This window comes from Mesocricetus auratus, unplaced genomic scaffold (assembly GCF_017639785.1).
Source record: "Mesocricetus auratus isolate SY011 unplaced genomic scaffold, BCM_Maur_2.0 Super-Scaffold_100007, whole genome shotgun sequence".
In the NCBI taxonomy this organism is placed as follows: Eukaryota; Metazoa; Chordata; class Mammalia; order Rodentia; family Cricetidae; genus Mesocricetus; species Mesocricetus auratus.
The window spans coordinates 79,992,873-80,096,958 of record NW_024429191.1 but is presented as its reverse complement, the minus strand read 5'-3'; the positions used below and the strand labels follow the sequence as shown (position 1 = coordinate 80,096,958).

The following is a 104,086-nucleotide window of genomic DNA, read 5'->3' as shown; positions in this document are numbered from 1 at the left end:
GCACTCTCCACCAGCTCAGGCCTCCAGGTTCTTGCTCTGACTTTCCTGGATGAACTGTGATGTGGAAGTCAAACCTGAACAAATTCTTTCCTCTCCGAGTTGCTTTGATCATAGTGTTTCATAGAAGCGGTAGAAACCCTAAGACAGAGATTCAATGATGAACTGTGCTCCAATTTAGAATATGACACTGTCTGTCGGTGGCTACAGGGGACTGGAGGAGGAAGGACTCTGTGGAAAGACCAGCAGGGTAGGGCAGCATCTGGGTTGAAGGTGATCATGCCGGAACCAGGTAATGGTGGTAAGAATAAGACAGCAGAAATGGGCATAGTGACACAAAACTATATATAATCCAGCTGGAGGAGGAAGCAGAAGATACATTAAGTTTGAGGTTAGCCTGGGCCATATAGGAAGCCACCAAGACCATCCAAGGCTACACAGCAAGGCTTCTCCAAAAGAGAGAAACAGCAGCTAAGTACAGAGTCAGTAGCTGGAAGTGGCCAAAGGTTTGGTCCCTGACTAGCTGGTGGACTGCTATTCACTAAAACCAGAAACCCGAGGGAAGATGAGATTTGAGCCAGAGAGGACTGCATTCCTTTGGTGTCAGAACTGGGTTCTCTCCCTGCAGAAAGTGGGTCGATGACTGCTAATATCCCCACTTTCCTATTCCATCAGCCTGAGGTCCTAGACTCCTTCAGTGAACTCAGTTCTGTTTCGGCTTCATTTAATCAGCAACCATCAAGTATCTATCATGGTTTGGCATTGAAGTTGGTTTTTTGCTTGTTTTTAAGGAATTTTACTGGAAGCAGTGAGCAGAAAACAAATGGCGCTTGGGTCTGAAAGCTGATAAACATACACATGGCTGGAATCAGATCCTAGTCACAGGGAAGTCAGCCAGGAAAATGCTGCAGTAATCAGATAGGAATTGGTATGGGTGAGGTGGAGTTTTCTGTGGCAACAAGAATAGAAATGGTTGACAAGGGCTGGATGAGTCATCGAGGGTGTAAAAGAGGGAGTCCTTTCATGTTTCAAGCTGGGCCCTTATCAGAACAAAGCAACTGACTTCATGCACAGCACAGGCTATACAGCCCTGTCTTTCCTGCTTGCTGCCTTCCTTGCTTTCAGAAATGGACTTTTCATTTTTTTTTTTTTTTTTTGGGTTTTCGAGACAGGGTTTCTCTGTGGCTTTGGAGGCTGTCCTGGAACTCGCTTGGTAGTCCAGGCTGGTCTCGAACTCACAGAGATCCGCCTGCCTCTGCCTCCTGAGTGCTGGGATTAAAGGTGTGCGCCACCACTGCCCGGCTTTTGCAACCTTTTATGTGTATGACTATTTTGTGTACAGGTATGTCTGTGAAGCCGGAGAGGGTGGTCAACCTCCATGTGGGTGCTAGGAATTGAACCTGGTCCTTTGTAACAGGTGCTCTTAACCACTGAGCCAGCTCTCCAGCCCCTTTTCATTTCCTACCATCCTTCCTTACAACACAGATCTTCACTATGTCAGGCAAACAGTTCTGAGCACTCAGCTTCTTTTGTGGTAGAGAGCACATGGTGGCATTAAAAGATCCGAGGAGAGCCAGGCGTTGGTGGCGCACACCTTTAATCCCAGTACTCGGGAGGCAGAGGCAGGTGGATCTCTTTGAGTTCGAGGCCATCCTGGTCTACAAAGCGAGTTCCAGGACAGCCTCCAAAACAATACAGAGAAACCCTGTCTCGAAAAACCAAAAGAAAAAAGAAAAAAAGAAAAAAAAAAAGATCCGAGGAGACATCACACAACTCCGTGAAAGGCTGAGGGACAGTGAAACTGTCACTGTGCATGCCTTCCAAGTCAGCTTTCCCTGCCCTCCTTATGTGGCTGAGTAGAGCTTTGCACTCCAACATTATAGTGGTGGTCAGGGGTCGAGGACAGTAATTCAAGCTTGGTAACAGTCACACCTGGAGGTCAAAGGTCAGACAAATCTTGTAGTTCCACTGCCCAGAGACCAGGAGGAACACACACAAGTCTTCCCCTGTATGTAAATCATCCAGATCCTTGGACAAACTGAGCTCCCGGAAGAACAATTCCAAGTATCTCCACCTGGTTTAGAAGGATCTATCATTTAATTACTTCCAACATTGTTTATAACCCAACCTCCAAACTAGCCCAGGCTGAGTGGAAGTGGCAACAATCACAACGGACTCTGCTAAGTTTCCACAAAGCATTGGTTTATTAGAAAGTTCCTTTCCCTCATTTTACAGCATATATATCTCTATCATGTGTGATAAAGTTAAATACAATCTGTTATGCTTGTAAGTAAGGATAGGTTATTTTGTTTTTCCTTTTCTTTTTTCTCTGCAGTTTTAAAACTACTATTCTGGAAGTTAAAGAAAACTGCCTCCAGAAAGGCAGAGAGGTGGCCAGAGTAGGGCTCAATCTACAACTAATGGGAAGCAGCACAAAATGTTAATACTGTTTTATTTAAATATTTACATGGGCTGAAAGCAAGGAAAATGAGTCCCTTCACTTCAAATTGATGATTTCATTTTTCCAGGGCTAGTTATCCAAAAAGCGATCCTTACGAATCAGACGAGGACTGAGCAGGTGGGAGGGGCTCAGCCAAGTGCCTCATTTGCCCAGTACTTGCTTCTTATATAAAGTCAAAAATCTCTTCCTTCTGGGGATCTGAGAAGGCATGGATAGAGACCCTTGGCCTAGGCAAGTAGGGTTTATCTTGTCAGCTGACTGAGATGAGCACTAACAACAGAGATGAGACCTGCATTACAAGCACCTTTGGGTCAGAGTGTTACTAGGGCTGAGAGCCTGGGTGAAGGCAAGAGGGGAAGAGGGACTGTTGCACTTCTGGTCAGTGTCACAGGAGAAAAGAACAAAGGAACCTCTACTGCTGGAATCAAGCTGGGCAGACGCACAGAACTGTGAAGCCAAAGCCCTCCAAGAACCTATAGATGTGCTCACCTCCCAACAAAATGAGGAGAAAACTGTCCAACTCTATTATCCTCTGGTCTACTTCTATGTTAGTTTCTAGCCAACCCAAAAGGCACATTAAAAAAATTGTCAGAGGGGGCTAAATACTAGGAAGGCAAATAGACTGTCCAGAACAAGGTACCCAGGGAAACCAAAGGGTCCCTCTTCCCAGACAACCAGTGTGTGTCACTGCTTCCAGAGAACAAAGCTGTTGAACTAATCTTCCCCTCCTCCATGGAGTCCACTGTTTCTCTGTACATATCAGGAAACGACTGCGACTGAGTGTCCTCCTGATGCCTGCAGCTGCCACTGCTCATTAACTCAAAATCCCATGCAGGATGAACCAATTACTGCACATTACTTAACACTTGGCCCAGGGGAAAGAAGTCTTAACATTTTTATAGTTCATAACTTCAAAAAATACAGGAGCTTGATAAAATATACATGCTTAGTCATTTTTGCATCTAGCAGAAAACAAATACTTTATTTTTTTTAACTTTATAACCTTTAAAGTTTCTTAATTCAACTAGGGCAAACATATTTACAGAAAGCCACCAGAACAAGGATCACTTAAAGAGCTGGATGTAAAAAATATTATTGCAGTATACTACAAATACGGAACCTTTTTAATATGGGCTACAAAAAGCAGCATTTATGTTTAGAGTTCAGTGCAATTTTACATTAAAAAATCCTATAAATTAAGAAGAAAACATCATAACAGAAGAAAATATACCCTCCAGACATGAGCTCCTCTCTGGGAAGCGCGTGTGACTCTGTGTTCCGCGTAGCTTCTACTCATGATAGGATCTTCTTTTCTGGGATATGGAGATGCATCTTCTGGGATGAAGGGCGTGAGGACAGCAGTGCCACATGCGTGGCTCTGTTTGTAAGGAAAATGATCAAATTGCAGCCTGAGTTGCTTTTGGTTCTAGGTTAGACTCCCTCTTCCACCTCACCTGGGACAACAGGTCACCAATGTTCAAAGACACTGCCCAAAAGTGGTGGAGTTTCCACCACTGAAGAGTCAGCCAGGCCTTCCTCGTGGCACTGAGAAGGCAAGACCAGATGGGCCCATGGCAAGTGCTTTGGTGACAATCCATTAGAGGAGGAAAACATTTTAAACTTACAGAGGGGGAAGAGCAGAGGATTAGAAAGTAGGGGAGGAGTATCAATACTTGACAGTCTGCTGCAGAGGAGTGTGGGTAGCACTTACTGGTGTTCCCTAGCTTAGAAACACAGGAGGAACTAATAGAAAGGGGGAAGATATCCCTGATAGTAAACCCAAAGCAAACCTCAAATTTAAATCCATCCCTGCAAGCCAAAACTCATTTCTTTGGCTGTCAAGACACTGCCCATTCCAGCTTTTTACTCGCTGGTATAAATGGCTCAACACCCCCAAGGGAAGAATAAAGAATAGGTCACCTTCCCTGGCCCAACTTAAGCTTACAACTCCCAACTCAAGTACCATGGCTGGGAGGGTGCTGCAGGTCCTGACCTGAGAAGATGGGGTGAAGAAGAGGGTGAAGATGGAGGGCCGTGGCAGCCGCTGCAGCAGGCCGTGGTGCAAGCAGGGTAGGGTAGAGGGCAGCGTGAGGGACAGGATGGAAAGTGAAGGGTCCGGGATGGATGGCTGAAGCAGGAATTATATGGATAGGGTGGCTAGCAAGAAAGGTGGCCGGGTGGCCAGGGATGATTGAGTGCGTGAGATGGGACAAGGAAATAGGGGTCAGATGGGGCTGGGGAATATGATGTACTTGGGCAAGTGGCTGGGGGTGAGGATGAGGGTGAATGCCGATGGCAGCGGCAGCAGCGGCAGCATGATGCTGTAGGATGGCATGCTGAACCGTTGTGATGGAGGTGGCAGAGGCGGTGGCTGGCTGCTGAATGTGGATGGGCTGTAGGGCTGGTGTGGCTGGGGCCAGGGCTGCTGAGGTTGGAAAGGCCTTTACTTGTTTGGCCAGAAGCTGCTGCTGGATATGCTGCTGTGCAGCCTGCTGGAGCTTGCTGTACTTCTCCATCTCCTCGGGGGTGAAGGTGATGGGCTGGCTCTCGAGGGGAGCCAAGGAAGCATCCTCTGTCCCATCTGCTGACTCAACACTAGGCTCTCCACTGGGAGGAGCATAACTGGGGAAGTGCTCAAGGTCTGGGGCTATAGGCAGCAAGCTGGATTCCACAGGGCCTGGTTGACTGCCACTATCCAGAGACTCCAGGGTATCCCCATCACTGGGGTCAGGGAGGTAGTTATGGGAGACGGCTGGATCCCCAGGATAGCAGTCAGTGTGTGCTGGGGTGCCTAGTGGAGCCACAGAATGATCAGCAGTCGCTTCTTCAGACTTTGGCTCTTCTGGGGGAGGGTCTGATAAGGGACCAGCTGTTTCCTCTGGGAACTGATGCCCAAATGGAGCATCATTACTCCCTGGGGACCCTTCTTCTGGCTCTGACTGTTCCTGCTCTTCACCCCTTTCCAAGCCAGACTCTTCACATTTCTTATTGGGCTTCCGGGTAGTTGGAAGCTTCCCTATCAGTGGAAAGACAGGCTTACTACCAAGAGAAGGGGGGAGCTTGGGCCCGAAGTAACCTTGTGGGGGATTCTTGTACTTGAGGCCAGTCTTATTAGGGGTGGCCAGCACCTCCTCGCACACATTGGGTTTCCTCTCCACTTTCCTGGACTGAATCTTCTCTAGTAGCAGTCTGGCAGTGACAGAATTCTTATCTTCAGGACTGCAGTCACTTTCCGACCCCCTTCCTGTGCCAGTACTGCTATTCTGGGAGGGTAGGCTTGTTCCTTTACTGTCATCTCCTCTGCCATCTTCTTTCTTTCCAGGACCTTCTCCCCGACCTGATCGGAAATAATGAGGTGACTGAGAGCGGTAGATCTTTGAGCGAATGAAATCCCGACGGCCAGAGCGTCTCTCCTCCGGGCTCTCGTGACCCCACGACCCCTTTCTGGAGCCTGATCTTTGGGATGGGCTCCTGGTGCTGCGGCTGCGATCCCGACTATAGCTCCGGCTTCGCTGCCAGCTGTGGGCTGTGGTACTGCGACTTCTCCTCTTGCTTCGACTGCGACTACAGCTGCTGCTGCGGCTTCGGCCCCGGGATCTTGAGCGCTCCCTACTATGACTCCGAGATCGGCTTCGGGACTGGCTGCAACTGAGGCTATAGTCATCATCAGATGATGAGTACTTGTGTCGTTTGGACCTGTGTTTGGAGCTGGCATAGTCTGAATCATCTGAATCATGAGAGCGCTTTGAGTGCCTTCGTGATCGGTCACTATAGTCACTGTAGCTATCATCAGAGTAACTATGCTGTCTACTATAGCAGCTCTGGTCTGAAGAAGCATCAGAGCTGCTTGAGTAAGAACGCCGGGAGGAACGGTGGGAGGAATGGCGACGGCCTGATCGAGAGCGGCTACGAGAATGCTCACTGCCCGAGTCTTCCTCCTCCTCCTCCTCTTCTTCTTCCTCTTCCTCCTCACTGTACTGGGATGGAGACTGCTGGTGCAGCCTGTGAGAAGAGGCATCATCACTATCCTCATCCCCACTACTGGGTTGGCTCCGGTGGCTGGAGTGGCTGCTATGTTTGGTGCCAGCTCTCCGCTGGCAGGATGACGCCGGAGGTTCTCCTTTCTGTTTCCTCCCACTGTGATCTTGGGAGCTGCTACCACCTCCACCATCATCCTTCTTGCTACTATTTCCTTCTTCAGCAGGAAGGGATCTCCGTTGGGAATCATCTTGGGCCCGGCGTCGTCTTCTTGGTGGTGCAGGGCTACCGCTCCCAGGGGGTTCTGGTTTGGGTCCTCGTTCAGAATCAGCTGGAGCTGATGACTTGTTCTTCTTTCGTTTTCTTTTTTTGCGCTTCTTAGATTTCTCGCCAGACTCTACCTTAGAACTTTTCTCTTCTATGTCAGCCTTGTGTTTCCGTTTGTGCTTATTGGATTTTTTGTGTTTCTTTTTCTTTTTGTGTCTGTGGGACTTGCCTGATGGTTCTTTCTTGCTAGGATGGCTTCTTCCTGTGTCTTCGGTCTCTGACCCATGGCTCCCACCAGGCTCCTGCTTATCCAGGCTGCTACAGGCAGTCTCTGAAGCAGGCTCATCGCCCTCCTTGCTTCTGTCCGGCTCTCCAGGATCAAGGCTCTGGAGCTGATCCTTTGAGGACCCTCCGTCATCTTTTGGTTTTTCTGTTCCTTTAGCTCTGGTATCTTTGTTTCTTGAAAGTTTAAAGTCAAAGTATAAAGGATTACAACTGTAGGAAATAGAGGGTTCTGCTTTGGTGAAAATCAATAGTTCTGATGGCCACTGGAGGGCAGTACTTTCATCCTTGCTCAAAACTGGAAAGAAAGGACCAGTGGGATGTTTGGGTCCTTGGCCTGCCTTTGCTGCTGAGGTGGCCTGAGAAACTTTAGGATTGGATTCACGCATCTGGCTCTCGGAAGGCTCCCGACTCTCCACACTCTGCTCACCAACACCTCCTCCTGAGCCCTTCTTTGTCTCAGTTTTGTTTCCAGGCTCTGAAGGCTCAGCCACAGTGGTTTCCTTTTGTGGCCCAGAGACTTCATTAACCGTCTTTTCTGCTCCTTGGCTTGCTGCCGCCTTAGTGCAACCTTTAGGCTTGGGAGAGCTGCTTTTTTTGTTGTCTGGGGCATTCTTTGAGTGTGTACCATGGTCACCTTCCATTTGTTCACTGGCTCTCATAAAGAGTAAGAAGGGAAAATTAGGTTTGACTTTGCAGTGAGCTGGGGGGATGTAGTGGTAATATTCTGGCTCTGTAGCTCCGGTTCCTTCTTCGCGCTTCATCCTTTTTAACTTGGACAGCGTTGAGGCAAGGGACCCTCCATCTGGAGGGTCCTCATCTTCCTTCTTTCCATCAAGATTGCCACTCCCATCAGTGTCTCCCACCTTTTGTACCCCCGGGTCAGAACTCTTCTCATCTGCTTTTGTTTCATCTTCAGGGGTCCCTTCCTCTGCATGGTCTTTGAAAACAGATGCTATTGATTCAAGTTTGACGGGAGCCTTCTTGGCAAAGGAAAATGACACTCCCAATTTTTGCAGTGGGGGTCCCAGATTATTCTTAATGCCAAAGCTGATACCTTGGGAGGCTAACCCAGGAGCCTGTGCCAATCCAGTGGTATTGGTAATCTGTACTGCAGTGAAGGAGCCCCCTTTATCTGTGGAGAATTCAGATCCAAGGCCACAAGAAGAAGCAGCACTTGCACCGCTGTTTGTTGATGACTCATCTTTATCCTCATCTCCACCATCTTCATCTACAGCCACTGTGGTTGGTCTGAACATGGGACCACTTCCAGGAGCACTATACAGTGGTTCAAAAAGAAAGAAAAATAAAAGATAGAGTTAGAGTTATATATCTTTCTTCTTTGTCCTTCCATTTATCATAAATAGGTCACAAAGATGCAGAGCTGCAGGTTACTACCAATATGCTGATGAATGGAAAATCTTGAGTAGAGCTAGGCAAAGCGTCATTCGATGAAAGTAGCATGCTAAATTTCTAAGGCCAGTTAGCTATTGTTATCTCTTAATCTATCTGCCCTACAAAAAGGCTTATCTCACAACTCAAAAATTTTAAAATATTTTATTTTATGTACATTGGTGTTTTTTGCCTACATGTATATCTGTGTGAGGGTGCTCGATTCCATGGAACTGGAGTTATAGACAGTTGTGAACTGCCATGTGGGTGCTGGGAATTGAACCTGGGTCCTCTAGAAGAGCAGCCAGTGCTCTTAACTGCTGAGCCATCTCTGCAGCCCCCACAACTCCAATTCTTTACCAATATCTTCTCACAGTTTCAGCTTTAATATGCTACTAATCTTTTTTAATTATAATTTTTTCTATTTTATTTTTATTTTATGTGTGTATTTTGCCTGTGAACTATATGTGTGCATTGCTTTGGAGGTCAGAGTTACAGAAGATTGTGAGACATCATGTGGAAACTGAATCCAGGTCCCATGGAAGAGAGCCTAGTGCTCTTCCCCCATGAGCAACCTTTCTAGCCCACCTCCCCCTTTTTTGGTGTTTTATTTGTTTTGTTTTGTTTTTGTTTTTTTACGAGACAGGGTTTCTCTGTATTGTTTTGGAGGCTGTCGGTCCAGCCCGGCCTCGAACTCACAGAGATCCGCCTGCCTCTGCCTCCCGAGTGCTGGGATTAAAGGTGTGCGCCACCACCTGGCTTACATTTATTTCTTAATGTATCATCCTATCAAGCGGCAATGCACACATGTAGTAGGATGATTACTACTGAATTCAAGGCTGTTTTCCCAAAGGACCCAGGCTCAATTCCCAGCACCCATGTGGCAGCTTGTAACTCTCTGTAACTCCAAGATCTGACTTCTCACACAAACATACACGCAGGCAAAACACCAATGCACATAAAAAAAAATTAAAAAGGGAAAAAGCTTTAATTTCCTCTGTACCTTCTGCATGTGTGTGCACACATGTGTTTATTTGTGCCATATCATGCATGTAGGGGTTAGATCCTGAGAGAGTGGGTTATCTCCTGTCATGAAGAGTTGGTGGCAAGTGTCTCAAGTTTATTTTTATTTTTATTTTTTGAGACAGGGTCTCTCTATGTAGCACTGGCTATCCTAGAGCTCATGTATACCAGGCTGGCCCCTAATCCAGAGATCTGCCTGAACATTAGGATTAAAGGTGTATACCACTATACTCAGCTCAAATTTTATTAAAAATGTACATATTGAGCCGGGCGTTGGTGGCGCACGCCTTTAATCCCAGCACTCGGGAGGCAGAGGCAGGCGGATCTCTATGAGTTCGAGGCCAGCCTGGTCTACAAAGTGAGTTCCAGGACAGTCTCCAAAGCTACAGAGAAACCCTATCTCGAAAAAAAAAAAAAAAAAAGTACATATTGGTTTGCTGTTTGCTTTGAGTTATGTAGCCCAGGCTGACCTTGAACCCATATGGAAATCCTACTTCCTTGGCCTCCAGAAGGCTAGTATTACAAACATATACTATCATATGCAGCTTAGAAATGTATATATTCTGAACTGAACATGGTCTTGGAAACCTTTACTGGATTACTTTGTGGTTATATTTGTTTTAGAAATTAACTAGTCTTCCCTACGTCCTGGACACCACATCTAAACTCATGCTTTGTGATGTATCCGTGCTCTTCAGTCACAGGAGTAGATATCGGTAGACCACAAGCAGACACATGACACTGTAGATTGTACTGAGCGCCCCCCACTACATTATGATAGAATTTAATTTATAAATTCACACACCGAGAGATTAACTACAAGAAACAGAGAAGTTATAGCAATGCACTACAGTACAAGCTATGGGAATGCGTATGCCTTTTCCCCTTTACTGGGGAGGGAGCAGGGACATACTAAATACAGGGAGGATTCATGTTTCAGGCACTATAAAGCACATCTAGTACACAACTCAAAATTTACTATTTATTTATTTTTGGTTTTCAACACAGGGTTTCTCTGTGTAGCCTTGGCTGCCTAGAACTCGTTCTGTAGACCAGTTTAGTCAACAGAAACTTACAAAGATCCACCTGGCTCTGCCTCTCAAGTGCTGGGATTAAATGAACTTTCATATTGCAACTAACAGTAACTGAAGGCACAGAAAACAAATCCATAGGAACTATTATATATATGAACAATAGTCATAACAAGCAACCTTCTAACTCCCACGACAGGACTATAAAAGAACTTTTAAAAAGCCAGTGTTGACTACATAACTTACCAAAAATTTTCAGTGTATGGGCTATATGGACATTTCCTGAATTATGAACTCAATAAATAAAGACAATTATATATTCACTAGCTATTAGATCTCACCTTGTGCTGTCAAAAACCCCACATACCAGGGTATCTAGATTTTGCTGTACATGCTGCTACTGTTCAAAGATAGAAGTCAATCAGACACGGAGACTAAGACATTGTATTGTGTTGAAGTCTCACACCAACAAACAGAAGATGCTGCTGCTTCTTGGGGCAAGTGCCAAAGTATAGCCTACATGATGATCATCCCTACTTGGTCATCTTTTAACTGCTAATTTATAAAGAGAGCTAAAAGTTGCCTCTGAAGAAAAAGAAGACTGTTGAGATGGTTCAGTGGGTAAAGTTTTGCCATGAAAGCCTAGTGACCTGAATTTAAACTCTGAAATCCATGTAAAGGGGTATGGACAGATTCCAAAGAACTGTCCTCTGTATTCCCTTTCCCACTCTCTCCCTCTCCCTCTCCCTCTCCCTCTCTCTCTCTCTCTCTCTCTCTCTCTCTCTCTCTCTCTCTCTCTCCCTCCCTCCCTCCCTCCCTCCCTCCCTCCCTCCCTCCCTCTCTCTCTCTCTCTCTCTCTCTCACACACACACACTCACAGTTTGCTTTTTCTCTTCTCCAATTCCTACTTATTTTTGGCTCCTTTTTAGAACAGAAAAGCAAACAAACTGAACACAGGGTAGAAATCAGAAGCACAGGATAACAACAAATCAAGGGTGTGTGTAGGAGCTGTGGGATGGCAAAAAGTAAATGTTCTCTCCTCTGGGGAGTGACCCCAACACTTGGATACATACATACTTCACATGCCAGGGGTGTCATACTTTTGAAGATAAGAGAGGACACATAAGCCAATGCTGTGTCCCCTCTTCCCATTTTTTTCTTTTCTTTCTTTTTTTGGAGACAGGGTTTTTCTGTAGTCCTGGCTGTCCTTGAACTCAGAGATCCACCTGCCTCTGTCTCCTGTGTGCTGGGATTAAAGGTGACACTACTGCTGCCTGGCCCCCTCTCATGAGCTACCACATCCAGTGGTTGAATTGTAATTTTAAATCTATAAATTTAAATCTTAAGGAGTCTACTTATCCACAAAACACTCGGTGTAAAATTTCCTTACCATTCAGCTTGTTTTCTTTGTTCTGCCAACTCATGGAGCCTCCGAAGGGCTTTTTCTTGCTTCTTTTCATCTTTGCGGGATCTTGAAGAGACATTTCTGGCAAACTCTCTCTGCTTGAGATCTTTTAATCTCTGAATTAACAGAAAGAAAGAAACTGATGGTGAGTGATTTTAAGTGACACACAGATGTGAAGGCAACACCTGTAAAATATTTACCCTCAACCAATGTTATAATACTAGCGTGGAATACACTATTATATTCATATGGTACCCAGAGACACAATGACTAATTATTTTGAGTATGACACTTGGATACGGGCATTTGTAATTAGGACAGCATGTCATTTGTCTTATTGTACAAAACAAAATGATTTCAGAAGCAACAGGCACAATTTTAAAGTATCGGGAAGAAAGAAGAGAGACCAATCACCTGCTCTTCCGGGATGCAGAATCAGACAAACAAATGTGAGATACATTGTAGCAACACAGGCCGAAGTGAACAGAAAGGGGTTAGGCTGGTAGAGAAAATTGCCCAAGGTATAAGATCTAAAAAAGCAATGTACAGCTTACATGGGGGTGGGGAGTTTATCAAAATCAGAACAAACAGAAATACTTTTTCCTCCCACCATAAAATAAAAGGTGTGGGTTTTGTTTGGTTTTAGCACTAACACAGGTTTCCTGTAACTATTAAAGCCAAGGGAGGTTTCCAACCCTAGCATTCTCAGACTCAGCCTGACCACTTTCACCCAGTCAGTCTGCTGAAATAAACAGTTATGTAGCTTTTCATTCCTTCATAGCCCTGAGAGGAACACCAGGGATGAAGAAGGAGAATACGGGAAAGAAGAAGATTTTGTTACTTAAACTTCAAGTAACAGAATGGGTTTTTTATTTCCAGATGCCACTGTGTAATTTTTCTCAAAACAAAAGAAACAAAAACTAAGAGAGAAGTGTCATGAGACAGGCTGGTGACAGAGTCCAGACATACCCATCTGCAATGAAGACAGTGCAACAAAATAATATAAAAAGTGAAGCAAGGCCTACCCATTAGCCTATGCTTTTCCAACAGCTTAGGAAAAGGGAACTGACCCAATATAAAGTGGACATTGCTTTAGAAAGGCATGGTGTTCAACAGACAGGAATTTTCTTACCTAACATTTATGAAATGTATTTCAAATCTTTCAGAATTGGGAGGGGGAAGGGAAGAAAGACATACACACAAAAAAGATATACAGCTAAAGACACTATAGAAAAACTCACTCTTGTGATCTGGGCTCCCAAATTAGAAGGATTTGCTTTCAAAACATCAGCTGAAAATGTCACATCACAAAAAGAAAAAAAAAGTAAAAAATAAACAAGAGTGGAAGAGAAAAAAAAATAAGGCAAGCATTACTACATAAGCTCTCAGTGAATCTACAAACGATTATACTGAACAATCAGGGACACAACCATACACTCTACAAGGGCTGGGGAGAAGCAAAGAGCCTAAAAACACACGTGTGTAAACACACAGACAGACATAGTAATCACATCTAGATAAATGAAACCATCCTTCTGTTTTTCTGTAATCATTTCCACTGTGATCACAAAACTTCAGGGAAGACTGTATTGTCTAAAAGTAGTGAATCTGTACTCATTTATCTTTAGAGAACTTCAAATAATCAACAGCTAACAAAGTTATTACTGGTGTATGTTCCACATATATTAAGATTTTTATAAACTCATCAATTTTTTCTCTTTGGTACTAAACTTCTTCTTAGCTTGGATTTAGGGCCTCACAAAAAACCCCAAACAAACAGGTGCTATATCACTGAGCCATATACATATTCCAACTGTCTTCTAGAGGTTCCAGTAACCTGCCTGGACTCACCTTAGTCTGTTGCCCAAGCAAGCCTTGAACTCCTGCTGCAGTCTTCCAAATAGTTAAGATTACATGCCAGGCACAGTGAGAATTAACTATTTACTTATTTGTTTTGTTTTTTTTGAGACAGGGTTTCTCTGTAGGTTTTAGAGACTGTCCTGGAACTCACTCTGTAGATCAGGCTGGCCTCAAACTCACATAGATCCGCCTGCCTCTGCCTCCCGAGTGCTGGGACTAAAGGCATGTGCCACCAACGCCCAGCTTGATAATCAACTATTTAAACAAACATAAATTCCAATTTTCTCCTTTTGAGAGGAAGAGGGCAGAAAGGATCCACTATGACTATTACGCCATTTTTCTTGTGGATAAATCTTTTTTTTCTTTCTAAACACTTAATAGGCTCTCTTGCCAAATCTAAAAAGAATGCAATTTAGAATGCAATGTTTTTTCCACTTCTGCTACCCTTTCCCATATACACCTCATTAAGTTCTTCTATACACAGTCATTTCTTAAAAACATTTCATCGCTTTTAGCAGACATTTGTTGAACTATATACAGGATATTGTTCAAAACAATGATCATTTTCTCAAAGCCTGGAGCCTCCAGACTAAATCAGACAAAGATTAGGTTTTCTTCATCCTCCTCTTTCTTTTGTTAGGTTTTGAAACAAAGTACCATTGTGCAGCCCTGGCTAGCCTAGCACTAGAGATCCATTTGCCTCTGCCTCTTCTGTGCTGAGATTAAAGGAGTGGGCCACCAGTGTTGGCTCTATTTATTCTTGAAGATGAAGAAACTGAACTAAGCCCACCAGTTTACCTCAAAAGTCCTACCATGGTATAAAGACAGAGAGACACAAATCAAAATGTTGTCAAGGAGACAAATCTAAATTGCAAGTTTACTTCTAGGTAAAACCTTCAGTCAAGCCTATAGTCTCAGGGTAGAAATCAGAACTTCACAGGTCTAGCCACACCCGAGAGACAGTGTACAAACCACCCAAACCTAGTACATACAGAACTACCTTACAGATGGCAACACTCTGATAGAAATGGAAAAGCATGGCATTAAAAAAAACCAATCATTTATTTAAGTATTTATTTATTATGCCTTTGTTGTATATAGGCCTTGGCAGGACTTGGCTCTCCCCTTCCCCTACAGGGTCCCACGGACTGACTTTGTGTCATGAGGCTGTGCAGCAAGCAGCCCCTTATCTGCTGAGTCATCTCCCTGGCTCCAGATGGGGGGTTAAGACTCCTATTTTCCTTACCTTACCTGACTCCAAGACTCTCTTTCCCACTTGAGGTTCAAGAAATCCCTTCAAAGTCTCTGCCGGACCCTCCCCTTCCTAAGAACCCAGAATAGCCCTCTCCACTGTCAGCACCTTGCCCTAGTTCATCTGTGACTGTCAGACTCTGTTCTCAACACAGCTGTTCCTGTCTTTCAGAAAGATGCAAGTGTAAAACTTCAGTCAGGAACCTAGGTCAATCCAGCAATCACCAGGCAACTGAGCTTCTATCTCACAGCCTCAGCTGTCCTTATTATAAAATTAGAGTAATGTATATATCAACAGGTTTATGAGACTAAATGCCAAAATAACCCCTTTCTGTTTTAGTATTTAAGTCTTAGGTCTCACTCATGATGTTAACCATCATTAAACAAGTATGCTACCAGTGCTCAGATACTATTTTCTTTTTATATGTATTTTTAAAATAAAGCATTATTAAATGAAAAATCCTGCCCCCCCAAAAAAATCACACACCAACATTAACTACCATTAAAAGGAAATAAAAAATTCTTGGCCAGGTAATGGTGGTGCATGTACACCTTTAATTCTAGCACTCAGGAGGCAGAGACAGGTAGATCTCTGAGTTTGAAGCCAGGCTGGTCTAAGCAGCCAGGAATGCTACACAGAGAAATGTTGTCTTGAAAAACCAAAACCCAAACCAAACCAAAGCAGCCATGAGCTGTCCAAGGGTACACTCTTAATCCCTAAGCCATTTATCCAGTCCCAAAGGAAATCTTTTTATAGAAATAAGAAGCCTAAACATCAAGTACACCTTACTTACTTCTATTCAGAATTAAGCCAATGATGGAAAATAAAGATACTAAAAAGAAAATTCCTTATATAACAGTAATATGTTTTTTTTGGGGGGGTGCTGATGCTTGGGAGCAAACTCAAGGCCAAGTCCATGGCTGAACATAATGTCATTAAGAGCTATACTCCTGGCCTAAAAGGGTCACTTTAACATTCTACTTTATTTTATATGCATGCTTGAGTGCACTTCACCAAATGCATGAAGGAGCTGGAAGAAGTCATAAGAGGCATCAGATCCCCTGGAATTGCAGTTACAGATGGTTGTGAGCTGCCATGTGGGAGCTGGGAATTGTACCCAGATCCTCTGGAAGAGCAGTCAGTGCTCTAGACTGCTGAATCATGTCTCCAGCACGGCACCCACCCCCCTTCTCAACGTGGTCTCACTATGTAGTCTTGGCTGGCCTGGAACGTACTATGAAGAACAGTTTGACCCTGTATTCACAGAGATCTACTGCTTCTACCATGCTACAAAGTCTGGCAAAATAGTAATTTTGATAAAGAAAGAGGCCTTCATCAGTCAGGCATTTTAAAACTCAGATATCACCCAATGGGTTATCAGGCTTGGCTCATTTGCCAATGCATGCTCATAAAATTTTCTTTGTGAACTGTATTTGTCCCTTTTTCTTAAATTCTAAAGAGGAGCACAATTTCACACAAAAATAAAGGAGCAACAACATACCTGAATGTCAGGAAAAAATTAGTTTTTGTGAGAAAACCAAGAAACTGCAGATAGGCCTTCTCTGAAAAACTGTGCAAAATCTATGATGCACAGAAATCCAACATAGACTCCCAGCTGGGAGATAACACAGTATAACCACATGAATATATTGGATCATTTAAATTGACTCAAAATTATCTGAAGAACTGAAAATAAGGCAGCCTATTTTTACTGAACTACTAAATCGTATCCATAGAAATTCAAGTCACATTCCTTATTTAGTAAAAACATTTTAATTGGAAGGAAGGAAGGAAGGAAGGAAGGAAGGAAGGAAGGAAGGAAGGAAGGAAGGAAGGAAGGAAGGAAAGATGTATGTTACATTAGCACTCAAACTGAAAGGCTCACGTTCAGTAGTGTGTGTCTACAGACCCAGGTGCTTGGGCGGTAAGACAGACAGCTCTCCAGAGTTCAGCAAAAGAAAAAAAAATGAGGAAAGAAAATAGGGAGGGAGGGAGGGAAGGATGAAGTCCTCAGCAGTAATTTTTCAAGTGTGCATTTGCAGCACAGTGCAGAACACAAGAGCATTTTCTGTTGACTCTATTACATGGCTGGCCTTTCCCTTAAACTTCCCAAAACATCTGTGTAGGGAAGACCTTAATGATGACCCAGTACTTGAAAACCAACTAAATTAACTCTAGTTCTTTGGATTAAAGGCTTTTTCTAATGAAAATGATATTACACTCCTTACAAAGCAGCTTCAGAAAACTCCTGATTCTGTTTCCTGAGGGCTCTAAGACTTCCCACATAGACAGCAACTGTACTGTCCCAGAACCAGGGCAGAGGCTGAGTTTCCACTAACCATGCCTGCCCATATGATGCCTGTGACACAAAAGAGATGCTCAATAAACATTTAATGCATTTTGTGGTGCTATGGACAGAGCTGAAAAAAGAACAAAAGGGTGGTTGACTACACCTCAATCTCCTTTTTTGGATATATATGCGCTGATCTTCTTCAACCTGCAAACATTCCCTTTCCTCTCATATCAATAATCCAAACCTCCAGGGTTATTTTCTCCATTTATGTAACACAATGTAATATAACAGTAATCACCTTCAGCCAAACTAAAGCAGTCCCTCAAGTATTTGGTGAGTGCACCTAATTCAAGCTTTGATGTTTCTAGAAAAGGACCATCCAGGATATTACTCAATGATGCCAGGGAAACAATGTAGAGAGCCTCACATTTAATAAGATGAAATGAAACAGTAGCATCCCAGTTCAGAGAACTTTGCATGCCTTCCACCCACCTGGGGACTCAACCTAGGGACCTTATACATGCTAGGTAAGCACTTTACTGAAGTCCATGCATAGCTTAGTCTGTCCTTGAACTCTGGCCTTCTTTTAGAAGGCTGAGGTTGTTTTAGGTATATACCACCATCCCTGGTTCAAAGATCTCTTCACAGCACTGCTACTTACAAATTTTTTGTTTTGTTTTGTTTTTTGTTTTGCGAGACAGGGTTTCTCTGTATTGTCTTGGAAGCTGTCCTGGAACTCCCCTTTGTAGACCAGGCTGGCCTCGAACTCAAAAAAGATCCACCTGCCTCTGCCTCCCGAGTGCTGGGATTAAAGGCGTGCGCCACCAACGCCAGGCCACTTACAAATTTTTATTTAGGTTGCTTTAACCTTACAGACTAGAACACACGTTTAATCTTAGAATTACTATCCTAGTGTATCACTGTGATGAATTTAAATTTACAAAGAAAACCAAGTTGAAACAGTAGAACATGAACATGGTTTTTATTTGGGACTATGTGCCAAGATGAAAAACAATTAGAAATATATAATAAGAGAATATGTGGTTTACCTGCAATACTAGCTCCTGACAGGTATACCATTAACTAGCTGTAAGAACAGAAAGCTTTTCTAAGTAGATACTTTCCAAAGTTAATTAGGTTTTGATTACTGGGTAAGTAACCTAGTCTTAGTAGGTGAAGGGACCAAAACATGCTCAAGTTTTAGAGACTGACCAAATGACTCCATTCTCTATTAAGCAAAAGGAAATGGCACCCACAGTGATAAACTACAAATACCACTGGATTGAAACCTCTGTGCCATAGGTATAGAGGTTCCAAGGTGTACTCCTTCCTATCTTTATACTTCTGTTTCTCACAGAGGGGATTGTGTTGTTTAAGTGAAAATTTATGAAGCTTCAGGATTCAAAAATACCTTATGGTTTTCCATTTCTACCAGCAATCACTTAATGGGTTTCTAAGGGCAAAAACTCTATAAATACAAAACAGACATGGAATACATTAACAGTATAGGATCTAGACAGTGTGCTATTTTCATTTACATTCAGTCCTAGGGTTATTTTTCCTTGCCCAAATGGTTTTGATGTGCTTGTTCTGATCAACACCCCCCCATACACACATACACTGTAGAGAATTAAATGACAGAAACAAATTTGAGTCAAACAAACAAACCCCCCCAAAAAAACCACCACCACCACCACCAACAACAACAACAAAAAAAAACTAATCATAAATAGTGAAGCCTTAAGAGAAAAGTGGCCACTCCAAACTTAAGTGAAATTTTTGTAAAGTTCAAGAAGAATCATTTTTCTACCAACAAGGAATTTCTCAGAACACACTTTAATTCAGAGCACTGGGAGAAATATTTCAGCGCTCTGGCAATACTAAGCAAGTATGAAAACAACTAAGGGTAGGTAGGTAACACTGTCAAAAATCCAGGCAGATAGTAGAGAGTATTAGGGAAACCATTCATTAGTAGCCTCTAATATATGTAATTCAGATTAGTGAAATCACCACTGGCTGTGATGGGCGTGCTCTGTTTCAAAGTTCAGCTGAACCGATATTGGCATTAAATAAGACTTCAGTTTTTTTCAGAGCATGTAAAAGGTGCAGTTTTCATGCTGAGGTTATTTTAGAAAAAGACGCATGCTGAATATTGGAATCTGCTTTAGAATGACAAATTATGGTGACCAAATCAGACTATCACACACTGAAATTGTAAGGAAGAAGGACCCATCTGGAGGTATGGAGGCATGGAGGCTACTTCAGGATGCTCAGTGTCAGTCAGAACTCAGGAACACAGGAAGGAAGGGAGTAGGTCTGAGTCACAACCTTGAGTGTTTAAAGGAACCTGGCAAGCAACTAATGACAGACTGTAAAAGATGATGTGGAGCCTACAGCTATTGGAGAGTGAGCAAGAGACACCAACTACTTAACTATAATCAAGATTCGCTGAAATATAAGCCCAGTGTCATCAGATAGTTTAAGATAAGCCAAAGGTTGACTTATTGAGAAGTTCTAGGTACTCTATTTTGTTTAAGAGGTAGGCCTCAAAGCATGGTGGGTTTCTATCTGTAATCCCAGCAGAGGGATCAGAAGTTCAACTACATAGCCAGAACCCTATCTAATTAAATAACAACAGCAACAATATAACAGACCACTATAAGTCAAACAGAAACCCAGATGAGGTCTTTCTGTCACGCTGCTGACTCTTAGTTTCTGTCTCAGTAACCACAAATGTATGTCACCATACATGGGCTCAGATTTTTTTTTCAGTTGGGAAAACTAACATCATGAAGACTAAATCAAACAGATCTGTTGAGATAAGCTGTGATCATCTGCTCACTGTATTTATTATAAGGAGGTGTGGTGACACAAACTGAAGGTAAGACCGGAGGTTAAAGAAAAAAGTATTAAAGTAAAAGACTTTATATCTGTTTCTTGTTTGCAGTACTAGAGAGCAAACACAGGGCCTTGGACACAGCACTAACACTGATCTGCAGCTTGGCGCTGCTATAGACTCCCTCTGGGAGAAGATCCCTTGCATCTGAATTTGACATTTTACATCTATCACAGACAAACATTTAAAAAGATATGTAGGATAATTAAAAGGGCAGTGAGTGGGTCTGGAAAAACCTTTAGTTTTGAATTTAACTGTAGCTTACAACTAAGCCAACAAGCCTCTGACTTGATCAGTGTTGATGTTTATTGAGCACTTAGGCATGTCAGAACTTAATAAGTAATCACACATGGGGTTATTTCTTCAAGGATGGCTGTCTTCATCACTGGAGATTTCAAAGGTAATAAAACAGAGCACAAGAATCAGAATCAAAATGCCTAACTTTTAACATTTAGAAATTTTAAACAAAGTCTCAATATTTTTGTATTAATTATTTCTCAAAATCTTAGAAAATTGAGAAAAGCTAGTAAATAGAGACATTTAACACTTTCCGAATATCCTATTCCTTTAAAAAAAAAAAACACACAACTGAGAGTAACCATGATGCTTCATTTTTTGGAAATTGTACCTTAAACAAGGTAAAAGTATTTCCCAGGAGCTGCCTATTTTAGTTTACTACTAACAAAGTTTTTCTCTAATAAAGGTTTTCTCCAAAGTTTGATGTAAGCTAGGAATAACTAACATGGAATAAGTACTAACCTTTGACCTCAGAGCCATAATAGTAATAATAGTCCTATGTGTCTTGCTGGAGGACAGCATGGGATACCTTTGTAACTTTAGAGCACCAATTTGGAGAAAATGGCAGACCCAGTTGTACATTCATGCCCACTAAAGAGGAATAAAATACACTATCCTATTTCCTATTATTTAGCTGAACTTTACCAAAGTCAACTAATAGTTCTCTACAAATTTTAAACTCAGGTCAGGGAGGGAATAGATAAGCCTTTAACTACAGCGTTCTAGAGGCTGGCTAAGTCAGGAGGATCACAAATTGAGGCCAGTATTATTTTACACAGTTAACACCCTCTCTCGAAAAGAAAAAAAGACAGGAAGAAAGGAATGAAGGAATTTGAGTAGAGAGAACAGTTTTAATTATAAAATAAAAATTTAAGACATTTTTGTTGATATATAATGTACTGTTTTAGGATTCTACAATTTGTAGAAAGACAAGAATATGAAGAAATGATATGGTCTGCTTTTCAACAAAAAGAGTAACATTCTAACAAAACAAAAATATATATACTACAAGTGTTCTCTTTTGTATTCAGAGACAGAATTTTTTTTTTTTCCGAGACAGGGTTTCTCTGTATCATTTTGGAGGCTGTCCTGGAACTCACTCTGTAGACCAGGCTGGCCTCGAACTCACAGAGATCCGCCTGCCCCTGCCTCCCGAGTGCTGGGATTAAACGCGTGCGCCACCACCGCCTGGCTTAGAAACTTCTTTCTATGTAGCTCAGGTTGGCTTTAAATTCAAAATCTTCCTGCCTCTACCTACTAAAAACTGAGGTATTGATTTATTTATAAATATTTATTTTTATGTTTTTTTGGTGTTTTGTCTGCATGTATGTATGTCTGTGTGAGGGTGCCAGATCCCCTGGAAGTGAAACCACAGACAGTTATGAACTGACATGTGGGTGCTGGGAATTGAACTCAGGTCCTCTGGAAGAGCAGTCAGTGCTCTTAACCACTCAGCCATCTTCCCAGCCCCGCCTAGGTTCTTTTAATAAAGTGTACTACTATTTTTTTTTTATTTTTGGTTTTTCGAGACAGGGTTTCTCTGTGGCTTTGGAGGTTGTCCTGGAACTCCGCTTGGTAGTCCAGGCTGGTCTCGAACTCACAGAGATCCGCCTGCCTCTGCCTCCCGAGTGCTGGGATTAAAGGCGTGCGCCACCAACGCCCGGCCTACTATTTTTTTTAAGGAGTTATTTATTTATTACATATATAGTGTTCTGCCTACATGCCAGAAGAGGGCATCAGATTGAATTGTACGTGATTGTGAGCCACCATGTGGTTGCTGGGAATTGAACTCAGGACCCCTGGAAGAGCAGCCAAAACTCTTAACCTCTGAGCCATCTCTCCAGCCTCCGTAAAGTGTACTTCAGGTGAAGGAATGAACTAATATGTATTTGTGGATCACACAGCTAAAGATCTTTCCAAATCAGGGCTCTCAAACATACTCTATATTGGTCGACAGTATTCATGAGTTCTCTGTAAGAAAATCACAATTTTATGAACTATACATGTATGTATAGAGGTTGGTGTAAGTTGTCTTTATCACCTCCTACCTTATTTTTTGGGACATGATCCCTTGTTGAACCTCTAACCAACTAGGTTGGAAACTCTAGTATAATTCTGTCTGCCATGCCAGCGCAGAAATTATGTGCAGGCTGCCATGTCTGCTTTGTGCATGGGTACCTAGCAACCTACCAAGCCTCATGAAAAAAAAAAAAAACTGAGGAGGGGTATTCTATGTTTATAGTGCATGTGCTCGTGGAGGCTCAAGGTTGATGGAGGGGTCTTCCTTAGTCACTTCTCACCTGATATTCTGAGGCAGAGGTCTCCAACTGACACCATTTTGGCTAGTCAACTTGCTCCTGGGAGCCCGTCTCCTGGGATCACACATGTGCTACCATACCCACCTCACTTTTACATGGGTGTAAGAGATCCAATTCAGTCCTCATATTGCACAGAAAGTGCTTTAACGTCTAACCATCTCCCCAGATACCCAAAATTCTTTATTTTTATTTAACTTTTATTTTATGTGCATTGATGTGAAGATATCAGATTTCCTGGAACTGGAGTTACAGACAGTTCTGAGCTGCCATGTGGGTGCTGGGAATTGAACCCAGGTCCTCTGAAGAGCAGTCAGTGTTCTTAACTGCTGAGCCATCTCTCCAGCCTCATCCCCAAATTCTTAATTTTATATTTTTATTTTGATCATATAAAAACAATTGCAAGTAAACATTTTGGAACTAGATCGGCTCTTTATAAATGTTTATGATAACCACAGATGTAAAATGATTATGATTTGTGCTAAGCAAGTATGAAATAATAACATCACATATTTGAAGGTTTTTCAATAGTTAACCTCAACACCAGTGACTCCAATATTTATTTTGAGGCATTGTGCACTCAAATATTTAACAGTATCTTTGAATCCCACTCAATTTGATCCCCCAAAGTACCACCTCCTAGTTAAGGCAGCCTGAATTATATCCAGACAACAACTGCTTAGTGCGCCCTGAGAGAGTTATTTCCAAGTTGATAACTCCTGTAATTGATAAGAGTAGTAAAGGAAATCGGTCAACATAAGGTATATAGGAGAATGAATGAGAATGTCAAAATCCAACAATTAAAGTTCTAACAATTTCTATTACACTTAAGTTGAGAGCTATATCACTGAGGTATTAATATCAATAGGAATTTTATTAGTTTGGCACTTTTCCTAAGTATTTTCCTATGTCTTTCCTCTTAAAAAAGCAACTCTTGAGAGTTGGGGAGATAGCCCAGCAATCCTAACACTGGGTGGGTATGTGTGGGGTAGACAGGAGGCCACCACAAACTCAGGACCAGCTTGGTCTACATAGGGAGTTCCTGAACCATTTAGAAAGATTTTGCTTGTTTGAAAACAATTTAACTGAAATAACTAACTACCAAGAGCCTAAGAATGTGGTTCTGGGTGTTATAAGAAAGCAAACTGGGTAAAGCCATGAGGAACAAGTCAGTAAGCAGTACTCTCCCATGGCCTCTGTATCAGCTCCTGCCTCCAGGTTCCTGCCCTCCCTTCCCTCAGTAATGAACTGTTACCAAGAAAATAAGCCCTTTCCTCCCCAAGTTACTTTTAGTTATGGTGTTTCCTTACAACAGAAACTCTAATTAAGACGGGGGTGGGGTGTGGGGTGTGGGGGGTGTGGGGGTGTTGTTGCTAAGATACAGCATATCTAATTTATCTAATTTTATTTTTCTTCAGGATTTATTCCCTTTCCAAGACATATTGAATAACAAATGACTTACTGATAGGAAACAGCAGCCATTATCACAAACATCATCTAAGGTTTAAGAAACTCACAATTTATTACTCTACTTAAAATGGTGATGGAGTGGCAGGGAGAAGAGGGTATATATGTTAGGATAACTCCCATGAGGGAAAAAAAATCTAGTCTATGAAGGGCCAAAAATAAGGACTGGCTGACACAAGGTATCAGTCACACTCATCAACATCAATGGTTCTAACAATTAAAAATAGTTTTCCTTGGTACCAAGTAGTTATCCCTTACCTGCTTGTGTGCATGATCATAAGAGTTAATGTGGTTGTCAAATTCCTGATGTTTCTGGTACTGTTTATCACAGAGTTCACAGTAAAAGTTGGCTCTAAGATCTTCTAAGGCTTTTGCGATTGCCTTTTCTTTGTCAACATAATCCTGTTAAGAAAGAATCACAAAACACAAACAAGAAATAAAAAAAATGTAGGATTTTGACAGCTATCACTCAAGTAGTGAGTAAAATAACTTTCCATAAAGTTCAATGGCCCTGATAAATGCTGGATAAAACTCAAGGGGCAATTTGGAAGGACAACACTTTGTATAAACACTAACAAGTGTTCAAGAGAGTACAATTTTATTTCCCTTTTAGCTATACAGTAGACAAGACCATTCCTTATTTTGTCTTTAACCAAAAACCAACTAGATTCAATATAAGGCACAATTTAACCAGGCACAGTGTTGGTATATGCTCATAATACACTTCAGGCTGATAAGACTGCCTTGAGTTCAAAGATACTGCTGGTACATAGTGATTACTAAGCTGACCAGGACTTAGATCAAATCCCAGGAAATGGAGTTACAGGCAGTTGTGAGTTGCCACACAGGTACTGGGAACTGAATTCAGGTCTTCTTTGAGAATAGCAGGTGCCCGATTTTGTCCTTCCTTTTTTTTTCCTCCAAGTTGTTCAAGACAGGGTTTATCTGTGTAGTTCTGTAGACAAGGCTGGCCTCAAACTCACAGAGATCCACTTGCCTCTGCCTCCTGAGTGCTTGGGACTAAAGGTGTGGCCACCACCACCCAGCTTTATGTCCCTATTTTTTACTTTTAAACCAGCAATTGGCTTAGAGCATATACTAAGCAGGATTACACAGCAAGAAGAGTAAGATCTATCCAAAAGACTCAAGGTTCACTATAAAAAAGAATTCAATCAGTGCAATATATCTAAAGGGAGGAAATCCTACATGATTATTTTAACTGATTAAAATACAAACAAATACCTAGCAATGTCTAATCTCTCTTCCATGGTATGAACATCAACAAGCAGGGCACAGAGTATCCATCAAAAGCCCCCCCCAGTTAGCCATCTGTTACTGACTCCTGCCCTTGGGAAGCTTGGGAGGGAGAACATAAACTAATTACTACATGGTTTCAGGCAAGCTTGAGCTATATTAGTGGGACTTTGTCTTCTCCCATCTCCCTCCTTCCCTGGAAAGCAGAAAATAAGAAAGAAAAAGAAAAACTTAGTTAACATCACTATGGTGAAAGAATTAAAGTTCCCTCTTGGAACTAGAAACAAAGCAGAAATATTTATTCTTGTCCATTTTTTGTTGTTGATGTTTTGTTTTTGTTTTTAAGACAGGGTATATACATTCCACACTGGTTTCAAACTTGCTACATAGCCAGGGATGACCCTGAACTGCTCATCTTGTTTCCAGTTCCCAGTGCTAGGATTATAGGCACACACCATGTTGCCCAGTTTAGATCGTGCTGGAGATCAAACTCGGGTTCCCATGTAGGGTGGGCAAACACTCTACGACTGAACTACATTTTTAGTTCCACTCTTAGCACTTCTAATAACTTCAGAGAAGATACCATTGCTTTGTTTTGGAAACAGGGTCTTCCTGTAAAGCCCTCATTGGATAGAAACTTACTCTCAGGCAGCCAGAAATCCACCTGCTACTGCCTTCCAAATGTTGGGATTATAACAGTGAGCACATGCCTTTAATCCCAGCACTTGGGAGGCAGAGGTCAACCTAGTCTACAGATCAAGTTCCAGAACATTCAGGAGTGTTACACAGAGAAACTTTGTCTCAAAAAAGATGAAAAGATAAATAAAATTAATTGTGCCTGAAGTTGTCATGAAGGGACTCACAAGGACTTAGCTTAGAGGACACTCAGTGGTAAGGTGACTGTCTGACATCCTATACACTCTGCCAGAGAAGCAGTGGGGCTTGGTGTCTTTTATCTCTATGAATAGATGAGACACCTGCACCCCTCGCCTTAGGGGTTGGGAATATTGTACTAAGTACAAATGTGGAACACCTAAAGTCTTCCAAGCTAAGTACATAAAAAGAAATCTGGCCGGGCGTTGGTGGCGTACGCCTTTAATCCCAGCACTTGGGAGGCAGTGGCAGGTGGATGGATCTCTGTGAGTTTGAGGCCAGTCTGGTCTACAACAGCCTCCAAAGCCACAAAGAAACCCTGTCTCAAAAAACCAAAAAAAAAAAAAAAAAAGAAAAAAGAAAAAAAATCTGTATCTAGACACCACCATGTCTTGAAACAACAACCATAAAAAAATAAGTAAATACATAAATAAAAGTGAACCTAGGTAGCACTCAAATCCCAAAATAGCAGCAAGCATTTTCAAGTTTTCCGTTTAGTTTTGAAAAATATTTCACTTTTTTTTTATTTCACATGTATGAGTGCTTGCTTGAATGTGTCAAGGTACCACATGAAGCGCCTGTGGAAGATAAAGGAGTGCACTGGATCTCCTAGGGCTGGAGTTACAGATGGTTGTGAGCTGCCATGTGGGTGCTGGGGATTGAACCCAGGTCCTCTGGAAGAAGAGTCAGCGTTCTTTTTTTTTTAGCAGCATTCAGTGTTCGTAAGCACTGAGCCATCTCTCTACATATTAAAAAAATAATTAAAAGTATTTGTTTGTGTATATGTGGACCATGTTGAGTGCAAGGAGGTCAGAGAACAACCTCGAGTATCTATTCTTACTTCTACCTTGTTTAGGGAAGGTCTCTCTTTTATCACTGTCTGTACCAGGTGCATGGTCTACAAGTTTCCAGGGATCATCTTGTCATTGCCTTCTATTTCCCCACAAGATCACTGAGATCACAGGCATGTACTGACACATCTGGTATTTTGTAACATGAACCCAGGCCTTGGATTTTTGTAGTAAGTGCTTTACACACTGAACTATCTCCTAAGCATCTTTTTTTTTTTTTTCTTTTCTGAGACAATCTCATTGTGTGACGCTAGGTGTTGTGCTCAAAATTTTGGCCTTCTCCTCCCAAGTGCATGGGATTACAAGTGTGTGCTGTCATGTCTAGTAGTCTTGAATGCTAGGAAGACAGGCATGTTCCACTATGACTGAATATTCTGGACTTCAGGATATTCAGGAGTCCTCACAGGTATGCTATCTCCTCAATCTTTGTTGTTGTTGGTTTTTTTTTTCCTATCTTTAAGCCTGTAAAATGATAGTTATTTTATTTAATTTCACTCAACTGTCATCTATCTTAACAATGGAAGAAAATAACAACCTATGGGTTTCCAAGACTGACAAAGGTTGTTAAGGACTCTGATTAGGATGTCACCCTTTCTCTTTTCCACACATATGAAAAGTCTAGATACATGGGCTAAATTTATAAGCACTTCAAAGTAGTGCTTACTTCCCCTTTAAATGGTAGAATGTATTTAACCTCCTCCCCTGTTTTTCACCTTAAGTATCACAACGAAAAAAGTTTCTAAATGATACTCTTAATGAAGTCTATTTCTATTTCTTGTCTTCTAATTTGTTCATTTTATGGTAAATACTGGACATACTATAATACCTTGAAAGGAATGTTTCCTAGTTAGCCTTTCTGAATGCTAACTTGCTTGTTCCAAACTACAGTTTGTTATGAAAAGGAAACTACTCTGGACTGGAGAGATGGCTTAGTATTTAAAAGCACTGGCCTCTCTTAAAGAGAATCAAGGTTTGCTTCCTAGAGCCTAACATGGTGGCTCCCAATCACCTGCAATTTCAGTTTCAGGGTAACTTCTGAACCGAGGACACCAGGTACACGTGGCACAGACATACACATACATGGTGGCACACACCTTTAATCTCAACACTCAGAAGGCAGAGGCAAGTGATCTCTGAGTTCAAGGCTAGCTTGATCTACAAAGCAAGTTCCAGCACAGTCAAAACCCTGTCTCAAAAAACAAACAAAAAAGAAAAAGAATTCCACTTGATGTCCACATGGAGAGATAAAGATAAATCTGTGCTGTAGGACTGAGTATAATTAACAATGAAAAAGAATTCCTAATTTGCTAAAAACAAACAAACAAAAAACCCAACATTGTTCAAGGATTGGTGAGACAGCTCAGCAGGCAAGATCACCTGCTGCCAAGTCAGAGATCTGAGTTTGCTCTTTGGGTGGAAAGAACCAATTCTTGAAAGTTGTTCTCTGATTTCTATGCACACTATGGCATTACATAAAAATGAATGCCCTCCCCACAAAAATACCCTCATCCATGTTGTTTTTTTTTTTTTTAATGAAAACCTCCAAAGACTAGTGACCATTTTTTTTTCCTGCTACTACCTGACTTTCTGTGTACAACCTGGGACTAGTTTTTTCAAACACAATGCAATTTTTCCAACACACACAGTTTTTACTGCAGCAGTAAATAAAAAGTAACTACAAACTGAGATTAACACAAATCACCACCAAATGTAAATGAATGCTGTCAGTTAAGGAGACCCTTCTCCCCTAAAATGAACACTTCTTCTCTGTATGGACGTTCTCAAACAACAGTGACTTGGTTTAAGATACCTTGTACTTTTGCCTCAGCTCTTCTGTGTCTTCTTTTTCTACTTCTAGGACACGACGCCTTTCGGTAGCATCTTCGGCATAATCCAGCTTGACAAAAACAGGTACAGTTATTCTTACTTCCTAAAGCACCCAGAGTTAGCTAGAGAACTGCCATTACACAAGTGCAATGCTGGTGGAAAGCAAGAAGCTGGCGCTTTTCTCAACTAGCTTTTGCTTCACTGTTGTATCACAGAAAACAGCAGGCCAAGTGAATTCCTTACTCCCTCTCCTGGCAGTCCTAATAGACACAACTGTTGATAACAAGACTGCAGTTCGATGTTCACCACCAATGTTTCAGACAGTAAAAAGAAGGTATAGTGGATACTAACTGCACAACTCTACACGGGCAGAACGTCTACCACACCAGTCTTTTAAGTACAGAACAACTCTGTCTATTAAAGCAAGTGCCAGAGCCTCACCTGGTCTTTCTGTACAATCCTGGGAAAATGCAATGTTTATACACCAGTTAAAACAGGGGTATTTACATCTTCTGTGCTTCAAAAATAGCCCAGAATGAAAACATAAAATACATATTTTAATTGACCAAAGAAAAATTAAAATGATGTTCATCTGGTAAATATATGCTTATGCTGATATCTGAGTTTGAAGTTAATGGCAATTTTATATATTCCATAAAACTAACGCTGCTTAATGAGACCAATTTACCTCCATTTCCATGCGACCCATGCCCATGACATCATACTTGACAACGATTGGAATAGGATCTGTTCTCCCTGTAACAGGAACACAGAATCAAGTTGAGACATAAATTAGGCTAACAGTTCACTTTAAACATTAGGTTTGGGTGGTTAGATCTTGCCTTGGAGTGCAGAGACCAGAAAGCTACAGTGAACCAAACAAAAGCCATTCTCACAGCTTACATCCAATCCTTCCTTTCCTGAATTAAACCCAACAAACCACTTTGGTTGACCTCCTAGCTGGAGAGAACTCCAGGTAACTGTGGCAAAGCTAAGTAAATGAATGGGAAACATCAATAGCACCAGAAGGTTTACAACTAAAAACTTTAGAAGTTCCTTTTTTTTTGTTTGTTTTTATAAGACAGGGTCTCATGTAGTCCAGGTTGGCCTCAAACTCACTATGAAGGTGAGGATGACTTTGAAGCTCCCAAATGCTGGGATTACAGGCACGAGTCACCATGCCCACAGTTCTTAAAGGAGCCTAAGAAGCAATCCTTAGCACAACTTTGTCCAGACATCTCGTCACCCTTAAAACTGGTGATAAATATCTTAACTGCTTAAATAAGACAAAAAAAAGCGTGCATTTCAAACAGAGGAAACTGATACAATTATTAACCAACATCTGTAAAATTTTTGTTTTTCAAGAGATACTTTCCAATCAAATGAAACACTTAAATAAAAAAACAACAGCTACTTGCCCTTAGAGACAAGATTGGTTTTATTTTAAAACTGGTGCCTGAGATCTCATTTCCGAGAATGATTTACCACTGTCTGTGGATGGTAACTGGTAAGCTGTGAAAAGGACTAGTTGCGAAGAAAATTGACTTTCAACTAATTGATCTATGCTGGAGATTTTTAAAAAATAAATATATACTTAATCCACTCATAACCAGCCAAACAAAGCAAATGGGGCAGACAAGCACTTTACTACCACAGCTGTTTTACATCACAACTTGTGCTGTACATTGTGATGTAACTGCAAAGGACTTACCTTACCCAGTGTACACCTTCAGTGAAAAAACACAATGTTTACTTCCCTCATCATTTCACTCAGGCTGGTGTAAACAATTGTTTTTTGTGGTTTTTGTTGTTGTTATACACACACACACATATATATATATATTATACCTTTGGGCAAGAAATTTGAGTTTTGTCAGGCTAAATCTTAGGTATTATCAAAGAAAAATTTTTGAATAATTGGTCTGCTTGGATCCTGAAGAAAAAAAGAAAATAACCAGCAACGCTTGTGTCTGGTCACTATATATTTATGGAATTAGTATGTTTGCATCTTTAAATCATACTGAAAAACAAACCCAGAGGTTTAACTACTTGTCAACAATATTCCATTATTGACAATTAGAAGTTTAGCTGCTTATCAACAAGATCCCATTATTGTTTTTAAACAATAAATAGGTTAAAAACAAGCAAATATTATCATAGTTTAAAACAAAACAAAAACCCTACCCAAGTAAAAATGGAAATCTTTTGTCAGGAAAATAAAAGCTTACAGAACACCGTGTTCTGCTGGAGATTTCCGAGACTGCCAGTCAAACAAGACGAAAACGCAGTGTTCCTTCTGCCCAATGGTATAATAAATAAGCAGTGACTGCAATCTTTAGCAAAAGGACCAAGATAAAGACAGGTTATAAAAATGACTTCCTAGGTGCAATATCACTTTCATAACGTCTCAATCAGGGATTTACTGGTAAAAACAAATAGTCCAATGAAACAATTGAAAAGAAACATCAAAGAAATTTATTTTAGAATATTTTTTTACTGGTCAGAATTTATTTTGGAAGAATCAGCAAAGTTTTGGTACAGATTGATTACCTCTGTAAACCCCTGTTTATAAATTCTGCATTAGTACTTTTGCCTTCTAAGGCAGTCAAAGATTGTTTTAACTTATTTATAAATTGCAGTAGCAAGTGCTAGTGCCCATTACACTGGGGGTGGGGAAATCAGGTTTTTTGACAGTATTAGAATTTAATATTCTAACTGATTCTTTTTGGCAGTTCTAACATAGATACATCCCTTCTTAACATTACCCTTTAATGAACAAGGATCAGACAAGTTGCATAAGGAAAGGAAAGGAAAATGAAAAGACCAAGCAGAAGGATGAGGCTACAACAGAGAGAGTAAGCCTAACATATTGGTGCACTGATGACAAAAGGAGTAATTCAGTCTGAAAATAAAAAATTACCACTGCTAAGTTTACCATCACCACAACAAGTCCAGGATCAAAATGCTGTAAAAAAGAAACACCGTTTGTTAGGCAGAAACCATTAGGGTAGGAAACAGGCCTTAAGCAGGCAGACAGGATGGGGGTAAAGTACTAACTGGGCTTTGTCCCTCCCCCGATTTCAGTGAGGACAGAGGAAGGACATTTTGTGCTATAGCAGCTGCTTTTGCGCTGGTCAGGACGGGGTGTGACATTTTTATACTGCTACTTGAGAACATGAACAATCTCTTCTTCATTAACGCAGGGGTGGGGGATGGGCTAGTATGTCAGTTTGTTTAAAGGGAGAAAACTAACTCTAGCTTCCAATCTTTCTGGCAAATCAATATTCAGAGTTCAAGATGGGATTATTAAATAAATCACAGCAAAGATTGGATGGGGTTAACCAGACACTGACCATGTAATTTTTTTTTCTCACAAAAGAACTATAAGGAGCCTGGCTGACAGGGTTTCAAGACCACTTTAAAATAGTCTAGAGAACACCTGTAGATCTTCGGCACTTAAAGAACTGAGTTCTGTTAAGAGTGAGTAAAACTCTAAGTAGCTCTGCTCAGATATTTGCTTCCTTTTAAAAGACTTTGTCACCAACATCTATCCTTCTGCACATAACTAAACCAATCTTTGAAAAAGAATTCCAGAAAAAACAAAAAGCCTCAAAAGAACCATCATTTATAATTTCTCCAGAGTTAACTCACAGAAGAGAGCCAAATTACAAAACAACCTGAAGATGAAATCACTTCTTGCCTGAAGCAGTAATTTCTTAACATTATTAAAGTAACTACAGAACCAAGGAAAAATCAGTGGGAAAAGGACACCAAAGAATATATATAGGAAGATGTTGCACCATGTTTTTTAAAATCCTTTTACTTATTCATTTCAAATCAATGACTGATCCTATTGTAAAAAATATCACTTAGAGGGGCTGGAGAGATGGTTCAGTGGTTCAATTCCCAGCACCCAAATGACAGCTGTGTCTACAACCTGTCTGTAACTCCAGTTCCAGGGGATCTGAGTCCCTCACACAGACACATATGAAAAACACCAATGCACATAAAATAAGTCATAAAAAGAATAACTTAGTAACATAAAAAGAATAACCAAGTAACATTTTGTAATGATCAAATGTTTTTAAGGGCAAGCAGCAGTAGCAAAAATATGTGCATTACCTCGAAGAGCCAACTTTTTTTAAAACACTGAACTGAATTCAGTTCCTTATTTTCAAAGTGTAGAAATTTTTATTTAATTTCTATTAAACTATTAAGAACATTTTTGTTGTGTCTTTCACTAGGCCCAACTTTAAAAAGATGACCTGTGAACAGTTAGTTAGCTGGATCAGTGGGTAAGGCATTTGCCCTGCAAGCTGGTGACTTGAGTCCTGGGATCCACCTTAAATTAAAGAAAGGAGGAGAGTATCTAGTCCACATCCAGAGCCCTGCTTGCTAAGGGATCTTACCGGCCAGATAACCATATTTCCAAAAATAGCAAATGATATTTTGCTAATAAACTGGAATTTGTTTATATTTTTCTACTTATTGCTTTGTTTTTGTATTGGTGAGAACAGAATCCATGAGCTCTCAAATGCTCTGTCACTAAGCTACAACCCTAACTCTAAAATCTATGCTTTTCTTTATTTTTATTGTGTGAATATGTGTTCATATATATGTTTGTACATGACTGTATCTTGTGTGTGTTCAAACTGGCATGTAGATACTAGAGTTCAACCTGAGGTGTCTTCTCTGCTTTCCACCTTATTTTTTGAGACCAGGTCTCTCAGTGAACCCAGAATTCTCAGCCTCAGGAATCCTCCTGTCTCTACTCTCTCCATGTTTATAGACATGAACTAGAATCCAAAACCTAGGTCTACATGCTTGACATAAAAGCACTTTACTGATCATTCATCTCTGCAGCCACTCCAAAAGAGCCAGGCATGGTTAACTCACACTAGGAATTAGCAGCACTTGAGAGGCTGTGGGATGAGAACTACAGCAAACCTGAGCCTAGCCTGGATTACACAGTGAGTTCTAGATTAGCCAAGCTGGAGAGTAAATTCTAGTCTCAAAAACAAAAGCAATGAGAATCACCACCACCACCACCAACAACAACAACAACAACAAGACCACCACCACCACCTCCTCCTCCAAGAATGTGCTTACACAGTGACAACCTTGAACTCCAAGGATGAGAACATAGTTCTATAATTAATTTAGCATTGATTGAGCAAGAGACATTATTAGCTCATGATCCAAAATAAAGGCATTAGAAATATTGAAGTCTGTATGCATTACTTCAATTATTTTTTGATTTATCAAGACAGCTTTTCTCTGTGTAGCCCTGGCTATTCTGGAACTCACTCTGTAGACCTGCCTCTACAGCTCCTGGGTGTGGGCTTAAAGGCATGCACCACCACTGCCCAGCTTCATTTCAATGCTTCACTTCAATTCTAAAGTCTGAATTGCAGAAAATATTTGGGGTTCTATATAGCTGGTACAGCAGTAGTAGTAGTATAAAAATCTTGACAACCAAATGGCTTCTTACAGTTTTATCGCCTGCTGTTGGTTGTGTTAGTATTCCAAAACCACAATGAAAAGTTTTTAGTGTTGCAGGATCACTCTAAAACCCCAAAAGACTTTCTAGTTTCATGTAAACCATTTTGTACTTTTTGCTGTTATCTTCCCCAATACACACACTTTCTTGAATTCTTTAGTACAGTTTTTTAGGATTGACCCCCTAGGGCTAAGTTCGCCGAGAGAAGACAACAAATTAAACAGCCTTTTTACAACCACTGGAGAGTATGAGCAGATGGTTATTATCTATTTTCAGGACTGTCATACAGATCAAAAGAGGTAACAAATAAAGCAAGCTGTATAAATTTAAGTCACTATACAGAAGACTGCTCAACTTTTATCACAGTCATTGCAAGGTCTCAGAACTGTCTGTGCGTACACATGCATGTGCTGTATGCAGTGCACATGTCTATGAAGGCCACAGGACAACCTCTGGTAGTGTTCCTCAGGCACTTTTTTTTTTCTTTTGAGGAAAGGTCTCTCATGGAGCTTACCATGTAGCCTACCTAACTAGTCAATTCAAAGGGTCTGCATGTCTCTGCTTCTCAGCACTGTGACTACAAAGACACCAGTTTTTTTCAACCTGGGTTCTATGGATCCAACTCAGATCCTTCAAGTACTTTACTAAATCAGCTGTATCCCATGCTCAGAAATATTTTTGAAAAGTAATCCTACTCCAGATATGGCAGGAAGACAGCCAAGAGTTCCAAGTCAGCCAGGTCTACATATAGTAAATTTAAAGTTGTCCAGGGCTATACAGTGAAACCTTATCTCAAAACTAAACAAAAAGACAGAAACTATAATAGGTATTTGAAAATAATCATTTAGGAAGAGTTTCCCCAGGGTAAGCACATAGTGAATAACATAACTGTGGCCCAAGGGGTCAGGCTACTACTTCCCAAGCTAGCAGCAGATCTTGTTAGTATCAATCACCTGGTACATGTTTTGTAGGCATAGAAGATAACACATTGAATAAGCAAGTAATGGAGTCTTGTGTCAAGGGTCCATGGAGAGAGCTGTTGAGACCAGGCAATGTGTGGTAGGGTAGAGGCCCTTCAAAGAGGCCCCAAGAAGTCACCACATGAAGGGGAAGCCTAAGTTGCAATGAAAACCATGGGAAACCCCTAGAGGAAGGCTGCATGGAATGGAGCTGGTCCAGAATGGTTGTGTGTGCTCTCTAAGAGGCAGATGTGCAGCAGCAGGTCACTCAGGTGCTCTGGAGCCCAGATGATTCTGTCATAAGCCCCAGACACTGGACCCAGAGCTGCACGATTTGTTGCAGCCTTTCTTTGCTATATCCTCATTTCTCCCTTTTGGAATGGAATAGTTTACTTTGTGCCATTGTAAGCACTGAAGTGCACACATTTGACTTTGATTCTACAGGGTTTCTGTGCAGACTGCCTTTAGTCTCAGAAAACCCATTGGACTTCTGAACTGTGGCAAGACTGCTAGACTATGGGGACTTAAGAGATGAGCTAAACATCTTTGATTATAAGTTTTTAGGAATCAGAGTGGAATGTTATGATCTAAAATGATGTGTTTATGGTTGACAAAATAGTTCAGCAGTAAAGTGCTTGCTGTGAAGCCTGATTATGTGAGTTCAATCCTTGGAACAAACTAACTCCACAAAGTTAACCTCAGAACATATACAGGCCATGGCACGCAAACACACACATCATGCTCATGGCCAGGCATAGTGGCAGTGCAGGCCTTTAATCTCATTACTCAGGTTATTAAAAAAATAAACCTGCATTTCTAGACTATTTCTAAAAGTTCAGATTTTTGTCAGGTATAGCTGTGCATGCCTTAATCCCAGCACTAAGGAGGCAGAGGCAGGCAGAGCCCTCTGAGTCTAAGTTAGTCAGGTCTATATAGTAACAGTATGAGTTAAGGGGGTGGGGGGAATCATACATCACTTGGGGGCAGAGGCAGGCAGACCTGTGCAAGTTCAAGGCCAGTTTGGTCTACTTAGTGAGTTCCAGGACAACCAGGGCTACATAGAAAGACTATCTCTAAAAAGGAGGAAGAGGAGGAAGAAGAGGAGGAGGAGGAGGAGGAGGAGGAGGAGGAGGAGGAGGAGGAGGAGGAGGAGGAGGAGGAGGAGGAGGAGGAGGAGGAGGAGGAGGAACATATGGGCATATGACCATAATCTCAACACTCTGGAGGCTGGAATAGGATTTTGATTCTGGTGCTATTCCAGGGTGCATAGTGACACTCACTGTTCACCCCTTTGAAAAAGAAGAAAAAAATTCATTAAGTGCATGGAAGACATTACATGTCTTCTTTTCTAAGTAATATCCCCTGCTATTTGTGTTGGTGGTAACCTTTTTGTTCTCTGCTGTTGGAGACAGCTTTGCTGAGACTCAATGGGTTCTGAGCTTTTGATTCTTCCTGTCTCAGTTCCCCAAGCATGTGATTATGTTTGCTTTGAGCTTCTGTTCTTCATAAAACAGTGTCTAAATAAATTATACTTTTTTTTTTTTTTTTTGGAGACAGGAACTTTCTGAGTAGCCCTGGCTATCCTGGAACTCACTTTGTAGACCAGATTGACCTGGCACTCAAGAGATCCACCTGCCTCTGCCTCTCTAGTGCTGGGATTAAAGGCGTGTGTCACTACTGCCTGGCTAAAATATACTTTTTACTTGGTGTTCTTATAATCCTCCCAAAGTTGGGGGTATGGTTCAGCTGGTAGAGTGTTTGCCTAGCTCACACAGAGACCTGGAATGAATCCCCAGCACTACATAATCTGTAATAAACTGTAACTTCAACACTAGATCGACAGAGGCAAAAGAATTAGAAGTTCAGAGGCATCTTCAGCTACATACCAAGTATGTATGACTCAAGGAAGCCTTGACCACATGAGACAATCTAAAAAAAATAACAAAATGGGAGGTGGGAGTGTGTAAGCAAGCAAAATGGCTCAGCAGGAAAAGGTGCTTAGCATCAAGCCTGATGACCTGAGTTCAGTACCCGAGAATCACATTGTAGGATAGAAATAACAACCTCAAGTTGTTCTAACCTCCACAAACACAACATATACAGATAAATGTAAGAGAAAAATTTAAATAAGATTAATAATAACAACTGTTTCTCATGCAAAAGATAATCAACAATCCATAGATAACTGTGTTTCATGTACCCACTAGTAAATATATTTGATGAGATGTGTAGTAGTTGCTTGCTTCAATTCTCATAACCTGAGATTTCTGAGTGCTAAATTGTTAAATAAACTGTGATTCCAAGTTAAATTGTTCATTTCTCTAGTATCACAATTATAATACTTGTATTTGTTATATCTGTTTCTCCATTACTCCTAAGTAGGCATGAATTATAATGTACAGTTTTTTGTTTTGTTTTCTTTGGTTTTTTGAGACAGGGTTTCTCTGTATTGTTTTGGAGGCTGTGCTGGAACTCGCTCTGTAGACCAGGCTGTCCTTGAACTCACAGAGGTCCGCTTGCCTCTGCCTCCTGAGTGCTGGGATTAAAGGCATGCGTCACCAACACCAGGCATAATTTACAGTTTTATTCTCCTTACCCCCAGGTTTTGTTATATAGCCCAGGCCAGCTTCTTTATGAGCCTCCTGTCCTGGCCTCTGAAGTGTTGGTATCAGAGGACCCCACCTGCCCAACTCGTAACTCATCCCCCACTTTCCCCCTCCAGTTTACATGTGTTTATTTATTGATAGTGGGGTGAATGTCATAGTGGGCTGTGGAGATCAGAGGTCGGAGGGTGCCTGCAGGAGTCAGTTTCCTCCTTCCACTGTGAGGGTCATGGGTATCAAACTCAGTGTGTTAGGCTTGACAGCAAGCACATTTACCTACTGAGATATCTCACTAGCCCTGATCTTCCTTGAAGATGTAGTTCTGGGCTATTCTGTCAGTAAATATACATACATTAAAAACACACATACAAAAAGGAACAACAAAGAACATGTAAGAACACATTAGTTTCTGGTCTTTAGAAACATAGTTTAAGAAAGGTAAAAGAAATACACAAATAACAAAAATTCCACAGAAAATAAAACATAAGAAAAAATCAGGGAGGAAACTAGGCATAGAAGCTCATACCTATAACCTCAACCCTCAGAAGAAAAGGTGGGAAAACACCTCAAGTTGAGGCCCACCTGTGTACACAGCAAGACTGGTCAAAAGTGCTTGCCATCAATCTGGTGACCTGAATTTGATCCCAGGAGGACCTACATGGTAAAAAGAACAAACTCTCAAAAAGGGCTCTGTTACACAGATATATCCTATCTGAGAAAAAAACAAAGGAAAAAAGAAAGTCGGTGAAAGGCTTTTACTACCTAATTTAGCTTCTAGTTTTTAGTGAATTTATGTTACTTATGAAGACTATATGATTACTTCAAGTTTCCAAAGAAAACATCATATTCCAGAGCTATTTCCAAATTATTGGAGAGTAAGGTGAACAACTGTCCTGTATTGTAATTCTATCAAACCTAAAGGATCCAGTAAACTGTCTAGGCATACCATATGGCACACTGGTGAAAGGCACAGGAGACAAGCACGCGCGCACGTGCCCACGCACACACACAGATATAGTCCACTTGCCTTTCGTGAACAAGGTTTAACAGACAGAACCACTAAATATATCCATAAATATATAACCTACTCATGAAGACGGCTAAAACAGAAATAAAACACATAGGTCTTGACACAATTCTACTACTTATTGGCTAAAGGATCTTGGACAAACTGTTGTTTAGAATGGGAGTTTCCTGCCAAGTATGGTAGTGCATGCCTGTGAAGCAGTCACCAGGAAGTGGAGGCGAGGCTGAAGACTCCCAGTTCAGGGCCACCATGGTTAACACAGTCACAAGAAAACCTTACTTCACAAAATAAGAGAATCAGTTTGAAATCTGGAAAATGGAAATTTTATTTCAGAGACATGAAACTACTGTGTCACCTACAGGCTAGCTAGCCGGGCATATTCAGAGGCAAACTACCTCTAACCTCCATACACATTCCTGCCACACACAAAAAACACACGTCGTCATCATTCACCAAGATTTTTCTAAACATTAAACTAATAAAAATGATCTCTAAAAAATATATTTCACACTGGGCAGTGGTGTCGCACACCTTTAATCCCAGAGGCAGGAGGATCTCTGGGAGTTCGAGACCAGCCTGGTCTACAAGAGCCACAGAGAAACCATGTCTCCAAAATATATATATCACTAATGCTGTACATTGTGCACATACCTTTATTCCCCGCACTTGAGGGGCAGCCAGGAGGGAGGGAGGGAGGGAGGGAGGGAGGGAGGGGGAGAGGGAGAGGGAGAGGAGGGAGAGAGAGAGAGAGAGAGAGAGAGAGAGAGAGAGAGAGAGAGAGAGAGAGAGAGAGAGAGAGAGAGAGAGAGAACAAATAGGATGTTTTCCCATCTAGTTGCCATTGTAGTGGTGCATGCCTGTAACTGGCATTTGGAAGTAGAGGCTTGAAGGTCGTCTTAAACTATACAACAAGCTTTGAGGTCAAGCTGAACTACAGGAGACCCTGCTTCATATTTCACAGACAAAACTTTTATTCAATTATTCTTCCAAATTAACTTACCTTGATAATATCCAAGCATCTTCTGCATCTAAGTCACTTCCTGCCCCTCCCCGTGTGTACGTGTGTGCACAATGGACACCAGAGGTAAGTAAGCCCTGGTTGTTCCTCAGGAGCTGTCCACTTTGTTTGCAGACACAGAGTCTGGGTCTCTCTTTGGCCTGGAGGATGATGGCTTGTCTAGGCTGCCTGGTGAGCTGCCATTTTCTGTCTCCTCAGATTGGGTTACAAGTGTGCACCACCATGACTGGCTTTTTCATGGGTTTTAGGGATCAAACTTAGATCCTCACACTTTCATGACAAACACTTTACTGACTGAGCTATCTCCCCAACTTCACATTCTTTTCTTCATAACAAAAAAAAAAAAGGAAGTAAAATGATAAAAAGAATACTTGCCTTCTACTTTCACTTGTTCTCATTTTTTTTTTTTTTTTTTGGTTTTACGAGGCAGGGTTTCTCTGTATTATTTTGGAGGCTGTCGGTCCAGCCCGGCCTCGAACTCACAGAGATCTGCCTGCCTCTGCCTCCCGAGTGCTGGGATTAAAGGCTTGCGCCACCACTGCCCAGCACTTGTTCTCAATTTTAACCTGAAATTATTGTGCCATGAATTCATTACTTTATCTAATGTCTTAATATACCTCCACCCCCTCTCTCTCGGTTGACACAGGGTTTCTCTGTGTAGTTAGCCTTGGCTGTCCTAGAACTCTTGCAGAGATCCACCTGTCTCTGCCTCCCAAGCCCTAGGGTTAAAGATGTGCAGCACCACTGCTTGGCATATCCTTTCAATTTTGTAATTTAACTTTTTGTTTTTGTTTTTATGAGACAGGGTTTCTCTGTATTGTTTTGGAGGCTATTGGTCCAGCCCAGCCTCTAACTCAGAGATCCGCCTGCCTCTGCCTCCCGAGTCCTGGGGTTAAGGTGTGCACCACCACCGCCCGGCATAAATTTTGTAATTTTTGTTATGCATATCCGTGTGGGGTACATGCACAAGGCCAGCAGTGTCGGAATCCTCTGGAGCTGCAGTTGTGAGCCACCTGCAGGAGTTCTGGGAACCCAAACCAGTCTTCTGTAAGAGCAGGGTATGTATGCTAACTGCTGAGTCATCTCAAGCCCCTTGATGCACTCTTTAAATATGATCTCTGTAATGAAAAACAATCTTTTCTATTAGATTCTTTTTCTCTACAGTTCACCACTTCCCCCTCCTATTCTTCTCCAATCCCTTCTTTCTTAATTTTATTATTATTTTATGCTGTTGTTTTTTGAGACAAGGTCTAACTGTAGTTCTGGCTGTTCTAGAACTCACGGAGATCCACATGCCTCTGTCTCCCATGTGCTGTTCTTCCAGAGGACTGGAGCCTAATTCTGGCTCCAAGGGATCCAACATTCTCTTCTGGCCTCTACTGGGAGCCCCACAATGTAGCATATAGTCTCAAAGAAACACATATAAGAACAAAGTTAAAGTACGTCTTTTAAATTTGTCTTGAGATTTGCTTATTTCATGTGTTAATGTTTTTGCCTGCATTTGCATGTACACCACATGTGTGCTTAGTGTCTGAAGTTCAAAGGCATCAGATTCCTTGAAGTGGAGTTACCAATGATAGATGCTGGAAAGTGAGTCTAGGTTCTCTGTAAGAGCAACAAGTGCTCTTAATCACTGAGTCATATTTCTTACCTCTAAAAATAAATCTTTAAAAAAAGTTAGTCCAGGAGGTGGTGGCCCGTGCCTTTAATCCTAGCACTTGGGAGGCAGAGGCAGGAGGATCTATGTGAGTTGGAGGCCAGCCTGGTCTACAGAGCTAGTTCCAGGATACTGTTACACAAAGGCTGTTACACAAAGAAACCCTGTCTCGGGGGGAAAAAATAAAATAAAATTAGTCCAGGCAGTGATGGCACCTGGCTTTAATCCCAGCTCTTGGGAGGCAAAGGCACGAGGATTGCTGTGAGTTTGAGGTCAGCCTGGTCTACAGGGCTAGTTCTACGACAGCCAAGGCTACACAGAGAAACCCTGTCTCAACAAAACAAAACAACCAAAAAAAAAAAAACCAAAGAAAACAAAACAAAATCACACACATAAAACAACAACAAAAATAGACTTCTTACTCAAGAGACTGTATTCTAATTTTTATTTACCATCTGGGATTTATCTTTTTAATCTAATTTTTACAAATTAAATTACTTGTATTAACTAAATTCTACTAAGATGATGTGTTAGTTTACAACTATAATCTTAGCACTCAGAAGGCTATGGCAAAAAGGTTACAAATTCAAGGCCAACTGATATACAGCAGGACTTGACTTTGCTTAAAAAAAGTTAAGGGCACCAAGTGGTGGTAGTGCATGCCTTTAATCCCAGCACTAGGGAGGCAGAGACTGGCAAATCTCGGTGAGTTTGAGGCCAACATGGTCTACAGAGTGAGTTCCAGGACAGGCTCCGAAGCTACAGAGAAACCCTGTCTGGAAAAACCAGAGAGTTAAAGGCTGTCAGAACCTGAGCCTTATTAAATGCAACTCAGAAATAACTAAGATTAGGTTTGTCTTTGACTAATGTTCTAAGACCTACTTAATCATCAGGAAGCAGAATCACTGCTTCCTAAACTACATGATGAGCTCTGTGTAAACTAAGCTATGGAGACAATATTGGTCTCAAACTACAGGCCTCACACTGGGAATCTTGACTCCAAGAGGCTAGGGTCACAAACACACTCAACACTAGGCATAAGCCTTCCTGACAATCCATACCTTGCTTTGTGATTCAGGAGCTATGTTTTCTGACCTCCCCTATTCCATTCCTATTTTCAGTATCAGCTTTTTTTTTTCTGAAAGGAAAAAGGGTATAAAGTAGATTTAAAGTCACACTTATACTTAAATGGCAGATACTCAGCTGTGGAACTTTTCTGAAACTGTTTCAATTTATAAAATGAGCATACTTAACTTGGCCTGGTTGCTTATATCTATAATGCCAGCACTAGGAAGACAGGCAGGAGGATCACTAAGGAGACCAGCATAGGCTACATGGTGAAACCTTATCTCAAAAGGACAAATGAGCCAAGTATGAGGATGCTCACCTGTGATCCCAGCATTCCAGGATTAGGAGTTCAAGGACAGCCCCAGCTATGTGAGACACTGTCTCAAGTAACCCCCCCCCAAAATCCTAGATCAATATCTGGCCTATAGTACTTACTTAATATTACTTCCATTTTTCTAAAATTCACAGGGAAAAATAGAGACTACTTTTACAAATATGCCACTCAAAAAAACTGTTATCTGTCACAAGAATTTGTAAAGAAAACTGATCAACAGAGCTGGGAATCTGGACAATTGGTGGAGTACTAGTCTAGCATACAAGAAGTCCCTATAAAACTGGGTGTGGTGGTACATACCCATAATCTCAGCACTCAGGATCAGTAATTCAAGTTTGAGGCCTGACTCTGAGACCTTGTCTCAAAAAATAGAAGGAGAGGGGCGAGATGATTCTGGTTAAGAACACTGGCTGTTCTTCCAGAGGACTCGGTTCAATTCCCAGAATATACATGGCAGCTCACAACTGCCTATAATTCCAGTTCCAGGGGATCTGACACCTTCACAAGACACACATGCAAGTAAAACACAAATTCACATGAAATAGAGCCAGGCATATTGGCATACATCTTTAACCACAGCATTTGTCAGGAGGCAGAGGCAAGCAAATCTCTTTTGAGTTTGAAGCTAGTGAGTTCCAGGACAGCCATGGTTCTGTAGAGACACCCTGTATCAAGCATGCCACCCCCAGTATGCACAACCAAAAGAAAAAATAAAATCGGAAGGAAGGAAAACAAATCAGGGCTGGGAAGAGGCTCAGTAGGTAAAAACACTAGCCATGTAAGCCTAACAACCTGAACTCAATCTCCAGGGCTCACATAAATAGTCAGATACAGTGGTGGCTACTGTAACACTATCCATTCCTATTTCAAGATCTGAGGTGGAGATAGGAGAATAACCCAGAAACTCTTGGGCTGGCTAGCTTACAATGCACAGCACATCAAGAGAAAAAGAGAAGAAACCTGCCTTAAAAGGGAGGAAGCAAAGCACTAATTCCAGCAAGTTGTTCTCTAACCTCCACGAATGCTACGCACAATGTGCCTCAATGTGCACACATGCACATCCACACATATTAATTAAGAAAGAAAAAACTGACAAAGTGTAAGTTTTTTCTTATGAAGTTAGTTAAACTGGGGGTGCAGCTCAGTGGTAGAGGTAGAGTACTGTGTAACATACATAAACAGATAAAATGTGAGCACAGGAAAAAAGTCCCCTAGTGCCTGTGCCAGTAGTGCTAACCATCCACGAGGACAAGGAAGTAGGACCATTTGAACCCAGGAGTTCAAGACCAGCCTGGGCAACACAGTAAGATTTAATTTCACTATTAATTAATTTAAGTTTTTTAACCAGCTAGCATGAGGATTTGGATTCAATCACCAGCGATGCCAAAATAAATTAAAAATTATGTGTATGTGCATGCACACCACCACAAGTGTTTCAAGTTTTAAAAGATGCATTAAAAAGCAATTCAAAAATCTCTTCAGAGTCTGCCTTCACAATATAGAGAATAGTCATGTGCTCCCACAGAATGCAGAATGCCTCCGTTTAATATCTAAGCAATGAACAATGTTCCCTTTGACAGTTTTCAGGAACCATGATATTCCAACACTTATCTTCCAGTGCTACAACTAAAGGCATGCACCACCATTCCTGACTTAAAAACAGCAATTCTTGCGCTGATAAAGTCAAAACAAGTCAAACATGGTGGTACTCACCTGTAATCCCAGTACTTTGGGAGGCTAAGGTAGGAAGACTGCTACCCCAGGTTTCAGGTCAGTCTGTACTTACTACACAGTGAATTGCAGGCCAGCCTTGACTATAAAGTGAGACTTTAAGATAAGATTAAGACTGTAAGATAAAAACAAAACTAAAACTCAGACAACTAAAGCACAGACACAAGAATCTAGTAGCATCTAAAATATATATATATATATATAATGCACATTAGATGCCAGTGTACAATCCTGGAAAAAAAAGAGTAGTAAGAGGAACGTAACCCAGTTTTTGATATTTATTTATAACAGATCTGAAATGGATCACCTCTAATTCCGTTAAAACATCTAAATATGTAGCTAGAAATGGTTCAGCGGAAAAGGTGCTTGCCACTAAGCCTGATGATGACTTAAGTTTGATCTTTGGGATCCATATGATGGAAGGAGAGCTATGCCCTAACATACACGCATGCAGACACACAGTACAATAAATAAATATAATTAACGAGTCTAGCAAGATGGGCCCGTGGGTAAAGGTTCCAAAGCCAAGCCTGACAACTTGAGTCTGACCCCGTGACTTACATGGTAGAGAGAACCAACTCCCAGAAGTTGCACTGACTTCCATATGCATATACACATGCCCCACGAATTATGAATAGATAAATGTACATTTTAAAATATTTAAGATATCTAAAGATGGACCCAGGAAGGAGCAGCAATGAATGAAGCCAACCTGAGCCACAAGATCCAATCACAAAACCAAACATAATACAACACAATACTGCTCTCTACCCAAATGAAGTACTTCTACACAAAAGTAACAACTGAAAATCCTTATGCTCAAGAAGACTGAAGCACCATTCAAAACAATCATTTTTAATTTTGTTCAAGAAAGGAGTGCGCAATGCCAGGTATAGTAACTAACTCCTACAACCCCAACACAGAACTTGGCTGGCAGAAACCAGAATTGGTGTGAGTTAGTAAAAGAAACCCTTCCTTCTGCAACTCTTCAAAAAAGGCCAAGTCAGACGGCTCAGAGGGTAAGTGCACTGGCCACAAACCCTGAAGACCTGAATTCGGCTTTCAAAACCCACAGAGTAGAAAAGAACTGCAGTGGCAGCACATGCCGATCTCTGTGAGTTCAGGGCCAGCCTGGTCTACAGAGCTAGTTCCAGGACAGTCAGAGTTATTACAGAGAAACCCTGTCTTGGGGAAGAAAAAAAAAAGAACTGCCTCCCGAAAAGTGTTCTCTGACTGTCACATGTACACTGTGGCAAACATGTGCTACCAAACAATCCCACAGATACATATATACATAAATAAAAGTAAATCTTAAAAAATAATAACAGCCGGGAGTTGGTGGCACACGCCTTTAATCCCAGCACTCGGGAGGCAGATACAGGTGGATGTCTGTGAATTCCAGGCCAGGACAGCCTCCAAAGCCACAGAGAAACAAAAACAACAACAACAATAATAATAAGAGTCTGGAAAGATCACTCAGCAGTTAAGAGCACTAGCTGCTCTTCCAAAAGACACAGGTTTAATTCCCTGCCCCATAGTGGGGCTCACAACCACCTGTAACTCCAGTCTCAGAGGATTCAATGCCCTCTTCTGGTTGCTGTGGGCACCACGCATGCACATGGTGCACTGACATGCATGCGGGCAAAACACCCAAGACATAAAATAAATAATAATAAATTAACAATAACAGGAAGTCACCAAAATATTAGGCATAGTTTGGTCACTGGCCTAAAGAAACCTCCAAAGGCCAGGCTGTGGTGGCATACACCTTTAATGCCAGCACTTGGGAGCCAGAGGCAGGTGGATCGCTATGAGTTCAAAGACAGCCTGATCTACAGAGTGAGTTCCAGAACAACCAGGACTGTTATATAGAGATACCTTGTCTCAGGAAATTAAAAAAAAAAAGGGGGGGGACAAAAAAAAGAAGAAACCTTCAAAGTTCTCAAGTAGCTAAAGGAGCAAGATTGGGGATCCTGGGAAATACGCTTAAAAGGGAAAAAATGTCTTATTGAGACAGGGCCTCACTAAGAACTCAATGTAATCCATCAGCTTCCAATTCCTGAGTTCTGAGATTAAAGACATGGGCCATCATGCAAAACCAAATATAATACACTAGTAGCTCAGTAAATATGTTAGCTGTCTAACTCTTCTGTTTTTCCTTATAAACAGGATGAGTTCTGAAATACTATCAGACTCCATTCATTTTTTTCCCAAGACTGGAACATTTAGTTTACAATTAAAACAAAACAACCAATAGCCAATAACTTAGACAATGTAACAAAGGAGGTTTAGGTACCACTTCTGAGCTAAGCCTACTAAGGAAACACATCTCATACCAAAATAAGGATACCATTTCAAAGCTGTAAAAACGTTACTTTTTTTCTTTTTCAGAAATGCATCCAGTCTAATGGTCACAAAATACAACCACAAGTCATTGTTTTGTTCTGAATTAATTATATTCTTCTGCTTCTACAATATATAATAGTGCAAAATGGTTCTCACAGCCTGGGCTCTTTCCTTTAGATGACATGTACTTTATCAACAACTTTTTTTTGCAGTTCTTTTTTTTTAACAGTAACAATTATTGGGGCTGGAGAGATGGCTCAGAGGTTAAGAGCACTGACTGCTCTTCCAAAGGTTCTGAGTTCAATTCCCAGCAACCACATGGTGGCTCAAAACCATCTATAATGAGACCTGGTGCCCTCTTCTGGCCTGCAGGCATACATGCAGACAGAATACTGTATGCATAATAAATAAATGAATAAATTGAAAAAAACAGTGACAATTATTATCTGTCAAAACAATAAAGATTTTTAAAAATCATTTAAAATATTATAATGAACACAAAGGAAATATAAATAAAATTCAAATACAAAAACAAATACAATTTACAAAGTACAATTTTATATCCTGACACAGAGAACTTTAGAGTCAACATGCCCCATCCTCAAGTTATTCAGTGTCCGATATCTACACTGGAGCCAAGGAGTATGGCTCTACCTATAAAAGCCTCGCATGGGATGAAATAGCATCTGAACTTTTGATATCCCCCCTCAAAAAAAAAAAAAAAGAATAAAAGCTTGAAGAGATCACATTTAAATTTTAGTGGATGGCTATATGTTCAATATATTAAGAGTCCTAAATTCAAATAAGAATTAAAGTTGACAACAAGTAAAGTTATGGAACTTACAATAACGTGTGAGGCTAGAATTACCTGCAGTGAAAGTATGATACCAAGAAGGCATTATCATTTTTATTAACAGGGTTTTCTTCTATAATTACTCATAGAAAAGACAGTAAAAAAAAATCTGTTACAAATTCCCTAAATGTACCATTACTATGATCTATTCTAGATCAAATCATGTGTTAACCGGAGAAAGATAAATGATGAAATCTAGTATAATACCCATACCGTGTTGAATCTAATAATAATAAGAAATAGGCTATTTTTTTTAAAAAAAGATGTATTTTATGTATATGAATGTTCTATCTGTATGTACACCTTTATGCCAGAGCAGGGCATCAGACCCTATCACAGGTGGCTATAAACCACCATGTCGTTGCTGGGAAATGAACTGAGGTCCTCTGGAAGAGCAGTCTGTGCTCTTAACAGTCATCTCTCCAGTTCCCCAAAAAGCTATTTTTAAAACTAACTTGACCCCTAATCTTTATTTTGTTTTTGTTTTTTTCAAGACAAAGTCTCTCTGTGTAACAGCTCTGGCTATCTTAAAACTTGTTCTGCAGACCAGGCTGGCCTGGAGCTCAGAGATCCTGCCTCTGTCTTCTGAGTACTGCCTGGCTTTGACCCTTAATCTTTAAAAGATTTTTTTACTAGCTATTTTTAAAAGGTCAACAATGTAAATATACTTAACACTACTAAACTACACCCTTAAAACAGCCAAGTGAAGCCACCAGAGCAGTCAGAAGACAGGGGCCAGAGCTATATAGTGAGACCTTAAGTTCAAATAGAGAAGCCTGCAGCAGAGCACGGGCACAGGATATACAAAGTCCTGGGGTGGATACTTAGAACACAAAGCAAAGAAGGGAAGGAGGGAGAAAGATATTATTATAAAAAATTAGTCATATGATTTGTCACAACTGAACTCAAAAAGGGGATGGGTACAGTGGCAAAACTAATGCAATTCCTACATTTAACAGGCTGAGGCTGCAGGACCAGTCTGGGCTAAAAGGAGGCCCTGGTCCATCCTTAACCCCAACCCAAGAATAAGAAAGCAAACAATTAAAAAACAAAAAGTTTAATCACAGAATTCAAGAGGCAGAGGCTGGAGGATCAGTACCAAAAAGATAGATATAAAAAAAAAAAAATCAAGGCCAGACTGGTCTACATATCAAGTTTCAGAACAGTCAGGGTTGGGTAATGAGATCCTGTCTCAAAAAACAAAAGGAAACAAAACTAAACTACAAATAAGCTCTAATTTTCCCTTGTTTGTTTGTTTTGTCCGTTTCTGGAGCCTGTCCTGGAACTCACTTTGTAGCCCAGGCTGGTCTCACAGAGATCTGGCTGCCTCTGCTGGGATTAAAGGCATATTCCACCACACCTACCATTTCCCTTGTATTTTTAAATAAATGTACTTACCAGTTATTGAGGGTTCATTATGTGCATATTACTAATAAAAGCTAATTCATTTTTCTCAAAGACAACACCGGGTATGGTAATTCCCAATACCTGGCAATCTGAGGCAGGAAAACCAGAGGGGTTTGAGGCTACCCTGAGCTACACAATAATATGTATCTCAACAAAACAAAATAAACAAAAAACAAAACCCAGACCCTAAAGACCTTCTTTTCAAGAAAGTAAAAATTTAAAGAGGATCAAAATTCAACAGAGTTCTTTTTTTTAAAAACTTAAGATTGAAGGGTGATGGTGGTAGTTTACGCCTTCAATAGCAGCACTACACAGAGAAACCTGCCTCAAAACAAAACAAAAAAGAATTAAAAATATAAAAATAAGAATTTTAAAAGCAGGGCTATGGATGTATAACATTGGTAGAATGTTTGCCCTGCATGCACAAAACCTCCAGTTTAATCCATAACACAAACGAACCAATAGTTGTTTTTTAGTGTTTCGGTTTAGTTTTTTTGAGTGAGTCTCACCTGGTAGCCCAGGCTGACCTCAAATTCCTGGAGCGCTGGAATTACAAGCATGCACTACCACAGCTGCCTGGCAAAAGCAAGTTTACTAAATGAAAGATTCTCACACTCCCTGTTCTCTTGCTCATCAGCATTCATGTGAAGAGCCATTTTCCAAAATTCAAAAGATGTTTATTGCCACAACTATCTTCAAATCTCCTTTTATATAAGGCCCTTTATTATTAGATGCAGTTTCCCTTGTTTCTGAGATAGCATGTGCATCAAATCTGCAACCATCAATAGTTTCAACAAAGGCAGGGCTAATCCCAGCACTCGGTAGGCAGAGGCAGGCGGATCTCTGTAAGTTCGAGGACAGCCTGGTCTACAAAGCGAGTTCCAGGACAGCCTCCAAAACAATAGAGAAACCCTGTCTCAAAAAAAAAAATAGTTTCAACCATAAAGAGCTAAAATGTAAATGCAACTGGTGGCTTTCCACTAGGAAGAGCTTAAAAGCAGACGAGTTAGTGTCTGGGTTTTATCAAATGACTTGTAATTTAAGGGAAAAATACAATAGAAACTTGAAGTTATGTATTTTCCAGAGCCTGATCTAAATCTGAGAAATGTCTTCTTTTACATTCCATGCAGGTTAATTTTCCTCTCTACCACTGTATCTACTCTGATCACAAAGCAAAAGAGCCACAGGAAAGTCACCAGCTTCAGGGAGAGCTTAGAAGAAAAAGTTAAATCTGGTCCTTGAAGAATTCTTTACAATACAGTAGCCACACAAAGTATCACTGAAAGGCATAAAGAGAGTACTCTGAATAACATAGTTCCTTTCAGCACCATTATTGCCTCCATACACACACACAAAACTCAAACATGTTGGGCCATCAACATTATGAAAGGCCCTGTATGTTTTAATGACACAGCAACTTATTCTCAACAATTATTGGCAAATATAGAGGCTATACAATGACTTAAGATAAGGCTGTAAGGAAAACAAACTATTCTAAGAGGGGAAACGATGGGAGAAAGCCAAAATCTTGTCTAAAAGGACAAAAAAAACATCTAGGAACAAGATTTGCTACATAAACATTGTTTTCATTCATTTTGACAAATTTAAACACTTACCCTGAAGAGATTTTCCCAATCCCTGGCCCAGCTTCCACCCATGTTTCTGGAGTAAGCGGTGTCCAATATTATCCTGACAGACAGAACAGAAAGACAAACCAAAAATATTCCAATAATATATTCTTCCCTTCCTAGTGACATTAAAATAGGTGATGACAAGAGATAATTCTACATATATGCATGCAAAAAAGGTGCTAATAAAAGGGTAAATGTGCCCAGTAAAAGGGACATTAATGTAAAAAGAAATGCTGGCTAGTATTTTATATGGGAAGAACATATAGGGAAAAGGTCCTTTCTGATAGTGTGCTGGGCAACGTCTGTATATAACACTTTAAAACAACAAAGGGGGGAAGGAAAAAAGGGGAGAATTCACTTATGAAGTTTTAAAACTAACATTAAAAAGCATAAAATCAAGGTATTTATACAACCATATCCACCACCTAGACAGCACCACTTTAAGATTTTTTTTTAAGAAAAGAAAAGAAAATCTGCGTTGTTTAGTTATTTTGTTTATGTGTCAGGCTTTCATGATATAAAGTAAGTTGTAAGTGTAAGGCTACCCCAGCACGAGAAATGGAGACAACCACCAAATCCAGGCTAGGCTTGATTGGCTTTAATATACATAACATATAAATATAACCAGCATGCAGCCAATATTAAACTGAAAACATTGAGGTTAGTAAAACAAGAAGTTAAATTGAGTAAACAAAAAATAAAATGAGCTCAAGCACAGACTGAGTGATGCATTTCAACGTGTAGTCTAACAAAAATGCTAAGATGTTAGAATGAAACAGGCCTAGCAATAAGTCAACAGTAAAGAACCATTAGTGCATATGAGGTCAACATACATAATGTCTCATCTGGAAACAGTATTTCAATATAAATTGTATGAAAGATACTAGAAACAACAATTAAATGTCAGCTATTGCATGAAGAGTCAAGAAATCAGAACTTCCAAAGCCCTCTGTTTAATTATTTATTTTTAAAACTACTGTGAAGTAACAAAACCAAGCTATAGAATACTGAATACCAGGAAAAAAATGCTACCAATCCAGAAAAAAAGCTAAACGTTGGGCTGTAGCTCAGAGGAAGAGCAGCTGCCTAGCATACAGCAGACTGAGTACAATCCCAAGCACTACACACACATTAAAATAAATTTTTAAAAAATTCAATATGAATTTCATGTAATTTATAGAAGTCATCTGAAACCAATTAATAAAGGCTCATAAATTATGTACTTGCTTTTCTTTTTCTTTCTTCTGGTTTTTGGAGACAGGGTTTTTCTGTGGAGCTCTGGCTGTCCTGGAACTTACTCTGTAGACCAGGCTGGCCTTGAACTCAGAAATCCGCCTGCCTCCGCCTCCCAAGTACTGGGATTAAAGGCATGTATCACCACCACCCAGCTTGTTTTTATTTTTCTTTAAAGAAAATTTTCTTTCATAAGTTTAGAACAATATGCAGCTGAGTGACGGCTATTTTATTTTACTGGTGGAAGCAAGAGACTAGACTTTGATTTCTCAGGCAGGATCTCATTAGCTTAGGCTGGTCTTAGACTTGCTATATACCCAAGGTTGACCTTAAACATTGGATCCTCCTGCCTCTACTTCCCTAGGGCTGAGATTACATATATGCACCACTATACCTGGTTTATAAGTGCTGGAAAGATTGAGCCTAAAGTCTCATGCACATTAGGCAAACACTCTACCAACTGAATTGTAGGTAGCCCCCAAGACACTTCTTTTGTGTTTTTGCTTTTTCTAGATAGGTCTCACTATGTAGTCTACCAGGCTAGCCTGGAACCTGTGATATCCTGCCTCAGCCTTCCAAATATACCACAATATCTAGAGTACTTAATTTTATGGGGTTCCATGGAGTTTCAAAAAAATAAAAGGTGAAGGCAGATAATAAAAAGCTATTTTTAAAACAAAAGGAACTATTGTGATATATAGTATACACATACACACACACACATATATAGTACACTAAAAGGTCACAAGGAATTATTTTTGCTAAAAATTAAAAGAACTAGGAAACACAAGGCTGTGTGTAATCCCAAGTGATGATGCTCACACCCAACACTAAGTATGCCTAACTATTTATAAATAACATTAAAAAAAAAAAAGGCCAATCACACTGAATCACATCCGTAATCCCTGAACTGGGGAAATGGAGAACAAATGTAAATATAGGTCAGGAGTTCAAGGTCATCCTTGGCTACCTAACAAATTCTAAAACAACCTGGGCTATATGAGACAAAACAACAGAAAAGGCCTAGGAATTTAGTGCAGTTGTACCATACTTGCCTAGCAGTGTGAGGCCCAGGTTTGAGTCATATCAAGATAAAACAAAAATATATGGAAGCACAGTAAAAAAGCTCTTATTTTCCTACTAACAAAAAATGTCTATGTATGAGCACCTCTAGAAGTGACAAGAATAACAGAGTGACTATCAGAGCCTGCGGATGGACTTGATGTTGGTGGCATACTCCTAATAAGCCCAGCAACGAGGAGGTTAAGGCAGGAGGATCACCTTGAGTTCAATGACAGTAAGGACTACCCAGTGAGATCTTATCTCAAAAACAAATAAACAAAAAACACCTAAATAACTAAATAACTGTAGTTCATCACTGTTTATTCTCTTGCTATATTAATACTATAACTGCATCTGGCACAAAGATCTATGTATTAAATAACGCTGACAAAAATTGTTGTCCCTCCCCCACTTTTCTGTGATTTTTTTTCAATTCCATCTTTGGCCATGTGAGATGAGACATTATGCTGACTGTGTTATATTATGAATGCACTAAATAAACAGACAGATGAAGCAGTATGCTATTTCCAAAAGCAGTGCAAGTGGAGTGAAAGCATTTCCATACGAACCTGGCTTTAAAAACTGGGCTGTCAAAAGAACAGTTAAATGTAACACAAAGTAAGAAACTGTCCGATCACTAATGGTCGCTTTATTTTTATTTTAATTTTTTGTCTTGTTTTCAATTCACTGCTTGCAAGTAATGTATTTATTAAAGAAGACTGAAAGCATAAGTAAAATAACGAGTCAAGACCAGCTGAGAGATTCAAGAGCAGCGTGTTGTGTTGTGACTGACAACAGTGAAAGGAAAAGCAAATGTTAAAGGGAGAAAAAAGAAAAGTTTAGGGTCATACACATTAGCACTTTTACAACACCACTCAAGAGGTTTGCTGCCACCTCTGGGGAATGCTACTCATATGGAACGATAGTGGTATTACTCTTCCAAAACCTAATGCTGAACTGCTCTAACTAAATATACTTTTCTGAGTAGGAGCAGAGAATGGAATGTTTGAGGCTATAAACTACTAAACATGCCACCAAGGCCTTCTGAATAAAATAGACAACAAAACTATAGACACATCTCCCCACCAGCCTCAAGTAAATGAATTATCATCCTGTAGAAAAAAAAACAATATATTTTATTTAGGACTGTGATTCTGTGGTGTTCTCATGATAGAGTCCTATAGATGTAACAATAAAATGAAATAAAAACTTAAGTCTCCAGGGCTGGAGAGATGGCTCAATGGTTAAGAGCACTGACTGAAAGTAATACAGAGAAACCCTGTGTGTGTAGGAGGGAGGGGTGATATGATGAGCACTGACTGTTCTTCCAGAGAACCCAGGTTCAATTCCCAGCACCTACATGGCAGTTCACAACTGTCTGTAACTCCAGTTCCAGGGTACCTGACACCCATGGCAAACACCAATGCATATAAAACAAAAATAAAGAAATTAAAATAAAAACTTAAACCTCCAACAGGTACTTGTGACAGAATATAGGCAATCAGCACTAAATAACTAAATATAATTCTAAAATTGTTAACTACTGGAAAAAATATTTTGTAAAAATCAGTAACTCTGGGGGCTGGAGAGATGACTCAGTGGTTAAGAACACTAGCTGGTCTTCCAGAGGTCCTGAGTTCAATTCCCAGCAACCACATGGTGGCTCCCAACCATCTGTAATGAGATCTGATGCCCTCTTCTGGTCTGCAGGAATACAAGCAGACAGAACACTGTATACGTAATAAATAAGTAAAATAAATATTCTAAGAAAATCAGCAACTCTTACTATTTTATCGCTAAAATAATTACAAAATATTGTTTTTTTAATTAATAAAAATATAATATAACGCCAGGGCAGTGGTGGTGCATGCCTTTAATCCCAGCACTCGGGAGGCAGAAGCAGGCAGAGCTCTGAGTTAGTTCTAGGATAGCCAGAGCTGTTACACAGAGAAATTCTGTTTGGAAAAACCAAATAAAATGAATGGAAGGAAGGAAGGAAGGAAGGAAGGAAGGAAGGAAGGAAGGAAGGAAGGAAGGAAGGAAGGAAGGAAGGAAGGAAGGAAGGAAGGAAGGAAGGAAGGAAGGAAGGAAGGAAGCAAGGAAGGAAGGAAGCAAGGAAGGAAGGAAGCAAGGAAGGAAGGAAGCAAGGAAGGAAGGAAGCAAGGAAGGAAGGAAGCAAGGAAGGAAGGAAGCAAGGAAGGAAGGAAGCAAGGAAGGAAGGAAGAAGAAATGAAAGAAAGATGAGGCCAGGCATAATGGCACATGTCTGCAAGTCCAGCACTTGAAAGAGAAAAACCTAGTCTATTCAGTGAGTTCCAGGGCTATAGTATGAATTAGACTTAAAAAGACTAAGAGAGCCAGAGGTGGTGGTGCACCTTTAATCTCAGTGCTTGGAAGGCAGAGACAGGAGAATCTCTGTGAGTTATAGGACAGCATGGTCTACAGAGTGAGTTGCAGGATAGCCAAGGCTACACAGAGGAACCCTGGGGAGGGGGGAGGCAAAAAAAAAAAAAAAAAAAGTAAGAGAAAGCCAGGCATGGTGCTCTCACCTCTTTAATTCCAGCACTCAGGAGACAGAGGCAGCAGATCTCTGTGAGTTTGAGTCCAGCCTGGTCTACTAGTGAGTTCCAGGATAGCTAGAGCTACATAATAGGGAGATTTATGACAAAAAAGAAGCAAAGAAAAAACTGTGAGGTATAATGTCATATGTCTATAATCCCACTGAGGTAGAAGGAAGATCAGAGATCCAAGGTCATCCACTGGGTTCTGAAGCCAGTATAGGCTACAAGAAACTGCCTCAATAAACAACAAAAATAGCCACTTGTGGTGATTCATACCCCAAATCCCAGAACTTGGGAGGTTAAAGCAGTATTGCCCTGAGTTCAAAGCTATCTTGTGCTACATACTGGCATGGTCAATAGGGAGACAGTGTCCCAAAAAATAAAAAGAATGAGTTTTAAATTATTTTACAAAAACAAGATTTAATGTTTTTATAGTCTTTTAAAATAATGCAATTTACAATTAACAAAGATGTGTGGTGATAAACAGGCTAGGCTACTTACAATTTAAATGTACATGTAAGAATTACAAGGAGCAACTGGACAGATGGCTCATTGGTTAATAGCACTAGCTGCTTTTCCAAAGGACCCAGTTCAATTCCCAGCACCCACACGGCAGCTCACAACTGTCTGTAACTCCAAGATCTGACATCTTCACAGACACACATGCAGACAAAACAACAATATACATAAAATATAAATGAATTAAAAAAAGAATTACAAGGAATTTCTATTTTAAGCTAAGAAATATAGCAAATGAATTTTTTCTTAAGGAGCATACACAAAAACGATTTTCTACCTGATTCAGAGTTTCCAGAGTTGAGATTCAAACTGGCAGCTATATGTTCTTCAGCTGAAAATGAAGTCCTACTGAGTTCAAATGAAGCTGAGCTGACCCTTTTATTTGGGGAGGGGGACAGAATTACATCAATTGTCTTGTTATGGTTTTCTACTTCTAAAATTAAAACATAAATTAAAATTATGTATTGCCACTGAGCATTGTGGTGCACACCTTTAATCCCAGCACTTGGGAGATAGAGGAAGGCAGATCTCTGTGAGTTAAAGGACAGCCTGGTCTACAGAGCGAGTTCCAGGACAACCAAGGCTGTTACACAGAGAAACCATTCTCAAAAAACACACAAAATAAATAAATAAAATTCTGTATTACCAACATGTGTTCCTGTCTATTATGTGAGAGTTTTCAAATGGGAAGGTCTTCAAAAGCAAAAAGTGCTTTATAAGTAACCAACTATATGCTTAAAATGTAATACCAACATTAAAAAAGCAAACAAACAAAACCCTCATTAACTATTTTGGATGGTCCTCAACATTTTCATCTACTAATTGAACATGAAGTAGAAAACCTTCCTGGGAACTGCTCTCTGCTCCATGTAACTATATACCACCACAGTAAGAAGGGCCATCTGACAACAGCACCATCATGTATGATGGAAGCCTGCCAAAACACAGATAAAAATTATTTTATTGCAAGGGGCTGGCTACAAATTTTTATACTAGAAAATAGAATCTCATATCAAGAGAAAACTACACTTCTGGTATATCAATGACTAAATGAATATTACTCGCACACTCGATTTTCTTTTAGTTGACAACCACATTCAATTTATAAAATTTAGCCCATTTTCAGCAGGACAAAAATGGTCTCTTGAGTGGGTTGTAAGCTTTGCTGATTGTGTATTAGAGACTCTATAAGCAAGAACCAATGCTACCAGGTGAACCCATGCAAAGAACAAATTTGTAAAAATTCCCCAAAACAAAAATATCTATAGCTCACTACAGATGACAAATGAAGACTAGAGAGAAAAGCCATATAGTAATGCTACACCATTCAGCTCCAAGAAGCATATTGTTTATTGTGCAGTCCACATAAAGTCACTGCTAAGAGTCAAATTAGCAGTCTCACAGAGTTACATTTTGGAACTAGTGGAGTCCACAGATCTAAACAGATATGCAACATAACAAACTCCAGCTATTCAGGTACTACTAAATCCTTAGATAAGTAAATAATAAACACTGGCAACTAGAGTTTGAAAATTTAACGCTAGTTTCTAAAGCCCACTCAACCTGACAACTCCTAAAGCCAGGATTTTAATCAGTCAGGTAGAATGGAAAAACAACTACCAGATGGACAGCTGTGCTTGGTACACTGGTACAACTAGACCAATAATAGTATTTTTTCAAATCTATGATGGAAGCATTGTCTTTTGTCCAACTTTACATTCCCATTTGATTTCTCATCTTCAAACTAAGATAAAGTTCATAAAAGATTATGTATATCCTAAACAGTACCAACCAATTCTTGCATTTACAATAGCTATAACTTTAGATTACATTTAGTTTTCCAAATAGTTTAAATGTATGGAGGTCATAATTGTGGTTTGGACTTCAAAATCTCATAAGCTAACAACTTTTAAAGTTCAAACTAAAAAAGTTGTTTGCAGTAAGAATAAAAATGTTGTATTTTGTTCTTTCCATAATTCAGATAACCATATTACCTGCCAATTCTAATGTAATTTTCTTAGAAAATGGTTTACTCTTGACCAGAAGGATATTTTATTAGTTGCAATAAAGGAAAATAAAATTTTATAGTAAATATATCAGATACTTTATGAATCTTAGATTTTGTTTTTAACATTTACCTATTAAAACTGAGTAACTATCATTTCTCTAACGAATCCAGACTTCAGAAGTTTGCTTAATGTATAATTTATTAGCATCTTTTGAATCTCATTTCATTTTTTTGCTGGTTTGTATCAAATATGCTCTATTATGAAACAAATAGCCTTAATTCCATACTCATAAAAGCCCTTTATACAAGCATATTCTTGACACAAACCTGTGCAGACCTCCACAGTTATCAGCTGCTGCAGACTGCCTTTTTTACTTATTTAAATGACTACAATTTTAGCTCCTGCAACGATCTGTAGACTCCCAAAGCTGTGTATTCCCAGCCACTTTTGAGTTGCATGCTGTAGCAAAACAGTCAGCACCTCTCAAGATATTGCTGCAGAGAAAGATTTTATTCAGCAGAGGATTTCTGTGTTAGAAGCAACATATTCCCCCTTAGAACAAAACAGCAAGATAGCCAGCCAGCCCTGTGAGTAAATGTATTATCTGGTGGGCATTCAGATGATTGTGGACTTTTCCCTTTGGATGAGAAGGAACACTGCCTACTTCGATATCAATCATGTAAGAGTTCTTTGAAAACTTCAAGTGTTATTTCCAAATGATTAGGTAGCAGTAAAGAGTCTCTTTATTTTCTGGGCCCCACTTTTCTTTTTTTGAGTCCTACTTCTATTTAACATAATGCACCCTACAAAAGTCTGCTTACTGTTACTTAAACTACCAACTCACAGTTAATGTGTATGTGTATGGGTTCCAAGAATAATTCTTCATTACAAGTATGACTTAATATAACTTATACATCTTTGACCATATTTATTTTAAAAGTAAAGATGTAGTCTGAGTACAACATCATCTGCTATTTTTAAATGGAGAAGATCAACATTATCAACAAGACTTAAGCCGATTCTACTTTTACTGAGATTACTGGACAATGATTACATAAGCAGATTGTCTTATCACAATGCTTTGAGAATCATGTCCAAGAAAAAAATCCTGGGCACTGTGAGGAAACAGTATCATTAGTCTCATGTCACAGGAATGAATTTTTAAAAATTGTAATGTGGCCTACACAGGATTTAAAAGTGCTAAATGTCAATGCTTTAAAAAAAAATATTGAGTACAGTGACAATGAACCAGGCTACAGATTCAGGCTACACTTCCTGATACTGACAAGTCAAAGTGCTCAACAGAAATAGCTTATTCATGTGCCTCACAAAATACAGTACTGAGAAGTTGTTACTAATGATTTGCTCTTAAAATTCTGACACAAGGAAATATTTAAAATGGAAACCCAAATTATTTTCAAGTACAAGTCATATCTTGCCTATGGATTTCATTATAAGATTCTGCCTGATAATAATCTCTGCTACAGAACAAGGCACACATCTTGGTGGGTTTTAACTTAACAAAATGGGCGTGGCATTTTAATCTTATGTTAAAATATAGGACTGGATTTTCAGCACATTATCAGATATGAACTCTCCCTCTGCAGCATTATCACATGCGTCATCATTTACTGCCATGCCTAGTCTAGCATCATGCCAGCACATTAAGACAGAAAGTACTATATGCAGTGTTCACTGGACCAGAGAGACAGAAATAAGAAGGGAGGTGGGGGAGAAAGAAACCCTAGAGAAGAAATTAAAAAAAGGCAGACCGTGCAATACAAACCAGATCATGGCTGCTTAGCTAATATGGGCCAACTGCTGTGGAAGAAAAATGTCGAACACCCCAAGTTGTGTAAATTTCTATAAACATCTAAACACACACACAAACACACACAACACCAACCTAATTAGGAACATAAATATATGTTGATCCTTTACTATGTTATAGTTTTGAGAACAAAAGCTAAAGTATCTACACTTTCTAAACCGCCTTGTTATCTCACAAAAGGAAAAAGGAAGCTAGTGTTTCTAACAGGGAGGGGGAATCTATCTTGAGTGATTACAAAATTAGGACTCCCTTTTTGACCTTTTATCTGTTCAACCTTTACCAATGCTTCAATGAAATCCTTTCAAGTATGTACATGTAAGCACAAATTTAAAGTACTGACAATAACAAGTTTAGACACTTTAACAATGGATAGTTATTTTAAAATAATGTTTTATTTTTTAAATGCTCAAAACTTAAGACTTTTTAAAAATTAAGAGGCAGAAAATAAATCTTGTTCTGTGACTTAGTATCATTGATGTCGTAGATTAAGAAGTGTAAAAGGGCAAAAATACCTAACTTTTTGAGCTGAGAAGCAAAACAAAACAAAACAAAAACCCACCAGACATTTCTTAAGCAACAGAGACCAAGCTTACCATGTCTCACAAGGGTCTAATAGTTTGCTACTTCTTAACTGTTTCTACTGAAACATTTCACATATGACTATACTGCCCAGAAAAGGTATTAAAGGATCAAAATACATTTTACTCCTTTATTCAATTTACAAAAACACTACACCCAACTTTCTATCTTTATCAAAGCTTAATATGGACCAAAATGACATTTTTTTCCACTAAATCCTTACTTTTTTCCTCTGTGTTTTACAATAATTTTCCAACATTATTAAATCACATCCAAAATTCCACCTGATTACTTTGGGGCATGCAAGAAAATGGCTCTAGACTGTACTATTAGTTCTACATAAGTTTAATTTCACTCACATCAAGTAACACACAAGCTCTACCTAGCTAACTAGCTAAGACCCAAAATATGCACGGGTCATCTTACCGATTCTATAGGCTTGTCAAGGGATGCTTGTTCAATCTCCAAGTGTCCTTCTTCATACTGATCAAAGTGATTACCCTGGAAAAAAAACACTGCCATTATTTTTCAAAAGTATTAAAGTGACTTGTAGCCAACTACAAGTTATTTTTAATATTTTTTCAGTAGAAAACCAAAATTGTACCACAAATTAAGACTCTTAAAAAAATTTAAGGCCCAGTGAGATGGCTCTAGACTGTAAAGGCATGTGCCACCAAACCTGACCACCTGCGTTTGATCCCACATGGTGGAAAAGAACCTACTTCAGTCAAGCTGTCCTCTGACAGGCAAACATGTGCCATGAAACACACAAACCCCACATACTGCCAAATAAATAAATATAATTTTTTAAAACTTGCCACCAGATGATTCAGCTCAGTTTGAGGTCCTAGGTTCAATCATGGGGGACAGGAGGTATGCACTCACCCATAAACAGTTCAGGACAGGAAAGATGGCTCAGAAAGTTCAGTCTTGCTACCCAAGTATGCAAGCCTGATAACCTGAGTTTGATCCCCAGAACCCATATGGAGATGGAAAGAAAGGACTCCATAAAGTTATCTGATGACCTCCACATGAAAGCTATGTCATGTGAGCCTGCACATACAAACAAACTCTTTACTAAAATTTAGAGGTTAATTTGTTGCAGGATATTTGATCACACTGTGAAACTCCAAAATTGGGGGCAGAGCCGGTGACTAGTTGACAAGAATTAGTCATACAGAGTACAGAGGACCCAAGATAGGTAGACAAACAGGAAGAAGTAGAACTTAGAGATTCTTGGGCCTTTTTGGTTTGGGATGGAGACACTTTCTTGCTGAATCTCTAGCCAAAAAAGAAGGTCAGCTGGTTGCTTATCATGTTCTCTGACCTAACAAGTTTTAACTGATTCCCGAGTCTTTATTGGTAAATAGAACGACTCATAAAAACACCAATAAGTCACTGATAAAAGAAGTTACTTAGCAGGCCTGGCACACACCTTTGATTCTAATACTTAGGAGGCAGAAGCAGATAGATCTTGGAGTTCAAGGCCAGAGTGAATTCCAGGAGAGCAGGGCCACACAGACAAATCCTGTCTCAAACAACCAAGGTATGTGTGTGTGGGGGGGGGGGGGTGCCTAGTATGCACAAGACCCTAAGCTCAACCATCAGCATGGGAAAATAAAAAAATAAAATAAAATAAAAAAAAGGAAGAAACAGTGAAGAGAAGGCAGGCAAGAAAACAAAATGAAAAAACCTTAAGAGTTCATGTCTGGAGCTGCAGACTTTATGCTCTAGAAAGTCAGTCATAGCTAGGTATGGGGGAGCACATCTGTAATCCAGGGCAGAGAGAGAGGCAGAAGAATTAATAGTTCACCCCATCATCCTAGACAGGGATACACAGCAACCCTATGCAAAACAAAACATCACAACAGAGGAACACAGAAAAGTCGTATCATACTTAGTTGCCAGCATTGCTTTTTGTGGATGATTTGATATGCTGAGAGAGAAATGTGCCATACACTGTTATATGTAAGCATAGTCAAGCAATTTGTCATTGTAACAAGACAAAGTAGTTCTGATTTCTAGGAAGTTATCTCTAATTGTAGGTTTTTTTTTTCTCAGACCTACCTGCTTCATTAGGAAAGAATAATTCATAATAAAGCATTAAATCAAATATTATACGGGGGAAATTACTTTAGCTGTGTCAAAAGTGTGTTATATTTGTTTTGAGTTTTTTGTTGTTATTTTGTTTTTTTGAGAGAGGGTTTCTCAGTAGCTATGGAGTCAGTCCTGGAACTTGCTCTGTAGACAGACAGGCTGGCCTGAATAATGTGGAATAATGTTCTTGTTCACTGTAAAGATTTGTCACTCATATTGGTTTAACAAAACACTAATTGGCCAGTAGCCAGGCAGGAAAAATAGGCTGGGCAACCAGATTAGAATTCTGGGAAGAGGAAAGACAGAGACAAGTCACCAGCCAGACACAGAGGAAACAAGACGAGAATGCCTTACTGAGAAAAAGTATCAAGCCACATGGCTAAACACAGATAAGAATTATGGGTTAATTTAAATTGTAAGAGTTTGTTAGTAATATGCCTGATACGCCAAACAGTTTAGAATTTATATAAACATCTGTGTGTTTATTTGGCACTAAAGGACTTGGGGACCAAGCAGGACAGAAATCTCCATCTACACTTGAACTCACAGAGACCCACCTGCCTCTGGCCCAAGTGCTGGGATTAAAGGTGTGCACTTCACCAAGGCAAAAGTTACTAGGTTAATGGAGCCTAAGCTAGGCCAAGCATTCAAAACTAACAAGTTTCCTTGTCATGATTTGGGAGCTGGTTGGTGGCCCAATAGAAAAAGTCAGGCTTCCCAGCAAGTGCACAAACTGTATTGCTGGCCTAGGCTTAAGTTTCTGATGAATGCTCATATCAATTATTAACAAGGCTGTAAACATCTGACTTTTTTCCATCTACATGAGGTGTGAGCCAAGTTTAAATTGATTTTAATTTTGACAAGCCTCTTAGTCTACCTTGAACTTGACTTTGGCTAGTGAGTATATTACACAGATGCCACCGTCTTTCCCCGCTCTCACCAGCTAAAATGACAGGGTTTCTCTGTGTAACAGCCCTATCTGTCCTGTAACTTGCTTTGTAGACCAGGCTGGCCTCAAACTCAGAGATCCCCCTGACTCTGCCTCCCTAGTACAGGGATCAAAGGAGTGCTCCGACATGCCTGGCATTTGTTTGCTTTTTGAGACAGGCAGTCCTTGGACTCACTATAAGGAGCTGAGGGTGACACTGAACTTCTGATCTTCTTGTACCCATGTCCCAAGAGCTGAGGCCACTGATATACACTGCCACACCCAGCTTTATCTTTTCTACTCCATTTATCAACACTCCTTGGAGACTGTCTAATGCCTCTGAGCAAACTTAGTACTGTGGCACCACCTCACAATTCAAACAACATACTTACCTGTAATTAGGATGTTTTTTACTACTATTACATTTATTAGAGTGTGCACATTTGTGTCATGCCACACATGCTGAAGTCAGAGGACAACTTGTGAGAGTCAGTTCTCTTCTCCTACTATGTGGGTCCTATAGATTGAGCTGAGGTTTTTGGTGGCAAGCACCTTTAACCACTGAGCTATTTGCTGACCTCAATTTGGACTTCAAATTCAAACCATATAATGATGTCAGGGTTATAGGTATAGCTCAGTTGAAAAGAATGTTTGACAAATATGCACAAAGCTCTGGGTTCAATCTCCAACATCACATAGACCAGTTTTTTGGTGGCACCAGCAATCCCAGCACTTAGGAGGCAGAGGCAGGAGGACCAAAAATTCAAAATCATCCTTGACTACATATCAAGTTCAAGGCCAGTTTGGGATATATGAGACTGTCTCAAAACAAAAAGTTATAAAAGGATTTTGTTTCTACCTTCCAGGGAGGGAGGGAGGGAGGGAGGGAGGGAGGGAGGGAGGGAGGGAGGGAGGAGAAAAACAGAGAAGGCAGTAAGTGATTCCCATAACCACATGGTAAAGGAAAAAACTATGAAAATTGTCCCCTGACCCCCACAAGCACACAGGAGCACTCACAGCTCACACTGGCCTTGAACTACACAGTGAAACTCTGCCTCAAAAAATTTAAATAAATAAAAAAATAAATAAATGAATTTTGGTGGGAGGATGGTGTTGGAAAGAATTGTGGTTTCAAGGCTACATATGATTGTGCATTTAGTTTGTTTCACCGAAGTGTAGAAATCCAAGAATGGATTTAGACTAGTATACTATTAGTCTGATCCTTATTTCAAGACTGTTCTTATATGATCAAAATCAGAGAAAAACATGTTGTATTTTTTTCTCTTTCTCTTTTTGTCTGTGTCTTGAGTGAAATTGTTGAGACAAGGCCTTTATTGCCTAGCAGTGTGTTTTTGTTGTCTTGTTACAAAATTCTCATTAGAATATTGTAGAGGAGTTCTTTCATTATATTTTCTCAGCTCTGGTCCCTTCCCTTCCCCTTCTCCTTTCCCTTTTCTGCTGTTTTTGTATCTTGAGATAGGGCTTTTGTAGTCCAGGCTGGTCCTAATCTCTAAATTCCCCCTTCCTTTGCCACTTGAATTGAGTGCTAGGATTAGAGACAGATGCCGCCATACCTAGCTTCTTAGGTCTTTTCTGGTTGGTTGGTTGGTTGGTTGGTTGGTTGGTTGGTTGGTTTTTTGTTTTTCTTCCCTGGAGACAGGGTTTCTCTGTGTAGCCATGGCTGTCCTGGAACTTGCTTTGTAGACCAAGATGACCCTACACTCAGAGATCTACCTGCCTCTGCCTCCTGACTACTGGGATTAAAGGCATGCACCACCACCACCACCACCACCACCACCCAGCTTCTGTTAATTTCTAAAATTTCAACATAAAATGATGCCATTAATATCCAGAATGTCCTATGATTGCGCTGGGAAAAATTAATTAATTAATAAAAAAGAGAAAAAATCCAAAACATCCAGTTTTCTCTCTGTCTCCCCGCCCCCCATTCCCCCTTTTGAAACAGGGTTTGTGTAGCTCTGGCTGTCCTGGAACTAGCTCTGTAGACCAGACTGACCTTGAGCTTAGACATTTGCCTGTCTGCCTTCTGAAGGCTGGGATTAAAGACATGTTCTACCATTGTCCAGCCAGGTTTTCTTTTTCAAGGATAGTTTTTTTTTTCTTCTCCCTCTTGATACATTAGTAAAATTTATTTATTTGGAATATGTAAAGAAGAAGCCAGGAATAGTCTTATTATTTGGTGACAAAGGAGGATTGCATTTGTTCATAGATTAAATATGACTCTGTCTTGTATGGTTCTATCTGCTTCATGCTTCTTTTTAAAAATTTGAGGTTTAGTGGGATAGGGTGTGGTGGCACATATATTTAATTCTAGCTTTTCAGATGCAAAGGCAGGTGGGTTCAGGGTGTTTAAAAAAAACACAGTATTTGTTGTGTTTACACAGATGAGCGTGAGCAGGCTGGGTCTGCTCAGTAAACACCAGGCTCCCAAACCGCTCCCTCACCTCTAAGCCCAGCACTAAGGAAGAGAGGGGGTCTAGGCCCTGTTCCTATCCCCTAGTACTGAACCAGCATAGGCCATGACAATATGACTTCAACGATTTATCTAATGGTCTCAGCAGCCTCAGGTTAACTGGCTCCAGAATGAGGTGCACAAATACCAGCCCAAACTGAAACACAGACTACATTGCCAGATTATGTTCAGTTCCTAGGAAAATCCAAAATCAAGCATAATGGTCCTTGTTGCCAAAATTGTCTATGTGAGTTTGACCCGAGACCAACACAGTGGAGAGAACTAACTCTCACAAATTGTCCTCTGACCTTCACACATGCAATATGGGCATCTGGGTGCCTACACAAATGCACACACACACAAACAGATGTAATAACTGCAAAAATAGGAAAAATTAGCCCTACCAATAAATATAAAAAAGCAAAGTATAAAACAGTAAGGGATGAGGGGGGTTTGGAGAGATGGCTCAGAGGTTAAGAACACTGACTGCTCTTAGAGGTCCTGAGTTCAATTCCCAGCAACCACATGGTGACTCACAACTATCTGTGATGAGATCTGGTGTCCTCTTCTGATATGCAGGCAGAACACTGTATACATAATAAACAAATAAATCTTAAAAAAAAAAAAACAGTAAGGGATGACACCCAACATCAAACTCTGGCTTCCACAGTCCAAACGTAAGTATGTGCACAAGCACACTTAAACACGTGCACACACATACACTTGTATACACATAAGCAGTTTGTACAAGATAGAAAAAAAATAGGATCTATTTGGATTTAAAAAAAAAAGAAACCCGGATATTTGTGGGCAATTAGTAATAATTTATTACCGATTTTTTTTTTGAGACAGGGCCTCTCTGTATTGCTTTGGAGGTTGTCCTGGAATTCACAGAGATCCACCTGCCTCTGCCTCCCGAGTGCTGGAATTAAAGGAATGCGCCACTGAAGCCTGGCAGATTTTTTTTAAAATAAAAATTATTCTTACCAGGTTGGTGGTGCACACCTTTAATCCCACCACTAGAGGCAGAGACAGGCGGATCTCTATGAGTTCCAGGTCAGCCAAGACTACACAGTAAAACCTTGTCCCTAAAAAACTTAAAAAATAGGTCAGGTGTTGGTGGTGCATGCCTTTAATCCCAGCACTCGGGAGGCAGAGGCAGAGGCAAGCTGATCTCTGTGAGTTGAAGGCCAGCCTGGTGCCATGATAGGCTCCAAAACTACACAGAGAAACCCTGTTTGGAACCCCCCCCCAAAAAAACTTTTTTAAATAATAAACTAAAAAAAAACTTAAAATAACCTGGAGGCTCATACCTTTAATCCCAGCACTAGGGAGGCAGAGGTGGGAGGATCAGGAGTTCATGGCCATCCTGGGCTGCATAGTGAATTTGAGGCCAGCCTGTGCTACATGAGACACAAGCCCTGACCCTGAGAGAGAAACAAAACAAAACAAAACCTGAAACATAACAATGTATCCTTAATGACAGTGAAATTTATCACAGTCAGAAGCCTGCCCAGAAGCCCTGAACAAAACAGCACATCCTTTTTCAAAAATAAAACTGGATGCTGGGCAGAGGTGGGGCATGCATTTAATCCCAGCGCTCCGGAGGCAGAGGCAGGTGGCTCTCTGTGAGTTCAAGGCCAGCCTGGTCTACTTAGCTAGTTCTAGGACAGCCTCCAAAACAATACAGAGAAACCCTTAAAAACCAAACAAACAAACAAAACAGCCTCCACTCACAGAGCATCTTACTATGTTTCATTCCTTGTTCAATGGCTTTAAACCAAAGGACATTATTGACAGTCAATCAATGTTCTTTTCTTTTATTAAAACACCCAGAGATAAATACACTGACTAGTCTCATTTGATTATTTTTATTATTACTATTATTACTACCTAGTACTAAGGATCAAACCCAAGGCCCTTCACATATTAGGCAAGTACTTTACCACTAAAGCTTATTATACCCTCAGCCATTAAGGGTTTTTTTTTTGTTGGTTTTTTTGACAGGGTTTCCCTTTGTAGCCCTGGCTGTCCCAGAACTCACTCTGTAGACCAGGCTGGCCTCAAACTTAAAATCAGCCTGACTCCACTCTTAAGTATTTTTAAAGGAATTTTTAAAAAAGAAATGATGGCATAATAATTTATTGGGAATGTAACTCTCCAGTTTTGAACCTGCTACATACACACATTATATACACATACATACATACATACATACATACATGCATACATACATACATACAGAGAGAGAGAAGGGGGGAAGAAAGAATGAATGCAACTTAAAAAAAATTTGGGGAGGCAAAGGAAGGCGAATCTCTGTGAGTTTGAGGCCAGCCTGTTATACAGAGCGAGTTCCAGGACAGCCAGTGCTGTTACACAGAGAAACCTTATCTAGGAGAAAAACAAATTCCCTTTCTGAATTGGTGATTTAACTCTGGGGTACAGTGTTTGCCTACTGCCATGCACAAAACCCTGTGTGTGGAAGGAAGCACCGGTAAGCCAGCCCAGCACGGCTGAAGCAGGGAAGTCGTAAGTCAAGGTCATCCGTGGCTATATTGCAGACTTAAGGCTTGTGTAGTATACATGAACATGGGCTCAAAAAAAATTCCATTCCCAATATTCCCTTTATGCAAAATGCTAGGACATTCAAATTTTTAAGTGGGTTATGTCAGAGCAAGTGTAGAAAGTACAGTTTAAAATGTAGTCATGTCAAGGAACTTTGAGGCATCTATTTTTGATTTTTAAAAAGGTTTTATTGTATTAATTTCATAAGGGATGTCAGAGAACAACTTTCAGGATATGATTTGGTTCTTTCCTTCCACTTCTAGATCCCAAGAATCTAACTCAGGTCGTGATACTTGTTGGCAAATACCTTAAGTTCCTGAACCACCACCATAGCTGCTATTTTTAAATTTTTTAATTTCTTCTTCCTCTTCCTTTTTCAACCACCTAAAATCAGATGTTTTTGAGTTCTTAAATGAAAGTTGTTTATTATTCTCTTGTGTATGTTATGGGAGGGTGGGAAGACATCTTCCTGGAGTTGGTCTCTCCTCCCACCTTCTAGGATCAAACTGAGACTGTCAGGCCTGTGTGTGGGGCAAGGGTCTTTAACCCACTGAGCCATCTCACTGGTCCATAAAACCAGATTTTACATGAACTCAACTAGAGCATCAAAACGTGTTCCTATTAGTTTCTAAGCACTCACATTCTGATACCCAGTTTTCAAAATTTTCATTCAAAATCCTCTTTGATCCTGATGAAATAGCTGAGGGCCATTTTTCCTCAAAACTTAACTGTCCACACTCCCTGGTTTCAATTTTATTAGGGCACCTTGAAATTCTCAACTCTGAAAAGCATTCAAAGTATGTATATCTCCTTAAATAATTTTAAGTTAATAAGATTAACAAAACTCATGCACTTTGCACATGCTTTACAGGGCTTAAAAAAAAGAAAAAAGAAACATCGTCTCTGGTATCAAACGTCCAAACTGAACTGCCTCAAACTTCTGTGGCCCTGCGACACTCTTAAAACACCTTGAGATGCTGTGTGGTGCTGCAGCCTACACAGCAGGCACATGACCACAAGGGTTTTTCAGCAACCTCCAAATTCCTTACTGCTGCAAAACTTCTCCTAGCGTTCTGCACAGTGTTGATTTTAAAAACTGTTCAATTGTTTTGTCTACCTACCAACCCAATCACCTCCAAGAATTCAAACCCTTCAAACCTGCCTTCAGACACCCAGCTACAGTAGTCCTGTGCTGCTTAGAGTAAGCTCAAAGGAATAAAAACTTGAGTTCTGAGGCTCATCCCTTGACCCAAATTGCTGTTGCCAGGAGATGCGGTAGTAATGCAGTGATTTGCATCTCTGAGGATGTATTTTACGTAGAAATAGCCAAAGGCTACTAAATCCTTTATAGTTCCAATTATTTCTGCAGTAACAATTTCAACAGCTAAAAGACGAATTATTCTAATTCGGCCTTGGTCCCCCCCCACACACACACACAAATGCCTGCCATTGCAAGGACATCTTTTCCAGATCAACATTTGCAAATAAAGAAAAATGAAGGTTTAGGCACGAGTTATCTCACGCTTGAAAAGACCATTATTATGCTCCTTACAAATCTTGGTAGGATTCGAAGTTAAGTTTACACCAGTCCACAGTCCTAATACCTTACTGTTTCCCAAGCCCAATTAACGGCCTGAAAACAACAGCAGTATTTATGCCCAGAGAAAGCTCAATGCTCGCCTAAACAAAAAGGCGTCTGATAAGTAAGGGTACCCCTTTCCAGGGCGAGGACAAGGTTACAGAGACGATAAAGGGTTTGTTTATCACGATGAGGAAAAAGGAGCAAAGACTCCCACTATGATCGGGGCGAGCAAAATCCAAGGGTTCGGAAGCCCTGGCCTGAAAACCACTGGCCCCAAGCCTTCCCAACCTCAGCCCTGTCCCTGAGGGCCAGCCCTGCGCCTGCACAGGCCCCCGAGCCAACCAAAGCGCAGCCCCAACAAAGCACCCCGCTGGGGAGCCAGGAGCCAAACAGGAGGAGCCCCGCGTTCAGGGGACGAAGCGAAGGGGATGAAGCCGGAGACGCGGCCTCATCTCAGGCTGGGAGGCCCCTAGAGAAATGAGAGGCAGAAAAGAGAACCGGTTTGCAAGGCGGAGCAGAGCGCTGGAGGACAGAGAGCCGAGAGGCCGGGAAGGAGGAGGCCCCGGGCTCGCTGCGAGCCCTCCGGGGGTCCTCGGCGACGCCCGTGTTTACCTGAAAGTCTCTGTCCTCGTTGAAGCGGGAGAAGCGGTCCGCCATTTTGCCGCCTTCACTCCTCCTCAGGACGAGGCTCTCCGGTTCGCTCCTTCCCTCCCGCGACACCCGCCCCCTCCCTGCTTCCACGCCTCCTCCCACGCCCACCGGGCGCGCGCAGCTGGAGGGGGGGCAGGTTAGGAGGGAGGGTGGGAGGGAGGAAGGAAGGGAGGGAGCAAGAATGCGTCCCGACGGGAATGCCGAAGGCGCAGGCGCTCTGCGGGCCCGGAGGCGGAACCTTCGCTCACCACCCTGTTTCGCGCAAGGCCCGGAGCGACCCTAGCGGGCCGCGCGTGCGCACTTGCTCCAGAGCGCCACAAGCGCTTCCGGAGGGAAAGATCAGCGGGGCAGGGCTTGTGGGCTTTGGGGAGTGTCCGCTTGCTCGCTTAATGGTGTTTAGTAGTCTTTCTTCTGCTCCGGTTTACGATTGAGACCATCCTGTATTTGCCAAATAATAGTATACATTAGCATGAAATACGATTTTAGAGCCAGAGTACTTTAAGTGTTTTTGTTGGTTTTGGATAGGGTTTCCTGTAGCCCAGGCTGGACTCCATCCAGCTCTCTATGTAGCCGAGGTTCGACTCCCAAGTCCAAGGAGAGTACTTTTTTTAAATTGACACATAATAAGATTACTTGAGAGGAGGGGGAAAAGAAATCTCTCTTCTCATAGGACTTCCATTCCAGGAGGGAAGCCAGATAATCAGTAAAACGACTTAATACTTGTAAATATTAGCAAGTGTCAAAGACTAAAACTAGATACAGCCTCAATTGAGGCTGAAGGAGGAAGATCAGAAGCTCAGACTCATCCTTGGCTACATGGGGAGTTCAAAGCCAGCCTGGACGGCACAGGGCCTTGCCTCGGCAAAATCTAGTGAAACTGCAGGGAGAGACACTTTCATGGAAAGGACGCTTATCTCAAAGTTGCCTATAAATCAAGGCATAACAAGGGATCCACAACCTTGGAGAAAAGATAACACATGTGTACAAAGAGCTTGACTTTTTTTTTCTTGTTTCCACCTCCATATATGTTTGAGGCTCATGTATGAGTTAGTTGTTGGATCCCTTGAGACTAGAGTTACAGACAGTTAGGAACCATCTTGTGTTTCCTCTGCAAGAGGAAAAGTGCTTTTACCTGCTTAGCCACCACTCCAGCTCCTGTTTTAATGGAGGGGGCGCTTATTTAATTTTATTAGACTTATTCATTTTACTTTATGTGTGACTGTTTTGTCTGAAAGCAGGTGTGTGTACCTTGTATGCTCTTGGTGGCTAAGGAAGTCAAAGAGGGCATCAGATTCCCTGGCACTGGGATTACAGGCAGTTGTGAACCACCACATGTGTGCTGGGAACTGAACTCTGATCTTGTGTAAGAGCAAGTGCTCTTAACAGCTGAGCCATCTCTCCAGTCTTTCTTATTTCTTAAGACAAGGTCTCTCATTAAGCCTGGAACAATCCCCAGTCTGGCCAGCAGGCCTCAAGGGCCTGCACCTGATACGGGGTGTGTGTGTGTGTGTGTGTGTGCAGGTGTGGACAAGACTAAGTTACAAGTCAGTCTAGGGAGCAGTTGGATCCTAAACCATTTTCTCTATCCAGACAGCTGCTAGAGGCTTTCTCTAGAAATGCTAACCAACAGATACTGGACCTTAGCATGCCAGCCGTAACCAAGAAGGAGATAATCTGTTAAAATGAGAGGATCTGTGTTAAAAAAAAAAAAAACAACTGTTTTAGTCACTGTTCTGTCGCTGTGAAGAGACGCCATGGCCAAGGCAGCTTTTAAAAAGCATTTAATGGGGTGGGGGGGTTTACGTACAGTTTCAAAAGTTCAGTCCATTGTCATCAGAGCGTGGAGCATGACAGTAGGCAGATCTGCACTGGAGCAGTGGCTGAAACTTACATCCTGATCCACAGTCAGAGAGAGAGACAGAGAAAGAGAGAGAAGTTGAGAGATTGAGACTGGGCCTGGCCGTGGCATGGGCTTTTGAAACCTCAAAGCCACCCCCAATGACACATTCCCTCTGACAAGGCCACACCTCCTAAACCTTCTAATCCTTTCAAAAAGCTCTGCTTGATGAAAGCTAAGCATTCAAATATATGAGCCTATGGGGAGACCTTTTTATTCAAACCACCACACCCATATTCTAGTCAGAGAGTCAGATTTCCCCCAGAAAACCATCCTAAGTCCTCTCCCTGAGAAACTGGCTTACAGAAGTGACATCTTCATGGGATGGAGAGGTTATCACCTACAACATAAAGATCATGTCCTGCCCAAAAACCCCATAGAAAAGTCCATCATTCTGGAAACTCCATTCACAATGAATACTTGAAGACTAAGCAAGAAATCTTGGAGGCTGGAGAGAAGGCTCAGCAGTTAAGAACACTTACTGATCTTGCAGAGGAACCCAGATTTGGTTCCCAGCACTCCCAAGTTATCTCAGCACCCACATGGCCTGTAATTCTGGTTCCAGGAGATTTGATGTCCTCTTATGGCCTCCATAGGCACTGCAGGCATAAGGTAAACATTGTGTAACATTATTCCTCAGGAGACATGAATAAGCATCTACTTATCCCAGATAAGGAACTGAGAACAGACTAAAGTACAGACACCTCCAAAGTCCAACTTAGTGAATGAAAGAGTTTTATTGGGATTCCTATAAAAATGTGGGTGACAGGTTACTTATAGAAGGAGAAATGACTCAAAGGGAGCTGCATCATCAAAGCCCACCCCAACATGAGTGACAGCTCACAAAAACGGGGGACCTGGAGACAGAGGTAGGTGGATCTCTGTGAGTTCGAGGCCAGCCTGGTCTACAAAAGCTAGTTCCAGGACAGCCTCCAAAGCCACAGAGGAACCCTGTCTGGAAAAACCAAAAACCAAAAAAAAAAAAAAACAAAAACAAAAAACTGGGGGCCTGGAGCACATTCCACAATTTGCATGCAGCTCAGCTGGTCCCTGCTTCTTCCAAGTGGTCTGAGAGTCTTCTAGGTTGCTTGTCCAGTCTTAGAATGTTCCTCACCAGTCCTTACTATTTGTATTTGCTTGGGGAGGGAGCGGTCCCATGAATCTCATCAGCTTCAGGAACTTCCTGAGGTTTTTGGGTTGTTTACTTACTCCCTGAGCTGATCCAGTTTCCCCGCAGGACTGAAGGTTTTACCTTAGAGGAAATTGCTACTCAACAGTGCTCAGATATATACAGACAAACACTCGTAACATAAAATAAAAGTAAGTTGGGCAGTAGTGGCGCATGCCTTTAATCCCAGAACTCAGGAGGCAGAGACAGAGTGATTTCTGTGAGTTCAAGGCTAGACTGGTTTACAGAGCGAGTTCCAGGCCAGGAAAACCTGTCTCAAAAAACAAAACCCATAAAATAAAGTATATTACTTAATGGGGGCTCTTGGCAATTAAAACATTTTATTCTATTGACTGTGCTTATTTTTCCTGATGTTAATTTAATGTTTTGCTTTGTTTTGTAATAGGGTCTCCTGTAGCATAGTTTGGCATCAAGTTCACTATGTAGATGAGGATGACCTTGAACTCCTGGTCCTGTTGCTCAAGGCATGCACCACCACGCCTGCCCTGACAGTGACGTTTTAAGGATTCATCTAGCTTTATTTTGTGAGCGGGGATGTTTTGCCTGCATGTATGTCTCTGCACCCTGTTCATGCCTGGTACCAGAGGAGGCCAGACAAGGGCATCAGATGCCCTGGAACTGAATCTGCAGACAGCTGTGATCCTCTTGTGTAGGGACTGGGAACTGAATCTGGACTCCTCTGCAAGAGGAAGGAGCCAATGCTCTTAATTGATTGAGACAGGGTCTCATATATCCCAGGCTAGCCTCCAACTCATTATGTAGTGAGTTTATACTGAATTCTGATCTTCTCGCCCAAGATCTGGTAATATAGGCATGCTCTACCACACCTATTTTTCTTGGAATCAAAACCAAGCCTTCATGATGCTGGTAAGCACTCTGTTGATTGAGCTACATACCAAGCCCCTCAACCTCCTTTCACTTGAGTTTTTTTTGTCATTCACTGATGATCCTCATGTGAATCATTTACTGCAAACAATACTTATAAAATGAATCTCAGCCAGTAGGAAGGCTGAGACAGGAGGATTGCAGTGTTGGAATGTTTAACTGTGTGTTACTTTTGTTTGTGCTGCAGAACATTAACTATGTGAAGGTGTGTTACATTTGTTTCTGCTGCCTTTGTTAATGATGTAAAGATGTGTTGCATTTGTTTCTGTTGCAGAATAATTGTCTAAGTGAAGATGTGTTGCTTTTGTTTATGCTGCATTCTTTGTTTAACTATATAAAGATGTGTTGCTGTTTCACCTTGGCTGTCTAAGGTGCCTAAATGGCCTAACAAAAAGCTGAATGGGCAGTAACTAGGCAGGAGAATGATATGTGGGGCTGGTGGAAGAGAGGATGAGTAGGACTAGAGAACAAGGGGAAAACAGAGGGATATGCCCAGGTCCAGAAGTCAGGCAACCTCCAGCTAGACAGACACAAGAAGCATAAAGGTTGGCTCTACATAAAGAAAGAAAAGTAAAAAACCCTGAGTCAAAATGCAGGTAAAGAGAAACATTAAAATAAGAGCTAAGAGGGGTCAGTGGTGCATGCCTTTAATCCCAGCACTCGGGAGGCAGAGGCAGGTGGATCTCTGTGAGTTCAAGGCCAGTCTGGTTTACAGAGCGAGTTCCAGGACAGGCTCCAAAACAATACAGGGAAACCCTGTCTCAAAAAAAAAAAAAAGAGCTGAGATAAGGCCAAGCATTCATAACTAATATGAAGTCTCTGTGTCGTGATTGAGAGCTGGTTTGTGGACCAAAAGAAAAAACCTGGTACATTACAGCAAGTCAGAGGCCAGGCTGGGCTACATAGTGAGTTTCAGACAAGCCTCAGAAGCATGGCGAGACCTTGTCTCAACCAGCAAGTATGTAAATTCTGTGATTCTACCATGTCTACATTTGTTAGTAGGAGCTCTTCAGGGTATCACGATGGCACTGTAGACTCCTAGCTGCTGATATTCAGCCCTCTTTGGGTTGGCTTTGCAACACTATGAGCTTTTGTTTTTTTGAGACAAGAGTCTCATTATGTAGCCTAGACTGGCCTTGTATTCTCTGTTAACCCCATTCTGACCTCAAATTCCTCAGCTTCCCCAACACTAAGATCACATGCATCACCAGGTCTATTTTCATTATTGTTTTTTGTTTGGTTGTGTTTTGTTCTTTTCTTTGAAACAGGGTCTCACTGTGTAACCTTGACTCTCCTGGAACCCACTACATAAACCAAGCTGGCATTGAACTCACAGAGATCTGCTTCTGCTTCCTAACCACTGGGATTAAGGCACCATCATTATTCATTGTGATACTCAGATTGCCCCATACTTGACCAGGACAACTGTTAAACATTCCTAGTTATTATTGCAATTGAAAACTGTTTAGTTCTTGTTTTTTGTTTGTTTGTTTGTTTGTTTTGAGATGGGGTCTGGAGTAGTCTAGGCTGACCTACAACTTGGAAATTGGAAGCATGGTGCAGAGAGTGAACCCTAACTATTGATTCTCCTGCCTCCACCTTACAAAGCAACTACTTTTTTAAGAGATGGAGAGATGGAGGACCTGCAGAGATGGCTCTGTGGTTAAGAGCACTGGTTGCTCTTCCAGAGGACCTGAGTTCAATTCCCAGCAACCACATGGCAGTTGCTGGGGAACTAACACAATCACACCAAGGCATATAAAATAAAGTTAAAATTAAGAAAGAAAGAAAAAAAAAAGAGATGAAGAGATGGCTTAGAGGTTAAGAGCACTGGCTATTCTTCCTGAGGTCCTGACTTCAATTTCCAGTAAACACATGGTGGCTCCCAACCATCTATAATGAGATCTGGTGCCCTCTTCTGGCCTGCAGGTATATATGCAGGCAGAACACTGTAAATAAACAAACCTTAAAAAAAAAAAAAAAAGAATAGCCCCAATTTGGGTTTGTCTGATTAAAAAAAAAAAAAAAAGCTGGGCAGTGGTGGTACACCCCTATAATCCCAGCACTCAGGAGGCAGAGGCAGGCGGATCTCTGTGAGTTCGAGACCAAACTGGTCTATAACAGCTAGTTCCAGGACAGCCTCTAAAGCCACAGAGAAACCCTGTCTCGAAAAACCAAAAAAGAAAAAAAAGATATTCTATATACCAGACACAATGCTGTCTTTAAAGGAAATGCAATTACTCGTTTTTTTGTTGTTGCTTTATGTGTGTTAGTTTTGCCTTCATGTATGTATGTGTGCCACATGCCTGCAGGGTTGAAAGAGGCCAGAAGAGGGCTAGAGTGCTTCTGACCCCCTGGAACTGCAGGCACAGGCAGTTGTGAGCTGCTATGGGGGTGCTGGGAACCATACCCTGGTCCTCTATAAAAGCAGCAATTGTTCCTAACCACTGAGCCATCTCTCCAGCCCCCACACTAATGTTTACTTGAATTATTCCATTAAATGGTTATGGCCACCCAGAGGGAGAGACAGCAATTGATTTCACACATTTTCCAAGCAAAGAAACAGAGTTATAGGACAAAAAACAAAAACAAACACAAAAAACCCAACCATAAAGGTGTGCTGGAGAGATGACCAGTGGTTAAGAGCAGTAGTTACTCTTTCAGATGACCAGAGTTCAGTCCCCAGTACCCATATGGCAGCTCACAACTGTCGATAACTCCAGTTCGGGGGATCACATAGACTTACAAGCAGTCAAATGCACAGCAATGTACATGAAATCAAAATGAATAAAATAAAAAAAGAAAGTAGAACCTGGGACTGGAGAGATGGCTCAGCAGTTTAAGAGCACTGACTGCTTTTCCAGAGGACCCCAGTTCGAATCCCAGCACCCACATGGCAGCTCTCAACTATCTGCAATTCCACTTCAAGGGAATCCAACACCCTCACACAGGCATGCATGCAAGAAAAACACAAATGGACATTTTTAAGAAGCTTTTAACCAAAAGAACGAAAGGGTAACTTTCTTATTGTTTTGCAGAGAGAGGAGAAGAAATACCTCTTATATCTGTTGACTCAAACTTGCATTCTTTTCTTCTCGTGGAGAGCAGAAGTGAAGACAGTGACCTGAGTTCTGTCTGCCAGGGCCCTGCGCATCCAATTGTGTCCCTGGTGCTCTGTTTTAGTTGGCTTCTATTGCTGTGGTAAACACCACTACCAAAAGCAACTTGGGGAGGAAAGGGCTCACTTCAGTTTAGAGTTTACAGAAAGGAAGTCAGGGCAAGAACTCAAGGCAGGAACTTGGAGCCAGGAACTGATGCAATGACCTTGGAGGAATGCTGCTTACTGGCTTGCTCCCCATGGCTTGCTTAACTTTTTTTTCTTTCTTTTTTTTTTAACATTTATTTATTTATTATGTATACAGCATATGTTTGTATGCCCACAGGCCAGAAGAGGGCACCAAATTTCCTTACAGATGGTTGTGAGCCACCATGTGGTTGCTGGGAATCGAACTCAAGACCTCTGGAAGAGCAGGCAGTGCTCTTATCCTCTGAGCCATCTCTCCAGCCCCCTTAACTTGCTTTCTTATAAAATCCAGAACCACCTGCCCAGAGTGGAACCACCCACAGTGAGCTAGGCCCTCCTGCATCAATCACCAATTTAGGAAATGCCCCATAGGCTTATGTATGGACTGCTGTGACAGAGGCATTTTCTCAATTGAGGGTCCTTCCCAGATGACCCTAGCTTGTGTCAAGTTGAACAAATACAGCTCCTGGCGGTGGTGGCGCACACCTTTAATTTTAGCAGTCAAGGCAGAAGCAGGAGTATCTCTGTGAGTCCAAGGCCAGCCTGGTCTACATAGTGAGTTCCAGGACAGCCAGAGCTATACAGAGACAACCCTGTCTGGGGGTGGAGGGGGAACCTAGCCAGCACGAACTCCTTGGGCACAGTACTGATAGCTACATGAAGGTCTATCCTAGTCACCCATCACTTCCTATGGCCTCCTCTTGCTACTCCTCCCGGAGAAGGTAAGAACACATTACATCTTCATTTGGAACCTTCTTCTGATAATGGCAATACTATGAGAGCTGCTACCCCTAACAAGCTAGACTTGATCATTAACACGCTGATTAAAGAGACAAATCATAGTTAAAAGAAGAAGAGGGAGGCTGGAGAGATGGCTCGGTGGTTAAGAGCACTGGCTGCTCTTCCAGAGGACCAGCGTTCAATCCCAGCAACCACATGGTGGCTCACAGCCACCTGTAGTGGGTTCAGATGCCCTCTTCTGGTATAAAGTAGATAAAGCACACATATATATATAAAATAAATAAATCTTTAAAAAAGTCATTAAAAAAAAGAAGAAGAAGAGGTAGACTAATTCAATGTAGTCACATTGGAAGAGAACAAAGAGATCCAACAAAGAGTCTGACATCTGGGTCCCAGCCTGCTTTCAGGTTAAACTTTCAGTTTAATGTAGTCCTGGTCAATTGCCAGGTAGTGGTGGTGCACGCCTTTAATCCCAGTACTCGGGAGGAAGAGGCAGGTGGATCTCTGTGAGTTTGAGACCAGCCTGGTCTACAAGAGATAGTTCCAGGACAGGCTTCAAAGCTACACAGGGAAACCCTGTCATAAAAACCAAAAACCAAAACCAAAATCCAAGTAGTCCTGGTCAAGGTGTGGTCCTGCCCATCACTGAACCATCACTGTCAGAGCCCCACAGTCTCCTACAGGGTGCACTAGAGTGGCATTAAAAAAAAAAAAAAACTAGGAAAACTTGTGGGGACTTGGAAAGTCAGAGTAGTCCCTTACTCCAGGGTCTAATTGAAGCCCCTCACCAGCTGTGAAGAATTCCAGTTTGTTAATACTTGCTTAATGCCAGCAAGGCATGGTGGCTTTAATTTTGGCACTTAGAAGACAGAGGCAAGTGGATCTCTCTGAGTGCAACGCCAGCATGGTCTACATAGCAAGTTCTAGGAAAGCCAGTGCTTCATAGAAAGACCATGTCTCAAAACCAAAACTAAAAATGTTTGCTTAATGTCTTTCTTCTTTCACAGCTGTAAACCTTCAGTTTTCTAAGAATCTCACCAAAGTTCATTTGCAAAAAAAGCCGAATCCTTAACTCCTTGTATAACGCTAGTGACTCCAGGTTTTACTGTATCAGAGTATAATATCACCCAAGGCACCTCTGGTGCTACTCTTGGTATCTCTCTTATTCAAAGGGAGAGGTTGGGGCCTGATAGAGAAGGTTGAGGCTCAGTGTTTAATAGGTCTATGACTGCTCTGGCAGAGCATGCACAAAGGGTTGGGTTTGCCGCCCTCTGCTGGCCTGCATAGACAATTGCGCTAAAAAGCACATACTGCCATACAATCACATAATGAAAAGTAAGTCTATCTTTTATTTATTTTTTATTTTATTTTTTATTGCCAGATGTGATGGCACATGGCTCTAATCTCATAAATCAGAAGCAAGTAGATCTCTGGTGAATTTGACTCATGCTTGATCTCCATAGTTCCAGGCGCCACGCAGGGCTGCATAGTGAGACCCTATCTCACCAGAGAGATGGCCCAGTGGTTGGATGGCTGGAAGATGACTTGAGTTTAGATACCAAAACTAACTTCTGATGACTCACATTGAAAGCCTGTCTCAAAACAATTTTAGTAGATTAGTTTTATTTATTTATGTTTGCTTAATCTTTTTTTGTTTTGTTTTTCGAGACAGGGTCTCTCTGTCCTGGAACTAGCTTTTGTAGACCAGGCTGGTCTCGAACTCACAGAGATCCGCCTGCCTCTGCCTGTCGAGTGCTGGGATTAAAGACGTGCGCCACCACCGCCCAGCCTTTTTTTTTTTTTTTTTAAATCCTGGAGACAGGGTTTCTCTGTGTAGCTCTGGCTGTCCTGGAACTCACTCTGTATACTGGCCTCAAACTCAGAGATCTGCCTGCCTCTGCCTCTGATTTCTGGGATTAAGGGCATGTGCCACCATTGCCTGATCTTGTCCTCTTTTTAATTAAAAAGAAAGATTAACTACAAATATATAATTTAATTAAATTTAAAAATACTCTTATTTATTTTGAAACTGAGTTTTCTCACTATGTAGACTCGCCTGGCCTTGAACTCATGTCCCAGTAGTGGTCTGAGGACAACTACCTGTTTGTCTTAGCACTAGGTGTATAGACTAGGCTGGGCGTGAACTCACAGAGGGCACCTCCCAACCTCCTGGGCATGGGCGGATTGTGCAGTTATGGCACCCCTAGTTGCCTGCAGGTCTCACTTTCCACTCTGTGGCTCCTTGGAATCAAACGCGAATCCTCAGTGGGCTCCAGGAATCGAACTCGATTCCTCTGGTTTTCACAGCAAGCCCTTACCTGCTGCACCATCTGTCCACACATGTAGAGCCGGGAACTCAGTTCCAGAATCACTGGGGTGCAAAGTCATGACTGGCTCCTGTCTAAAGTTTAAGGAGACTTTATCAGCCACATTTAACTGCTGGGTGTGGTGGCTCATACCTGTAATCCCAGCAACTCGGGCAGGATCGGTGCTTTCGAGTTCGGGGCCAGCCTCCTGTGTGAGTGTGGTTATTGTGAGAGACCGACGTCCTGCCTCCTATTTAAATGTTTGATTTATCTTATTACTTTAATGTTTTTGAGCCAAGGATGGGCAGCACACTGTCTTTTGAGGGCATTTCAGAAACTGGTACGGCAATGGGTAAAGGAAAGCAGCGAAGAGACGCCATACTGGATGGGAAGCTAGGATTTGATAGGGTGCCTGATGCAGGGAGGAGGCTGGAGAAGAGGTCCTCCGTGTGTTCTGTTTGGGGAACCAAAAGGGTTCTACTTGGGGTAGTCACATTCTGGCCTGACCTCAAAGTCCAGGGAGAATACAATGCATATTCTGCCTCCTACTGGCCAGCCTCAGGTAGTGCAGTCACCTTCGCCTCTCCTTTTCTGAACAGGTGCCTGTCTGAAATAGCAATTTTCAGTTCTAATTTCTCTCTCATTGAACGTGCTAGCCAAATCGCCAGCTTTTTTACTCTTCGTTTTTGTTTTCTTGTTCTTTCATTTTGTTTTTTTTTACAGTGGTGGAGTCAAGGTACATGCTTTTAATCCCAGCACAGAGGTAGGCGGATCCCTTTGAGTTTGATTGGTCTGTACAGTGAGTTCCAGGTAAGCCAGGGATGAATAGAGAGGTGCTGCCTCAAAAACTAACTAACTGAATTAATTGTGCAATAAGTAAATTAGTAAGGTATTGTAGAGGGCACAAGATTCTTGTGTGCACAGATGAGCACCAGAAATGTTAAGCACGCAGGCTTTTCTCAACAGAAGGAATGTGTATACCTGTTTTCCACCCAGAAGGCTGGGAGTAGATGTTGTGTGATAGCCTGGTGATCTTTTGCTGCACGGTAAGGATGGGACACCAGAACCCAGACCATTAGGTTTATTTCAGATTCTTCCTCCCTAGACCCTTATCTTGAACATCACTTTCCATCAATAAAACCCATCCTTAGGGGAGACATCACATGCACTTTGCAAAACAGTTTTCATGTAATCTAGCCTTCAGCTTTATTGTGCTCATGGGATTGAGATAATTGTTACCAGGAAACTTTTCCCCCAAAAAATTATACTGTGCTTAAATATGCTTAAAATAAATGGCCTGGTGTCAGACTCCAGAAGTTTGAACCAACCCATATAAGTCCCGCTGAACCAGGTTTCCTTCTTGTCTCTCTGCTGGCTTCAGCATTTGTAGGGACCTCCACAAGTTTTCCAGAGCCCAGAGAGATGGTTTAGCGGTTAAGAGCCCAGCGACTCTGCCAGAGGTCCTGAGTTTGATTCCCAGCAACCACATGGTGGTTCGCCACCATCTCTAATCTGCTGCCCTCTTCTGGCCTGCATGCATGCAGGCCGAACACTGTATACATAATCTCTCTCTCTCTCTGTCTCTCTCTCTGTCTCTCTCTGTCTCTGTCTCTCTCTCTGTCTCTCTCTGTCTGTCTCTGTCTGTCTCTGTCTCTGTCTCTGTCTCTCTCTCTCTCTGTTTTTTCCACACAGGGTTTCTCTGTGTAGCTCTGGCTGTCTAGGAACTCACTCTGTAGACCAGGTTGGCCTCGAACTCACAAAGATCCGCCTGCCTCTGCCTCCTGAGTGCTGGAATTAAAGGTGTGCGCCACCACCACTCAGCAGTATACATGTATTGGATGTATGTAGATAGGCACATGTGTGGCAGTCAGAGGATAACATGCAGGAGGCAGTTTTCACAGCTGTTTCAAGACTTCCTTCCAACAGCTGGTTCTGGAGGTTGAACTGGTGTCATTAGTTTTAGCAGCAGGCTCCTTTACTCATTCAGCCATTTCTCAAATCCCTTGAATATATTTGTTTAAATTTTAGAAATTTTATTTATCACCATGCTGCATACATGTATGATTCATGAGTTTGCGTGCAGGCACTACATGCCACAGCACAAGTGTGGAGGTCAGGGTTAGGAGTCCATTCTCTCCATCCACCAAGAGTCATCTTGCTGGACCAGTTGTGAATATTTTAAAGAAACAGCAGGTCTCTGGGTGGTTCAGTACTGCTGAGTTTACCCTGGCTCTTCTAGTTGTGGGGCTTTAGGCAGGTGCCCTAAATATGTCCCTCAGTTTCCCGGATGTAAATTAGCAGGTAGTGCCTGGCTGTGTAGCTCTATAGCTTTCAGCTTCCATTGTTCGTGCTTTTAGCTTACAGCCCCAGAACTCCAAAGGGCTATGAGGGAGGGAAGGTGCATATCATACAGCATGCATTTATTTACACCAACCGTGAGCAATTAAAAAACAGCCAACTGGTGGACAAAGTTCCTGGGTTGCTCTATATATATATATGTTTTTTGTTTGTTTTTGAGAAGGTCTCATTCCCAAATACGGGGATTATAGCCATGCATCACCATGCACCGCTGTCACTTATTGCATTACTAAAATTCCTAGTGCGTGGTCTCCCAAAAAGTGTAGAAGGGGAAGAACCATATATAAAGCAATGGCTGAACCTCAAGTCACCCCGCACGGTCACTCTCGCTGCGGTCCGTCAGGCCCGTAGTCCAGCAGAGGGCGCTGTGACCTCAAAATGCACTGTCCCCCACCCCCAGTTGAGGCATGTGGAGAGAGGGCGGGATCCACCGGGGCGTTTTTTTCTGGCTGCACTCCCGTCAGACCCTTTGTCCCAGCTAACGCCTCTCTCCAAGCACTCAGAGGCGAACCTCCCGGCAGCCAAGCCGCTTGCTGCAGTGTGAACATCACCTCGCTTGCTCTGCCAGGAGATTGTTGAGGTTCCTAGCCCTCTGGATGTTCCCCACCCCCCTTTTTTAAAACCCTAAATGCTTCGTTCCGGTAGTGACTCATCGGCTTGATGCTGCTCTTTTACTGTTCCAAATTCACCGCAACAACCTCTGTCCTAGCCTTCTGGCCGCCCGCAGCCATCTTTATCCTAGTCCGAGCAAAACCCACTCACTGTCCAGCCTACTCTTGCTTCACTCTGCGGAAAGACAAAAAGCCGCTTCTCCCAGTCCTTCACCAGACAGCTGTTTGGGACCAAGATGAACCAACCTGCAAAGATGAAGAAAGTTAACCTTTACTGAAGGCGCACTGTGTGCCAAGCACCTGATATCCTCCTCTCAATGGGTTTCAGGCCCATTTAATAGGTGACACATTTAAGGCACACAGTGTTTAAGGGACATGTCTAAGGTCAAACGGTGCCAGCTAATATTCAAACGCAAGTACCTTTTTTAAATTTAAAAAAAATTTTGGAGGGACAGGAGGCTGGAGGGAAGGCTAAGCAATTAAGAGCACTCGTTGCCATTGCAGACGACCCAGGTTCGGCTCCTACCTCCCTCATGGCACCTCACGCCCGTCCATAATTTCAGTACCAAGGATTTTACACCTTCTGGCCTCCTTGGTACACATATGGCACACAAACATACATGTAGAGAAAATACTCATATGCATTAAAAAGAACTTTAAACTTTTTTATGAATTGCATTATGTACACACACGCGGATCGTGGAGTTCAGAGCAATGTTCCGTGGTGTCAGTTAAATTCCACCCAGTGCATTGTAGATTAATGCTCTGCCAATGAGCAACATCCCCAGCCTCTCAGTAACATTTTTTCTTTTTTCTTTTCTTTTCTTTCTTTCTTTCTTTTTTTTAGGTTTTTGGGACAGGGTTTCTCTGTGTAGCCCTGACAGTCCTGGAACTACTTCTGTAGACCAGGCTGGCATTGAACTCACAGACATCTTCCTGCCTCTGCCTCCCAAGTGCTGGGGTTAAAGGCATGCACCACCACCGCCCAACCCCAATAACATTTTTTAAAAAAGATTGCGTGTTTTTTGTATATGAGTGTTCGCCTGCATGTGTGACTATATACCAGAAGAGGGCATTGGATCCCATTACAGAGGTTGTGAGCCACCATGCAGGGGCTGGGAATTTAACTCAGGACCTCAGTAAGAGCAGCCAGTGCTCTTAACTGCTGAACCATCTCTCCAGTCCCTCAATAACTTTTTTTTTTTTTTTTTTTTTGGTTTTTCAGAACAGGGTTTTTCTGCTTAGCTTTGTAGACCAGATTGGTCTGGAGCTCACAGAGATCCGCCTGCCTCTGCCTCCTGAGTGCCGGGATTAAAGGCGTGCGCCATCACTGTCTTGCCAACTTTTTTTTAAAGATTCATTTTTATTTGTTTATTATTTTTGTTTTTTGGAGACACAGTTTCTCTGTGTAGCCCTGGTTATCCTGGAACTCACAGAGATCCAACTGCTTCTGTTTCCTGAGTGCTCAGATTAAAGGCATGTGCCACCATTGTTCAACATTTTTTATTTTTATTTGTAAGCGTGTGTGTGTGTGTGTGTGTGTGTGTATGTGTGTGTGTCATGTAAGTGCAGGTGCCTGTGTAGGTCAGAAGAGGGCGTTAGATCCTCTGGAACAGGAATTACAGGCTGTTGTGAGCTGCCTGACTGACATGAAGGCTGGGAACTACACTTGGGTACTCTGGAAGAGCAGCAAGCGCTCTTAGCTACTGAGTTGTCTCTCGAGCCCCCCAAAATTTTTTATTGATTTATTTGTGAGATGGGGGCATGCACACGCCACAGACAATGACAACTTGCAAGAATTGTTTTTCTTCTTCTACCATGTGGGTCCCAGGGATTGAAAGCAGGTCATCAGGGTTGGTGTCAAACACCCTTACCCACTGAACCCATCTCATCAGCACAGTGATTTTTTTTTGTCTGTGCACCATGTGTTTCCATGCCCATGAAGGCCAGAAGAGGACGTTGGATTCCCTGGAACTGGAGTCACAGATGGTTGTGGGTCACCGTGTAGATGAGGAGAATGGAAACCAGGTCTTGTGGAAGAACAGTCAGTGCTCTTAATTGTGTAACCATCCCCTAACAATTTATTTTATTTCATGTCTCTGAGGCAGGGTCTCACTATGTACCCTTGACTGGCCTGTACTCACTATGTAGACCACGTTGGCCTAGAAATTATAGAGATCTGCCCACATCTGCCTCCTGAGTGCTGGGGTCAAAGGTGTGGACCACCATGCCCAGCCCAACAATTAAAAAAAATTAAAACAAGATTTTATCTATAGTCTTAATTGTGTGTGTGTGTGCGTGTGGATAGGTGTGTATGTGTGTGTGTGCATGTGGATAAGTGTGTATGTGTGTGCGTGTGTGTGTGTATAGGTGTGTATGTGTGTGCGTGTGTGGATAGGTATGTGCATGTGTGTGCACACGTGTGGATAGGTGTGTATGAGTCACAGCATGTGAGTGAAGGTTAGAGGACAACTTTGTGTAGTCGTTGGTTCTTTCCTTCCACTGTTTACATGGGTTCCAGGGACTGAACTCAGGCCTGTAGGTTCTCATGCCAATCGCCTTTACCTGCTGCTTTTGCTGTTGTTTTGTTTTGAGACAAGGACTCACCATGTAGCCCTGGCTGGACTGGAACTGCCTATGTAACATAGGCTGACCTTGAACTCACAGAGATCTGCCTGTGTCTCACCAGTACTGGGACCCAAGGCTTGAGCCAGCACACCCAATGGCTATCCATTATCATTTTTTGTGTTTGCTTTTGGTTTTCAGAGACAGGTTTCTCTATAGCTTTGGAGCTTGTCCTGGAACTTACTCTGTAGACCATGCTGGTCTCGAACTCACAGAGATCCGCCTGCCTCTGCCTCCAGAGTGCTGGGATTAAAGATGTGCGCCACCACTGGCCCGAGGCTATCCAGTATCTTAGCCACTTGTAGTATATGAGTCATGAGCACACAACTGATCCAAACTGAGGTGCACTGTAAGTGCAAACTAAACTCCAAGACAGTTGGAAAGGAATAAAAACACTAATTATTTTATATTGATTACGTATGGAAATAATTTTGACCACTGAGTTAAATATTATTGGGATTAATTTCACTTGTTTTAATTTTTTTTCCTGTTAAAGTATGTGGCTACTGGAATATTTTAAATATCACGGGTGACTCAAATTCTTTCTCTGTGAGTCAGAGTTGCTCTGGGAGCCGTCTGCTCAGTGCAGACAGATGGGATGACTCAAATATGGGCATCCCTTGGTATCAGAAGAACTGCTTCCAGTAACCATGTGGGCACCAAAGTATTCAGGTGATGAAATCCTTTATATAAAGTGATGTGGTATTTGGGTACAGCTTGTACACATCTTCTTGGATACTAACAATCCCTCTTGTCTTGTAAGTGCGGCGTGAATGATTGTTACAATGATGTTTAATGCAGACACAACACCTTTTTTTTCATGTTCTAGACCCGTGATTGGTTGAATCTTTTGGTGTGGAATCTGTGGGTAAGATGATGTGGGGCAACTGTAACATTGAGAGCAGGGAATGTGGTCCCGAAAAGAGAGAGCTCCTGCGGGAGGAATGTCGCTGTGGCAGGTTCCAGGGAGTTCTGAAAGTCCAAATATGGTTCTGGGAGAAGAGCCGTGGGAAAGCAGAGGCAAAGACGGGAAGGAAGAGGGGCAAAGGCAGCGGAAGCCCAGGCTGGGGCACCCGGTGAGGCTCGCACACACTTCCGCCTGAGGCTGGGGCCTCACCTGAGGGTCTTGGCAGCAAGGAACTCCAGAAGTCCCGGGCGGGGAAGGGATAGTCAGGGGCATGCAAGGTTAGGTGGAGACAGGAGAAGCGTGGTCAGCCACCACACCTGCCTCCTACCTCTGCTCAGCTGCCGTTCCTCAGGTCGTCCTTCCTGCCTGAGGAGAGCACTTGCTGAGGGCGCTGAGAGTGAACTCTCCCAGGAGGGACCTAAGGCTCTCCAGAGAGACTTTCCTGCAACCTTACACTGCTTCCTGCCCGAAGCTCCCAACACTGGGCCTCCATTAAATCCCCTCCTTCGTGGGGAGTTTGGGGGCCAGGAAGACTTCCCAAGGCCAGAGGCCCCAAGTCCTCAGCAAGCTGAAGCATCCCAGGTGTCTAGTTCACCTGGGGCCCCCTGGGGCACTGACATGGGGAGCATGGGGAGGGGGTGGGGATGGAGAGAGGAGGGAGAAGGGAGCAGGGAGGAAGGAGGAGGGAGGAGGGAGGAGGCAGAAGGGAGGCTTCATTTCACCCTGGGACTATGGCTCCAGCCCCAGCAGGCCTGCCTTCACCGCATGGTTTCCTCTTTGTCCACCCTGCACCACTCCCCACCCTCACCTCTGCCCATTCTGACCTCTGCACAGCCTCACCTCTGCACACCCTCACCTCTGCACACCCTCACCTCTGCACACCCTCACCTCTGCACAGCCTCACCTCTGCACAGCCTCACCTCTCCCCACCCTCACCTCTGCACAGCCTCACCTCTGCACAGCCTCACCTCTGCACAGCCTCACCTCTGCACAGCCTCACCTCTGCAACCCTTAAATCTGCACACCCTCACCTCTGCATACCCTCAGATCTGCACACCCTCACCTCTGCACACCCTCACCTCTCCCCACCTTCACCTCTGCACACCCTCACTTCTGCACACCCTCACCTCTGCACACCCTCACCCCTGCACATCCCTTCTTAGGAGCTCATATTCTTCATTTCAGAGATGCAACTCTTTTCCCAGAGCTTGGGAATTTCTATGAAAGGGAGTCTTTAAGTCCCATAGGAAGGAATCCTGGGGCTCACACACCCCTTCTCTGGGAGTAGAGCTGCAATTTTTTCCTGCTTCTGATTTGTGAGATCAGGTCCCAAAGCTATGAGGTTTACTACTGTTATTTTGTTTGTTTTTGTTTTTTGGGGGGATAGGGTTTCTATGTATAACAACCTGGGGTGTCCTGGAACTCACTCTGTAGGCCAGGCTGGCCTCAAACTCACAGGGATCCTCCTGCCTCTGCCTCCTGAGTGCTGAGATTAAAGGCGTGCGCCACCACCTCCAGGCTTTGGGTTTTTTAAAAAACTTTTACTCTTTTATTTTGTTCTTGTTGTTGTTGTTGTGTGTGTGTGTGTGTGTGTGTGTGTGTGTGTGTACAATGGCACACACATGGAGGTTGGAGGACAATTTGGGGAGCAGGCTCTCTCCTCCTACCATGTGAGTCCAAGGGATCTAATTCCAGTCATCGGGAGTGACAGTGAGTGCATTTGCCCTCTCTCTGTCTCTCCACCTCAGGGCAGAGAGTGACAACAGCAGGCAGATCTCAGCTGAGCCATCTCTGACACTATAATTCCAGCACTTTGTAGGTGGAGGCCCGAGGGGTCTACATAGCAAGACCCTTCTTCAAAACAAACAACCAGCATGGTGGTTCACAGGGGTCCCCTCCGGAATCAGGAAGCAGAGGCAGGAAGATCATCACGAGTTCCAAACCAGTGTGAGGCAGAGTAAGAGACCCCAGTGGAGAAAGGAAAAGCAGTCAGACCTTTATTTTCTTTTCTGTTTCCTAAACCTACACAAAAGCCCAGCCAAACAGGCCATGAGATGTTTTTCATTCCTTTGACTTTCTTTTAACTCTTTGTGGGGCCACAAGTGAAATCACACACGGAGGCTTATTGTTAGTTACAAGTGCCTGGCCTTCGCTTAGCTTGTTTCTAGGCCTTCTGTTTGCCCTCTGGGCTTTTATCCTTCTTCATGGCTGGCTGGGTGGCCAGGTGGTTGGCCCTGGTCCCTCCTCTCCTTGCTCTCCTCAGTGCCTCTTTCCTCCTGTTTATCCTCTGCCCGCCAGCCCCTCCCTCCCATCCTGGCTCCTGCCTCGCTATTGGCCGTTCAGCTCTTTATTAGACCACCAGATGTTTTAGACAGGCACAGTAACACAGCTTCACAGAGTTGAACAAATGCAGCGTCAACAAAAGACACACGCCTGAAAATAATATTCTACCACACTCCATAATGCCCACCCTAACAGGCCAGCCCAGCCCCATGGGGTTCCTGCTGTGTCTCAAATTCAACTCTACCCTTATTCCTGTTAGAAATTCTCCTATATTTTTGATTGTGAGCCTAGCTTTTAACGGCCAAGCCATCTCTCCAGCCCTCCTGTTATAAATTCTGAGAACCCTTTGGAAGAGGGTCACCGCCATCTCAACCAGGAACCCCGACTTCTCCCATGATGCGGTACTGAGGTTGAGATGACCACAGGGAGCCCCCTCCCCCTGCCTTGACACACCCCTTGAGTATTGCTCTAGCTTCATTCTTTCCTAGTTTCCTTCCTAACAGAGATCAAAATACAATCTACTCTCCCAGTGGGCCACTTAGTCTCTCTGTCCCAGAAGAAAAGAAAGGCCCTTATGGCTCTAGGCACCCTCCTCCAGGCCGCGAAGTTCCTACCGGACCCAGGGCTCCCCCTAGTGGAGACAAGAAAAACCTAACAGAGACTTGGAGGAAAGGCAAGGGAGACCCTGGAAATAACCCTCTTGAAAGACAATCCTTCCTCACTCCCATCCCTCTATATTGAGGGTGAACCTAAAAAGGACCTGGGAGCCGACGTTGGTGGTGCACGTCTTTAATCCCAGCACTCGGGAGGCAGAGGCAGGCGGATCTCTGTGAGTTCAAAGCCAGCCTGGTCTACAAAGTGAGTTCCAGGACAGGGTCCAAACCAATACAGAGAAACCCTGTTTAGAAAAAAAACAAAACAAAAACAAAAAAAGGACCCGGAATCCTACCGTTTCCTTTTCAGTTTCCAAGCCTGGCTCCACCCTACTACTCCCCGTCTGGTCCCTAGAAAAACTCTTAGGTGTGCCCTACACGAAAGTCCCTCGAAATGAGAGAGATTGAATCTTCTGCAGTCAAGCTGTCAGGACGGAACTGAGTCCCTGGTTTCTCTCACATACAGACCCCTCCCTGCCACCCCAGCCTATCTCCTACCCACCACCTCATCATTGGATCTCTTACTAAAAACCTCGTTTCCTTTGGTAGTTCTATGCCATCCAAAAGTAAGGCTTGATTTGGAGAGGGCGTGGCATAGGGAGGGAGGAGGGTCGCAGCAGGGTGGGCTTGTGATGTGTTCTCCAGCTTGCGCAGCCCCAGCCTCCCCTCCGCCCCCCCTCGCCCAGTTCTTGGTTTGGCTCCTCTAATGTGCTTCCTTCTTTGGAGAACTCCTAGGAAGCCCGGTGCCCAGCTAGGACAGGGCAGGAAAGAGGAGAGACTTCAAGGAGAGAGAGGAGCAGGGAGGCTCCCTCCCGGAAGGTTGAAGGCTGGGTTTAAGGGGTGAGGACCCGCGCGCGTCCCTCAAGTCTCAAGGGGCGTATGCAAAGAATTGCTAATTGCAACTAAACGAGGCCTCGGCGTGGGGGAAGGGGCAGCCCCGGCTGTCAGGGGCTACAGCCTCTTTGAGTGCCCGGGTAAGGCCAGGCCAGCCGGTTCTTCTCATGCAAAGCAGCTTTTTGTCTGGGGGAGCCAGGGCTGGGGCCAGGGGCTGGGGAAGGGGCCCAAGCCTTTGGCAAGTTTCTTGTTCCCCAGAAAGAGAGAAGGGTGTCGAGGCCTCCTTAGAGTGAGAACGCCCCCACCTCCTCGTCCCCTCTCCAGCTTTTTATGTGGGAGGTGGTGGGGTGCTGCCCAGCAGGAGCGGGTGGGCCTGGAATCCTAGCACCCCCCTTGCTGGGCTGTGGGAAAGAACTGAGCACAAAGAAAGGGGTTGGCCCAGTGAGTTGGGAGACGGGGCACATCCTGAGCTTGGAGAATCCAACATTGAAGCCTCTTCTCCCCAAAGGATGTCCTCGGTGGTTACCCACATCGTATCTGGTTGTCGGAAACTTTCTCACCGCCTGAGTGAGCCCTCCAGGTTTGTCCCGTGAGGTGGAGTGGGGACATGAGGATGTTAGCCTGCTTCCTAACAGCCTATCAGAAGACATGTCTTTGCTCTAAACACAGGACTTGAGCTACTGGCACAGTTCCAGATACTAGGAGGAGTGGAGCAAGAGGATCACTTGACTCTAGCCTCAAAATAACAATCACAATATGGATACTTCTGGCTCCTGGGGCCACACAGCCTTCAATATGATTGATGGAGGTTATCCTGGAACTAGCTCTTGTAGACAGAGATCCGCCTGCCTCTGCCTCTCAAGTGCTGGGATTAAAGGTGTGCGCCACCACCGCCCAGTCTTTTTTTTTTTTTTTTGGTCTTGTTTCTCCTCCCTACCCCCATCCCCAGACAGGGTTTCACTTCGTAGCTCCAGCTGTCCTCAAATTCACTCTGTAAACCAGGCTGGCCTCGAACTCACAGAGATCCACATGCTTTTGTCTCCTAAATGCTGGGATGAAAGGCATGCACCACCACATTGCCTAGCTTTGATAGATTGATTTTTGCTCTGAGTTAGGTTATCACCATGTAACCTCTAACTTGTGATTCTCCTGCCTCAGTTTCCTTGTTAGAGCTCTAGGCCGTGCACTTGTAAAGTCATGTGCATAGTGGTTCAGTACACAGGAGGTAGAGGCAGGAGGATCTCTGTGAGTTCCAGGTCAGCCAGGGTTACACAGTGAGAGTCTTGAGAAGCTACAAAGGGTTATCATTGTAAACAGGCTGGCGATATACCCAGTTGGTCAATGCTTACCTAGCATGCACAAAGCCCTGAGTTTGATCCCCAACGTCACAACCTTCAGGAGGTGGAGACAAGTGGATCTCTGTGAGTTCAAAGCCTGCCTGGTCTACATGGTGAGTTCCAGGCCAGGCTGGTCCACATAGAGAAACCTTGTCTCAAAACAAAATAAAACAAAACAAGATTCCACTACTGGTCCTATTGCCAGTGTGGCCTCAGAGCTCCCATTTTACAGACTAGAGAAACAGGGCCCAGCAGTGACCCAGCCCTGAAGGACAAAGATAGTTCAAGGTCTCAGGGAGACATGGATAAGATCACTGGAACATCGTTTCTTTTCCTGTGAGATGTCCACCAGTTTATACAAGCCGGGCCCATTTTCCTTCCTCAATTCTTGTGCTCTATGGCCTGTCACCTCACCACCATATGTCACTCTGTCTGGGCCACTCAGCCAGGTGGAAGATGCAGGCTTCCAGCCTGCCAGATACCCAGGGATTCTTGGTCTCAGAGTGTCCTTGGCAGAGGGGCTCTGGCATGGGGCCAGTGCCTTGTCACTGCTGGACTCACTCCCCACAGCCCCTAATCCATCTCACCCAGCAGGAAACCCTTAAGCTGGCTTTTCAGTGTCCTTCCCCAGCCTGCTGTGGGCTCTGGGCTTCCTAGACCACGCTTGGCAGGAGCTGTGTTGTACAAGCCGGGGAGAGCTGCCCTTGGAAAGAGGTCATGTTGCCTCAGGCAGTTTCCTGCTTCTGGCTGGAATCCTCTTCTCTTGTGCTCCCTGGTCCTCTCCCGGGGTCAAGTACACTGCCTGGGTGTCTCCTGGCACGTACAGGCCTGGCTAAGTCACCCCAAAGTTCCACACTGTTAGGTGGTGGAGAGAGGAGGCTGCAGAGAGGGTGGACAGGACGTTGGGGTCTGGGGAAGTGTGGCAGGCAGGAGTGGCCTCTGGCTGTGTGCCATCTGTCCATTTCTTTCCTGATTCTTCCAGGCTATCCGGGGCATCCTCGGGCTGTAATGCTGCCCAGACAGCACCAGGAGAACTCGGCCCTGGGGAGAACAGAGGCAAGCGCTGGGTGACATGGGTTCTTTCTTTTTAGGATATTAATCATTGCTTGTCTGTCGGCCCTGGGAAGGATGGAGACGTCAAGGGGTCTATTCTAGAGTGAGCTTGGTTTCAAATCCCTAATCCTGTGACTACAGCGAGTCAACTTGTAAAGGTTTTGATTTTTGGTTTGGAAAATATGATTTTTTTTGTTTTCAAGCTGAAAGTACTGGCTCACATCTATAATGCCAGGACTTGAGAAAGCTGAGGCAGGAGGATTGCCAAGAATTGGAGGCCAGCCTGGACTATGTGGTAAATTCCAGTTAACTGAATCTTAGAGTGAGACCCGATTTAAAAAGAAAATAGTCTCTCTCTCCCCTCATCTTCTGCACCCCCTTCTCCATGCTCTGTGTGGGGGTCTTCCTACCTAGGCCCCCTCTCAGCCTTGCCTGGAAGCCTGCAGTCTAGGAGTGGCTGGAGAAGAGTTGGGGAGGCAGCCAAGAGGTCTGTTTGTAGTTCAGATTCCTTTCATTCCAGGCTCAGCAGGCTCTCCAAGGGAAGGGCTGGGATGGGGGTGAGGATCCTTGACGCACCAGCTGTGGTGAGAAGTGGGATATGTGTTTTCATCAGCTGACCCCCAACCACAAGCGGGACCCTAGGACCTCCTGCACCAGTGGCAGCCAGAGCCCCTTGCCCCCCAGCTATCCCTTTAAAGCCCCTCCCGGTGTGGGGACAATACCAGGGCTGAGAGCTTTTCCTTTGCTTACTCTTGAGTCTCCCTTTCTCCTGGGGATGCTGGGAAGCATTGGGAAGGAGAATGAACAACAGAGAAATTGTCTGGAGAGTGACTGCTTCAGTTCCAGCCTCGAAGAAGAAACCACATCCTAGCCATCCGCCCCCCAAACTGGAGTCTGCAAAGTTTTACTTTAACCCAGCAATGGATTTGTCATTCTGTCCTGCCATCTCCTAGGCCCCAGATTCCTCAGGGGTTATCAGGGTGACCTGGCCCTGGGGGAAGGCAACCTGAAACCCCCAGCCACCCTTCCCATTTACCTCAGAGCTTAAAAGTCCCTGTACCTGCCCCTCTCCCTGGGAAACAGCTCCTTTCTGACCTAGGGAATGAAGGGAAAATAAACTTTGCGGCTTGGGCTGAGTTGTCCACCAAGTGAAGCGATCACTTTGTCTGACCTTCTCAACCTTGTGAGGAAGAAGATTAATGTCTCCATTGTAGCATTGTGTGACCTACCCCAGGAAGGACACGGAGGCCAATCAGCTAAGGCTTTGTTTGAGCTTCAGTAGTCTGAATGGAGGGCCCAGGTGGACTGTGAAAGTTCAGTTGGAGAATAGTGAAGCTGGGAGGCAAGAAGTTCTTAAGGATGAACCAAGCCATCGTTATAGACTTGAAGATGGGCTGGAAAGGAGAGAGATTGATCACATTTAGAGTGTGGTTCCATGGGAGAGAATCCAAGTTAGAATATCCAGTTAGAATCTAAAGGAATCTAAGTTAGAAAGGTCTTTTGATGAAGGAAAAGTCAGAAGATTTGGGGCTGGAAAGATGGCTCAGTGGTTAAGAGCACATACTCCTCCTCCCCCTCCTCCTCCCCTTCCTCCTCCTCCCCCCCTTCCCCCTCCTCCTTCCCCCCTCCTCCTTCTTCTTTTTCTTTCTTCTTCTTCTTCTTCTTTTCCTGAGACAGGATTTCTCTGTATTCCTCTGGAACTCACTCTGCAGACAAGTCTGGCCTCAAACTCACAGATATCCACCTGCCCCCCCTGCATGCTGGGATTAAAGGCATGTGCCACCAACGCCCGGCTGAGCACATACTGCTCTTGTAGAAGACCTGGGTTCAGATCCCGGCACCCACAAGGTGACTCCCAACCATCTATAACTCCAGTTCCAGAGGATCTGATGCCCTCTTCTGACTTCCTTGGGAATTAGGCACATGTGGTGCACAGACATACATGCAGGCAAAACGCCCACATACAAAGAACAAAAATAAATAATCCTTAGAAAGAAAACCTGAAGCTTTAGGGGTGATGCAAGAGCCCCACCAGCAGACGGGTGACATTAGGTAGACAGCACAAGGAAAAGAAGCCTGTTGCTTTTAGGCTAATGTGGTAGCCCTGAATGCAAATAAAGCTTCAATTGGAAGATATCCACATCTGATTAACCCTGATAGAGAAGTTCCACTGGCCCACTGGGTTGAAATCTGAGGGTCTTACCCCTGGGAATAATTATCCACAGAGAGGTCCATCAAAGGTGGAATGGTTATGAGGTGTTTGGCACAAGACATTTCTAGAGAGCAATGTATGTGAGAATGGAAAAATGACACTCCATTGGTTGGAGGGAGTGATGTCTACGGGATACCAGCCTGTCTGCTATTTGCATGTCCCCATAGGAATCGCTTGGGCTTAATGACTCAAATATATACATATACATATACATATATAGTTTTGGTTTTTTTGAGACAGGGGTGTCTCTATGTAGTCCTGGTTGTCCTGGAATTCACTCTCTTGGCTTTGAGCTCAGAGACCTGCCTCTGCCTCCCAAGTGCTGGGATCAAAGACATGCTCCACCACCTCAGACCACCCATTGAATTCTAAATAGGAATTGTGCATGGACCATGTGCTGATTGCCTCACTACATAGTGATAGTATGATTTTCAGCTTCTATGTTCTCAGAGCGATTTAGTCATTTTCAGGAATCTAGTGAATGTGGTTCCCATTTGTTGTATTCAAAAGGAGCACTAGGGTTCTATTGCAGAAAGAGAAACGGCTCCTGAACCAAGACCCACTTCCCTTAGTGTGCGGAGAGCAGATAAAGGCCCTTTGGTAGTAAGGAGTTTGTCCATCCTGCTTGTTGAAAGGGTTCTGCCTGCCAACAGCCTGGGTCAGCTAGACACTGTCTTTCCTTCTGCTGTTGATGGTTTCACTATACAGGGTGTATGAGAACCAGAACACTGTCCAGTGAGACTGGCCCATTTCCAAATGGTTAAGAGACAGGATTACAAGCCTGGCGTTGGTGGTGCACGCCTTTAATCCCAGCACTCGGGTGGCAGAGGCAGGCGGATCTCTGTTGAGTTCGAAGCCAGCCTGGTCTACAGAACAAGTTCCAGGACAGGCTCCAAAGCAATACAGAGAAACCCTGTCTGAGAGAAAGAGAGAGAGAGAGAGAGAGAGAGAGAGAGAGAGAGAGAGGCCATAGAGGACAAATCCAGCAATAGGTAGGTGGGCTAACAACTAGGGTAAGAGGGTGAGTAGCAGTTATAATCACCAAAAGCTAGGACCTCAGAACAGGAAGAAGAGAAGCCCTCTTTTGTTGTTTTCTGTTTCTTCAGATAGGGTTTCTCTGTATAACAACCCTGACTGTCCTGGAACTGTAGACCAAGCTGGCCTCCAACTCAGAGATCTCCCTGCCTCTGCCTCCTGAGTGTATACCATGTAGCTGCAGGAGAACCAAGAAGTGAGATAACAAGCCACATATTTGTTTTGTTTTTTGAGACAGGGTTTCTCTGTGGGTTTGTAGGCTGTCCTGGAACTAGCTCTTGTAGACCAGGCTGGTCTCAAACTCACAGAGATCTGCCTGCCTCTGCCTCCCGAGTGCTGGGGTTAAAGGCCTGTGTCACCAACCCCCAGCTCAAACAATTATAATTAGTATTAAGAAAAAAAAATTAGGGGTTGGAGAGATGACTCAGCAGCCAAGAGCACTGACTTCTCTTCCAGAGGACCTGGGTTCAATTCCCAGCAACCGCATGGTAGTTCACAGCTGTCTGTAACTCCAGTTCCAGGGGATCTGACACCCTCACACAGAGATACATGCAGGCAAAACACCAATGCACATGAAATAAAATAAATAAATAATTAAAAATATAATGGGCCTTGTAAAGATAGAAAATACACAGAGAGTCTGCACTATGTACTATGTATATTATTATGTTGTCTTTAAATTTTTGACTGTCAATGAGCTAACTGCAGAGAGACATTTGACTGTGGGGGCTGCTAAGCTAAACCAACATGTATATTTTAAAGGCATCTTGACTTCAAAATTTGGGTCTAAGGACATATTGCTTTGGAAAAGAGGTTCTGCTTTCATTTCCACGGAAGATGAGATCCTGTGGATTCTTTCTAGGCTAATATGGTTTAATTGAGCAAGACCCCCAGAGTGGTCTCCAATGGGAGCTATAATCTAGGTGATCCAATATCCAGAACAGCTTCCAGGCTACTGGCTGGAGATGGACCAACCACACAAAATACCCCAGTGAGGACTTGACCAAAATTCTAAATTTTCTCAGGATCCCCATGAAATTACCAGCACTCCCAATCAGCAGGAAGTAGTCTAGAAACCTACACCCAAATTCCCAAATATTGTCTGTAATTGTTTTTATTTAAAGGGAGCTGATTATAAATAGTTAATGGTCACAATCAATCTCTTTCTAGGGGAAAAAGGGGATATGATATAGAAATGAATAGTTTACATTTGTATGGATTTTGGTTTGTTGATACAAATTTAAGGTCAATTTTGTTATATGTAGATTTCTACTCCTGTTTAAGATATTAGGTTTATGTAGCTCATTTAAAAATGTAATGTATTATTAAGAAATACAATATTAATGGTCATCTATAATCAAACTTACAGTCATGTTAGGTTTTCTAAATATATAGAGATATATTTCAGATGAATAGGTAATCTCCAGATACTTCAAAGATTTATGGAATATGGCATTTAAATGTTTTAAGAACTTAGATTTTTTTCAGGGTGGTGTGGCATACACCTTTAGTCCCAGCACTCGGGAGACAGAGGCAGATGGATTTCTGTGAGTTCAAGGCCAGCCTGGTCTACAGAGAGAGTTCCAGGACAGGCAAGGCTATACAGAGAAACCCTGTCTCAAACAAACAAACAAATAAGAATGTAGACTTTTCTCAACAGTGATTCTCATCTGCTCCTGGAAGCACCAATTACTTCAAGAGGATGATGGGCATCGAAGAAATTCCTTATGGCGTTTGCTTTCAATATGGCAAGACTAGCATTTGGGCAAGAAACTGCTCTTGCGTGGACTGCTTGACTGTATGCTGTATAAATTGGACTGGAAGACCCTCAGGAAAGTGACTGCTGAACTTGCCAAAAGAATGTGGGACAGTCCTTCAGGGATCACACTTTGTGAAAGAGTCTGCCAGACATTCTGTAGGACAAGCAAGAAAGCAACTGACAAATTTTGACAAAATAGGTAGGGCAGTCTGCCAGAAACTCTAGGCCTAAAGGTTGAAGATAGATGCCCCAATATTACAAAAAAATCTTTGGGCGACTGTTCAGGCAGCCAGATGTCTCTGCTATTTAAGAGTCTTGGAAGTTGCTTACACTGCACTTCCTGTTTACTTAAGTAATATTATATCCTTCTGGGGGCCTTTGATGGAGTTGAAGTCAGATAGTTATAATTATAATTTTCCTTAGTTCTGATAAAAGATAAATTAGATATAAAACTTTAGACTCACTAAGACAAAATAGATAGTAAAATATTTTCTTTAATTGTGCCAAATACAAATAGACTAAATATTGTAGCTGTAATTCTTGCCTGATAACTGCTTTGTTATATGTAATTTTACTGTGTTAAAATTAAAACTTTCCTTTTAAATTAGACAGAAAAGGGGAGATGATGTGGGATGTCCTTCTGTATGCTGCAAGTAAGTGTTGCTTTTATTGTTAGATGGTTTGATGAATAAAGCTGATTTGGCCAATGGCCAGGCAGAATCGAGCAAGGCAGGAAACCTAAACAGAAAAGGTAGTTGTCAGAGAAGCAAGATGTGAAAAGCAGGTAGAGTGTGTCTTGCTCCTCGCTCTAGGACTTCCCTTGGTCTTCATTTCTCACTCCCCGTCTCCCTCCTCTCATGGCCAAGTCCAGTCTGCTGGCCACGTTCAGTCTACTGTCTTCTCTGTTGGCTCTGGACCCTTCCAGATGCCTCTGGTTCACTATAATGAAAACTTCTCTTCAGCCATACCTTGGAGTGGTCATGTCATCAGTTTATATAGTCATGTTTCCCTGGCTGGCTTGTAGCTCCCTATGCAGATCAGCCTGACCTTAAACTTACAGAGATCTGCCATTGCACCTGGATTAATTTCTTATATATAAGGAAGTCATTAGTGGAGGTTGGAGAGATGGCTCTGCCCGTGTCTAAGAGCACTTGCTGCACTTGCAGAGGACCTGAGTTCAATTTCCAGTACCCATGTCAGGCGGCTCACAACCACTTCTAACTCTGCTTCCAGGGGTCTGGCGACTTCTGGCTTCCATGGGTACCTGACCTGCATTATGTATGTGTACACAGGCAAATTGTTTTTGTTTTGTTTTGTTTTTGTGGTAGGGTTTCTCTGTATAGCCCTGGCTATCCTGGAGCTCACTCTGTAGACCACGCTAGCCTCAGACTCACAGAGATCCACCTGCCTCTGCTTCCTGAGTGTTGGGATTAAAGGCATGAGCTACCACCTGGGGACACAAATTGTTTTTAAAGAGAAGTCTTTAGTAAGAAAGGGACTTCCACAAAGGATCTTGTAGGGGCTGAGACCTAAGTATTAAAGGAACATTTCTGATTCAGATTTGGGGCAAGGAGAAAAGAAAAGTTCAGGGGAAGCCAGTTTTTTCTTGAGTTAGCTTCCTTTGATTTTATAGTTATTCATTTTAATTTAAAGAATCCATTACTTCCTTCTCCCCCGCCTCCCCCCACCAGGCATCATGGAGATTCAATTGAATCCTAGGGCAGTTGACATCTCTTGTGTCACTGAGGCCTTGAAGGCTTGTCACTATCACTTTGAATTCTCTGTAGCAGTCCAAATTTCTGGATGATTTTATGAACTAAGATTTGGACTGTGCCATGAGCTGGGCATAGTGGGTGAACAACTTCAATCTCAGCACTTGGGAGGCAGAGGCAGGCAGATCTCTGTTGTTTGAGAATAGCCTAGCCAAATCAAGAGTTCCAGGCCAGAAAGAGCTTCATAATGAGACCATGTCTCAAACAACAGCAACAAAGATTTGAAACTTGCACTGGAGAGATGGGAGGTTAAAAGCACTTGCTGCTCTTCAGAGGACTGGAGTTGGATTCCCAGCACCAACATGGCAGCTCACAGGTGTCTGTAACTCCAGCTCCAGGGGTACTAATGCCCTCCTGTGGCCTCCATGGGCACTGCATGTGTATGATAGATATACATGCAGGCTAAACACCTAAAATAAAATAATCAAAAAATAAATAAAAAATAAACTAAAAAGATTTGGACCACCTCAGAGACCTCTGTCATCCTACAGGGGAAAGCTTTCACCCAGCTGATGGTGTTTATCCACGCTGAGAGGAATTGGATGCCCCAACTTTAGGGCATTTTAGTAGTAAAGTATCTTTTTTAGCATCTTATCTTTTGTATTCCTGGAGGAGTGAGCCAATGGGTGTGAGGATCATCCATTTATACATCACCATTACTATCTGATTGGCAGTTTCAGTAATACAAATGGTCATTTTTGGAAACTGTATGCCTCCATCCTTGCCCAGAAGAAAAACTTGATGGAAGGTCCTTAAATTTTTCCATCTGTAGCTGGAGATTTGTCTCAGTGGTTAAGAGCATTGACTGCTCTTCCAGAGGACCTGGGCTTGGGTTCTCAGCCGGCACAGGCACACTCACAACTGTCAACTCTACTCCCAGGGGATCTGGTGCCCTCGTCTGGCCTCTCCAGGCACTGCACACACATGATGCACATGATGCACACATAGACGTGCAGGCAAAATTCCTATACACAGTAAATAAATACAATTTCTCATCTGTCTGTGGCAGATGGGAGCAATCTCTAGAATCAAGCTAATGTGATGATAGTGTACCATCTATAACCCCCCTCCCTTTTATTTCTAGAAGTGAGTGAGGTATGAAGTCCAAGTGATTCCTACAAGGCCATGGGGATTGGAAAAAGAACTGGTATTCCTATAGAAGTCACTCCCTCTAACGCTTAGGGCTCCCACTTTTCCATTGTCACACTGCCCTCACCCTGGGAGGGAACTCCCAGGATGCAGAGGCCCTCGTCATGAATTGATTAGTTGCTTTCTTCGCTGTACTGTCAGTCATCTGTTCCCTTCAGACACCCCACCTGTTCCCTTTGACGTCTTCTACAAAGGATGACTGTCACCCCCTTGGCTGGAAGTACAGCAGAAAGCAGCAAGTCTGTTTCTTGGTGGCACTTAGTAGGGGAGCTTGCATCTGTAAGGAAATGGCTATGCTTCCTTGTTCCTGCAAGGGCACGGAAGACTAAAAATGCATATTGGAAATCAATGCAGGTGGTAGCTCTCTTGTGTTAATTTAACCCCGGAATTCCAGTTTAGTTGTCAGTTCAGCCACCTGAGCCCTAATCCCGAGAGGGAGGAGGGTGGGTTTTACCTTTGAGGGCGTCAATAAGGGTTGTTATACCTTATCTGACTCTGAGGAGCCCTTGCTTACTGAAGAAAGTCCCAAGGAAGATCACTTGCCAGGGGAGCTTCTTGAAGACTGCCCTAGTGACAGAAGGTTGTACAACTGTTCATTCAGTTATGTTTGGGACTTTAAATTTTTTGTTTTATTTTTTATATTTATTTACTTGAGAGGGAGAGAGAGAGAGAGAGAGAGAGAGAGAGAGTGTGTGTGTGTGTGTGTGTGTACACGTGTGTGTGCGTGTGTATACAGTTACCGCATATGAAGGTCCGAGGACAATTTCTCTACTGTGCTGTGTGGTTCCTGGGGATCAGACTCAGGTAGCCAGGTGTGGCAGTAAGTACCTTTACCTTCTGAGCCGTCTTGTCAGCCCACTTTTTGAACTATTTTGTTTGTTTTTTATCTACTTATTTTTTTTTGAGACAAGACTCCTCCATGTAGCCCTAGCTATACCGGAATTCATTGTGTAGGAAAATAAAAAGGAAACTCTGCAGAGGCAGCGGGTCTCTGTGAGTTCAAACCTGACTGGTTTATATAGTAAGTTCAGCCAGGGCAATGTAATGAGACCCTGTCTCAAAAAAAAAAAAAACAAAACAAAAAACAAAAAAAACCAAACAGCTGGGCATGGTGGCACATGCCTTTGATTCCAGCACTTGGGAGACAGAGGCAATTGGATCTCTGACTTTAACATCAGCCTGGTCTACAAAAATGAGCTCCTGGACAGCCAAGGTTATACAGAGAAACCCTGTCTCAAAAAACCAACCAACCAACCAACCAACCAACCAACAACCAAACGAATGAACAAAAAAAAAAAAAAAAAAAAAAAACCAGACAACTGAAGGAAAGGAAACTGTTTGGACTGAGATGCGTCCTGCATGGGCTTAAGTATTTGAACACTTGGTCCCCAATTGGTGACTGTTTGGGAAATTATGGAATCTTTAGAAGGTGGAGCCTTGCTGGAGGAAGTATGTCACTTAGGGCATGTTTGATGGTTTATAGTCTCATTCCACTTCCTGTTCAATCTCTGCTTCTTCGGTGTGGATAAAAAGTGTGATCAGCCGGGCGTTGGTGGCGCACGCCTTTAATCCCAGCACTTGGGAGGCAGAGGCAGGCGGATCTCTGTGAGTTCGAGGCCAGCCTGGTCTACAGAGTGAGTTCCAGGACAGCCTCCAAAGCCACAGAGAAACCCTGTCTCGAAAAATAAAAAAAAATAAAAAAAGAAAGTGTGATCAGCCAGCTTCCTGCTCCTGCCCTGGTGCTTTCCCTAAATGTTGCCATATCTTCCTTGACGCAATGGGCTTTATTCCTCTGACCCATAAGCTAAAATAATCTCTTATCTCCTCTAAGTTACTTTTGGTCATGATATTTCATCACAGCAGCAGAAACATAACTAGTAGACAGTCTTTTGGATGGATTTTAATGGGAGAGGTTGTAATTGCCCTTCCAG

The 104,086-nt window shown here is 42.4% G+C and overlaps 1 protein-coding gene across 9 annotated transcripts; it reads right to left on the bottom strand.

Moving 5' to 3' along the window:
• Positions 1-2,178: 2,178 nt before the first annotated feature.
• Gpatch8 (G-patch domain containing 8) lies at positions 2,179-71,380 on the bottom strand. 9 transcript variants are annotated; one of them, XM_040749820.1, is made up of 10 exons: positions 61,376-61,456; positions 60,326-60,360; positions 54,020-54,037; positions 51,141-51,213; positions 31,942-31,986; positions 29,710-29,777; positions 29,005-29,091; positions 24,475-24,618; positions 11,822-11,952; positions 2,179-8,263 (listed from the first exon to the last, which is right to left on the bottom strand). In XM_040749820.1, exons 6-10 carry the CDS (start codon positions 29,734-29,736, stop codon positions 4,414-4,416), a joined length of 4,239 nt encoding a protein of 1,412 aa, XP_040605754.1. In that variant the 5' UTR covers positions 29,737-29,777; positions 31,942-31,986; positions 51,141-51,213; positions 54,020-54,037; positions 60,326-60,360; positions 61,376-61,456; the 3' UTR covers positions 2,179-4,413. The 9 variants fall into 9 exon arrangements, with proteins under 9 accessions (XP_040605754.1, XP_012968761.1, XP_021082839.1 ...); XM_013113307.2 differs by lacking the exon at positions 31,942-31,986; XM_021227180.2 differs by lacking the exon at positions 60,326-60,360.
• Between the last annotated feature and the right edge of the window lie 32,706 nt (positions 71,381-104,086).

What these genes read in the sequence shown, in the direction of transcription:
- Gpatch8 (XM_005070112.4), bottom strand. Translation starts at nt 71,251, where the DNA reads ATGGCGGACCGCTTCTCCCGCTTCAACGAGGACAGAGACTTTCAG. An exon ending in TGGGTCGCATGGAAATGGAG is followed by an intron (nt 29,092 to 29,709) that starts GTAAATTGGTCT and finishes GTTTTTGTCAAG; the next exon opens with CTGGATTATGCCGAAGATGC. An exon ending in CAAAGAAAACAAGCTGAATG is followed by an intron (nt 8,264 to 11,821) that starts GTAAGGAAATTT and finishes ACCACTGTATAG; the next exon opens with TGCTCCTGGAAGTGGTCCCA.